General features: G+C 42.3%; 1 protein-coding gene across 1 annotated transcript; it reads left to right on the plus strand.

Moving 5' to 3' along the window:
• The first annotated feature begins 59,057 nt into the window (after positions 1 to 59,057).
• dnah2 (dynein, axonemal, heavy chain 2) lies at positions 59,058 to 113,152 on the plus strand. Its single transcript, XM_062384603.1, has 87 exons — positions 59,058 to 59,090; positions 59,248 to 59,412; positions 59,531 to 59,765; positions 60,353 to 60,463; positions 60,563 to 60,801; positions 61,404 to 61,595; positions 61,934 to 62,091; positions 62,696 to 62,783; positions 63,355 to 63,560; positions 63,671 to 63,800; positions 64,430 to 64,612; positions 64,742 to 64,956; positions 65,127 to 65,273; positions 65,829 to 65,985; positions 66,296 to 66,405; positions 66,756 to 66,885; positions 67,195 to 67,383; positions 68,212 to 68,356; positions 68,767 to 68,959; positions 69,230 to 69,430; positions 69,823 to 69,979; positions 70,407 to 70,581; positions 70,872 to 71,035; positions 71,317 to 71,478; positions 71,786 to 71,889; positions 73,130 to 73,286; positions 73,595 to 73,677; positions 74,687 to 74,867; positions 76,335 to 76,473; positions 77,032 to 77,249; positions 77,873 to 77,965; positions 78,097 to 78,222; positions 78,608 to 78,718; positions 78,848 to 79,036; positions 79,950 to 80,053; positions 80,217 to 80,406; positions 80,662 to 80,842; positions 80,993 to 81,120; positions 82,025 to 82,177; positions 82,704 to 82,829; positions 83,731 to 83,949; positions 84,836 to 84,953; positions 85,589 to 85,725; positions 86,936 to 87,073; positions 87,425 to 87,583; positions 87,714 to 87,866; positions 88,078 to 88,169; positions 88,314 to 88,509; positions 89,393 to 89,617; positions 89,724 to 89,828; positions 90,730 to 90,918; positions 91,116 to 91,201; positions 91,351 to 91,481; positions 91,666 to 91,815; positions 92,366 to 92,533; positions 92,682 to 92,842; positions 93,924 to 94,063; positions 95,513 to 95,645; positions 96,457 to 96,596; positions 96,877 to 97,087; positions 97,191 to 97,307; positions 97,538 to 97,679; positions 97,951 to 98,120; positions 98,441 to 98,557; positions 98,730 to 98,894; positions 99,052 to 99,174; positions 99,321 to 99,469; positions 99,631 to 99,697; positions 100,115 to 100,265; positions 100,361 to 100,509; positions 100,674 to 100,807; positions 101,458 to 101,602; positions 101,743 to 101,942; positions 102,199 to 102,325; positions 102,816 to 103,002; positions 103,397 to 103,545; positions 103,757 to 103,940; positions 104,190 to 104,380; positions 104,509 to 104,700; positions 105,020 to 105,204; positions 106,203 to 106,437; positions 107,687 to 107,838; positions 108,665 to 108,779; positions 110,782 to 110,958; positions 111,521 to 111,595; positions 112,190 to 112,340; positions 112,509 to 113,152. Exons 1-87 carry the CDS (start codon positions 59,058 to 59,060, stop codon positions 112,661 to 112,663), a joined length of 13,323 nt encoding a protein of 4,440 aa, XP_062240587.1. The 3' UTR covers positions 112,664 to 113,152.
• Positions 113,153 to 114,608: the final 1,456 nt, after the last annotated feature.

Here is a 114,608-nt window from a genome sequence, read left to right on the forward strand (position 1 = left end):
TGATTTAAAACCAAAAAACTATAATCACCCCACAGCAAAGTAAAGTAAATCATTAGTACCTAAAATATCTAATCAGTTTCAACTCTGGTGGTAGAGAGAGAAATCTGACCCAACTTAATCTGTTTCCTTTCGAGCTGCCCACTGTTCTATTAAAACTTTTTTTTCTTTTTCCTTTACCATGAGCTTTTGTTTTTGTCGCTGATGCTTCCCACTCAGTGCAACTTCCGGACAAAGCGGAGCAGATGTCTCTCAGATAACTGCTGTTAAATTATAGCTCATTTTATTTTTTTGTCATTCAAACCCCGGCTGCGAACAAACAAGCCAGTTATCAGTGGTACGATCAGATCATAAGAAGCGTTCGTGCAAATGTTGCTGCACTTTTTGACTTTTGTTCTCTCTCGGCTGCACTGCTTTTTTGTTTTGCACATTGTTACCATGCCTTCATTTATCTGTCACTTGAAGTGAAAGATGCACACCCCCTGCCACCTCCTTCTGATAAAATGGAACAGATGTTCATTGAAAAGCTACTGTGGAATTATAATTATGATAGATTTCTTCCTTTTTTTACCATGCAAACCTTGAAAGCTGATAAACAAGAAAGACATTTGTGATGTGATTTGCCAGTAACGAGCATTTCTGCCATTATGTTCACAATTACAAGTTTCTTATCTCTTCCCAAGCTGTTTGTATTCTATCTCTGTGCTCTGCCTCCAGTTGACACAGTTTCAACATGCACTGTTGTTTTATCCATCTCATCTTTGACTATAGGTCCCCAGTGGGACAATAGAAGTATCCACTGAACTCCATGAAAATCAGAGTTCTTGGGAAGCTGTGTGCAGGAAGAGAACTCTGTACGGGAGTGCATTCTTCCCTCATGAGACCTGCATGCACAGGTACAGAGACAAGGAACACACAGCACAGTTCTGTCTTAATGCAGATTAATAGAAAACAAACTTTCACTGGTTATAACCACAACTTAGCTTGGGCTATTCTTGCTCATTTAGTGTGAGTTAGTGTGAAGTTGCATGAGAAAATTAGAACAGCTTTGTTCGGGGACTTATGTTCAGACAAGATGATTTTCAGCTGTTATGGCTCACATGTGCCACAGCCTCTCACTGTGCAATCATTGCATCTAAAATTATCTGCAAAACCTCATTTGCTTTGTTTCAATATGCATACTGGGATAACACTAGTTGTAACTGCTATTATCCTCCATTCAGAATCATAGTAAACAAAATAAGGTCTATTCAGAAAAGTGGGGTACTGGTTCAATGGCATGTCCTCTTCGAGCTTGTAGGCTGTGCTGGTAAAGCCGCTGTGAAAATGGATTGATTTGATCCAGCACCCAATCTCACCGTTCAACACAAGAAAGAAATGCTGTTCTCTTTCCGGTTTGCTTGTAGATGCCTCTACATCCGCTGTGCAGGCTTAGAGATGATGGGATTTTCAATAGGTCGGTGCTGAACTGTGCACATGTGAAATATCGGATGTGGGAGTGTAGTGGCCCAAGTATCAAAAATTAAATAAACACAATAAATACTACATGAATTGAAAACAATCAAAGTATAGTAGCTACAGCAGTCACCTGCTTTGCAAAGAGAGCAGAAAAAGCTCAGATAGCAGCTAGATGTTTAACACAATGGATTATTTATCGGAAAAATAAGCGGATATTTCCATCAACTGCTGGTCGAGACGAAAAAGAGATTGAATATGGGACAAAATTGGTTCTAATTTTGTTCTGGATCTACTGACAGGGAACTATTTTCTATCAAGGGTGTGATAACAACTTAATGAGGTGACTAGGTGTCAAAGATATGATGAAAGCATTAACTGTATATATAGATGAATGACGGGGCTCCACTTCCTTCCACTGTACAAAAATGAAGCCAAAATATTCAAAATAGAAGTCCGGAACATTTTACGCTCCTGGCCTTACTTAATACAGTCTTTGCTCTAGTAAGCATGGGGTGGATCCTGCCAATATAAACACTTGACCAGTCGCAGGTCATCTCAGCTGTCCTTATAGAACCTTGCCCTGTTTTTATAGCATTAAAAAAACGAGTTAAACCCAATAATCTTTGAAAAGAAATATATGTATTGTGTTATTTGATTTTCCCTTCCAGTTTCCATCCATCAACATGAAGGATGCAGGGTTTTTGACCCATATTGCAGGCAGCCACCTGGTGGCGATAGAGACACTTTGGCTTCACTTATGTCGTCCATCTTTTAATACAGTCGATGGCTGACAGCTTGTTGTGCCGTACAAATCACTGAATACTGTTTTAAACATGTTTTTATTTAAAGCTGTTTTAATGTCACATGATGTCACGTATATATGTTTCACGTAACTGCTGTAACACTCACTGCTGGAAAGCATCAACCCTAGGAGGAAGTCAGTTCTCACTTTGTTTAAACTGGTGATCACCAGTACCAGCAGAAAACTAATTTCCTCATGCTGACGCTGCTCTATTCATTCTATACATCTAACGCTTGTCTGATGCTCCCCAGCACATGAGAAATGGATACACACTGCAGCTTTGGTATGGAAATTCGTTGCACCCCTATTTTTCTCTGTTGAGGACAACTGCATAAAAAATAAAGAGATGCCTTGACCCAGTGCAGAAAAGAAAGTGGTGTTGGAGAGGGGAAGAGCATTCGAACAGAGATGTGTTCATAGTGTTTTTCTTGTATTGTGAGTGCATATTACTATGGGGAACATAGAGTGACATTTGAGAGAAAAAGAGAGAGCTCGGAGCTCTTGTGAAAAGATTGAGAGACTTAGGGAAAGGTGGAAACAGGCAGACAGAGACAGACTGAGATAGAAGTGGCATGTCGGCTGAAATTGAAAGTGAAGTATCGGCGGCACTTTGAACACACACACACACATGCGCTGTCACTATCAGGCAATCTGGTGGAGAGTGTGTCGAGGAGAGGCATCTCTCAAACGGCCGTGTCCTTTGACCATCAGAGCTATCTAACCCCCTCCCGCTCTCTTTCTCTCTCAAACCGTGTCTCTGTTTAATCCCCACACATCATTACCCGGAAAGCCACGTCCTTTCTTTCTTAACGGCTCCCCTTCCCGCCCATGCCCACTCCCCCCCCCCCCCCCCCCCCCCCCCCCCCGCACACAGAGAGCGGGAGGCTGGTGAGTCAGAAGCAGGTGCCTGACAGCCAGCCAGCTCAAGGAATTTTTCATCCACTCCCTCCTGTGCTTTTTCCTTCCCATCCAGCCCTCTGTCTGTCTCTGTGGTCTGCTGAGGCCCAGGGCTGCTCACTAGAGATACCAAGACATACAGAGCAGGGCCAAATCCCCCCCCATCCCTCTTTCTCCTCTAGTCGCCCTGTCATTCTTGCACTTATTCTCCTCTTCTCTCATTCCACATTTGCCCAAATCACTCTCTCTTTATGCACCTGAGCATTTATTTCTCCTTCCTTCCCTCAGTTCACTGTACCAGCCAGTGTTCCCCCTACGGGCCTTTGCCTGGGCCCCTCAACCAGCTCAGTGCTGGAACACAGTCCTTCCCTGCTGGACACTGCAAATTTTGCTACGGCCAAATATTCACTCACACACTCCATCAGTCCGTATTCAGATGCTCACACACTCATACATGCATCAGCCTGCTGAGGAAAAAAATGGTGCTTGTTTATGTCCTCTTGCTCTTTCCTTTGGGACAGCAGGTCTAATCTCTCTGTTCCTCTTGTTCTCTCTTCGTTTGGTCGAGATTCTTTCAGCTTGTATCACACTGGTAAGTTGTAGGCCACACTTTGTACCTGAGATGGTTGCGGCTGTTGATTGACTCTTGATCTACATGTTGTTGCTGTGTTTAAATCCTTTGTCCGGCCACAGTTGTTTGTCTAGAGGGGAACCACACTCACCTTCATTCACAACCACACAATTAATTAATAGCATAGGCTGTAATATCGAGTGTATTTATACTTCCATAGAGCAGGTCCGCAGTCACCATAGCTACAGCTACAGGTTAGCTTGTAAAAAAAATGTTTGCTGTTTCTCGTGCTCCTTGGAAGGTATTTTCTCTAAGTTCTGCAGGTTTTGCTCTGACTTCAGAGTCTTCATCTGCTTTTAAGTCAGAATGTGGAAAAGACATGGACCACATGTGTTGGGTTTATGTGTTCTCAGCCTCTTGACACCTCTTCCCATTATTTGCTTGATATCAAAGAGCAAAGAATAAGTAAATGAAAGGTTAACAGTGTAATAGTGCTCGTCTTATTTGGAGTGATTCCTGAATTTGTATTGATTGGGAATTAGACATGTGCATATACCTATCCAAGTATTGAACAGGTTTCTACCCTTTTATATATATGATGGACTAAATTAGAAGAACACATTTATTGATAGTCTGCTCCACAATATGCAACTGCCCGGGGTCTACCTCCCCTCTCAACCAATATCAGCTGGGACTAGCTCTAGCCTCCCATCCTGGAAAATTATGAATGGAAATTGTAGTTATGGATTGTAGTTATTTATGCAATGTGGAATTACTAGTTTCATCTTCTCTGATCTGAGTCACTGCTTCATGACTCCACCGTTGGCTTGTGGGGGGAGCAGACAGATGTGTCCACTATTTTCATGAATGAGTCAAACACTGTATGCTGTGCCCAGAACAATTAGGGCCTTCTAGTTATGGTATTTTCACGTGCAGGCGCCCAACCAGTACCCACTCTGTGGCTCTGTGCACGTATCCACTCATGCACACACCCACAGCCCTCCATTTTCACTGCATCCATACATCTATTCATCCCGTAACAGCCCTCACTTCCTCCCTCCTTCCCTCTGTTCCATTTCCCCACTCTAATTGCTCCGCCGCTTTCTCTTCCTTTAAATTCATTGCCTTTCATGCCTTTCCACCTCTTATCACGGGGACTTGATATTTATCTCTGCACTGTTCTCGCTCTGATCACCTGTTCCCCTCCGCCTGCTCCCAGCTGTGTTTTGGCATTGCAGTCCATGCACTGCGATGAGACGGCTCCAACAGCTGAGACACAACCACCAATCTGTCTATAAATCAACCATGCTATCACCTGCTTTTACTTGTGTGAATGTGTGTGTGTGTGTGATTGTGTATGTGTGTACACCTCCATTCATTGGCATGCCTTTCACTTGTCACCATTTTTCCTCAATACCCTCCACTCATTTCCAACCCTGAGAGAGAGAATAATAATTATAATAATTAACTATGTTCATATATGTTTACAAGTTAAACAATTTGAAGGCATACTATAGGAAACAATAAAAGCATACGAAATGATTCAAATAGATGTATGATCAGAACAAGGAGCCAGCACACCTTTTTAAATGGGTCTTTAGAGAGAGATTTAAAAGAGGATTGAGGAGTTATTCAGAGGCCTCTCCTCAGGGAGAAGAGTGGGCGCTCTGAAAGAAAAGGCCAAGTCACAAGTGGTGTTGAATAATCTGAAATGTGCTTTGGTGCAAGGTCTAGAACACAGGCCTTAGAAGTCAGAAATAAAATCAGAAAATCAATTCTAAAATTTACTGCAAGTCAATGAAGATAAGCTTACATCGGACTAATATTCTCTTTTTGAGTGGTTTTAGTGAGCAGCCTGGCTACTGCGTTTGCTGCTGTAATGTTTGTAGACTGTGTTGGATATGTCTGATGAGCTCCATTGTTCAGCTTCAGCTTTGTCTTTTCCTCCTATTTTTATTTGCCAAATGGCTGAATCCCAGAGGACTTGTGACAGTTTTACTTCAAATGTGCATTTGCATTTCCTCCTTTGTGTGTGTGTGTGCATGTGTGTGTGTGTGTGTCTGTGTGTGTGTGTCTGTGTGTCTGTCTTTACTTATTGCTGTTTTGGTCTCATTACATTTTTCCGTTCCTGAATGGACCAAATGAAGGATAACGACAAGTGTTGCTCTAACTCAGGAGAGTGGAGGATAACATCTAATGTAAATTTATATGTCACTAATTTGTAGATTTATAATATTACAAGTAAGCAAGACTAAGGAGTAAAATAGTCAAAGTGCTTTGAGTTATAACTGCTATTGATATTCACATGCCACCTTAATTTATTCTTTAGATAAAGAACTAGATAAATGAATTGTGTGGAACTATACACACACTATGCCAATGATAAGTCCATCATGAACATAGTGGAGGGAGAAATGGAACTGACTCACCAGGGCCCCAAAGTGAATAGAAGCCTGAATGATTAAAAATAATCATATTATTAATTTAATTTCTAAGAACCTAATGAAAACGGCTGACTAAATAAAATCAATTTGATTGATTGAAATTTGTATCTAAAAATATTGGAGGCTTCCCGTTCCGCTTGTCTCGACCCTACTGACAAATGGTTTAGTCCTGGCAGCACGTTTCGTGAACATAATCGAAGACAGTGAGTGACGACTGGAGAAGTGGAGTTCAATATGTCTGGAAAGCAAACGCACAGTCTGTGTATGAAAAGAAAGAGAAAGCAAAGAGGGCAAACAACTCTTGACATATTTCTTTCCACAGAAAAGTGAGCCACAGTGTCTTAACCGGGTCACACTGGCTGTTTGTGTGTCCCAGATTTCGCAGTTGTCTAATGTTCATGTAGCCGAGGGTTAAATTCAACTCGGTGGACTTGAACCAGAACATGATTTTTCTGCACAGTCAAGTCTCGCTCAAAGAGAACAACCACTTCCCTTGGTGACCCTTCACAATAAAAGTCCCATACATGTACACTGCTTATGATGACATGAAACACAAATTCACTGACCAACATTTGTGCTTACATTCAAACGAGAGAGAGAGAGAGAGAGAGAGGGGGGGAGTGGGAGGATTTCATATTGTGCAGAATTAAGCACATCAGATCATTATTACTTACACTTAAATGGGTGTGTACTATTCATTGGAGACTACCCTAACAGACACTACAGTTTAATTTGTACAGTTGACTGACACACAAAAAAAGAAATGTGCATGAGGGAGTGGAAGGGAGCCAACAGCGATTGCTTGTGTCAAGGGGCCAGAATCTCGTGTTATGCCCCTGATCATGATGACAACAAGGCTCTAACAGTATTAACATAAGGAAACGAGAGAATGAAGAAGGAAAACCTGACCTCTGTGTGTTAAGTGCCATGTATTCAAACTGAATGAAATGTGTTTTGGTCTGGACCGAAACTAGAGGTTTTCCAAAGGAGACAAACTGCCACTGTTGGAGTTTCTGTCTTGTAAATCCCAACAATGCTAAAGCACACAGACGGGGTGAGATGGATAGATTAAACCCGAGAAGGAGCCGGTACATCCAAGTCACATCATCCATTTAGCTGACGAGTCGGGCTCACATTAGAAATGCAGCGAAGTGACAGCCAACAAATCACCACCACTTTTGTGTGTTTTACGTGACTAAATGACAGAGCCATTGTTATTGTGTCCTGCCATTGTGTCCTGAGACACTCACTGCCAAAACATCTACTCTGTTTTCTATACATCCATTATGTGATGATTTAATTCAATTCAGAGGGAGGTGGTATATCTGTACGTAAGCGTGTGTCCATTTAGTATCTGATTCTAGTAGATTTCTGGTTGTGAATGATGGAGTGGATGTTTGTATCGGATGGTGGACAAACAAAAAGAGGTGATGAGTGAAATCGATGCAGAAATTAAGAATTGAGGCAACGAATGAGTGAATTTGAGATTAAGTAAAAATCTGTGGTTTGTTTTTTTGGGGTAAATTGAGACTGATCGATTTTCCATTGCTGTGTATTCAATTAGTAAAGTTTTTCAAAAGAGCAAGATTAATTGTTTTCCTCGAATTGTCATAACAATAGATTAATCATAGTTTCCTGGCCGGAGGCTGCAGGTTAAACATGAACTCCGAGGATATAAGGTGGTGCTTTTCAATTACAATATAACAATAATCATCGTTCAACTTAATGTCAATGACATTATAAGCGTAATAACAGAAGAGCTGCAGACCTGCTTAAATGTTTCCATTTGATGTTGGTTGTGAGCAACATTTAAAGTTATAAAGTGGTTTACCCGATAGCAACAGTCCCGTTCATATTATCTGTAAAACATAAAAACTCACAAATTCCTACTAATGCTGATGCATTTGAGTATATTCCGCTTTTACATTTTTACCACCTAGGTATCCTTGCTCGCCTCTTTCCCTCACTTCAGCTCTCTGTTCCCTCATCTCTCCACAGGCTGGAGCTGACCATGTGAAATGTGCGAGAAATATTCTGAAAGTTTAATTTGGTCCCCGGCACTGAACTCTGCGGAGTCATCTGTGTCTGCCACCGAGGTAGCTTTTCATATAACTGAATCAGAAAATGTGGAGGCTCCATCCCGCTCAACCGCATGACTTTATCATTTGCGTCATGCTGAATAGCTTCCCCTTGTTATGTCTGTGAAGTGGAAATAACATGAACATCAAATGTTTTTAATCCGGCTTTCATGCTATTATTGTCACTCATATCACCGTCTGCTTTCTTTAGTCGGAAACTTTGGAGAGAAGTTCAAACTTTTGTGTGGCTGATATAAGCAGGAAGTATGAGGAGACGGTTTTCTTTATTGTCATGCAGTTCATTGTTTCCATGTGTTGTGTGCGTCTTTGATTCCATCTGTGGGTTAGTAGAAGGCTGCATACTGTGGGTGCACAAGAAAGCCACACTGAAACTTCTCAGCTTCTACTTTCCTCTCACTACCGGCTGCTCTTTGTGCACGGCCCTCTCCCAGTGATTAATATTCATTTGCTTTATACACAGTAATGAGTACCGAGTCGTATAGTCAATTATGAACTTCAAATCCACAGACTCAGACAAGAGTCTACAAAGGCCCCCCCAGAAACTGGAGTCAAGAAGCAGGCAGGAGGGAGTGTTGGATCCACACTTCAAGCTCCACACTCAAACTACAGCAAGTGCGTGAGGAAGGTGAGAGAACACAAAGCTAACAACGAGGAGCTAATGTACAGGAGCTGCCAAGTGTGTTTTAATGATGAAAAATGGGACGTCCTTTCCAACTGGCGTGCTCAGAGCACCATAGGTGGTAGCACCTGTAGCACTGGCTCATCTGCTCATTATGTTTCATGTTTATGTAGGACTGACCTCTGTGGCTGCCAACAACCACTGAATGCTCCTATGTTGCTCAGGCGAAAACATTAATACACACAGCATGAACACCAGGAGTGTCTCAACGACTTTGAGCAGTTCAGGCAAAAGGAACTCGCACCTCAGCAGTAAGTCTGTAGAAAAGTTTAAGTACAAATCCCACCACCATCCCAATGCACATCATATATCTGCATTTCGACATTCTCATCTTTAACTTAACCTCTAGACAATGACGCTTTTGGCAGAGAGCTGGGGCCTTGTTAGGGTTTTTCCAACCACAATGTAGTCTCCTATAGAATTTAAGGAGGTTCTCCGAAACTGTCAGTGTGCTGCCCATGGGGCTCAGTACTTGCCTGTCCATCTTTCCCATTTTGTGAACACGATATCTCAAGAACGCCTTTATTGAATTTATTTAGATTTGGTACAAAATGTGCAGTTGTAATCAACGAGAATTTGGTGAAATATGTAGGCTGAAACGGCAGTATTTGGCAGAGGCATACAAACCACCAGTTGGTATTTCTAGTTTGATATTCATGACTGTTTGTGCTTCCCCTGCTTTAACCCAAGGTTGTGGTCAGCCAATGTTTTGAAGCTTCTCACTGCTGCAGCTTTATTACCTAAGAACAAAACATTACTGATTGCTCCTGTAAACACACCACAGGTTGGGAATAATGAATAACCTTGCTGCTGCTTAATAGTTCAACGGACTGAAATCCCTTTCTTGGCAGGCCCCGACGTTGTTTGAACTTTTCATTCATTGAACCCTTTATGCTCCGAACTCTTTCAGGACACTGTTTTACCTGCCCTGTGTGGACACCGAGAACAAAACCTGGTCTTCTTTTGAAGATAAGCTGCCAGGGGATGGTGCCATGCTGCCAGGTGAGGAACCGAATGGCCTTCTGTACCCGACCTTCGTTGGTGTGTGCATGTATGTGTGAGTCTCTGTATGTCTCTGTGTGTGTATGCACCTGACACTATGTACGACCTGCTGCTGCCAGGTTTGATCACCTCTTTACTCAGTTTCACATCTTCTATGCAGCTTTGTTTGCGTCTGTGATGAAACAACTACTTCTTGCTCAGTTTATTATGTAGCATGAGAATATAACACCTTCACAACAGTCTTTTCTCTTTATTCCACCTTCCATCCCCCCTTTCATCCTGTCGTCCCTGCCACCCCCTCGTCGCTTTATCTGGCTCACTCTTCCCCTTCATCCCTTATCTCTTCTCTTCTGCTTTCATCCCTCCACTCTTATCCTTCCTGTCTCATCCCGCTTTCCGCTCATCCTTTCATCTGTTTCCCTCTGTCACATTAGTTAGCTTACTAACTGCTTATCAGAGACCCTTTTTTTTGCCTAAACTAGACAAAATGTCACTTTGCTGCACTGAGTTGCTCAAATTGAAATGGAACATGCTGATAAGTTATGATGCTATTCGGTCTTTACAGCAAACGCATGTTGAGCTGTGTAAATTAAATTACTGGATACAGATTGGGTCAGTGCTGCACGGACTTTAAACTAGGTGCTCACACAGTCAACCTATTTTGTGCCCGTGCATTTATTTTTACAGGCCCTGAAGTTATTCTGGAGAATGAGACGTCTTCTTGAGTGTGTGGGTGGGTGTGTATAGACCTGACTGACATTTCCATCACTCTTCTGTTAGCTGAATTGCACCAGTTGGAGTGGAACAAAATAAACCATTATGCTGTTTTTTGGCCACTTTTGGCACTTTGAGCCGTCCTCTGAAGGTTCCCTTATTTTTGAATGGTGATTGAGGACACATTCAAACGTGCGAAAATGTGGACAGCAAGATTCACATTCCCAACAAAACGATTTCACTGATCAACAGCTGGTGATGATAGAGTGACAGCAGATATATCAATGTGCCAACACAAGCTGTGCAGAGGAAGACTATGGAGGATGGATGTAACTTAAATTTAAAAGGACATGATTTATTATTTAAAGTAGAGTTTGTAGAATGCACATAACGCATTTTGTAGATAAATTAGCATTTAGGATTAAGGCAGAATCTACATACCAAGGTTCAGAAACTTCTGAAGTAACCTTTCTCAGACCAATCGGTGAAGAGAAAGTGATCAGGGCGCCCGCGACACCTGGGAATGTATGTGTTAGTGTGGTATGTTGTAAAAAGAACAATCTAATAATCACATAATTTGGCCAGTAAGAATATTGCTAACTCGATCGTTTTGATCCATAGGTGCCCAGTTGCCGACCACAGCTGTAGGTACTGTTTGGACGTAGAGGACTCAGTTCTTTTTGTTGCTGTTACAGCTAACTGCTACAGATCTCTGGCCTGTTTTTTGTTAATATTGAAAATATTGCATGTTCAAATGGAATACACATGCCAAGTGTGAAGCAGATCAAATTAACAGTTTGCGATATGCGCTCCACACACAGACAGACAGGCTGACGTTTGTAGGAATAATTGGTAGATCAGTAAACGACTTTTAACACAAATTAGTAATTGTGCAGATTAGTACGATTAGTAGTACTCGTGTCTTGTAAAAGCAGTTTTGTGTGATTATGTAGCTTCGGTGCAAGGGTTTGGGCCAGTCATGTTTTAGCTGAACAATAGTCTGTTTCTTGAATCTATTTTGCAAAGAGTAGCTCACAGCACAAGGTTGTCCTGACCAAAGATGCACTCTTCAGTGCACGTCTCTACAGAGAGGTACAATGCTCAGGACACTGAGTTTATGAAGCTGGAGCACAGGGAGGTTGGACCGAGCTCTGAGCTCGTTGTTGCTTGGCACCTCAGTGACTTTGTCTTGTATGTTGTTAGGCACATCAGCTGGTTTCACACACAAGGACTTAACAAATATGTTCAGCTCCTTTTTTTTCATTTTCGTGTGTCCTGAAGCCTCTTAGCAGATGCCCAGAGGAGCACGCTCACACAGAACATTCAGATGGAATAACACAATTTTGTTCTCGCAGAGTAAAAAAAAAACACACACTGTTTCTAGTTGCACTTGCCCCAGCATGTGTGGCTTGTAAAGACCATTATTATTACCTCATGGTCCCACATACAAAAAAGTCAATGGTAGTTGCATGTGTTTTAGCTGTTAGCTAAAAAGTGATCTACTATATTTGTAGAAGTACAATGCTAAGTTGGTTAGTATTTACGACTCATATTCATGGATTAATCTATATACACAGATACACATCCATCCACACACGCACAGGCAAGCACACACTGCTCACCTGTCAGATAAATATAACTTTGTACAAGCCGCCCTCACCCAGAGCGTGAAATTTCGGCCATGTAAAAGGTGAATGGCTACAGGTGTTGGCCGTGCACGTGCTCCTTCTTCTTGTCCGCGTGTGGGCGAGAGCGTCCGTCTCCATCCAGCCACATCAGGGCTCTGGATGTCCTCCGTCTCGCCTTCACCACAATTAGAGGAAAAGTGATGCGTCGCTCCAAGGCGCCGCAATTAGGCTGAGTCACGACAGCACCGGACAGCTCTGATGAAGGGCTATTACAGAGCCAGGGATGATGGAGGCTCGCACTCCCCTCACCCACCCCTCCCACCCACCTTTACCACCGTCACCATCATCAGCATCCGTCACCACGACCCCCTTTCAAGTATTTCTCCATCCATCACCGTTACCCACCAAACTTTCCCCAGGCAAACTACAGCTAGAAAGAGCCATTCTAACCCGGCAGCTCATTCCCCACCATTTTCCCCTCCTCTCTCTTCTGCATCTGTCTCATTTCCTGCCACGGATTCATATATATTTCTGGATAAGTGCTCTCCATGAATCTTACACCTGCTCTCTCTCTGTCTCTATCTCTCTCTCTCTCTCTCTCTCTCTCTCTCTCTCTCTCTCTCTCTCTCATTCTCACTGTGCCTTTTCCAGCTTTCTATCCTTCATCCACTCTCCTTCCCTCTGTTCATCTGCACGTCTATTCATCTTCTTCTCTCCAGCCTCGCCGAGTGCTTCACTCTCCCTCTTCCTTCCGTTTTTTCCCTCTCGGAGCCATGCTCCTCTTTTAATAGCTCAATCTCTCTTTTCTCCCTTTATCTTTTCCAATTTGATGCATCTCACCTGGCTTGAATCATTTTGCCTGTATCAATCCATCTCCTCCTTCACTCTTTTGCTCTCACACCTATTTTAATACCTCACTCCACAACCTCATTTTGTCTCTGAGATGAATATTTTTCCGTTAGCTTGTCAGAACTCTCTCACTCTGTGACACCAACAATATATTGTACATTATTTATTTTAAATAAAAGAGAATAAATATGTTAATTGGTTATGTTTTACCTAATTGCATTTAGGTTTTTTATATGTATCATACATTGTACTGAACTGACATTTAAAATCAAATAAGTTGAACAAATGTAGGTGTTTTAGCAACTGTAGATAATATAATCACGAGTCCCTGTGTCATTGATAAGATCATAGAAATATTTCCTTGTTGACTGTCGGATACAGGAAGAAGCAATGAGCAGCATTTTGTCACCAACATGTTCCATTAAAATAATCATTTAAGATTTTAGTAAGTTCTTAATTATTAGTTACAAACAGTACAGGAATAGGATATACCCGTTATCAGTAAAGCCCTTAAAATGACAATCTTACTTAAGCCATTTCTGGGAAAATGTCTGGAAAATTGGTTGCAGACGTTTTCCAAAGTTTACTTTTCAAATTTGAAGATTGCAGCATGATTACATTTCCAGAACAATCAGGCTCTGGGATCTCTTGTCTTTCTAAATTGACATCTTCATCAGGACCTTCTACGGGTATGACACCTCATTTTGATCCTGAGATCTGTATTCTTCCAGTTTCATTCAGGTATTTTCCGGACATGTTAATCTGGGCCTGGCAGGGGATAATCTGGAAAATGTCAGGACATCAGTACATTTCTGAGAGCAGCATACAATCTCAATCTCAAGATTACAGTAACACAAACATTTCTGCAGCATCAAAATATTTCTAAAAATCAAACAACATTGAAAACTAAGTTATTTTACCGCAGCCGTGATATCAGAATGTCAGTCACTTTTATACTTTTGATGACATTAAATATTAAGTCAGGACCGTGAAACTCCTGATTATCATCAACTTGTCTCGTACAGCTACTTCAACCAGTGGAGTTAGTACTAGAAGTTTATACACAGACAGTCACTGTTGTGCTAGTTGAACCGATTAGGTAATAATTTAGTAGCTAACTTTTTAATTTTTTAAGTATATTATAGTTTTGTACGCCTCTCTGCTGATACCTAAAAAAACCCTCATATCATTATTTCATTACACTGCCATCGCTCTCTTTTGTCCTGAAAGTAAAACGATTTAGTACAATACACAGAACACAGGCATTTGTCACCTGGTAATTGTATCTGACTTAATTAAAAGAGGTACATGTTCATTTTACCTGCCGCACTTTTCCAAAGCACCTTTCCTTATTTTACTCTCAACCACCTCCTGTCTCTGCCTCTGAGCAGTTCTCCATGGTTACACCCAGTAATGTCCCTGTTCCTCCTATCTGACATTTTATCCCCCTCCATCACCCTTTGCCATCCGCCTTTCCATCTCGCCACACCGGAATTACCCTGATTATGATTATAGCCGTGATGATAATGATAACCACTGCAAAATTGCGCTCTCTCATATCCAACACCCAGGAGATTATGATTGACTGAAAGGCTGCCTGCAAATGTTTCTCCCGTCTCATTTTTCTGCTTTCCTCAATCTCTCTCTTTGTTTCCTTCTTCTTCTTTTTTTTTTTTTTTTTTTTTTGTTGTATTTGGCTTTTTCGTACTTTCCTCGCTCTCTCTCGACTCATTTCTCACTGCCTCTCTCTCTCACCCCCTTGTCTCCTTTCAGTCTTTTTCAATTTTCTGGCAGTCTTTCATCTCTGTTGTTGTGCTCCTTTCAACCTTCCCTTGTCCATCTTACCTCCGCCACTTGTCCCCGGCTTTCTGCTCTCCCGCTCATGGTTTTTTCTGCCCTTATTTGTTCTCCTCTCCCCCGCTCTCCACTCTCCATCTCCTCTCCCGCCTGCCTATTCTGCTGCCACAAAGGAACAAGGTAGATTTGCTTTTTAACCATATTGCATTCAGGAAATAATTACAGAGTTGCCTTCCCTCTTGAATATGTGAAGTGGACAACATGAAATAGCTTTATTAGTCTCCTTCATCTTTCATCTCCATATCAATTTCCAGTTCTTTCTTTCCTTCTTTCACTCTGAGTACAGAAGATGTGCACAACCTGAGCAGACCAGTCTTCTCGCTGCATGCAGGAGTCACAGATCAGGCGGATCTACAGCAGCATGATCAACTATAAACTCCTGGGGTTATGGGAGGAGGTGAAGCCCAGAGGTGAGAATGACCTGAGAACTGTATAATGCTATAACAGCTCTTTTTCTTCCAACTCCCGCCAAGATACCTCCTCAACCTCAGGGATAGAGCATCTCAGACAGGAACACGTGATTACACATATAGCCTTTATACACATACCACACAATGAGTCCAAGAAAATCTAATACGCATGATTATGGTAATCTGGAAAATTTCAACTCAGGCCAATCTCAGTCACTTTTTGCCAGATTACAAAATTACAAAATCACAAAAAATATCCAGGAAATTATTCCATTTTTGTCATCATAGAAATTTCAAGCCTGCTTTCACCTAGACTGTATCACCACTACCCCAAACTGTATAAGGGTAGTTATTCTCCCTTTCTGTCCAATGTGTCCAATTCACAAGTCAAATTCAAGCTAATTTTGTCTAACTTTTCAAACAGTCTGCTGCTGCTGCTGTTACAACATATAATAAAAACCATAAACTAATTATAAAGCCACAAAAACTTGATTTGTTTTACATTTTATTCATCAGGTTATTTTGATTGTCCTCTATGATTGTGATTATGATTGATTGTCCTCCAAAACAGAGCATTTTACAACACTTTCTAAAGTACAGATTTCAAAAATCTGTCTGTTTATCCTTCTGAGGTTGCATCTGAAGAACAATTGCATCACAGCAGCTCAAGTAGCCTGTCCCATCTCGAAGGCTCCTTACAATGCGGCCACCGAATGCGTCTTTTCATACCAGAGAAAATGAAGGGTCCAACAAGTGGATCCTTCGCTTCTCAACCTATCCAAGGATTCATTCAATTCAGTGTCAAAACAAGACATCCACCGCTTGAGTATCTGTCACCTCAACTGATCAGCTCACAGTGCACATAATCAGAAAACCAAGGAGCACTTAAACGTTCTTGCCGTGTCCAACTTCAGCCCAGTTGCTAGGCCACGGCCATAAGGGCTGAATGAGGTGGTGACTCGACCTGTACCGACCAGACCGTCTCATTTCGGTTCAGCCTTCATGGCGTCCTCTGAAGGATGCAGCCCCTGGAATGAGACAAAGCTACTACTTGGACCTAAGCTCACTGAGAACGCTCACAATGTATCTCTCTCGTTTTTCGACAGATCATTGATGTGGACTTTACCGCCACCTACTGGCCCGACATGCTTGCTTTGTGTTCTTGTCTGGCTTGAGATATTTTTTTTTAATGAGTGTCGTGTGGAGGGTAATATTTTTTTCAAACCAGAAAATATCTGCAGGACTGTAGACAAAGCTGAGAAACAGTGGTGTTTAATTTCAACAATGTTTTCTTCATATACATCATAAAGGATTCCTTATTCTCATTAAACAATTTCTGAGGGAGATTAGGGAATGAGCGTCTGCCTCTCTTTCCTCGGTCTTTCGAATATGTCGATGCTCCTTGCCCCAGATGTATGATTATTATCACCTGGAAATTTGAATATCAATCCTTTGTGAGCAGCACAGATCCGCTGACCTTTGCTTGTAATCTCCTGGGAATGATCCACTCTATGAGCATAGATTACACACGTTTTCTGCCACGACAATAGCACACAGGGAAATCTTAATATGGGCGTGATAGTCATCGGAGGATATTCATGCACAGTAGCGTTATTGACCAATATGTAGAGGAGATATCAGAAGTGGACTGATGTCTTCATTTGAAAAATCAAACAACATGAAAGGTATACATTTTAAATATAATTAAAGCTTTCATCGTCGTGACCAAATCAATGGCAATAAAGACAACGGCCTTTTTTACCGTTTCAAGGCTCACCAGTTAGATTTATAGGATGTTTTTTCTCAGTCTGTGCGAAAGAAAATAAGGGGAACACAAATAAATCCATGGAACACAAACAAGCCCATTACACTGTCACACTCAATGTATGTGAATCTGTCTTTACCTCATGTGCCTCCCGCCCCCAGTGTCCTGGTGGACCAGTTTGAATCTGACCACTGCTGAGACGAGGGGGGTCATTCTCACACAGCTCTCATTCTAATGGAACACGGGCTGCTGTGCCCGTCGTGTTTCATCTTAATACGTCTGTTGAATTCAAATTCAGCACCCACTGTTATTCTCGTGCAGACAATAATGTGTCTGAGAATAGCTTCCTGTTATCAACTAGAAAGATGATTATCAATTTTTGAAAATGTCAGAATGTTTTTTCAACCGGGAATATGAATGTTTTTCACCCTCAAGTGTGTTATTCTGGTTTATTAATATCCCAAACCATCAAACAGACTCTTTTAGCGATGCATGCGCCTGCTGTTCTCAAACCAGACGAATTGTTGAGGGGCTGTACAGGTGTTCCTGCATGTTCGGCTGCAATTTACAATTTCACTTTTTATGAAGACCAAGTAATCGTTATTTCCTGTTTTCGCTTTTTCTCTGGCTTTGGTCCTATGTGGTAGAAGTTTTTTTTTTGTCTTGAAGTGAGAAGTTAATTTAAGCCTGTTTGGCGTTTTCGATCCCAGCGGCATTCTATTGATCCCATCTCTCCCTCTTTTTTCATCGTCATTTTATTTTATTCCAGTTAAGTGCTGATGTTGTGCAAATAAACTTCAGTCTGCACAAGGAAAAGATCTTAATGCAGAAATAAACCCACTTTATTCGCCCTAAATCAGGCGCAAGGCTCCAACAAAGAACATCTCATTCTCCAATTAAAATGTCCTGAATTTGATCCGAGTGCCAGAATGAAAATCGGCCTTCAGCTTTGTTTTTCTGTGCTGGCTGAGCAGATTATAATTGGAAAGGTGATTCCTACACAGACCACTGTGTAAACTTTACTGTGCTCTCTGTAGTTTACTGCTTCTCATGTTATAAACTGAAATTTTGTTCACGTACCTTGTGCTGTTATTAACAACATGCACCATGCAAAGTTCTAATTCCTTAAGAGAAGGATGGTCCATTCATTAGTGTTATCTTTTAATACATTGGAAAATGTAAATGTTAATTTTGCAACATTTTTCTAATTAGATATTTCCCCTTCGACAAGTTGAAGCCCGACCCATGAGTCCTAGTTGTCATTACTGTACTATTAGATTGAATAATTAGTAGATATTACAAGTATGTTATTACATGGTTACTTAATGGTCTTTACTAACATATTGTTACAGTAGTACTAATTTCTGTATTATTATATGAATACTGATTAATCGTTATTAATACATTGTTGTAGAAGTAATCATTACTATATTTTAACATGAATACAGGGTACTCATTACTAGTATATTGTTACAAGATAACTCTCTGGTCATTATTACATTAAAACAATAGTACAGAGGAGTAATTTCTAAATGATTATATATTGATACATACAGTATTATATGAGTACACAGCAGTCATTACTAGATAATAATGGATACTCTCTAGTTCTCACTGTATTATTACAGGTGTTCTCGTTACAGTTTTCTACTTGAGTACTTGCTACTCATGGGTTGGACTACACCCGTCTTTGAGCTCCACCTTTAATTTAAACCGATCTAAGTTGAAAACAACAGCAGCCCACGCTGACACAGACACGGCTCCTAACATTGGAACATCAGTCAAGACATACAGGCACCATGGTTCAGATTACAATGGACTATGTTGGTTTGTGTTGTTGATTTCAGTTTTGTCGATCATAGTGATAATCTCTATTTTGTTGCTGGAGAAGCTGGGCTCGCTCTTCAACAAATAAGCACATTTATTACTGAACAACAAGTGATGTAGAGGTGGCCTCAGAGATAAGATGATGGATTAGGAGGGATTGTGGTCTAATAAACATTTGAAAAGTCAATCGATTGCAATATCTTAACTGTCAGATTGATGAATACTGCAGGAGAGACAGATGTCTGTACTATACGTGTTTATGTCTCTGCGTGTGTTAGGTGATTTCCTGAGTATGTGCCATGTATGAGGACATGAGGGACATCGAGGGTCTCAAAGATTAAAGCAAAACCCAGGTAAATGGCTACAGACACCAACACAACATACATATTGACACAAAGCCTCATACGCGTTTACAAAAACATGCAGTACAACCCACACATCAATTCTGCCCATCACATTCTGTCCAGTCAATCCAGTACATTACCACAATCCATATAAGAGCTCCTCACGAGCTGCACTCTGACGGCTCTTTGGTGTGTTCACTGTTTGTCAGTTTTTATGATTCAGGCCCAGTTTGAAACTGCTTTGAAAAGCACAGCATGAGGTTGCGCTAAAAGCCGCCCTGTAGCTTTAAGAGAGAAGGCCTACACTCTGCTGTCAATGGGACACTTTACCGCACGCCAATGCAAATCAATAGCCGTACATTACTGTAGAAACCACATGGATCAGCACTCCACTAATGGCTTTTGTATACAGTGCTCCCGTTTTGTCACACGTTTCGTAAGGACAGTATTGTACATGTGGGTGTAGGTTTTGTGGTGCTGTGTAGGTTTGAATGGATTTCCATTAAAGTTGAAAACACTCTGAACTGTATTTGGGAGCAGAGAGTGAATAGTCTGTGGACACTGATTGAGGAACCATGAAGGATTTTGCAGTGAATCAGAATGGTTTGAATGCAGTCTAGAAAAATTTCTCAAAGAGAGAACTGAAATGGCACTCAGTCTTATGGCCACAACCTCAATGGTTTACTGGGCTCTAACTAATGACAGCAACATATTAGGAGGAAGCTGCACCAGAGCTGCTGTTAAAGCAACATGTTTTATTTACAAAAACTGAATTAAACTATGAGTGTGCAGAGGCCTTTCCGACAAGAACAAAACATGACAACATCTGGACCAACCACACACCCACAAACTTCCCGTTTACTTCCAGTGTGAAGTAAGTGAATAAGAAAAAACAAAACAAAAGCAGGACTACATGACCCCCAAACTCAAACACAAACAAACAAATGGAAACAATTAAAACTGTGCCGTGATTGATGGAGGCTGCAGCAACTCAACTGGTGGAGATAGAGAGAGAGAGAGAGAGAGAGAGAGAGAGAGAGAGAGAGAGAGCTTCCACTCCAGCCTGTCTTTGAATCACCCTCTACGTAATCACGTCATCATGTTACATCTGAGAATAAGAAAAGGTGGAGAAAAAGGGAGAGTGCCAAACACTTGATAGAGCGCATATCTCCACTAAGACCCAACAAGTCTCCTCTATGGCAGAGGTGTTAACCCGCTGCACGAGGAACAGCTTGTCCTCCACAGACTGGGAGACATTTAGAGAGACACACTGTTACACACACTCACAACATCCTCGTGCCCTTAAACCCCATACCCTTACATGCGCAAAATCGAATTACACAACCTCAACTTTGCCAAGTCCTGTAGTATAATCAATGCAGTGCCTCTGAGTAGCATGTGGTCACGCAGCCCCCCCCCCCCCCCCTAGCTAGCTTATTTGTGCAGCAAGTAAAACACTCTGTGTGAATTTTAACAGTAAAAATACAAATATAACTGTGGTGAGATGACAGGAAATGACTTTGCCTCCTTGTGATGTTATCGAGAGACCGTTGACAGTTGTGTAGGAAGCCCATAACAAAAACCCAGTTTTGTTTATTATGTTGTTCACGCATGTGGGCTGTGAATAAGTTCCAGTTGTTTTTTGTGCTCTTAAAGTGTTCACTGACCAATCCCAGTGCAGTCGCCTCCAGGTTCCAGGGGGAGGTCACCAAGTGGTACGACAAGCAGGAACTCAAAGGTGAGACACGCAAACACAAACACAAACACACACACACACACACACACACACACACACACACACAAACACACACATACCCTGGTACTCCGTCCGTATTGCATGATCCCTGACGTTTGAGACAGAACGTGCCTACAGTATATCTCATGCCTCCAGCTGAGGAAACCACCCTAACCACTGATAAATTAGAACAAGGAAAACTGGAACCAAAGACCGAAATGAAGAATAGAAAGAAAAATATTTGATTAAACCATGGGCTCATATAGCCTCCATCAGTCTTCTGTTACAGCCCATAGCTCAGCTCGCTCATTCTTCATGCTGCTGTTCCTTCACTGCATAATTAACCGCAGCAGTTCTCTCAGAAATGGGTGGAATTATCCAAATCACAATACAGCAGAGGGACAGAAACTGTTGTGCCTCTGATTCTGTAGGAGAAGTTTCCTTCTGCACATAATTGCAGTGAATTAAATTGCTGTGACTGTCTGGACATTAAATATTAATTGTCTCAGACTGCCGCCCTTATGCTGCTGATCCCCACTAAATGGGACGCTTTACACAGACGCCATTTGTCACACTTATTTGCTGTCATCTCATATTTGTTCCCCTGCTAAAAGTTGCTCCCTTATATCTGCATCTTTGTCTAGCACTCCAATATCAACAAAGTGAAATTTTGAGTGTGAAGGCAGAAGTAATTCTTATTCATTAATTCCTCTGAATCAAATAGCTGTTTTCCTGTGACTTTTATTTATCCAGTGAAGGTTGACTTTCCATCGGCCTTTGTAGCATCTGAACTGGGAGCCCCATCACCACTTTGGTGCCACCACCATTGTTAATGCTGTGTTGCTAGAATACTCAATGTTTTTGTTTGATAACAATTGACTTTGACTTTAAAAATATCCCTTTCCGATCTTTGCGGGCCCCCAGTGGACACATGGTTACTGAGAAGGCACTTAGGCCACTTATGCCTTGAAGTATCTCCTTAAATCCACACTGCTCTATTGTTGGTGGAGACAAGCTCTACTGAAGCACTGCCTGGCTCAAAAACACTACAGTAGTGTATAAAAAGCAAGAGAAAATCCTATTCCGATTTTTCCAGCATGTTCAAGGTGCAGAGTGCAGGAGTGTCTCTTCCAAAGCCCACAAATAGATTTTGTGGGGTCAGAAAGGTCCTTGAAAGACCTGCTCAGCAGATACTGGACACAATTTACAGTTAATGACTCTCTTAATGATTTGGTAAAAAACAGGATAAAGACATTTGGGTCCAGACTTAATGACCTTAATTACCATTTTGATGTATTACCTCTGTCTTTGTACTGTTAATTCCTGTCCTCCTGTTCAGTCAGCTGCAATATAGAAAGTGACTTTTCTGTCCTTGGCTTTGGGAGCTCAGAGAAAGTTTGGTCTTTATTCTTATTTGCATAGGGACTAAATTTTAACACAAAGGTAATTTAAGACATTTGAGAAACGTGATTGAAGCTGAATGGAACTGCTTGTGACACAATCATTATTCCACATATTGCTCCTCTAGAGTGCAAATTCTGTGATTGCTGAAAACCATAGCTTGTATATAAAGATGGATGACGCATCTCCATACTTCCAACTCTTCAGAAATAATGCTAAAATATCCTAGATATGAACGCTGCCATCTTGCATGTTTGGAGCCAGTCTGCACAGTAGTAATGGTCCAATTGTGAGTCAATCATAGCCGTTAATCATGATGTTTAATTTCGTTGTAATGAATCTATTAAAGAAAATGACATTTAACATACATTAGGGTGATAAGAACTTACTAAAATCCTCCTATCCACTAACAAGGACTAAACTGGGTTTATGATCTATACTGCAGCCAGCCACCAGGGGGCAAGCGAGACACTTTAGCTTCACGTTGAGGTCTTCATGTACTCTATGGTTGAAATGTGATTTTCTCCTATTTCCAGTTTTTTAGGTCTTTTAGCGCTCACCTGAATTTATGTGCCTGTAAAAAGTCGGTACAGGGTTCGATCGACCCTTCAACAGTGTCCTTTCCATTTCGATAACCATGGAAATGTTAATTCTTAATACAGCTGTAAAGTCAGAGCAGAGGGGTTGGCACTTGGCAGCAACAGCATTTCTATTGTATTCAGTTTTATGTCTGAATGAACAAAGTGATAGAGACTGGTGGAGTACAACACAATGGCATAGAGCAGTGATTTTCAACCGGTGTGCGTTGGAGATCGTCATGTGTGCCGTGGGAAATTATCTAATATCTAGTGTTGCACCGAAGTGTCGGCCGAACATCAGTAGCGGCGGATATTCGCCTCGTTTACCGACATCTGCACATCGGTAATAAACTTGACTTTCACCGATATCATTGGTATTTTTGGTTAAACCCCTGGGCACGTGCCGCGGCTGGGGGAGCAGTCGCCCCGTCGCTCTCCTCTCCTGGCCGCCGGAGACTCGGTGTGCGGCACGCCTCGACGTTTTTCTTGTGGGGGGAGGTCCTCTTCCGCGGTGCCTCACGGCGTCAGTGGTGCGGGGGCTTTCTTTCTCTTGGACCGCGGGGCGGTGTCTACTAATGCCTCATACGGTAAAGCGGTATAGATAGTCAGAGCGCCTAAAAAGAACGAAAGCACTACTATATTTTAGTTATAGTCTCTCATTTGATTATTTAAATTTTTATCTTCATGGCGTATCTGTTCATGTAAAATAAGTTATTTTTACTTCAAATTAAAGGGCAAGTCTGTAAAAAAGGACTAATGTATTCCTAATGTAGCCATATTTAGATGCTGATTAAAATATTCCTCGAGAGGTTATAAGTCTTCGAGTGGATTCCTTTTCATGGTGTCTCTGACTATGCTCATACACATTTTTGTGTAGTTTTACTGCAGAATAACTGAGAAAAGTCGTCTGGCGCCTAGGAGCTTACTTAGAACTGGTGCAGACCAGGGGAATCGGACTGTTTAATTAAAACAAAGCAGGTAAACGGCGAGAGACACTATTGGCACTCAAAACAGGTCAATCTGTTTTAGACAGGGTTAAAAGGTCCTGTTTTAAATGATCCTTGTGGTATTTTGAACCAAAATATGTTACACACATTTCATTAAGACCCTAAGGAACCATATCTACTGTGATAAAATGGGTATAATATTTCCCCGTTAAATAAAGTTTAGTTAAATCAAAGATTGTTTCATAAATCTGATTCAATTTGTGCTCATTAAAAGATAAGAGTAATAAAGGGCTGAAATAATTTAAAATAGTTATTTTTAATACATTTAGAAACTATATTACTAACTATATGTATTATATGTACTGTGTTAGGCCATAGAGTGTCATTTTGGGTCATTTTGGTTGGTGGTGTGCCCCAGGATTTTGTAAGTGTAAAAACTGTGCCGTGGCTCAAAAAAGTTGAAAATCACTGCCTTACACAATATGTGCAGCTCCTTACTTATTCTTTAATCATTTGCGTGCCTGCACAGAAGGTCTTTCTATTTTTATTAACAGCTTTATAGAAGAATCCTTTAATAAATCCTTCAGTAACTTGAATTGTACTTGCATTTATCCATATTTTGGCACCAAGTAAGTACAACCTATTTCCCAGAGGTCAGCTGAATTAGCACTAGTTGGATACAGTGTCTCTCTTGCCGTCCGTCTCTGCTCTGGGGGCAACGGCCCAAGCTTAAGACTGTTGCCATGGAAACACCAATGACCGTGAACCACACAGGCCGAAGTTAACATTGAGGGGGGGGGGGGGGGGGGCACTTTCAGATGTGCCCCACTGAATCTGCCTAGCAACTGGACTCGGATAATGCAAATCGCGACTCCAGCTCCGAGCCTGTTGCCTGCTCGGCTCCACCTGAGCTAACAGGCTAACAGACTAACACGACCTGAGTCTGTGGACAGGTTTCACTCACATATCCGACGAATAATACAGTTTGATCTTCGGTTTGTTCTCCAGACAGAGAAGCTAAAGACGTCTGCGCTCCCGTTTCTGTGGTAAGTCCAGTCTAGTATTGTATTTATGTGTTAGTAGTGATGAGCAGGTACCTGTACATGGCTTAGTTTAGCTCCGCTAGCCTGCAGGCGATGCTAACGGGACCGTACGGAGTTATTGACCCGACATGAACCAACATGATCCGGTCCACCCAGTGGGGGAAAGCGTTAGAGTTGAGTGTGTTTGGAGGATAAGCTCCACCACGTAAGATATCTGATGGTATGTAAAGTTGTTTCACTCGCCAAACCATTTGACTTGACTACGTAACACAGATTATTATTCTGCAGAAACAGATGAGTATTTAAAGTCACATCTGCATTTTAAGAGCAGCTGTTTAAAGTAGCATTACGTCTGTGGTGAAAATGTACGTATTCTGGAGGAATTTTCAATGGGCGTCACAAAATGTCTCAATGGTGCCCCCGAGACCCCGGAACGTGTTCACATTGACCGATCTTCACAAAAATCAATGCACAGGTGTATTTATTATTATTATTATTCATTATATAATTATGTTTTCACAGAGAAGTGGACAGACATGATGTGGACTGTTATCAACAGCCCTGTGGGAGATTATCACCTTGAATATTAATTCAGGCTTTTTAACATGGAGGCGGCCACTAGTGGCCATCCAGTGAACTGCAGCTTTTCCAGGATGTTGCGCAATGGTTTCATTCATTGATTTAATGCCTTTAATCAAAATGACTGATGCTCCGGTCCTATAATGTGCTTTGAAGTTCTTGACCTTTAGTTGTCATCCCTCCTCTCTTACCTTGCTGGACATTTCAGTTCTCATGTACATGTCTGAAAGCAACTAGATCTGCATATCGTGTCAGTGTCATTGGTTACAGTAAATGTTTCAATGATTGTTTCAAGCCTGATTTACCTGACTTAAGTGTGACGCCGGATCTTTCCCGAAAACATCTTTTAGTTTTGGTTTCAACTCTGTCCATAAGTTTGATTCCTTGGTCCCATTACACGGATCGTCACCGACTTTTGATTAATCTGCAGAAGGCCGAGGACATTATCCGGCGGCATTTCGTTGGAAACATCAAGTTCATCGACAAAATCTTCAAGCTCAAGATGCAGACCGCGGCCATCATGCATGACTGCGTGGTCAGGCTGCTGAACCACCAAGACGAAGAGTCTACAGAGTGTCTGTGCAGCCTGCTCACCACCATGGGCAAGGTCCTTGACTTAGAGGAGGCCAAGGTGAGCTGGAAGTAGTACATTTGACATAAATCTTAAATTTCTTTTATTACGGTCTTAGAAAAGGTCTGAAGGGCTACAGATTGAAAGCTTTGAATATAATCTAGAGGATAATATGCATCTGGTTTCCCTTTCTAAAACTAAATATTAAGAGAAATGCGTTGTTTGCAGGGATGAAGATGTGATGTGAACATTTCGATAGCAGTGTTTTTGACATTAGTGCAGCCGAAGATCAGTTCATGTCTCTGCTTTCATCCCACCAAGATGTATTCTTCTAAAAGTGTCCCATAAGTGATTTAAGAGCTGATTCTGATTTACATGGACACAGTTTCCAAGACATACAAGAGAAAAGTTCATCTCGGGCAGTTGGGACTGTTCCAAGTGATAAACTGGACAATTGGTCAACTCTGTAGAATAATAATATCTGCAACCTGCTGTCTGGTAGATTGAATGGAGACATGCTGAACATGAGCTTCATGTCTCAAATTACCATCCCTCTCCCTCTCTGTCTCACCAGCCTTGGATGGATCAGTATTTTAAACAGATTAAAAAAATCGTCCGAGAGGGGAAGATAGCGACTCGGATACGGGTCATGTTGCAGGATATCATAAACCTGAGATTGGTGAGTTGGTCTTTGCGATTTTTCTTTCATTTGCACAATTGTAAAGAGTCCAACATTCAAATTCTTCAAAGTAGGATTTTTACCACAGAGATTTATTTCACACGATCTGTCTGATGACCAGGAACATAATACTACATATTCTGTTCATATTCTGTTCAATGAATATCTACACTGCTGTTGTTAAGGAGTTATTATGTGGTTCTGTACATTAATTTTTTCAGAACAACTGGGTGTCCAGAGGACCCGAGCAGGGTCCGATCACCATTGTCCACAAGGAGGCAAAGATTAAAGAGAAGGAGGAGCCGAGAAAAGTGCAGCCTCAAATGGACGAGAAGATCCAGCAGGGCTCCTGGGCTCAGGTCACATTGGTGAAGGGCAGTGGTGGAGGAGCCAAGGCCGGTGACTCAGGTGAGGTCACACCACATGACTTTCAAACCTGAAAGGGTGTCACTCACTTCACAATGTTTCGGCTGCTCCGCTCTGTTTAGCTGTAGTTGTCACTGATTCATGTAAGATATGAAGCTTGTTAGAAATCTGGGAGTCTGATAGTCTTTCATATCTATTACATTTTACCAGAATTTCCTTCATTATGTTCTTAAAAAGGTTTTAAATTGAACTTGATGAAACCCTGATATAAAACAGTAACTTACAGCATATCCTGTACACGGAGTCAGGTGAAGCATCTTCCTCTTAATGACTGGACCTTGATTCTGATCACCCACAATCGTTATTTTTCACTTTTCTGTCTTTTAACGTTTCATCTCTGCAGGCCTCAACTGCTTCTCAGCGCTGCGGTCCAGCCCCTCACCGCAACCCTCCACCCCTCCTCAAGAGAAGGCAGACTTCGACGGAAGGTATGAGATGACAACGCTGTCTGATTTGAGGGATCCTGTTGGTGTTAGGTTTCTCTGAAACTTGAGGAGAGTGTCTCTGGGATTTTGATATTTATCTTTTCTGCTAGCAGGATATTTTTAACTTTGATTAACTAGAATCCATTAATTTAAAAAAATAAATCAGTTCTGTTAATAGGGTTTTGTTTTGCTTCTGTTTAGGTCAGTGATAATAATTTGTAGTAGGTTCCAAATTGGTGGAAAAGCTTGATATTCAGAGTTTCTCATTGACACTGCCATCCTTCCTGACTCTTTGTTTATTCGTCCCCCACGCAGAAGAGGCAATAAGAACAGGAATCGCAGGAATCGCCTCTACAATCTGCTGCACAATGCGCCTGCTTTTTCTCAGCCTGATCCGTTGACCAGGGGAACCAGTTCGAAGGAGCTGCTGGAGAGTCCAGCCCCGGAGGAGGACTGGTATTGGTGATAGCTCTTGTAAATACAGTGTGGACATTACACACGTATACCAAGAAACTGATCAATACAGGAATTTGTTTAAGGAAACAAAAAATGAAATCTGATGTTGATGTCTAGTTTCCTTATATTTTCAGCTCTGTATGGGAAAATATATACAAGTATTAAAATATCCTATTGCTATCATTTGATGCAAGCATTTCATTATTTGAAGGCAAACAGCATTTCTCATTTTGAGAAACTTTTTTTTTTCTGTCTGTACGTTACACCAGTGATTTTCAACCGATGTGCCGATCGATTTCTTTCTCTTGGACCACGGGGCGGTGTCTCTCGCCGGTTCGGAAGTGTTGGAGGGGACCGGGTACAGCGGTCGGCGGCGGCGACTCTGGACTGCAGTAAAGTGAGCCGTCATGAGGAAAGCCAGTCGCCACTCGGGTTTTTGTTGCGCGTCTACTAATGTCTCATATGGTAAAGCGGTATAGATAGTCAGAGCGCCTAAAAAGAACGAAAACACAACTATATATTAGTTATAGTCTCTCATTTGATTATTTAAATTTTGATCTTCATGGCGCATCTGTTCATGTCAATTAGGTATTTTTACTTCAAATTAAAGGGCAAGTCTGTAAAAAGGACTGATGTATTCCTAATGTAGCCATATTTAGATGCTGATTAAAAATATTCCTCGAGAGGTTATAAAACTTCGAGTGGATTCCTGTTCATGGTGTCTCTGACTATGCTCATACACATTTTTGTGTAGTTTTACTGCAGAATAACTGAGAAAACTCGTCTGGCGCCTAGCAGCTTACTTAGAACTGTTGCGGACCAGGGGAATCCGACTGTTTAATTAAAACAAAGCATCGCGAAGGCCCACGGTGGGTGTTGACGCAATGTGATTTCTGTCCAGTGCTCTGAATGTCAAAGTGAAGAAATTCAATGAAGCGCGGGTAAACGGCGAGAGAAACTATTGGCACTCAAAACAGGTCAATCTGTTTTAGACAGGGTTAAAAGGTCCTGTTTTAAATGATCCTTGTGGTATTTTGAACCAAAATATGTTACAGACATTTCATTAAGACCCTAAGGAACCATATCAACTGTGATAAAATGGGTATAATATGTCCCCGTTAAATAAAGTTGAGTTAAATCAAAGATTGTTTCATAAATCTGATTCAATTTGTGCTCATTAAAAGATAAGAGTAATAAAGGGCTGAAATAATTTAAAATTGTTCTTTTTAATACATTTAGAAACTATCTTACTAACTATATGTATTATATGTACTGTGTTAGGCCATAGAGTGTCATTTTGGGTCATTTTGGTTGGTGGTGTGCCCCAGGATTTTGTAAGTGTAAAAACTGTGCCGCGGCTCAAAAAAGGTTGAAAATCACTGGTATAGAGTGTATATTCATTTTTATCAGTGGAGACAATTCTTTTCAGAAAACCTGTCCAAAAAAACTATAGAGGCTGACTTAAAGTCTACCGTCAGTTATTTCAAGAAGGTTTTCTTGAGCTGCTTTCCTAGACATCCTCCAATTATAAGCAGTAAACCGTGCAAAGTGATAAAAGTTAATAGGCCGAGGCAGATGTGACTCATCCTGAAGTGGTAAAAACCTTCACAATTCAACTGTTTCAGTGTTTAGGGTTCTACACAGCAGATGATGCGCTTTTCTCCCTTCTCCCATCAGTGCAGGTAATATGTGAGAGCCTGGATCTGTTTAATATCCTGGGATCACTTCTAAGAAAATGCATTAAGTATCTCCATTCTTATTCCAGAAATGTCCGTCAGTCATTCAGACATTCATTGAACTACAGAGATTCTCCACACTTTATCTGGAGGAGTTGCTTACGTGAAAACAAATGTCAGAGTGAGAGCCTCCAGATTATCTTTGGACTTTCTCCTGCTGTCTGCCGAGTATAAAGTCTGCAGAAAGGCGGGAGAATCTGACGTGAGAACAGGGAGATCCCCCGCTGTGTCCTCATACATGTAGAAGACACTGACAAAGATGTCTAGAGAGATTGCGGTGATAAGTGCCGACACCGGTGTCTGTGTATAAATCATAAAACCAAGTGGAATTTAAACATTACTTCCTGTCTCTGCCTGTTGCACCAGGCTGCTCCACCTCTCAACTGAACAATTTGGAGGATTTGTTGCTGCTGTGAACGCGTCTGTGCAGAGAACCTCCCGCTGCGTTGTGAATGTGCAAAAGGCAAACTGCGCATAAAGACTGGACCCAGTTCTCCGCACTTTGTCCGCAGGTCATGTCTAAAAATGGATTAAGTGGAAGTAATTTCTTGTGAACTGTTCATCCTCTATTATCACAACGTTCAACATTAATGAAGATTGAATAAAGCAGTCTGTGGGGAATGCATTTATTCTACTACATCCCTCCACTAAACTGCAGCAGTGGTGAGTAACTGGGTCAAACAGTAGGTCAAATTTGCTCTCAGAATTTTTTTATAATTGTTTTTTACACAAATCGGTCCGGCTGACCACGCAACAGATGCTGACCTTCATTATGGCAACAACATTCACAGAATAACTTCCTGTTTGGCAATTTCTCTTGCAAAGTGAAAGCACACAATTTGTTTTGTTGCTGCAGTGCAGTTATTTTGAAAAGCTGTGAACTTGGATCAGGAGATTGTGCCGATTGCCTAACCGACCTCTGGAATAGCCGACTTGCAGTTTATAGAAAAATAACAGCAGGTCAGTTAATCATTATATATAAACCCCATACACGTCTACCTGTAGGTGTGAGATGCTGTCAGAGTCTGCCAGGAAAGACGGTGTGTTGGAAACTCCTTGTTCAACTCCCTGATGGAGCGAGTCAGGAGCAGCCTCCTCACCGTGCTCCTCCTGCGCCCAATAGAAGAGCCCGTCAGGTAGATCTGACATTGCTTCTTGCATCACACTGCGCCCTATATGAGCTGGTGCATGATACTTTCCTGGCTCCCCTTCTTTTCTCCTCTCCCCCTCTCATCTCCTCCGCTCTTTGACAGTCGTGTTCTCTCTTGTTTCACACTGTTCTGACCCCCAGTCCTCGATAAGTACATTAACACAGATGAATAGCCCTGCTTGTACAACCATAATCAGAGCAGAAAATTTCATCTGCTAATGTGTTTGGCTAGGTACTCACAGTGCTCGTACTCCAACTTCCCAGCCGTCCACACACAGGTTTATGAAAAAGAGCTCGGTATGAATCACAGTGCCTCCAGGCTGAAGAGCCTCAGCACTTAATTGCACTCCAGCTTCTCTCTCGCAGCTATGTGTGAGTCGGTGGGTAAGAAGGTTTATATATAAATCTGACATGTTGCAGGGCGCTTTTATAATGTAAGAAAAAATCTTCTAACATGTAAACAATTCAGCTGTTGTATACTTCACATCATAAGGTTCTGGGAAATAAAAACATCTTTCCGCAGTTGTTTATGCAACCTCACGTCACAATGCTATTCTGAGGTAGATTTAGTCGATAGCTGTTAAAAGTTACATTTTCTGATCCTCTAATTCAGGGGTTTTCAACTGGTTTTGCCCCAGGGACCACCATTCTGACTAGAAAGTAATCCGCTGTCCACTTATGTGCCTACGCACCGCGTGTGTGTGTGTGCATGCATGTGGATAGAAGGAAGTTTTAACATTAGGTTTTCCATGTTGGTTTTATTTAAATACCTCAAACAAACTAGAAAAAACAAAAACGGTTAATTTTCAGTGCTTAAGAATTGAAAACAAAATTAAAAAGCAGTTTGTAGTTGTACTGCATCTCAGAACCATATGTACATCAATATATAACGTTCATGAATTAAATGTACAGACATGTAGCTGACATGTTGAGAGAACGTTAAAGTAGCAGTGATCAATTACATTAATGGTTTGTGCCAATTGTAGGGGCGTGCTTAGGCCCGATTTAAGCATGTCTTTGTCTAAGTCTTAAGGCCGGCCCATGCTTCTGCAACTGTGTCGGCGGCTTTTCACGCAGCTGTGTCGCAGGACTCTTTGTCATTCACGCTTCCCCAAGCGCTGCGCATCTTATAAAGAAATTCCCCGCCAGAACACTAGGCGGAGTAATGTTTTTTGTCTAAGACGACCTTAGATTGTTTATTTACATAGCCACAGCGGCTTCTCATAGCCTTTTTCTGGTGGACAAATCCGCCAGTCAGTGACGGGTTAAGGCCAATGTATGCTTCTCCGTTTTGACGGACACGGACAGATAGGACCGCCTTCTCCAACGTGGAACGCCCTCTCCGGGCCTCTCCGCGGCTCCTCGGAGAGCTTTTCGTGCAGCTCTAATTTTTCTAACTACACGTCGAAATGGCGGAGAGCCCACGGATCGCCCTTGGCTGTGATTGGTCCGCTAACGCCAGCATTTCGGGACCTCAAACTTCCTGTTCCATTCCCTACATCACAATAAACCAAAATCACAACTACGACTCTATGATTAATGTGACAAGTGTGTTAAGCCAGCGGTGTTGTCCGGCTGACGGTGGCTGGTTAGAGCACTTACGGCATGTGTGTACGGTCACATACGGTTATAACGAACTTTGATAACAGGGCTAGCGGGCTAGCCACCATGCTATCTGCGGTGGGAACAGCGCAAAAACCCGCTGACTTTAATCCCACGGCTGTCATGACACTGTTTCTCAAACACCGTCAGGTTAGACGCAAACACTTGGTAGTAGTTAGTATCGGGTGTTCCTTCTGACTGTGTGTGGAAGCTGGGGGGAAGCTAGCTGCCTCTGTGTAGCTTCAAGCTGTTGCAGCTGTTGAATTAGCAACGCAGTTTGGAGTCAAGTCCGGGGAACCGCTGCGTTAAAACACGATATCACAAGCATTTTGACCCGCTGGGTATCACTTTATTCAGCAAAAACTGTCGCGTCATCAACATCCTTTTTCTGTTAACTGCCATCGTTTACTGTGTGTGAGGAGCCGGGAGGACGTAAATAATAATAGTAAATAAATGTTTTCACAACAAAAAGGCTCGTAGAACTATAAATCAAAAAGGGTCCGTCCGCTCCGTCCGTCCGTCAGTCTGCAACGGACTCGGAGAAGCATACTGAGGCCTTTATACATGTGGTCATCCTTTCGGATCTCTTCTGCCAAGCGCTCTTCTTTTTGGTCCATATTCGTTCTTCTAAATCTTCCGTTGTTTCTGCTGGTATTATGGGGCATGAAACTGGAAATGCGGGCTGCGGGAGGCTTGCGGAGCTCTGCCGTCTAGTTAGAAAAATTGGGCGACGCACGTAAGCACGTAAGAAGAGATTCATAAGCACGTAAGGGGCCCGGAAGGGCTCTTGCGCTTGCGGGGCCATGAAAACGCAGAAAAACCCTTGCTCTAATTTTCTGATACTTTGCTCTTTAAATGTTCAAATTATCAAGTTTACCCCTCGTATTTTCAGAATATGTTAAAAGGTGATCTATATATATCGTGTACATTTTTTTACATAGTAAATTTGATAAGGCGACAAAAAAATCTGTGTCCATGTATTAAACTCACTGGTCAATTTGTCAGGATTGAAAAATCAGATTTAGTTTTTTATCTACATGAACATCGCAAATTGGGATTGTGCTAAACTGCAATCACTTTATTGACAAAGAAGTTCAATCAGGAAGAACAAATGAGAATGACTGTACGTTTGCAGTGAAAAATAGGAGGAGACATTGATGCTCAGACCCCAGCAGGAAGTAGAACACCTTGGAAACTGCCCTATGAGTTAAATGCTTTGGATTTGATGGAGACTCTCCCTGGAGTGTAGACACTGGTGGTGGTGATGAGGACTGGAGCACGAAGCTGGGACATCACACAAGGAGTCTTATTGGATGGCTTGAAGGGAGATGACAGTTTACATCAGATGCCCTGATGCTTCAATTTTCTGCTACGTTTCAACTTCCATCCAACTTTTTGTGGATTTTTTGCTGCCTCTCTTTATTTGGATCAAAGTTCCTTCATGTTTGTGATCTTTATGTTCTTTGCACTTTGTTCATTGGGCCACCTTAATGACAAAGAGATGAAATGCAATAAAGCGGTGCAACCACATCCTTCAAATACACAAAATGATTCCCCACAGTACCTCTCAGCAGCTCCTCCTTATTGCACTGAGCACAGAGGGTCATGCCCCCCCTTGAGTTAGTGCATTAATGACTGATTGACGCTTGGTGTCGAGCAAATGAGGTCTGGTAAGCTAGGTGATGGTGTAACAAAGACCTGAGGCTCGCTCTAATTGTAAATGACAGGGTGGACGCTGTGGTTGAGAGCGTCGTCTGTCTGCACACACACACACACACACACACACAGACACACACACACACACACACACACATTTTTCTTCGTTCTCCGCTCACACACACACTCACGGCCTGGTTGTAATTAGTGGCACAGGGGTAGTGGTCACACATAATGCCACTAATTGGGCTGGCAGGCACCATTACCCAGAGCTAATCACCATTCTCTGGGTGACAAGGCGTCCTGACCCTCTGACCACGAGTTGCGAGGCAGACCCGTATCACAGCTCGAGCTCCGGGAGCCTCTCCGCCGCACCAATTAACCAACTCACCAGACTCACCCTGTGTGTATCAGGCGGACTTTGCAAATACCCAATTTCCTGGCAGTGCTTTGAATTGGGTGGGGGTGTTTAAAGCTAACCGGTGTTCGGCCGAAAGTCGAAAGTACGACCTCCAATCATCCCTAACTGTTACCCCCTGACAATGTGTTCACATGACTATGATGGGAGTTATTATATCTTCCAAAAAAAACACATTTAAATAAAAATCCCCTGATGTTTGTGTGTCACTGCCTCTTGAATCTGGCTCATTGAGGCACTGGATGGATCTCAGAGCGGCTCAGAGATGCCTGGCTGACATCTGGAGGTTTTGTCGCTATTGAACATAAGTCCAGCAGCATTTCAATGAGAGAGAGAGAGAGGAGGTGAGAGAGAGGGAGGGATGAGAGGGAGGTGAGGTGAAGCTTCTTGTCTAGAATGAAGGCAGTTACCTGAACATGGCTGAAGAGGAGCAGGGAGCTTTTTCCAGCTTTCCACACCAGGAGGCTTTCATTTTCGTGCCCATTAAACATGACCTGACTTTAATTACATTTGCAGGGCTTTCAAGAAGACCTCATTTAAATTGAGGGGTTTTTAGCCCTTTTTCACAATGCTTGATTTTGAGCTTTGGCTGTTTTGTAACGTAAGAGAGCAATAGCTTTATTACGCTCTTTGCAAAAGGTAAAATTGTACAAATCTGGATGGAGCTGTAATTTGTTCATTATAGTGTATTACTATCGGCCATATGATGAGCTGATTTACCTTAATGAACATGTTTCCTGGCTCCTTTATCAGTTTATCTTTTAAGGTTTTTCTTTATACACCTGAAGATCCTTGAACACCTGTTCAATTCTCATGTAGCTGTTATTGATCATTCGTACGTATACAATTAGGTGTTTTTATTACAATCTGGAGTATTGTCTTATCTGTCCTTTGATTTCTCTCTTCACTCAGTTTACAGTCGCCAGCTTTCGAACTTTTACTAACCTTCCTTAATCATGCAATCAGTCATTCAAATTGAATTTGTCCAGCCCATATTCATAAATCACAATTTACCCTGATAGAGCTTAACAAGGTGAAACTTCCTCTGCCCCAAACCCTGAACCAGAGTGAGGAAAAACTACCATAAAAACCTCAGGGAGTCACGTGTGAGGGATCCCTGTGTAACTGAGCATATCGAAAGAATAACAATATTGACAACATTCACGAGAGAAGAGAGTAATACATGGAGAGGTGTTCAATATCCACTGTGTGTGTGTTTGTGTGTGTGTGTGTGTGTGTGTGTGTGTGTGTGTGTATATTTCCAGATTGATTCTGCATTGATTGGTAAATGGGATCTGATCTTTATATAAATCACAATTATAGACAAATGCAATGTGCCTATGTTCTTATATCAATTATGGTCTTTCATGTCTTTACATTAATTTTGCTGTTTGAAAAACTACAAAAGCTTATCGAGAATTTAAAACAATAAATTAAATTGAAAAGAAAAACAAATTTATTCCACAATAGCATTAACATTTTCCACAAATGTTAATGTTACAGGAACAAAAGGGCAATTATCCACTTTGCATTTTCATTTTCGCATACTTAAATTGTTTAATAAGAATCTTTTCAGCATTCAGAAAACGTGTGTCTTACAAATACAATCATGAAAGGAAGAAATTTCCTAAGCACTTTAGACAAATGAATAGTGTAGCCACGAAAGCCCATTTAGAACATTTTAATCTGTAAATGTCATGCTTTCCATTTACAGGAAAAAAAGCTCATGAATTAACATGTGATTCAGCAAGTGTACTAACTGTATACCCTGTCATCATGTTCTCACTTATTTTGTCCGGTCTCATTGGCGCTTGAGTGTCTGAATAGAAAAAGGACGTGACAAAGATTAAGTCCGTGGCTGTATCCCCCTACCCTGGTGTAGACAGAGATTCAGGCTGTCAGGATCCTCCAGGGCAAAACGCCCACCTGGGCAGAGGCCAAGAGCCAGCTGGGAGGGAGACAGCGGCAGCTCAGGATGAAGGGATGAATAAGGGAAGGAAATTGAAAGGAGAGATGCAGGGAGACAGAGCCATTTGGGCTTGACAGAGAGGAGATTGGGAGTGTGGCAAAGAAACACAGAGAAAATGGGAGAACTAAAGTGCACTAAAAATGAGTGGAGCCAAACCTGACAAGCAGAGATTGTGTACAGTCACACCGTGCATGGAGGGGAGTGCGGGGGAGAGGAGGACCTGCTGTTGTTCACTTTATCTTGGTACCTAAAGGAACATTTGTAGTATTTTCAACCTACAGGTTCATTTTTTTTACCATTTTCCTTTGGCATCAACGCTAAATTGGGGAATTGATACCAATACATCTGTTGGATTATAAGCAAACAGTGCTGTGCTAAATGTAGGTTAAAATTTCTGATAACCCGAGTGCTAATTTGAAAAAAAATCCATTTTCAATATATAAAAGGGGTTCAAGAGGTTGCAGGTTAAAATGCAAATTTCACTTTGAATTGTTGGTGATTAGCGTTTATTAGACTTTATCAAAGTGCAAGTTTTCATAAGAATACAGATCACTCCATTTATCAAAGACAACAAGCAGGATGAAAAAGACTAGAAAGGTATTTTATGGGTTTATCAGCTTGCCTTATGTATATTTTGTCCCCTGTCTTCATTTAAGAGTGTGGTCTTTCTGTTTGCCATGTTGGGATTCGCTTTCACTCCAAACCCTGCACTCACACTTGAATGGACCCTGCTTCTATCTGGATTTCCTGCGCTCCAGCTCTTCTCTTCCCATCGCTTCTGTGAGCGCTTGAAACCTTTGCTCTCGACAAGTCTGTCACAAATAACACACCAAATGAGTGCCAGGTGAAGTGATGACAAGTGAAACTTCTTTTGCCGTTGGTGCTGTTCCCATGAGAGACAGTGTGGCGTCTGTTTTGTTTTTGTAGTTGCTAGCAGCAGGGTTCCCATAAACTAAAACACGTGAAATCCCTGATTTTGCTGCTTCATGACGACTGGATTTGTTGGAATCTTGCTCCATGGAGAAGCTGGTGTCCTAATATGTAACCTGGTTAAACAAAGCGCCCGTACAGGACACTCAAAGACACAAAGCTAACACACCCACGTCGAAGGGTGGGGCGATTTCACTTGTTAACACTGCGCTTGGCATTTTGTCAGTGTTGGAATTTGAGCGAGGTCGTTTCATTGGCAGAGTGTGAGCGTGAGCAGAAGAGCTGAAGCTGCAGTGCAGGAAATACAAGCAGGTTATGTCAAAGTGTGAAGGCAGGGTTTTGAGTGAGAGTGTTACAAAATCTGAAAGTGAAATCAACGAGTCCTGCTCTCAAACTGGAAGACCAAAAGAAACATAGCCTTAAATCTATAACTTTCCCTTCACACACCTCCTGTACATCTGAGATAGATGTAATTTGTTTTATATTTGACGTCTTCAACTTGCTTGTGGATTAAAACCTTTACTATTTTTATTTAGTGATTTATTTTGTATTATTTACTTTACTATTTTAGCTTTTCAAAGAGAATTACAGCAGGTGAAAATAGCGGAGAAGTCGAGAGATAAAGTCACACATCTAGAGTAACATCAGGTTATGGCTCCCTTTTTTAATTAGACGCTGCTTACAGAAGAAGATATGATTTGTGGAAAATAATTTTCTCGAGTGCTCTAAAATATGATGAAGTTTGCCGGCGCGCAGGTGAAATGTGTCCCCTCTGACTTGCTGAGCTAAATATTCATCTCGATGATCTCAGTACTGTAACCATCGAGCCGCGGGAGGAAGAAAACCAGAGATAAAAACACATAAAACACAAAGCTGTGGGGGCATTTGGGGAGATCTCATAGAAGGTTAGAAAACAAGAAAACATTTATGTCCTTATGAGAACAACTCAGCCTAGAAAATGAATCAGGCTGATAGTCGTAAAAGAAAGTCACAGAGGAAAACACATTTCGTGTTTGAAGAGGAAAATGTCGCAGTGAACTTGGAGAAGGACAAAATGTTGATGTTGATGAGGAGACACACTAGTGAGATTGTGGATAGCACACACACACACACACACACGTACACACACTTTTAACTGGTCACTGCTCTCTGCCTTCTCCTCAGATGCAGGAGTTACAGATGTTCACTATGGTTCATTACCTCCTGCAAGGAGTTGTTTTCATTGCCGTCCGACTGTTAGCTGGATTACACAAAAACTACTGAACCGATTTAATTAAAACTTGGTGTAAGGATCGGGTATGGGCCAAGGAATTATTCACTTACGTTTGGAAAGGCTTCCATTAAGGATCCAGGAGTTTTTTCACTTTCATCAAATTCCAAAATAGGGTGTTCGTCGAGATTTGGGGACATTTTCAAGAAATAATGGACAAATCGGGAGTATTTAGTGGAGGACTCATGTCCTCCAGAGGTGTTTACAATTTGGTGCCGCTTGATTGAATTTAAGGAAACTTCGGGGCCTTGGCGGAGGACTGTGCCCTTTTAGATTTTTAGACAGATTTCCTGTCCACACCTAAAGCAGTTAGGGACTAGGAGAGTCGACACTTCCTCGTGGTGGCGTTTTCCGCTGAGTCAGCGTTCAGTACATTACACTTGAGTTGTTATAAAGGGTTTATTGGTTTGGATTAGCTGTAGTCCAGTGAGCACACTGAGGCAAAGACACTTTGGAATTAGGCAAACAGAACTTTCACAGTTGCAGTCTGGGTAACAATGGCCCTCTTGCAATACTGCTCGACAGTGTGACTTAACACACGTCAAACTGACTTCATAGAAGCAAACACAGGTAGAACATCACAATCCCAGGTGTCGGTCAGCTAAATGTCAAGGGACAGCTTCCTCCCTTGCTGTCCCTTGACAGCAAGGGAGGAAGCAAATAACAGATTATCATCTTTTTGCATGAGGAACATTTTAATTGAAACATCTCAGGTAAAAGCTTTGTCTCTCTTTCTGTTCTGCTCTGGATCATTCTTGGTCCTCAGATGAATTTACTGTAAAATACTTCCCTGTCTTCAAGGTCTGGTCCTGTATTTGAGGCTATACGTCTCCTGCAAGTTGCCATAAAGCAGCAGAAAAGTTGTTATTAACAAAGTCCCGTTTTACAAACTCACATACCTGATAAAACTAACGAGAAGCTGTTGCTGATGCACCTTGTCTTGTCCGGTTTATTATTTTCTTGTTGAACGTACAGTTTGATGGTTGCAATAGTATAGGTTTGCTTTCTCTCTGCGGGGCGTCTACTTGTGGCTGAGTCGCTCTTCATTTGCCTTTCTGTTTTTTCATGTACTCTGTGCATTATGCTTCATGCACTAACATCAGGTTGTGTAGTCTTCACCTCTTTCAAGAGGTAGGTCATCAAAGCTGAGCACCTGAGAGAGTTCAAGTGCACGTTCAACCTCATTAGACCAGTTCTGTCTTTACTGTTGCATATTGCAGTTCATGATATCTACAGCACCATTCTGACTACTTCATACTTAACATAAATTAAGGTGAATTCAACATATATGAGCTTGAATTCAAGTAAGGGTTATATTGTAGATACCTGAAACTGGAATTAATAACTGTAACACATTTTGAAAAAGCATTTGCATAGATAGCATGTAATGGTATCTTTCTCCCTGGGCAAGCGAGTGAGGAGCAACAAAAACTTAAAGGAGCTTGGAGTTCTCACTGTCCTTTGAGTACGGGTGGAAACTGCTGGAGCTTCAGTGCACCCTGCCTCCATTCACCACCCGAGGCAATCACACATGTTGCCTCTGCCGCCGGTCACCTCCCATGTTCTCTCACCAAACTTTCCACTACATCTCTTAAAAGCAATTTAGTCCCAAACATCAACAGGTTGGGGAAAGTAATCGGCGTATTGAAAACATGTCGCCTCTTCACGAGAACATGAGCCCGTGCTCAGGCTTTTATTCCATAATGGAGACCAGATTGTCTTGAACTGCCAGTGGAGTGCATTATGGTCATCTTTGAAAAAGGCTCTCGAAATCTGAGGGGATTTACTTTGAGCAGAAATCAGATAAGACATCAGTGGAGGACAGCTAGGCAAAGCTACAAAGAAAGTTTACAGCCGCTAATATATCTTTCCTGTTTCCCAAAGCCACGGCGACTTCTGTTTTCGTTTGCTTTTTGAACCCTTTCTGAACTTAACTATTTTCATGTGTGTATATGGCCTGTGTGGCATTCTGTGTCCTCTCCTCTAATCTGTAGCCGTGTTTACATTATATCACGTTATAGTAATAGTCAAGCAAAGAGCTCAAACAAAGTTAAATTGGATCGTCCCAAAAATGTGATCATTTAACAAGATTACCCATCATATGAAAACGAATGAATAAATTCATATTATGGAAGATTATTTTTTTTCTTTCTCTCCTCAACTAGTAAGATTGTCTACACGAAAGCAGGAAACCAACTTGCCATGTGTTCATTAGCGTCTATGTTAGTATGTTTGTCACATTGCTGAATCTTTGGCTTTATGTGTGACAGCTCCCCTCCAGATTACTGTCAGTGGAGCAGATAGACAGACCAGCTTCGGAAACAAATTGTGATTCAGATGCAAAGGAAAGGGTCGTCACGCCACTGAAGTGCAGATTGATTTGCAGGTCTCTTAGCACTTAACCAAAAGCCTGGGTAGTCCGCATCCTCCGAACAATTTAAAGAAATCAATTATTTTATTTAGTGAGCATTTGCACAATTTTAAGGTAGAATACATTCAGATGAATTTCTTTAGGAAACAAATATTGTAGCCACAGAGTTCCTTTGTGTATTCCTTTAAGTCCTGAATATGTCGTCAAAGAGAGATGGTGAGAAAGATTGATGTACTATCAAACAGGGAGAGTGGGGGGGTTGGCTGAAGGAGAATGAGTGAGTAAGTCACCTCACAATTTGTCCACCCCCGATCTGTAGGTCTCAATCGTTCCCATCCTCCTCCGTCTTTTCAAAATGTCCCTCGTCTCCACGGGACCTCTCCTCTGTCGCCTTTCTTTTTCTCCGGCCAATTTCTTCCCAGTGTGTGCCATTCACACACTTTCTCCCTCTTTGGTCTCTCTGACCTTTCATGCTCCTTCTCTCTCTCCTTCTGTCCCTCGGTCCTTTGCTCTGCTTCGTTGCCCCCACTTCACTCAGCCGCCAGTTCACAATGTGGCCACAGCGTGACATTTGGGGACAATTGCGTCGTGGCACTTATAGATTGCAACTGCAGTGTTTGAGAGTGACATATTTGTCTAATGGCCTGGTAGCCTGTTCCTTCTGACTTGCCAATAATCAGTGACCCTCTCTGTTTCTTTGTCCATCCGTCAACCCGTCCACAGGAGTAGTAGTAGAACTGTACAACTTTAAGAAAGTACAAGTAAAAGCCATTTGAAAATCATGTTTGCTTGCTTTTAGAGAATCTATACCAAATCAGTGTGTAAGTTGTATGTTATCTGTCCCAAAAAACATCTTCCCATTGTGAATAATCCGTCATTACAGCTCTTTATTTTAATCCAGTAATCCAGATATTTCTGTTTTGGAACTAAATTAATTAGCAGTAAATCATATCTCTTCACCGCTGTTTGTATATTTAAAAGAATTTTTACATTCTGACTTACAGTTCAAAAATTCAAAAATTATATTTCTAGTTAATCAAGTTGAGAGAGGTTTTCGAGCAACTGGAAAACAACTAAAACACTGTGCTAGACACCAAGCAGCTACTAGAGAGGTCAGGTGCAGGGAATGAGGGACTGAGGGAAGAGGACAAGGAAGGGAACAGACCATAATCTATACTATTTATCCTTTAAAGGTAAAGGGGAGGCTGGAGCCAATCACCTCTGATATTGCGGGGCCAATTTAAAGAGAAACAATCATTCATACTCCCGTTCACATATATGTTTCCAATTCAGAGTAGTCTTTGGACTGTGGTGGGAGCATCCATCCATTCATTTTTTCATCCATCCATCTATTTGAGGGTTCCAACAATCTATTTAGCATCTCCAATTAACCTGTCCCCAACCTGGATGTCTTTGAACTGCAGGAAGAAGCCGCAGTACCTGGAAATATCCACGCAGACACCGGGAGAAGATACAACTGCACACAGACACAAGAACATAATGGCTGTGAGGCTACAGTGCCAACCGCTGCACCACCGTGCCACCACAAGGAAGGGATGTGGAGATTGAAAATAGTTTTCTGGAGAACGAGAGGAGGTCAGGGGTAGAAGAAGCAGAAGCTGAGTTTGTTGACATGCTTGGCAATCAAGTGTTACCATCGTCTGTGACGTTAGATTTGATGCTACAGTGATTATGTGATAATTAGATACCTTAAATGATATGTAATTGGTCTTTCTGTTCTTAAAGCTGCACTAATCAGTGTTTCTTCCTTTTTCAGTGGATCCGATGTGGAACCTACAGAGAAATATCACCCAGCTCTGCTGCTTCCCGCAAAGATGGATCGACAGCGATGCCGAAGATTTCGTGTAATATGGGGAGTACAGAGAAAGAAGACAAATAATAAGTGGTTGGCAGACAGCGAGGAAGGAAGAGCGATGAGAGGGAGGGAAATGGGGGGGAAATGGGGACTGATTAAAGATGAGAGGGAGCGCTGAGGTCAGTGTAAAAAATATTTAAAGATGGAGACATAGAGGAAGGAGAGAGCAGAGGGAGGATTAGTAAACATTTTATCATCAATTTAGACAGAATAAATGTACAAGTGAAGACTTTGCAGATACATTGTTCTCTTTTTTATAGACTGTTCAACGTGAAAACCAGCCAAGAATACAGAGCAAAGAGTAAGAAGAGGAAGGCTATTTAACACAACTGGGTATTGTAGAAGTGCACCGTGGAGGTGGAGAGTAGACTGGAGAAGTAATTCCACTGCACCAGTGCTGATGGATGGACTAAAGGAGCCTTATTTTACCTTATAAATGTTTTATTCCTAGATCCTCCAAACTATTAACCGCTTCCCCTTTGTTCCTCTACCCTTCCTCTCTTCCTCTCCCCTCACTCGACCACTTCTAAGCTCTCTGCTGGGATCAAACTTTTAGAGCAGCTCCGACTTTGTTCTTAGTCAGCTTGTTCTCAAAATTGCAGCTAAAGCGTTTGACACGTTCGGTGTGTAACCTGCCTGCACACGATGAAACCCTGGACAGTACGAATCAACTACACTCCATTTACACTGAACGCATGCAGGCCTTGTGTTTGCTCTGTAGATCTGCACGCGATGGCAGATACAGATTCAAACGTTTTGTGACATAGTTCCTGGGTTTGGATGGGATTAGGTCTGTATGAGTAATTTTATCCGGTTTAGTTTTGTCAATTTAGTTTAGCTCAGTTTCATATACATAGACCATATTAGTCTATATATTAAGATTTATGAAGTATCTCATCTTCCTCTTTTATTGTACACAAATTAAGGCGAAATATTGCGTATATAATTGCAGCCATCTTGCTCAGATGTAATTTGGAGCCAGAGTCTGCACTGTAGCGATCGGGTGGTGGAGTCGAGTCATTCGCAGGCTCACTTGCCACGTGGTGTGTTTTGAGTTCTACAAGCTGCTGCTCAGTCAACATGGGCGAGTCCATGATTCAAGATTCAAGATTCAAACACAGAATGCTCAGGAAAATCGTGTTCACATCCTATTTGATTTGATTATTTTTTAATCATGCGGCACCCTAATGTCCTGAAACACCTTCCGCTGTGAGTTCTGTGTAGAGGTTGAGTCTCCCCCCTTGAACACAGCTCCTCTGTCGCAGCATTTAACAGGGACAACATTGTAGAGCTGGAGAAGCTGCCCTGCTTCCATCCACTGCAGCACCTCTGAGACAGGAACCTTTGCTTTGCCACCACAAGCGTGTGTGTTACTGGAGGTTTTTCATTGATTTACTGCTGCAGTGAGTATATTCCTCCCACTAGTGACAATAAAGTTAAAGTGAAGTCAAGTGTGAGCGCTGGTGCATGAGAGTTTGAAAGAAGCAGCATTCGGCTGCCTGCGTTTTCATCAGGTTCCTCCTGCTGTGAACCAAAACGTTTCAAGGTTCTGCTTAAGTATGGCTGTGACAGCCGAGAACAACTGTGTGCTTTCTGTGTTATTCTGTGAGTTTATATTACACCCAGGCGATGATGAATACGTGTCTTCTCCCCCTGCTTTTTGTATTCTTCTGACAACTGAGGATCTATTCATGGCTGACTCACTCAAAAGAGGAGAGAGCAAGAGAGTGTGTGGGTTTTTTGGATATCTGTCACTCACTTCTGTTGCTTTATTCCATGGGAGGGAATTAGATTTGACAAAGTCGAGCTCAATATTAATGTGATCACAGGAGGATTTTGTTGCTGCCGAGATTTCCTCTCCCCTCAGCTCAGAGTAGAGTCTGGTGTTGATCTGTCTCGGCTACGGAGGGCCTTGATTCATGAGTCGAGATAACTCGATGAAAGTTTCACATGATTAATGAAAACATACATTAAACATTCCTCTTTCTCCTTACACCTCCACAGCTCTGCTCTTCATCTCAAGCCTCTTCAGACATAAACTCCGGAGGATGTCCAAGGGATTGGGTCCATAGCCTCTTCGCTCAGACGTGTTGACAGCAACACAGAAATCTCCGGAGGCTTCAGGTGAGGTGTGGCGCAGGATGCAAAAAATACATTCCGCTGTGGAAATCACCTGTTTTTGTTTACAGTACAAAGATACTGGCATCAGTCCTTAGCACTTGAAGCTCCCTTGACAATCTTTGTTTGCGTCTTCTATGTGTGTGGCTTCTCTTTTTCATCCTGAGATATGGCTATTTTTTGGGTGTCCGTCCTTTGTTAGAAACGTCATTAACAAGGAGGCTCTCACTCGACCTACAGGGATTCTCTGGAGTTCAGTATCGTCTGAAAGCAGCTATAGTTTCTTCTCAGCAATATCTCACCTGCCCTCTCCTGCCTTGCATCACCCCATCCATCCATTTCCCCCCTGAATTCCCTCTCCTCACCCTTCCTCCCCGTTTTTCCTATTTCTAGGTAATTCAACGAAGAGCTGTAATGAGCTGCAGTGGCTGTTGATGGTTTGCCCCCGTCGGAGCCGCCGCCGCCGGCCTCCTTCTGCCTCGCCTCCTTCTGCCTCGCCTCCTTCACTGTTAACAACCTCAGCACTTGCTTTTTGGATACCACCCGCTCTCTGCCGCTCTACAAGCTGTGAGTGTCAGCTATTATTCCATCAGTCCATGTTGTTCTTCTTCTCCATGTGGCCATCTCTCTCTCTCTCTCTCTTTCCCTCTCTCTGTGTCTGGTTCTCTGACTGAGTTCTCACAAACACACACACACACACACACACACACACACACACACACACAAACAGAGACACAGACACACACACAACACCATAAGCCCATATTTGATTGACTCTAATGGCTAAAAGGGCCACCAGACTGAGACTTGGCGATGTCACTATGCGCAAGCAATATTCAGCCGTTGAGTTAAAGTGGAGACCTGCTTCAACTTTAAAAAAAATGTATCCCACTTCTAACTTGGGTGGTTCTATTTGCGTATAGCCCACTTGCAAACAGATTCTCTCAAAATCAAGTCGGGTGAGTTACACGGTGTTGGCTCATCCGTTTTCACTTTCTTTCTCCTACTTTGCTGACTCTTCCCTCTGTCCTGTCCCCACAATGTGGAGGAATTCACCAGCAGGACTCCTCTGATCTGTGTGCTCTCTCCTGGGGGCTGCACCAGAGCCCTGCTGCATCTGGCTGAAGCCTCTGGCATAAGGAAGCACTTCCATCCTCTCTCTCTATCTCTATCTCTCTCTCTCTGTCTCTCTCTCTCTCTCTCTCTCTCTCTCTCTCTCTCTCTCTCTCTCTCGCCCGCCCCCCATCGCCAAGAGGGCGTCAGAAACGGCACAACAACAATTTCATTTATCTTTTCTCCTTCCCACTCGTCTCTCTCTGTTTGTTCTGCGTCTTAGTCATGCTTTCTTTTTATTTTACGACAAGCGTTGCTTTCAGGATCAAGTGTCATTTGCTGGTGACAAAGTGCAAAAAATACTTGATGGATATTGGATTGATTTGGTTCATTCAGATGAATCTTTCCATCCCCGTATCGACCCACTGTTCTCCAGCTCTCCCATGCTCATCAGCATGATTTGCAGCTGTTTCTTCTGCCAGTGGAGGCCTCACTGTCACTTTTTATGGTTTGTTGCCTCTCAGACACGCCTCCCTGTAGCTGGGGAAATGTCACTGTTATACATCAAGCAATTTGTTTGCCTGGGAAATTAGATTTTTATTGTTTTTTCTATGATTCATTTTCAACCTTACACATCCCACGTCTATGCCTTAGATGCACAAAAGTTACCCATAATGCCGTAGGCACCTGTGGCATATAACCAAGTGCTAATTTGTACCATATCTATATAATATAATTACTGTATAGCAAATATGCCCTTCTCTATTTATACTGATAAATTGAAATGTGCTATGCGCAAAGTCAGCATACAAATGTTAGTTGGGGTTTGGTCATCCCGCTAACACCTAAAGCCTGCATCCTCCTGCATGTGAGCTGCGCTGCTCTTCTAAAGAGTCGGGGTCGAACTTCAAATGTACAAGAGATATTCACAATCTTGTCCTATCTTCTAAAATTTGAAACACTTCTTAAACCTCTTGCACTCTTGCAAGGTTTTTTGTTTTTATTGCAAGATGTGCGGCTTCATCCCATAAAGTCCTGGGATTTAGTCGAGCATATAGGCATTCTTCTATTTGAGGAAATACAGTTGTCATACCAGAAACCTCCAGAAGCAGCCGAGCAGCAGACGTCTACGCTTCATGCCTATATCTCTGACTCCTTCAGACTTTTTCAGTGTCTCGTTGTCGAGATTGATCAAACTTGTCCTGGCGTGTGCAGTAACCCTGCTTTGACCTCTACACTCGACAATATCCTGTGCATTACACACCTGATTGACTCATTAGGTCTCTCATTAGGTCTCTCATTAGGACTCTCATTAAGCTTAGATGAAGTCAGAACTAGAAGCTACTTAAAATAAGAGACCACAAGGCAGAAAATACAATCAAGGCCCATAATAACATCTACAACGTACACTTAAGGATGACAATAACACTGCCCCCTGTCCTCATGATGATGTGAGAGCCAATATGAATGAACACTCTTTATACCTTCTTTTCATAGCATCCTACTGGAAATGAGCCTGTTTCTACAGATGGGCAGGAACATTGTCTCTGACTTTAACGATGCTGACCTTAAAGACAGGGACTCATCTGGTACTAAAGGGGCCCTGTTTTACAGTGACAGCCATCAATCCAGTGAAGACTTTGATCATGATGTTCCGGTGATTGAGTGCAGTTTATGCCTGGATGTCAGTAATCTGCTCTAAACCACAGATATAGACTTTAAGTCAAGCAGAAAGGCCAGTTAATACCATGTCAGAGGAAAGGCCGATTAGACTGATGGATAATGACGATGTAGTTGAAGTGCATGAGACGGAACAGTACTTACAGCCTTTGTTAAAATGTCTGTCTCCGTTGTCTCTTTACAGTTTCTGTCAAGTCCTTATAGACTGGATTGCTCGCCTGTGACTCGCGTGTCAAAGCCAGTGTGTTAAAATCACCGTCTTCGTGCACGGGAATCCGCTGAGTCTGTACCTGGATGAGCACGAGGAGATTCCCTGGGATGCTCTGTAGTATCTCATTGCTGGGGTCAACTATAGAGGTCATGTCACTGATGACTGGGACGGACGTCTTCTAACCACATACATCAGTGACTACTGCTGTGATGCTGCCATCACCCAGTCCTTCTGCAAGTGAGAAACAAACAAACACACACACACACACACACTGTTCTGCCACAGTCTTGGCACGTTTCTTTATGTATGTTATACTACATTGAGCCCCTCTTGAGATCTGCTATACTGAAATATACAAAAACCCACTTTAAAGGTGCTACATTTAAAATGTACACTGCTCTAAATAAATGAGTGAATGCATCTATTTGTGTCAAAATGCATAATTTCCACTGATTAAAAACACAGTTTTTCTGAGAAAGCGCACTGCGGCTGCACTCAGCTGACAGAGGCCTCTCCAACTCCCCACTGAAGCTCGTGGAGGCAGCGGAGTGCTAGCACCACCACGTGGACAATCCGATGACATTATCCCGAGAAATATAGACACAGTGGCAGCCTGATGAACACTGACAGGAACACTAAGTCCTTGCTTTTCTTCATTTAATCACTTGAACGAATCCACACAGGCACCGCTGTCCACTAACTTCATTTGCAACCAAACACTGAAGAGATTTAAGGTCGGTAGAGCAGATAGAATAAAAATCTCTTATTTACAAAAGGGAAGATAAATCAAGGTCGTCCGGATTTTCTGCTGTCACCTGATTGAGCTGTAATGGCATGATGAAGTTGTGAAGCCACATGAATAATTGAGCTCGTTAACAGTAAAAAAAACAACTTATTATGCACATTAGAAGAAACCATCTTGTTATTGATTGGACTTTAATATAAATTATTTATTTTTTCTCGGATAAGATGAATAATAGAATGTAAATATCTAAAGGCATTGAGGTGAAAAGAAAAATATAGGTGTAAAGATTTTTTATTTTATTTACAAATATATACGAGTCATCCACAAATTCTTCATGTGTCAAAGTTCATGCTTATTTACCAGCAAATGTCCAGGGATTTATCTGCCCATACCTGGATTAGCCTGTACCTGGACGGCTGTGTTCTGGTGGGGATTACAGTATCTACAATTTACTGCTTACAAGTTGTGTGTTGAATCCTGATCTTTTTGTTTTAATAATAGCTCGTGTAGAAGCTCTTGCCACGATCAAATTTAAGAATTTAGAAGTTGTCTGTTGTGTGTGTGTCACATGCTGTCAATCAGAAGATGAATGGGACACTCAGAGGTTGACTTACATGAATCTTTGCTGCTGTCCTCAGTCATTAATCATATTTTCAAACACTTTGCACTGAAATTTCAGGATATAGACTTGAAACAACATCACTATTAAATACATGGTTTTCAGCTGGAAACAGAGTTTAAGAATTAACTCACTCTTTTATAATTCAGGACTTGTGGAATAAGGTTGCATATGAGTAAGATCAGTTGTGACGGACTGAAGCCTTGTTTCTGATTCAACTAGTTTTTCTTTCTTTTTTAAGAAAGTGAATGAAACACTGTACCATTCCAGTAAACCCAGAATAGATCAAACTGGCAATCAAATGTCCCACTGTAAGTGTTGCTGAAGACTAGCAGCTGAGACTGGGTTTGTGTCGCACTTTGACCCTGGAGAAGCTGGAGGAAGGGATCCAAGGCTCAGTGGTGATGTCATCCAGCTTGAAGAAGACCTTCATCTGCACCTGTGACGGCCCTGGACCAACACTGTAGGAGAAGGTGAACAAAAAACCACACACACAAGTTTAGGCAGTGTAAAGATAAAAAACGTATCCCTAATCTTAACTATGACAAAATCATGCATAACCCTAACCCCTGTTTTACATTTAACCTTAAACAGAACCTCGAAATTACATTACACACCAGAATTGTATCTTCATGTCGTCTCCTGGTCCTGACAACCATGGTGTGTATGCTGCAAAAGGTCTTAGAGAAGCAACACACACACAAACACACAGTGCATTCCTCTTAAGCCATTTTCTAAACCAAGTTCTTTCAAGGTTACCAATTCATTCTTTCCCAAATCACAACTTGTAATTCTAAACTTCTCACTTCTCCACAGATGCGCTCCTTTTTTCGCTGCTTTGCTTTTGTCTCACATCATAAAGTGGACAGACAGACTAAAATACAGAAGGGCGGCTCGGATCAATAATGCTGAGATGGGTGCTGTTTGAAGAGTCAGTAGTCTTGAACAGAAGCAGACAGTAAGCACATGCTGAGTCAGTAACGATAGTGTTATAAAGACGGTTGATTTAAAGAGGTAGCAAAACGAATATACTGATCAACACTTATCTTTGCTGCTGTCTTCAGCCGGTCCAGTAGCTGCAGGCCTGTCTCTGGACTGACTCACTGGCTTGTTATTGTGTTCCCTGTCAGCAGGATTACACTGAAAGTAACATACTGATTTGCACCAAATTGGGTGGAGGGATGAGACATGAGCCAGGGAAGACCTTGTTAAACTTTGTTGCAGATCTGGCCACGGGTCAGGTATAGGAACTTTTCTTCTTTTTTTTATAATTTTCCCTATCATTGTTAAAAAGGGCTTATTTTTTCACCACTTTCTCAGGAAATAATTTATGAAACTCATTGGAGAAGGGGAAATTGAGGTGCCGATATCTATGAGTTTGTAAAATATGCAAAAATGATCAGACTATTTACTTTTTTCCTTAAAATAACTGATAAGTGATTGCTCGGCCTTGGCAGAGATTCACACTAAATTCCATTTCAGTTAAACATACACTCACATTGATGGGGCTCTGGCAGCATTCCAGCTGTCATTCTGTCCAAATGCTCCATTCTGGCTTCATTATCACTGGACCTCTCTTTACAGTGGAGAGAGAACACAGGCGTCTGTTAGCTCGGGTCAAGGGGCTGGAAAAGATTCTGGCTAGAAGTGTATGTCTTTGTGTGAGTTGAGTGAATGACTCAGTGGCGGAAGGTGTGTGTGTGTGTGTGTTATATTAAAATGATTAATATAAGAAAGAATGATGAGGTTCTGAAATACAATCAATAGATTTGATTTACAAACTGTAACTGACAAAAAATATTCAAGGTATTAAAATGAGACAATGCATATATTACATAGTGTTAAAAATCTAAAAAAGTAGTAAAAACAAGTAGTCAAATGTAATTTTAAAGCCATTAAATGTATTAAAATGTTACAAAAAAGTGTAAATAAAACATAAAAAAACACCAATAAAAAAATAAATGATAATTCAGTCCTCCACTCTTGGATGGAAGCAGCTTGTGAGGTTGAGTATAATTTTTCTGATTCTGCTCAGCAGTTTTCTCTTGCAGCCAGAGGAGACTGTCAGAACACCAGGAGACTTCACTGGTGTTATCGTCTCCAGTGGACGACCTAGTGGGACTTGTGGAGTCTAGAGCCTTGTCAGAATCCCAGGAGACTTCGTCCATAAAACCAGAGGATCCTGTCTCAGTTGGGCTGACCCTCATTGCAGTTTGGGAGGTGGTCAGACTGGATGAGGTAAGACAATCAATTACTAAATCGGTTTCAATTAATTAAAGCTATCAGTCCAACTAAGCTGATGTGTTTTGAAGTTCCATTGTGAAAGGACATGTGATCAATGGTCTCCACTGTCACTTCCTCTCTCAGGTGGCTGATCGAAATGAAGAGCTGCTGGAGATCCTCTCATCCCCGTCAAGAAACTGTAACCCCTCTAAGAGAGACACAAAGTGGTCTTACATCTCAGCGGACTCCAATTTTGGACGGATCTGGATTTGTAAACAGGTTTCAGGTCAGACAGTCCAGCTCCCGATTGTCAGATCCAGTCAGTACGTGTACAGCACATGAGAGTACTCACATGAATCAGGCCGTTCACCGAGCTCGGCAGCTCGATAAAGCTGTTGTGTTTCTCTGTTTCCACGCTGTTAGCAGCGGTGAATTATTCTGCGGTCTGACGGGACAAAAAGAAAAAAAGATGAGAACTTGGAAGTGTGATTTAAAACAGGTCCAATGAAGTTCTCAAACAAATAAGAACATGGTTTCCTCTACCATCAGTCTCGTTGGTGAACTGTCTTCACCCTCCTCTTCGATGAAGAACAGCTGGCTGTACTTGCCAGCACGGAGCAGGTGGTCCTCCGGCCGGCCCAGCTCTGCAACCATGCACTTCATCTGCAGACTGAATAAACATTATGAGAATCACATCCGCCTACATTCTCTATCAATATGAAGAATGAATATAAATGAATTTGGTAAGATGTATACCATTTGATAATGCAGTTCATGGGGAACAGGTTTTGAGCCGGGTAGAGGAACGCCAGGAGGCACCTGACGCCGACGGCCTCTCTGAATGGAAGGCCAAGTGAGATTTCTTGAGCCCTGAGAAAGAAAGACATGAGCCAAAAATCGGTTGGAACCTTTTCAGAGCAGAGAAAATAATGAGGCTAAACAGATACTGTGCAGGATGAACTCACCTATACACATACGGCTGGGTCTCCAACCCCAGCTCGACTTGAGACGCCATCATAGCGCATCAAAGGCAATCGACTTCACCCTGAGCAACTGGTCCTGCAGGTGGACGAACATAGCGTCGTCCGGTTTGATGCCTGTGTGCATGCCTTCCCCTATGAAGTCCAGGACCGAATCGAAGGAAGAGCTGCTGTGAAGCGTCTCGCCAGCATGAACTTCAGGTGCTGTCAGGGCCACTGTGCCAGAAGCTGATTATTGGTGGATGAACTCTGTGCGTCTGTGTGTGTGTTTGTGTGTGTACTGTATCTCTGTTGTTTTAATGGAATATTAGACATCCTTTTAGGCTGCTGACCCCAGCTGAGCTTCCCTTTTCTTCTGACCACTTGTAAATTAGACAACTCTCTCTCTCCCCATGTTTCTTCTATTCAGCCATCCGTCTGTGTACTCTCATTTTACTAAGTGATGCTGTATTTGTCCGGCCTCAGCCTCATCTGGTCCGAGCAGCAACAACAGCCCCTCACAGGCTCTCTGCGCTAGTTATTTGTCCAATCCATCCTTTCATCCCTCTCTTCCCCGCCCCTCCTTGGCATGGCAGCCTGTCATTATTTCTGAGCTCACAGACTCAGACTCTAATTTCGGCCTGCCTGCTCCTCTGTCTCCGGCCATTTCGTATTTGCTTTCTTCACAAGGCACTGCTTTATATGTGCGTGTTTAGCAGTTACTGTGTATAGCCACTGGAGATTAAGGCTGGATGGAAGAATGTTTTTGCATCTGATATGTCCAAGCCGGGCAGCTACCCGAGCCTGTGTCAGCATGTATCTGCTCTACTCCGCTCTCAAACAATCTTTTTTTTTTTTCACCAGACTGCAACCATCATCGAACAGAGAAACAATTTGGTCCCTGAGCGGTGACATCATCTGAACCACAGAGTTATCTGAATTCACAGAAACTTTCAGACGAACAGTGCAGTCAATCAAATGGAGGTAATGGATATTTTGATGCTAATATGCATTTCCCCAAGCTGAATCAAAGAGGACAGAGGGAGGGAGCAACTGAAGGAGAAATGAACCTATTCAAACAAATGAATTCTAATGAAGCTTCCCAGACAAGACGTTTGGAGTCAGCATTGTGGGAGAGGAGGCCTGGACTTCCCCACTGGAAAGGACTCAGCCCAGACTCCTGAAAGGGAGGGAGAGAAAAACAAGAGAACGACCCATGAGAAAGGGAGCCGGGAGGAAGAATGGTCCAGTAATGAGAGAGGGGGTCCAGAGGGAGGCGGGGCCTGAGTTCAAGGTTGTATTCAGGCTTAAGGATTGTCCCCCTAAAAGACGGAACACAGACTTCCTCAGGGTTAAGAGCTTCTTTATCAGGCCCAGGTCTGTGTGGGTGTGTGTGTGGGTCTCTGGTGGTCTCTGGATGGGTGGGAGATGGGGCTATATTCATAATCAAATCATGCTTTTCTGGTTGCAACAGGTACGTTGTTATGAATAACAGCTTCAGCTGAAATGAGCTGGAAGGTAAATGCAGTATGGAAATATTTGTGATGTGATATTTACAATGGGCTACTAATTACCTCCCTTGTCTAATGAGCGAATAAGAATTGTTTTACCTAGCAGAGTTCGGTTTTGTTTTCTGAAATTCTTTAGAAAAGTGCTAAAGTACAATATAGAACTTAATGATATAAATTAGCATTTTTATCGTTTTGCAGCTGACGTTCAACCTGTGAATGCGTCATTATGGTTCCCCCCCCCCCCAATGCATGAAAATGTTCATACCTGAGGTCTTTGAGAGGCAACTCTTCCCTGGGAAATGCTCGACCGGGTTTATCTAAAAGCAAAACTCTCTTTTTTAAATTGATGTAAATTTTGTAAATGTCAGTTATATAAAGTATATAAAGTTGCAGACCTGAGAAAAGAAAAGATACTCTGCAGACATTGTAGATTGAGTCGCGCTGGGTGCCAAATGATTTTCTGTTTCAGGGCTACTTGATGGGTTTTACCTCGAGCTTGGATTTTTAAACCGGCCCACTTTCACCAACATGCTCTCCTCCCAGTTTTTAGTTTCTGGGGAAAGGGCAAGATTAACAGACGCTTAGGAGAACAACTTTTGATTCAAAAGTGACTCAACTTTCCGCTATCGACCATCTTTGCTCTTGGAACTTATATTAGAAAAATTGGCTTGATCCAGTTGATCTTCATTGAATAGAAGTCGACAAGTTGTCCAGTGAGCCTGCCAGTGGCTATGGAGTCGGTGCAGCTAATGGAGAGAGTTCATAGGCCATTCAAGCAGGTCTGATGTCAAACAATCTGCCATTTAACATAATAAGAAGTGGTCAGTTTTAATGGACTGTTGGCTCCAATAATGGCGAAGCATTCCTCTGTGCCGATTCTTAATGACTCAAATATTACTACCCTAGTCCAACTGCATCTGCTGTTTTTTTATGGATTGCCTCAAGGCTACTTTTTGCATTTTATAAGTTGCGCACTTAAGAGGAGGAAGTAGAGCTGTACAGCCATTTAGAAAGATATGACTGTGCAGAGATGCAAGATCAGTGATGAGTCCATCAATCACGTCTCGCCCATGGGCGAACACGTCCACATTTTCTCAGCATAGGCTTGGATCTTTCCATCTACTCAGCGCTCCAGCTCCCTGTGTCAATGCGTCATGGATGTTAATGAGTTTCATATTTTTTCGGGGAGAGAAGGACTTTAGGGGGCTGGAAAACGAGATGAAGTGCTTGAAGAGGTCTTAATATTCCATTGTTTTGACAGGGGAGCACGGTACCTCCCCAGCAGATTTTTGCATTGCTCATAAAAGGTCAGATAAACTCGTAGTTTATCCAAAGCAGTGCAGAAACAGCTTTTTCTTAATGTCAGTATTTCACCCTTCACTGCTCACCAGTCCTTGGGTTAAAATACAGAATAAACTGCAAAACGACCTGAACATCATTTTATTTGATGGTATTATTTCTGCTTCCACAATTTCATCTTTCTTCTGGAAGTCTAGAATTTATGATAATGACAATTATGAATGTTAAGTTTCCATAAACCATTAACTTATATTTGTAAACTGGCTAAATATTAGAGATTTCATTTTATGTTTTGCCATATAATATGTTACATAATAAAATGAGTCTTCAGTTTCTCTCTCTGAAATGTACAATAATGATAATTTGTTCTTTCCACCACTACTTTACCTTGTGTTCCACTTGAGTCTTTGTACCACTGGGTGGCGACGCTGGACTGCCACTGTTTGGTGAAGTCCAGATGAGAAGACAGCAGAAAGATGTCAGAGCAGAAGCTTTCCAAAGTCATGAATCTGAACTTAGATCTCAACAGGGTTAATTTAAGAATTTTATATTTAAGATCTATAATGCACACTTGTAATTTTTTTTTTTTTTTATATTACTGCATGTTTTTAAATATGTAGGTGGTGGATTAATGAATCATTTATATTGTTAAGCAAATGTTCTCTTTCTTTTTTGTCTGTATTTTACATGCTATTCAAGACATTCTTGTGTATGATGTGGTATGCTCAAGAGCCTTGTAAATTATAAAATAATTCATATATAATTTCCCCATGATATGTTTTGATTGTATGTGCCTCCAGTATTTAAGTGATTGTAATTTATTTTACTTACAACTCCTCTTACAACTCCTCCTTATCTGTTTTTTTATTGTGTTTTATGGCATTTTAATCTGTTAATGATAACTTAGATTGTATTGTTACACTACTTACTGTATTACTTTAAAACATTGTATATGATTGTAAAACACTTGGGGTCAACTCCTGTTGTTTTGAATGTTATATGAAGTTATGTATACATATATTACGCAGGCTTGACTGAAAACGTGTTGGTTCATTTACACATAGTACCAGCTGTATGTAAATGTAGAAAAGTGTGTTTTAGATTGGTAGTAATTATTCAATGTATTAGATGAGTGGGAAATATCAGATTTTTGTATTTTTGTTTTGTGCAATAAGATGATACAAACAAAAGTCAGGGCAATTACAGTCAAAACAAAGGCAAACAGCAGAAACAGGGTATAAAACAACAAGTAGAGATAAAGTACAAGAAGCTGTGTATGTAATAATGAAAGTTTTTAAATCTGCAGTATACTTTTTCAAGTTAAAAATACACTTAGTATCGAATATTTTTTTTTGCAGTATAGTGAAGATGAAAGTATAAATATGTGTCATGTTTAGAATGTGGAAGGGGGAGGGGCCAGAACCAGACCGTTAGGACAGACCGTGATGCTCCTCCTGTCCGTAGTCCCCCCCCCCCACCCCCGGGCCACCAAACGTTTCCATGGAGACGTGTACAGCCAACACGAGTCCCGTTGAAACGGAGGAAGTCAGGTGAGAATCTACTGCTGCTGATCTAGAGTCTGTCAACTCTTCTGCTTGATCCACTTACTCACTAGAACCTCACCCAGCTCAGACCAGTCACTTAGACACTACCAGAGGAAATAGTTTGCTTGCTTCTATTTCAAACGGAATGAGAGTTGTATGTTTTGGTCACAGTGTGGGCAAGTCCCAGTTCGGTCTGAGGAAACCAGTAGATAAGCTGACTAACTTGTGGAAGAGTTCAGCTAGCTACCGTGCAAGCTAACTGCCAACAGCACCAACTGCTATCGACCGGAACCTTATTCAGTAGTTGTTTTTTTTATGAGGACCCGAGCACCGACACTGGTGGCGACAGGTGTTCCACTTCGATGTCCTCCTCCTCGTCCCTTGAACGCAACCATGTCAAAGTGTGTCACAAATTGCTGTAACTTCAGTGTACTTTGTTCATCTCCCTCAAACTACATCTGTCTAACAACAGCAACCCCCCCCCCCATCACGGTAATATTGTTAACGTCATTAAGGAATGGGCGTGGCTTAATATCTGAATAGCGCCCCCTAAAGAGCAGCCGTGGTACCACGATTTGACCGACTGATTTGATTACTTGATGAAAAAGCAGCCATGCGCAGTAATACGGCAAATTGTGGATGTGATACATCGTTGTGAATCGCAATCGAATCATGAGGCTAGTGAATGGCCGACTTCCTCTTGTGTTAATCAAATTGGTGGTGTGACTTTTTTGTCCCTTCCTGTCACGATACAGGTGTGTACTGAATATCGTGAAGATTGGTTAAACCAGATGGAATTGCTGCGTTTTAGGGGGCGCTGTTCTGATTCCCACTCGCTTGCCTTGAGAATTAGAGTGTCATCTGCCACCTTTTTCTCATTTGTCATTGTCGCCAGTTCCTCACTGGGCTTGTGGTAGTCTCTGTACATGATGAATATTTCTTGTCCGCTCTTCTCTTCATTGTCCTTTGCCCTCTGTTCTGCAAGGTGCAGCGGGAAATCTATCAGCTGTTGGTCATTCATCTCGTCTGCCATTATGTTCTTTCCCTCGATTCACTGCACTGAATCACAATCCAAACCCTTTCTAATGCACAACATGGGTAAAAAATGACCCGTATTCATTTCCTGTGTTGTGCATTAGAAAGGTAATGATACAAATATGATTTGTATAAAAAAAGTAACAAAGGAAACATTTTAATAAGAATTTGTGACATTCAAAAACAAGTTAATTGGGGAAAATTAGAAATACTGAATGAAGAAATTCATTCACTGAAAAGATATAGAAAATTTAAACTGATCCGGTTCACTTTTGACACATGTTGTGACCTACTACCACCTAACTCCACCCAGGCTTTATATAAATGAGCACATCAAAGAATCCATTGTCAGTTTGCTTTAATGTCACGATGTCAGTTGTCGTAGATTAATTTGGTGTCTCAGACTGTTGCCAAGATTTGTACAATCTGAAGAGAAACAAAAGTTGTTTTAACCTGAACAGATCTATTAGTCTGTACGTAGCCAAAACTTTAATTCCATTTACATAAAATGTTCACCTTGTGGATCGTAATGCGTGATTAGTGGGTGTGGTCCAATGCCATATGACGGACGCAGGAAGTGACGAGTTGTCCAAAACGCACACGCAACACGGAATATGCGTACCATACCATACACATAATATTATAAATATAATATAAATTTAACGGGCTCTTCCCTGACTCCTACCACATTCTTCCGCCATCAATCATGTCATTTTTGTGTAGTCCTGCAAACCAACAAATGCAAAAACAGAACTTGGCGTAAGTCAGGGACAGGGAGAGTTTGTTAACATTAAAATTGGATACCATTGATGTTTTGTGTGTGTGCGTGTGCGTGTGTGTGTGCGTGTGTGTGTTTCATAGGAAAAGGAGAATTATTTGAGGTCGCAACTTTGAAAGAAATGGAGGAGGACAACCTAAAGACCCTTCGCCTGGTAAGGCTGGCTCATTAATTGGAATTAGTAATTTCTACATTTCTATCATCACTCCTTGGTCTGCACAGACGTTATCCAACTAAATAAACACCTTCTGGTCTTTCCCTCCCTCCTTTTCTCCATGGATCCATCTCTTCATCTTACCATCCACTGGAAGCTGTTTACTCGATGTCTGGCTGTTTCTGGGCTAACAGAAGACTCGTGGACAGAGGAGAATGAGAGGGCTTTGGATAAGTTTATAATGGACACCACAATCACAACTGTGGTGGTCTACATGGACACCAGTGCAAAACTTCGGGTGGAGTTTTCCATGCCCCAACCGGTACAGCACACAAAGCTCTTTTAACACAATACTATAGGGAATGTGCTTCACCATAGAGATTTGTTGAGTTCTCCTTCTGTCTCTCTTCAACACAACACCTGGAAATTCCTTTTTGTAGGGACAGGTGGCAGAGCAGCTGTGCTACTTTACCCGCAAGCCAGGAGCCATAATCACACCAGAGATGTTTGATACGGATGTACAGGTTAGCACAATCCGCGGCGACTCCACCGAGAGGCTGCTCCACGACATGACCTGTCTGCACGCCCCCGCAGTCGCCCTCAGCATGAACATGGAGAAGAGCATCAAGGACAGCTACACCTACAACATGCACTGCTACTTTGCCAGCCTCACTGGTGGGTACCGTGGGGGAGACCTGTGAGAGACAGTTGACTAATAATCCTAGAATGAACCCATAAATACAAGCAATTTTTCCCATGAGGTGATTTCTCATGCAGCTGAGTGGAAAGTAGACTCCTTCTGTCTTTTAAATAGACCAACAGATTAAGTATTTTCTAATATGTGTCAGACTGGAGTCACAAGTGTGCTTTGCCACCTTCTGTGCTGTGGAAGGGACACCTAATTCTTCAAGACATTTGCCCTTGTTATGGAATGGTTATAGGTAGTTAACTAAATCTGTACCACCACAGAGAAGTAGTTTTGATAATATTACCTATGAAAATCTAATTTTTACAGCATAATTATATGTCCGGCTGCCAAATTGTCTTAAAGATGGTTGATTCTTGACTCCCACATCTCTGTAATGTAGCCGGGAGATTTAATTCCCTGACAGCAAATTGTTTGTTTACTACAAATGTATGTAAAAGCCTGGATGATGAGATAGAAATGATCAAAACTGTAAACATTGGCTATAAGAAAGTTCCAAAGAGCCATATGCACACATGATTCAGACTAATAGTTATGCCATTTTATTTTTAAACAGATGATGTCTATAAGATGGGGGGCAACACAGTCCTGTACATCCCGATGGAAGCCCTACAGAGCAGCCCTGAGCAGGCCAGCAAAGACAAGAAGCTGGTTCAGAGAATGGAGTGTAAGCCTGAGGAGCTGTGAACATGCATGTGTGTGTGTGTTTAAATTGATCCTTCCATCTAAACAGTTATTTTCCTCTTCTGGCACTCGCCGATTTCAGCTGTCATCATCCACTGGACCGATCAGATCAAGGAGCTGCTGCACGGTCAAGAGACGATGCAGATGTGGGACGATTGTGGTCTGCTGGAGGAGATCGCCTTCTGGAAGACTCGCTGTGTCAAGCTGTCGGACGTCATGCAGCAGCTCCAAAAGCCTCAGGTCTTGCACATCAAGAACATCCTGGAGCTTGCCAAGTCTCTGTATGTTCAGCGCTTCTGCAAACAGGTCGAGGAAGTACAGGTAAAAGATGTCTGCAAGCATCAAGCCTAAATCAATATCTCACTTATCAAAATACACCCACTCATAGATATTAGTCCCCTAAACGGGCCTGAAATTGATTCAATACGTTTGGTCATATTGTGCTAATATCTCCTCACAGCGCGCTACCTGTATGTTGTGTGTGTGGGCTGGAAAGAATCTGGCTTACTCTGTATTTGGTAAAGAAATAGAGAAAGCTGGAAGACCTGAACGCCTGAACACAGTTTCAACCAATCAGCACCAAGGGTATTCATGCTCTTGCACAGAAGGGGGGGGGGGGGGGGGGGGGTTACATTCTTATGTTACGCCAAACCCTGATACATCTCATGTGACAAAATGTAATCGTTCCTCTGCCTTCTACTATTGATGGATGACCTGAAAAAGTGGCCTCAACCTCAACACTCCTCAGAATGTAACAACTCCTGTTAGCCGCTGGCATTGCTAACACCGCTGTCTCGCAGGATGTTACACCCACAATCATTTTCACACTCCAAATGCAAAGTACTAGACACCACTGAGATGGAATGATAAAGTGATAAGAAAAAATGAATATCACATTTCATTTGTATATATGTGTTTACCAGGACTGCTCGCGGCAGGCCGAGTCAAACCTGTCCTACATGACCATGCTGAAGGAGCCCTGCGATCAACTTACCAAGCTCAAGCCAAGCGACGTTGCTCCGAAGCTGCAACACATCGTCAGTCTCATTCGCATCGTCTGGGTCAACTCGGACCACTACAACACCAGTGACAAGATCACCAGTCTGTTCTGCAAGGTACCTGCGATTCACGACATGAGAGGGAACATCTCAATTGACAACCTCAAATAATTTGTGTTGTTATGTTCTGACCCACTGTCATCTGTCGCTCTCTCTCTCTCTCTCTCTCTCTCTCTCTCTCCCCCTCTCTCTCTCTCCCCCCCCCCTCTCTCTCTCTCTCTCGCTCTCATCATCATGACGCATTTAATGGCAACTAAAAGGCGATTTGACTCATAACAATCAATATGCAAAATGTATAATGTTACTATGTAGTAATTTGGCTTTTGTGTAAACTCATCATACCAAATCGATTTTAGTTGATATTTGTGAAGTGTCTGTTTTCTGCCATGTTGCAGATGAGTAATGAGATCATCCGCCTGTGCTGCCAGAGCATCTCTCTGGACAGGATCTTTGAGGGCTACGTGTTATCAAGTAAACAAAACCTCAGTGACTGCATCCAGTGCTGCCAGTACTGGAAGGAAGTCTACTTGCACGCTTCGGAGACTCACCAAAAGTAGGTGAAATCTCACCTGTTCCTCAAGGGACTTTAACGTTTTTAGTGAATAATTGAATTCATCTTAAGTTGAGGCACATTATTTTAGAGCAATAATAAATATAACACAGAATATAACAATGAGACATGGATTAGAGAAAATACAACAATAAAATAGTTTTATATTAAAAAAAATAGAAATGTTAGTCTAAATAAGAGCAGATTTCAAACAATCAGAAAAGCTTTTATTAAAAGAAGAATATTAAGAAGGGAATTCCATAATATGGAGGCTAAGCCTCCCTTTGTTACACTGTGAAACCTGGGCTCCATCTGCACATGTTAGCGGTAGAGAGGACACATACTAGATAAAAATAAATCTTTATTTAAGGTATTTGGTTGAAAGGCCAAATATGTTTCCATTCCAGTGGTCAGTGCAAAATTAAATACATCATTAAAAAACAATGAAAGAAAGCAGGATGCAGATCAGAGATGTCCTGATGTAATTTGTTTGCTAATTTGCTAAATCAGTGCAATAGTCTCCTCACATCAGCTTCTGCCTTTCTACCTCCTCTCTACTCTCTATGTCTTCTTTTTTTCTTCCCCCCTGTTTTCTTTCTGTTGTCAGGTATTCTTCAAAACCCTGGGAACTGGATGAAACTAGCTTTTTTGTGGTGGTAGATGCTTTCATTCAGCGGTTCAGAGACCTGCTTGAGGTAAAAATATTCCCCCACTCACACATTCTCACAGACTAATACATGCGCAGACAACAACTGCATAAATTCATGTTGAAATTCATGTCGAAGCGAGTCAATCCCGTGTAAATAAAAGCTGAAGCAAATGCAAAAATTCCTAATGATGAACAAGTCAAAGCTGCAAGTATATCACATTTTTATTCTTATGAATGAATTTCACTGTTCTGTCAACCCACCGACACAACCTGGTATTAACCGCCATTTTAAGTGATCCAATTACTAGTGGTCAGACCTATGTTCAAGTCTGAACGCTCCCAAATGCGTCCTCAGTGCGTCCTGAGACCTGATCACTCAAACCACATTCAGACATGGTCTGGGATTCATGGACCCATGTTATTTAAGCTGTGCGAACACAAAACAAAAGACCAACGCACACAGACACAAACACACAGGCAATCTATCTATATACTCAGATTTTGTAATGATGATGGTCGTGCATATAGTTAAAACAAGTGGTCACAGGAGACACATTCATTGTAATGCAATGGTTGAACACATGTCCTTAGAGCTGACCACTTTTTTGCACTCTCAGGTATGTGACTGCCAGCATCAGTTTGCCCGTTGGGAGGATGGCCAGCAGAGGGCCCTGCCGTGCTTCAGCGGCTGCCAGGGACTAGAGTTCACTCGCTCCCTCCAGAAGATCGAGGGCAACTTCCACAGTGGCCTACAGAGCCTGCGCTCTGTTGGCAAGGGCATCCTTGATGTCATGGACACCGGGTGGTGCAATGAATTCTACAAGTTGGTCTATTGCTCTGTAACACATTCATATAAAGACTAAATAAAATAGTTGTAATGATTTAAAGAAGCTGATCGTCTGTGTTTTCATGTATGGATGTGTTCCTGTGTAGGTTCCATGCATTGGTGAAGGATCTGGAGATGTTGATGCGGAACCTGATCAACTCAGTGTTTAAGACGGTCAACACGATAGAGGAAGGAGTTCGGCTTCTGGACATTTTTAGGCCCATGTCTACTCGAGAGGTGCCATCTTTTTCTGGCCTCCTACCCTAACATTGACTCTAATCACAACTAAACAACCCTTGCCTGAACCTAGTTTTAACCCTAACACTAAATTAAAATCGTACTCCTCAAACAACCCATCAGTCAGAATATGAGCAGCGGGCAAAATGTCCTCACTCTCTTAGGTCAATGCTCAAAACGGTCCTCACAAAGATATCTGTACAAGTACACCCATGCACAAGTCCTTTACACCCTAACTTAAAATGCATTACTCACCTCAACACATCCGTTGACCTTTTCATATGAAATCTTGACATTCTATATTTGCTATATAGATTTATGCGTGGATGATCATGGTCTCTGCAGTTTGTTCAGGTTAATCTGCACCACAGAGTTCATAGAGAGCTGCCTCTTTTATCTCTGCAATGCACTAAGACTTCTCATATTTGTGCTGATGTACAGTTTGTGCTTGTTTTGTCATAAGATGAGCTTTTTTTTATTTCCCCCAAATTCGTCTCCATTCTCAGTTTGCGTAACATTTAGTACGAGGCTCATTCGCAAACTCCTTCTCTATTTGCTTTGCTGCCCAACGTGCCCACCTCTCTTACCCTCACACAACGGATGTGCTCCTTCTCGTCACTCTCTCACAGGCCATTAAGAGCACCACAGACGAGAAGGTGGAGGAAGTGTACAACATCTTTAACAGTGAGCTCAAAATGGTCAACAAGGAGCTGAACCAGAAGAAGAAGTCTTTTTCAGACCACATGCCCCGGATAGCAGGACATACCCACTGGATAATGGCCCTCAGACACCGCATTGACCGATCCATGGAGGTGAGCACATTGTATTACACAGTATTCTGTTTCTTTTAGGCTTGGCACCCACTAGTTATTACAACTAGTGTCCCGTCAGGACCTCCATCCTTTCCAGATTCTTACTTAGTTTGTTTCTTTCTCCTCCAGGTGCTTCAGAAGGCCCACTTCATACCTGAGTCATACAGCCGCAAGCAGCTCATTCTCAGCTATGGCCAGATGGTCCAGGTTTTGGATGAGATGGTGAAGAAGAACTTCAGTGAGTGGAACCAGAACCTGGACGGAGAGTACCGGAAGAGACTCGAGCAGCCACTCTTGTTGCGCTGCAAGCACAACCATGCAAAGCTGGACATCAACTTTGACACGTGGGTTACACAAACTCAACTTACAAGACAGGGAGCACGGTGCATTTTCGTTTTAGCATACATTCATGGGATGTCTTACAATGTCACACCGTCATCTGTGAACTTTGACATACGCCTGGCAAATTCTGTGCTGTTGCTCATTGTTCATTTTTCGGTGTTTTCTTGTCCAGCAATCTGTTGAACCTCTTCTCTGAGATTGACTACTGGGATCGACTCAAGTTTGAGGTCTCCCAGTGTGTGTCTAACATTTACCAGGAAAGAGAGGAGCTCAGGGTCCTGCGGGAGAGAGCCCTGCTGCTGATCAGGAACTACAACAGGTTGGACACACAAACACAAACAAACACAGAAGAGGAGAACAAACATGCATACAACACTGAAATTATTTTGGGAGGTTTAAAGTTAATATTTTTGTCGATGCAATAAGTCTGGAACACCTGGAGGGATTGAAATTGGACTTGGTGGTGGAGGCATATAACCACAGGGGGGCAGTTTTAGTTTGGAAGACACTGTGCCATAATCACAAATGAGAAGGCATTTATGATTGTAGGAGTTCACTCATGAGAGGAGTGTGACACTGGATATATTCATAGTGGATATTTCATATTTCTTGCACATTTTCCTAATTTCCTGTCCTTATTCTCCACTGCATGCTGTGATAATGATCTCTGTGCTTCACATTGAACAAATGTTTTTGACTATTCCTGAATAGATAACCTGGATGCAAAGAGTCATGTCCTCATACTCTCAACTGTACATTCACAATTGTTAACTCACACACAGGGTTCTAGCTGTTAGTCAATAACCGGTGTGTGTGTGTGTGTGTGTGTGTGTGTGTGTGTGTGTGTGTGTGTGTGTTTGTGTTTGTGTATCAGAGTCATTGCAACGCTGTCTCCTGATGAGTTGGGTCTGTTTCGGGAGCGGATTCATCTGATGGATATGAAGATCCAGCCAGGACTGACCAAGCTCATGTGGTTGTCTAAGGGACCGTCTCACCTCTTCATCCGCGACTGTCTCCTGCATGTAGACAAGGTTGGAATACACAGTTCAAAAGTTCCAATGGCTGTCGGTGCAGTTTTATTATGATAATACCCCTTTCCTGTTTGGACTGCAGCAGCAGGGCCAAACCTACAATGCAACTGTTGCTGCCTGACTGAAGACAAAGTTACATCATTAATAAGAGAGATAGGCTCTCGCTAGTCACTATTTCATAAACGTTCCATTATCTGACAAAAGAAGAACTGCTTTATTGGGGATTTGGCAGAAGATGGACACAATTTGGAACCCGTTCTAAAACCACATTATTGACTGAGAAGCTCCTCTCGTTCTCTATCCTCTACAGGTCCAGCTGATAGTTGATGGTTACAAAGTGTCAAATCTCTCCATCTCCAGCCTTTGTCACCAGATCAGTGAGACGCTGCTGATTAGACTAGATGGAAAGACCATGTACAGGTAGAAACAATGATGATTTCTTGTTGTTCATAGTCTGAAGTCTTAACACTGCCTTAACTCCAACTTAATGAAAAATACAAACTCTTGAGATATAAGTTATATTTAATTGCACATTTTTTGACATAGTGATTTCTGCATTTAACACTGGGTAAAGTTTTTTTTTTCTTTATTTAATTGTACATATAATTTCTGGGTAAACCTCTTCTGAATTGTTTAATTAATTTTCGCACAGATAAAGTCAACAACAAGCAGCTCCGTGTCTGAAGCGATGTGCATAGGTTGCATCATAATCGTAACATGGATCTCAATTGATGCACATTGGTTTCCTTTGTTGGCTGCTTCTTTTGTAGGGACCTGGAGTTTAGGGATGACCAGAAGGCTCACCAGCAGAGTCAACTCAAAATCCTGCTCTCAGCACACCAAGAAATCAATGAGATCATGACCCGCATCTACAACACTTTCTCTCGTGATGGATCTGAGGTCTGTGCTGCGTTTTGTGTCAGTCATTCAATATTGGTAACATTCCATCGCTAGAGGACTCTTTAAAAAATGTGATCAAAAATATTTGTCAGATTATTGTGGGAGACTTAACTTTCACATGGTTAGATAATTACACGTACATTAAATAGCAATCACAGTTAATGTCGGCTGTATCTATTAGGTAGGACACCCTTGTTTTCTAATTGAGAGCCAGATTTACTTATCTTTTGCCCCTTCCATATTACGTCAGGTAAAAACTTTTAAGCGACTGCCATGTCACGTATGTGCATTTTTAACATGGTCTTTAAGGTCCAGGGGCACTGGTTGGCCTTCACGGAGAAGGTGGACCAGATGGTTGAGGAAGCTCTTAGGAGCAACATCAAACACTCGATGAAGAAGCTGTCCAGGGCCATCAACGGAGACAGCAAGACGACACCCAATCCATTGTTCAAAGTCCTGGTGACGCTGCACGAGGCAACTCCCCAAATCACACCAAAGGTACAGGCAAACCCCTCGTAATCCTATCAGGTCATGTGATAACGACTTGTTTACACTGTGTCTGCTGTGTGCTCTGATGGAGGAAACCTGAAAGGTACAAATGAAATACACACACAGTCATCCATCCCTGACAGGACAATAGCTGTATGACCTGAATAAAAAGCATGGAAGACAAACTCACACCTACATCTGCAGAAATGTAGGACTCAACAGATGAGACTAGGAAGGACAAATGATTTGTTATGTGTTTCTATTTTGAATTTAAACCACACAAAGCCTAAATGCCATACAAATTACTAACAGGACCATAAGAGGATGCAGATCTTATCTGATACCAGTCAGTCCCACTCCACTCTCCTAGTGTAGCCTCAATGGAACAGAGTGGAGGAAACCTGACCTTATTCTCTTCTTGTATTTGTGAAGCCATGTCAATTAAATGTCATGTTTTATTGTTAGTTTTCATTTATTTAGGTTAATACTTAATATAACCACAGACAGAATTGGAACCAAAAGGTTGCGCCCTTCTTCCTCCTCCTTCTCTTCTCTATCCTTTATCATGCTCATATTAGAATTTGACTTTATAACTTTCAGTAACCAATAGGAATGAGACAAATTCCAGCCTGGGCCCATGGCATAACACCAAAACACACATGGGTGAAAGCACTTTATTTTGGGAGCCATTTGTTGTGTTTATCACAGCAGAGATGATGCATGGTTATGGTATGACTTTTGTTTATGTGCACACGTTGGTGCTTTGAGACACCCACACACAGGTATGTAAATGATCTGCACAGCAGTGTCAGTGCTTGTCTGTCTCTGTTTCGACAGGTGGAGTTCTCCCCGACCCTCACTAAGCTTAGGCAGATTGTGACCATCATGCCTCAGCTCGTCGACACCATAGCCAGCATTAAGCGACTTCCTGAACTTCTCAACCGCAAGCAGTCAAAGAGGAATCCCATAAACATCGTCATAGGTTAGAACTGTTTTAAAAAAAAAGTGTTCCTCAAAAAATGTACATTCTGTTCAAACAGTTATGTACATTTGACCAGTTTTTACTAGTACTGGGCAAATTCAGACTCGATGTACATGCAAAACCAACTTTCGCTGCTTTCAGACATTCACTGAACTCCGGAGATCCTCCGCAGTTTCTCCGGAGGACGTGTCAGTGTGAACGCAGATGTTAAAGTAAGAGTCTCTGGAGTTTCTGATGAGTTTGAGCAGAGAAGCCCACTTTGTGTTCAACTCAAGTCTCTCGAGATCCCCTGCAGGACATGTCCGAAAATGTCTATTGATTACCAAGCAGTTGTGTATTTATGTTTATGTGAGCATGTTTTCCTTCTGCTTCTGCCTCCATTGTCACACAAAATCTCTTGGATCCCTCAGAGCAAGACGAGGAGATAAAGAAGATTCAGGCTGCAGTTGCCGCAGGGATGACAGCTAATGCCAACCTCCTGCAGGCCTATCTGAAGACCTGGGACAAATACAGGGACATCTGGGAGATGAACAAGGACACCTTTATACAACGCTATCAGAGACTTAACCCACCAGTCACTTCTTTCGATGCAGATATACAAAAGTACTGTACAAAAAAAACAACATTTCTAAACATCATTCTTTAGTTGACCTGTTTAAGAAGTTACCTCTTGATACTTTTACCTGAAAAAGCTCTGGCATACAGATTAGTAGATCATAACTCACTGAAAGAAAGAAACAACTTTCACCTGTTACCTTTCAAGCAAACTGTAATGTGGCGACTATATAGCTGTGAACTTCTATTTCCACAAGACTGAAGAAATCCCTTCAAAGGAGCTGTGTGACATCTCCCTCATCTCTTGTTCGCCTTCAGGTACGCAGAAAAGGCCAACACCGTTCAACAGGAGGAGACAGTATTGAACATAGGCTTTGTCAGGCTGGACTGTTCACCGCTCAAGTCCTTTGCGTCGCAGCACTGCTATGAATGGCAAACCAAATTCACTGAGCTGCTCACTCACATTGCCAGCAGCCGCCTCAAAGAAATCCATGCATCCATGCAAGCCAATGCCAACAGGTGGGGAGTCAAGTGCAAGGAATTGTTTTCATCACAGACAGTAGAGAAGAAGACATCTAACAGAGATCCACAGTTCATGAGCTTTTAAACCACGGTGGAATCCTTAAAGCACATTATTTTGAAATGTAGAAATGTTAAGGTGGCAGGTTTTATTTAGACAGTCAATCATGACAAGGCAAGAAATTGGCTTTTTTCTTTATCTTTTGGTTGAATCTGAGATTTTGGGTAAATTCTATGATAGGCTATGTGCAGTAGACTGCAAAGACACTAGGGCTGGAAAGGGTTGAAGAGATAGGAAAGGAAAGCTTTTGGTTTTGTAAAACATTTGACATGTGTATTGTACTTATAGTGTTGTGACTCTTCATCTAGTTTATATGCATTTGTGTGTTTAGGCTGACACAACCCCCCCAGACACTGGATGAACTCAGTGCGAGCGTGAAGCTCTTGGAGACTCTCCAGGGAGATTTGGCCAAAACAGAAGCTCAGATTCCTGTCATCCATGAACAGTTTGCTCTCCTGGAGAAGTATGAGGTCCCAGTGGAGCAGGATGTAAGTACATCTCTCACAAATAAATGCACAAACAAAGAAAATTTTACGTATACAAGCACTATGTCTATGTGTCTGCTTTTCTCTAAAAACATTTCTTCTAACATCACATGTTTTCTCTCCCAAACATTCAGTAAGTTAAAGAAAGTGCTTCCTATAATTAATTTATTGATGACCAAGTAGCATATCTGTCATGTTGTGCCACTTTTGAAAATAATAATGTGTAATTGTATATATAAGTGAATAATGAGGTTTGACGAGAGAGACATTTTAGATTTCCGGACTTATTAGCAAGAGTTAAGAAATTCATCTCATATTGTTCATTTTCCCCTTCCTTGAAATTAAATATGTAATATATAACAACGATCTACTTGGTAGTTACAGGTTGGATATATCTATACCAACATGATACCGACTGTTTTACCCACAGGTGCAGGAGATGCTTGGAGTGCTGAATGGGGACTGGGTGTGGTTCCAGCAGGTCTTGATTGACAGTGACATCATGCTGCAAAAGCAAAAAGAGAAATTCAAGAGCAGCCTTCTCCTCTCCTCCGAGGAGTTCAAGAAGAACATCCAGGCCACTCTGGAGGAGTTCAGCAACACAGGTCACACACACTCATATTTCTTATTTCTCATAAAGTGCTTCATCAGCTTGGTGTGTGCACCTTACTGTTACTGACTGTCTGTCACTACTGAGATGCTAGTATCTATAGAGATCCTCCTTAGAACCTACAGGCTGTATCTAACTGTTCCTTTCCCCAATGATTTATTTGCATGAATTGTATGTCTGCTCTTTGTTTCTCTGCTTTTGTGTGTAGACATATGCTTTTGAATGTTTCTTTATAAGCATGTTTATGTATATTTATCTCCCTACATTTTGCACCTATATATCCAGGTCCATTTGAAAGTGCACTGACAACCCAGGCGGCTCTCAAGCAAATAGCAGAGCATCGCAAACAGCTGGAGGCTCTAAAACAGGAGGAGAGCGCCATCCTTCAGGGGCTGGGCTTCTTCAAAATAGAACAGCCGCCCTCCAAATGCGTCCGTGTACTGGAGAAGGTCTGTCCCAGCACAACTCTCCCAGTACCTAATCAAACACACTCCAACACAATACGTTTTAAATCCAGAGGTTATTGGTAACTGTGATTATGATAGACGGGTTCAACACCTGTGAATGTTTGTCGGGGCAGTTTTATAAATATGTGATAATATATAATTAAGGACAATTGACAGGACATTAGATGGAATGCCCCAGGCTGAATTCCAATCCAAGATGATGCAATGGAAGCATTTTGATGACTGTTTTTGACCATGTGTACTTTTTGTGTGTGTGTGTTCAGGACATAGACCACCTGCAGCAGGTCTGGGAGATCAGGCAGGAATGGAATTCCAACTGGAACATCTGGAAGGTCGGTCAGTTTGTTACGCTGCGGACAGAGAACATGGAGAGCATAGCGCAGGATACGTTCCGGAAGCTCAGCAAACTCAAGAGAGAACTAAAGGTCGGTTCTGCCACAGTCAGTTGCACATGTCACCGGGTTCCTGTTTCACTTTACGTTTTTGTTTCATCAGGATAAATTGCACATAAACGCCAAAGCAATACTTTATTTCAGTAAAGCACGATCTAGAAGATCTTGAAGACACTTTGTGTTAGCAATGGATACCAATTTTTGCGGAACCCAACCTAAATACATTTTTACAGTGACGGTTCTTCCTTTTGGATGCATGTAACCTGGTACACCTAAAACCTCACCTGTCCTGATAACCAGATTACACAGTAGCATTGACATGTTCTTTGTATGTTTGCAGGATAAGGAATGGGACATATTAGATTTCTCTAAAAACAGGGTTGATCAGTTCAAGCGGATCATCCCTCTGATTGCTGACATGAGGAACCCAGCCATGAGAGACAGGTACTGACTCAAACCAAAGTATCTAATATTTATATAAAACATTTGTTTTACAATAATTCAACTGTACCTGATGGGGCAGAAACGTCAACATGGAGATAGTTAAACTGTGGATTATGCTATGATACCAGATGGGATGAGTGATTTTAATGTTCAGCCTGTTGAACAGGAGAATGATTTACAACTTTGATAAAACAATTGCCATTTTCCCACAGAATGAGCATATTACAGTTTTCCACCCAGTGTGTTTGCTCCGCTGACTTCTGTCCAAGCTTTTCCTCACAGTCAGTGTCTGTAGCTCTATTCCCAGAGGAGCATCCATTGGCTGCAATCTCTCTCTCACTTCAAGATAGTGGCACCACATTTGAATGCAAACACACTCTCTCTGAAGGAAAAGCAAATTTTCTCTTTTCTTCTTCTGTAAACCACCACCAAAATGATTTTCACTGGGCAAAGGACAACATTACTGGTGTACCTTCCAGCTTGATTGGTTAGTAAATAACAATAAACACACATTACAATGAGGTCTGAGCAAGAGAATGCCAAAAGAACACATCTTGTACTTGGCACTTCATCAATTGGCCCACTCGCTTGCAGTGAACCCTGCTGAGATCTCCTGCTTCCTGCTCACATTGGCACCTGGGAGGAATTTGAGAGACGTGTCGTCCTTCTTTATTTAAATCCTGTGGTCTCCAATGGGAACACTCTCGCTGTGAAAAGATGAAGAACAGCCAGGAAGCGTTCGGTTGCTGTTCTCTCTTTGTCTTACCCTTCATCCGTCTCCCTAACAGCTGTCACGATGCTCCTGTATCGAGTACTGTGATATATCTGTCATTTCCAGATACCCCTATAAGCACTCCTCAAAAAATCCTACTAGTATAGGTAGAATGAGCACACACCAAATATTAACTTTAGTTCACTGCAAGTTTAGCATGTACTTAAAACATTTGAAGTTGTAATGTGCAAGTTTTGCTTTAACTGAATATGCAGTACTGCCAGATAGAAATGGTGGAGTACGCTCTTAGCCTTTGGTAAGTCTGTGTTTGTTCAATGAGTTATTACCTCTGTTCACTAATGAGTATTGGTCTAAAGCTAGTGGAGGTTTCATGGAGCTCAATTCATAAAGCCTTTTGCAGAAAATGTGTGACTTGTGTGAATTAAGAATGGATAAATATACTCTTTATTGCCTGGAAGGTGGAAAACCTAAGACTTACGCAGCTTTTCAATGTCCTCTTTCTTCCAGGCACTGGAAGCAGATCTGCAAGGAGATTAAGTATTCTTTTGACCAAGAAAGTGCTGATTTCACCCTGGAAAAGATCATATCTCTGGGGCTTGACAAGTACGCTGACAAGATCTCTGAGATCGCTGGAGCCGCCATCAGGGAACTGTCCATAGAAGAGGTCCGGTCTCTTCCTCCAGACTTAAATACCCCATTAAGTTTTAGAAAGTTTAGTGGCAGTGGGGTCAAGACTGTGCTTTTTAGAAAATGTATTTAAATACTACTGATAAAGCTATTATTTCTTATATATAAAACAGAAGGTAAAATTTATGGTAAAATTCAGTATTCAGTACGCTATCCTTTCTCTAATCATTCAGACATAGAAATGTGTCAATGAGAAGTAAAAGAACAGGGATTCTGACCCCTGGTACTGCCGTCTCTCACTCATGTGCCTTTTGTTAACATTACTCCTTCTGTTTGATATTTCAGGGTTTAGAGAGTATTACCAAGACATGGGAGGAAACGTTCTTGGACATAGAAGCTTACAAAGATAAAGGCCACTTCCGGCTGAGGTGAGAACGCCAGCATTTGGTGTAAATGGGTGGAAGGCTCGAATTGAAAAGCAAAAATAATCCAGGCTGAAAACTTTGGTGATGGAGTTCTGCCTCCATTATGTCTTATTTGCATGGATTGCTAGAGCCCATTGCTCAGTACAGCTCAATACCGCCATCCAGTGATGTTTCACTCTAGCTTTTTTCCTATATGATCTGAATAACAGCCCTGTTGGAGAAGTCAGAGCAAAGTAATGACTGTGTAAGTTTGTCTGCAGCGATGAGAAGAGCCAAGCTAAGCAAGAGACAGCCTGGCTGATGAAAGCAGGAATGGCTTGGCCATCTGCCGCGTATATAAACGATTAGAGGCAGACCTCAGGCCGAGTCTAATTGGAAGCTCAAGTCATTGCCATTAATTCAGCTGAGAGGGCGAGTCTATAATAAAGTAGAGGCTCTTTTCCCCAGTAAGCTTGATTGAGAGATGTAGGAAAGAAGAGGGGTAGAGTAGAGGAAGTTAATGATGTGTGAAAGGTACAGAATACGAAAAGTATATGACAATATTATTTTGAGAATTCAACAAATTTTAAATTAGCGGTGAACAATAAATACAAAGGTCAGAAAACAAAATACAACCGGCTGCGTGTGTTTCCGCCTGAGGTCCAGTGACATGTTAAATCAATAAAAGTGAGGACTATGTCCATCAATTGTTAACTCCTTGACATTTGCACATGGGATTTACCCCATTTAATTTTCAAGGGAGAGTGAACAATGAATTTCAATACTTTAGAGTCAGAAAACACACTGGTAGCTGCATCCTACAAAATCTGACACAAAGGTGAATATCATTAATTTTGTGTAGTTTTCAGAAGAAGTAAATCCTCATAACGATGGATTTCTTAGAAGGATTTGAACATTACACCAAACGGCGCTGGTTTAACTAGTAAATGGATTTCCACAGTGAAAAAATTTGGAATCAGTTGAAATCAAAACACTAGCAGTCATTTGAACTCTCCCTTCTCCTGTCTCCCAGCGGCACAGAGGAAGTATTCCAGGCCCTGGATGACAACCAGGTGATTCTGTCCACGATGAAGGCGTCTCGATTCGTCAAAGCCTTCGAGCAGGAGGTGGACTGCTGGGAACGCCGGCTGTCCCAGGTGCTGGAAGTCATCGAGATGATCCTCACTGTGCAGCGCCAGTGGATTTATCTGGAGGTACGGGAAACACTTGCACACCCTGTCACAGGATTTATTATTCTACATGGATATTCATCATTTTATGATTGGCTTTTCATTATTCTCTATGAATATTCATAATTTGATGGAGTACGCAATTATTAGCTGTGTTCATTGGTTATTAAAGGGAGAGTTTATATTGGGAGATGTGATGATTACCATTCAAGCCTGTATAGTTGGAAGCAGGATATTGTTCTCGCCTTTGTGTGTGTATGTGTGCGTGTGCGTGTGCACGTACTACTCTGCAACAGATTTTTACCAAACTTGAAGTTTATCTCCAGTTGATTAACTTTCGGTGCTGTTCAGACAAGGTCAACAAAGTATGGTCCGACAAAACTCATTTTCCAAGATATCTCCACTCATAACAGAAAGGCAAAGAAAAGCTTATATTGTTCAGTAAATGGTTTTCCATCATGTGGAAAATGATGCCATCCGTAGTTCAAACATGCATTTTCAAGGTATCACTGCACATTCTAGGACTATAGACACGACCAAAACTCATGTAGTTAGAAATATAAGATCATATGGTGGGAATGTCATCATCGTGACATCACTATGAAGTCAGAAAATGACATCAAATAATGTATTAAAGCATTAGAGACACGACCACAGCTCATTTAGAATAACCAATCATTTGTCATATGATATAAATGATTTCATGCTGACTTCTTTTAAGATGTATGCAGTGTGCCTGCAGGATATGCATCACCTCTCTCGATGCTTTTCATTAATGGTTGGATTCGTGTAGCTCATTTCACAAACAGCATGGTGTCTTCTTTTGGCCTCATTGTTGTTTTTGATGTTAGAAAACAAATTAAGATTAAGATTAAGATGCATTTATTAGTCCCAAACACATGCACAGACATGCAAAGGCACACTCATGCAGGTGGGGAAATTTAACTTCTGCTTTTGACCCATCTGGTGCAGGACACACAGAGCAGTGAGCGACCATGTACGGCGCTCGGGGAGCAGATGTTGGGGGGGTAAGGTGCCTTGCTCAGGGGCACTAGACAGGGTAGGGAGGCTCTTGGATTTTTGGACAGATCAATCCAGGTTCGTCTTTTGTTGTCTCTCCGTGGAGTCGAACCAGAGAAAAACCAGAAACCTTCTCTGCCCATAGTCCAAGTTTCTGCCACTAGACCAACGCCTCTCAGTAAATCTGTGCATGGCTGCAGACTGTACTGCTGTCAGTTTGCATTCTAAGGCAAACTTGTTGAAAAATCGATTTACTGATTTAACCATCATTGAATTTAAGTCCTTGCACAATGAGCCCTGCACTGATTTTCACAGCTCTCTGATAATGGTTTTCTTGCTTCTTGTTTCACTTATGTTAGCGATTAGTTTTACCATTTCTTTCTCTTTGTGGCTCGTATAATTAAACCCTTTCCCTCTTACCTCAGTCGTTCCCCGTCATGCTCCATTTGTCTTTGTTTTTTATCCCACCAGAACATTTTCCAGGGAAAGGACATCAGGGAGCAGCTGCCTCGGGAGTGCAAAGAGTTTGAAGATGTTAGCTCCAGCTGGAAAATCGTCATGGGCCGACTTCACAAGGATAACAACGCCGTAAAGGGATCACACCACCCTGGTATGACATCATCGTTTGATGAAAAAACTTCTTACTACAGAGCATCATTTTATCAAAGCTACACTTTCAACTCAGTCAAATCTGTGTCCTCCTGGTGTGGAAATAGAAAAAAAAGTCTTGAATCACACGTCTTATCTCCATGGTCTGTGTGTAAAATATAAGTGTGTTACCTACAAGGACATAGTGATACATGATAAAGAACGACTCTAGTCACAGGTATTTTTCTGCCAGGAGCTCACTACACAGTCTGCTCATATCAGTCTGCAAGCAAACATGTTCCTGAGGACAAAGACGCCATCTTGTGGTGAAAACAACAGCCTGTACTTTGGGGAAACCACAGCACCATTATTGGCCCAGAGACTTAAAACAAACAAAGGCAGATGCATATAACTGTGGTTACATGTAATTGTTGCCATAACAGCGAGAAAAACAAATTATTAAACATGATGAACTCTTTCTCCCAAAGTGGTAGTTATTATTGTAACTACAGTATATGGATAAACACAATATTCATAATTTAGTGCCGCCTACAGTCAGCATCTTCCCTCTGTCTTTCAGGCCTGCTGGAGAAGCTGTCAAAGATGAGTGCCAAGATGGAGGAGATCCAAAAGGCCTTGGACATGTACCTGGAGTCCAAGAGGCAGGTATTCCCGAGATTCTACTTCCTGTCCAACGATGATGTGCTGGAGATCCTGGGCCAGTCACTGAACCCAGAGGCCATGCAGCCGCACATGAAGAAGTGTTTCGACAACATCAAGCACCTGCGCATTGAAAAGGCAAGAAACTGGATAATTAGAGGCATATGTATTTACACTCCTCTTCTAAACACCATCATAAACACCACCAAGGGAAAGCAAGGGATCCTTTATTTGGGCAAATGTATGTAGCAGCTGGAAATACTTTGGAGTTTTACTGTGTCATACATCAGGGATAATACTGTGAGCTGAGAACTGCACCGAATCACCAGCCGTGATTCAACAGTATCAATCTTGTGCTAAGTGGCTAGAATTTGGCAACAGCCAGAGGCACGTCCGTCTGTCTCTTTCTCGTGAACATGATATCGCCAGAATGCCTTGAGGGGGAAATTTCTTTACATTTGGTACAAATGTTCACTGAAGGATGAACTGATTACAAAACTTATGTAGACGGAAACTGCTCCAGTCGGTGGAAAGATACAAGTGCGGGGTGTTAATAATAATAATAATAATAATAATCATATGTGACAGCACTTATCTGATCATATTGCTTGCTAACATTTGCATACAGTTCTTTCCCCGTTTAAAAAAAATAACCTTTCCACATTGTCCAGTCTTTGTCAGGCTACAGTGATGTACTGTAGATTTGAATGGACCAGTACATTTGGGTACACAAAGTCATTGTGTGTGTTTGTATCCTATAGGCGACCGTTAAACCAGAAGCCCTGGGGATGTCCTCTGCTGATGGGGAGTCCATCGATTTCATCCAGCCAGTGCAACTGAACAAACCTGTGGAGGTACAGCAGTGATGATGATGATGATGATGATGATGATGATGATGATGATGATGATGATGATGATGATGATGATGATGTCAGTGATGAGCCTCATGACTTGATACTGTTGGAATGTGATTGTGTGCATGCAGGTCTGGCTGTGTGATGTAGAGAGGGTCATGCGCACCACACTGAAGGATTGTCTGAATGACTGTCTTCTGGCTCTGAAGAGGATGACACAACAGAGAGACAAATGGGTCAGAGATTGGCCCGGACAGGTACATTCATCTCATTTTCTATTTAATCTTTCTGTTGTTTCTCACCTGTCTGATGTTCTGATTGACAGACTCCAAGTGATGCAGTGACATGCTTTTCACTTACTCTCTCTGATGGTCATACAATGAGCTGTATTTTAAAGTAATGCAACTGGGTCTTACATTTTTAAACGATGGCTCTTTATTCTTTACTCTCTTCAAAGCCTGATAGGCTGTACTCAATAATTACACTCAAATTCCAACTCCTGTTAAACTCAAAATGACCTCCCTTTATATCAATGGGTGACTAGGCTGTCGTGGCATTTTCATTAATTTCAATTCCTGCTTGTGGAGTTAAGGGTTAATATACCTAGATTGCAGGCTTAAAGGTGCATTCTGCCTGTTTTAGATGCTGATCACTGCCTGTCAGATCCAGTGGACCACTGATGTCGAAAAATCTCTCATCACCAGCAAGGAGAGAGCTGACAAGTCCTCCCTGAGGTCCCTGAAAAAGAAGAAGGTTTGTACTGACTCTTTGTGGCTGATTTGTTAACACACCATAATGTCTTCATACAGCACGCTTAGAATTCTGAACTCATTATGTGTGCAATATATCTCCATTCCAAGCCCTGTTCAACTGTCTTCTCAGGTCTCCATGCTTCAAGGCTACTCTGACATCATCCGAGGCAACCTGTCCAAAGTGCTGCGGCTGAAAATTGTCGCACTGGTCACAGTGGAAGTTCATGCTAGGGACGTTATTGACAAGCTGGCCAAGGCAGGCTGCGACGACGTCCAAGATTTTGAGTGGCTCAGTCAGCTGCGACTTTACTGGGACAAGGTATGCTCCGAGAGTTTGGAAGTAACAAGGACAGATAGGGGATGTAGGCACATGACAGATCCTCAAAAGCGAAGCCAAGGTGTCTCGCTCACCACCTGGTGGTTAGCTGCAGTAAGTGTTATAAAACCCAGCTCATTCATGTCAGTGAACGAGAAATGGGACAAACTCAAAACACATCTGGCGGCTGTGGCTGAGGCTGATGGGTAGAGTGGTCGTCCTCCAACCTGAAGGTCGGCGGTTCGATCCTCAGTCTGAACAATCTGCACGCCGAAGTGTCCTTGGGCAAGATGCTGAACCCTGAATGGCCCCCATAGAATAACAAAGTGCTGGGATAGATGCACTGTATGAATGTGTGTGTGATTGGGTGAATGTGAAACTGTAGTGTAAAGCGCTTTGAGTGGTCATCAAGACTAGAAAAGCGCTATCTAAATACAAATCCATTTACCATTTACCATCTCAAAAATGGTGTCTGTCGTTTTAGGTAGTTTTTATCACACTGATGTATGTTCACAATTTTCCTTTTAGTGCTACAAATTTACAAAATGACATCTTTTGTCACAGACACGACATAAACCGTTATATATTTTATACCCTCTATTGTGTTTTGCTCTCTTAAGAACTAAAAGTAAGACTGATGTGATGGAACGCGTGGGTAATTAAATAGCTTTTACCCTTTCAGTAGATTCTGTCAGTTAAAGGAGCATTAATACTTCTGCTGTATATATAAATATATATTCCCCCTGTTTTTTCACATATTTTAAAAATTAGAAGCCTTACCCCTCTTCACCACTGACTTTACTGACCTGTCCAATAACATAAAAAGATATTTTTTGCTGAACTGAGTTTGAAGGAGGCCAAGACAATCCTCATTGAACTTGTCCATATCTTCTATTGTTTTGTTTTTTTCCATCAGGACGTGGATGATTGCATAATCCGACAGACCAACACCCGTTTCAAGTATGGCTACGAGTACCTGGGCAACTCTGGACGCCTGGTCATCACTCCTCTTACAGACAGGTCACGATCAACCCATTCAGACAATCAGTGCACCAGCACATCCATCTGCCACGAAACACATCCATTAATTCATTAGTTAATTGAAGGATAATAACAGTTATTATTATTACTCCTATTATTATCATTTGAAACCCCATATATCTTTGATTTTCATTGTGTCCAGGTGTTACATGACACTGACCACGGCGCTCCATCTGCACCGGGGCGGCTCTCCCAAAGGCCCGGCTGGTACCGGGAAGACAGAGACAGTGAAGGACCTAGGCAAAGCCCTAGGCATGTATGTTATTGTGGTCAACTGCTCTGAAGGACTTGACTACAAATCCATGGGACGCATGTACTCCGGCCTGGCACAGGTAGGGAAAAGGGGTACAGCTGTAGTTTCCATCGCTTTGAGTGATTGAAGATGCTGTTTACATAAATCAGTTATTGAACTTGCACTATCTTGTCAAGATGATATTACCATATTACTTTTTACGTTTAAGACATCTTGATTAGTGTGTGTCTTTGTGCTGCCTACATAGTAAAATTATATTTTTAAAAATCTTAAGCCTCAGAAATCTACTGCTCAGACTTATTTCTAAGTATTTCACTGTGTCCACCCTGAACAGACAGGAGCGTGGGGGTGCTTTGATGAGTTCAACCGTATCAACATCGAGGTGCTGTCGGTGGTGGCCCAGCAGATCCTCTCCATCCTGTCTGCCCTCTCCGCTGGACAAACCAAGCTCCACTTTGATGGACAGCACATCCGTCTGGTCCCGTCATGCGGCATCTTCATTACCATGAATCCCGGTAAGCCAACACAAATGTGCACAAACGCAGACTCTCTGGTATATGTTGCTGCAGAGTTAAGATTTGTCTTTCTGTCATTTAAACCACCTCGAATTGGCTCTTTCAGTGTTTGTCAATAAAATAGTTTGTCAATATTTTTTTTCTCCTCAGGTTACGCTGGTCGCTCTGAGCTTCCAGACAACCTCAAGACCATGTTCAGACCAATATCCATGGTGGTGCCAGACTCTACTTTAATTGCTGAAATCATACTGTTTGGAGCGGGCTTCGACAACTGCAAGGTACTACCATCGACAGACAGAGAGATCAGGTTCTAAACACACTGGATGGTTAATCTACTGAGGGCGGGGTTATCTGCTCTCAAACCAATTGGGATCTATACTTATAATTTGAGGATGATCAACTATTCATCTGTACCACAGAATATGCTTTTGAGGCTTTTCAAGCAGTTTGACAAACATAATTGTGGCTTTGTTTTGATATTGTAATATTGAATTACTCTTGAGTAACTGTAAGGAACTATTGGATACATCTAAACTATTGGATGTATCAGATGTGAATCAGCCAGTCAGCACCTGGCGTTAACTCTGGTCCTATACTGTGGTGTATACTTAGACAGACATACTGTATGTTGTATACTTTTAGGTATATGTTATGTACACACAAACACAGTATTGGTCATATATACTTATTTGTGTATTTATTTTATGTGGACCCTTTCATTGATAGTGTACTTATTCCTAAACGTAGTAGTATATCATTTCATAGATATTACATCATTGGCATGGGAGATTCTCCTGTATTAAAGTTATTATTAGATTTTTTCTTGTTTCAAAGACCAATAAATAAAACATTTAGTGAGTACGTTTTTTCATTTTCACACTGTTACCATAGAATTTTCCATTTGCAGCAAACCAATTTAAAACATGTTTTTTTAATAATATTGGAGACGAGCAGAGTTCCGTAAATAAATGTAGTTATTTGGACAAAGTCGTCCTTTCTGCTGCAGCTTAAAAACATAGAAACATAGAAGTGATGGATTTATTTTCATCCTCTACTGCCACACTGTCCTGCGAGTCATCCCGGCTCATCTCTGGTTTATGCTGCAAATGTTGATCCTATTTAAGCCGACATTCATGTCTCTTCGTGTCTCTTCACGTCTTCCTCCATCTTTTGTCCTCGCAGCTCCTGGCTAAGAAGGTGTTCACCCTGTACTCCCTCGCTGTGCAGCAGCTGTCTAATCAGGACCACTATGACTTTGGCCTGCGCGCTCTCACCTCCTTGCTTCGTTATGCCGGCATGAAGCGGCGCTCCTGCCCCAATGTTCCCGATGAAGAAGTAGGTCTTTCATCCTCCCTTTTCTCCCTCTCTCTCACACATTATGAACGTAAAACAGGACAAATTAGCATAATCAAATACACAGGTTCTTTTTGCTGTTTATCACGCCACCTGTTCATAACAATTATCAAATCATCCCTTTTTCATAAAATCCAAGTTTCAAAAGTTAATATGAAGCTAATATGAGTGTGGAGCAGTCAAATCACGTTTAGTCTTAAACTCCCTCTATGTGTTGCTGTCCCTTCACTGCAACTCAGCTGGGAAATGCTGTCTGTGGAGCACAAAGAGGCAATTTAAGACTAAAAAGAATAACTTTCATGGGAGCAGTTGCTCTAAGTGCATGAAGCTGGAATTCTAACCCAAGCTGTGCTGTCATTTCTGCCTTGGGGGGTGTCTGTCTACACAATTAAATCGTAGGGAAACCCAGGATCTATAATTCCTTTCTTACAAGTTGAGCCTCCCTGTGAAATGATCTGTGAGCATGCTATCATGAATGACTCAAACCCTTGTCTCTCTATCTCCTCAGATCCTGTTAATGGCTATGAAGGACATGAACATTGCTCAGTTGACCTCTACCGACCTGCCCCTGTTTAACGGTATCACCCAGGACTTGTTCCCTAATCTTGAAACTCCCACCATAGATTACGGCAAGGTAAGTTGATGTGGGCTGGCAGTGTTCCCTTCTCTGAAAAAACTAAGTACAGTTCAACTGCAGTTCATATTCCTCCAGAGTTTATGCTGAGAGCTGTCAGCCTCTAATCTCCATCGTTACACCAAAGTGCGCATAAAATCAGCTCTTACCGATGCTGAAACTCCACATTTAGACATCACTGCTGTCACTGAAGCCTCTTCCTGCTGCAAGGTTCAGGTGTTCCTGTCTGTTGACTGGTTAACTGTCTGTCTTCCAGCTGTCTGTCTTAATGCTCACTTTAGTGCCATAGGCAACATCAGTGTACATCAGGATAGAGTCAGAAATAAAGTTTTTTGCTTCCAAAAAGTAATGCTTTGAACAGCTGAAATTAGCTGAGATCCACAACATGAATTTAAAACAGCACCAGTTTCCAGATACACTTGCACACAGTTTTTCAACATGCAGTACTTGAAGGTTATTCCAAGCCTGTTGGAGAACTTTCCATGGTTCCTCTGTTGATTTAAACTGCCTCAGTAGTTTCTGTCTTGTCATGACATGATGCTGATGTTTAGAGGATGTTTGGATCCGAGATCTCTGTATGGGGAGATCTGAGAGCACAGAGATGTGCAGCGTGAGCATGAGGACAAGAGCTGAAGTTGGAGCGCAGCACGAGCACAAGCAGGGTTTAGAGTGAGAGCATTAATCTGAACATGAAATCAACCAGTTCTGCTCTCAAACTGAAAAAACAACATGCTTTAGCATAAACTAATGGAGTGGCCTCCCTGGTGGTATTGTGTAGAGTATTAACAGTCATATCAACATCGCAAATGTTTAAGACACTATATATTCAACTTGGCATGACCCTGGTACATCCTGGTCAGGAAATATACACCATCACCGACTGCCTGTCATTTTGTTGCAGTTGAAGGAGGCCATAGAGGCGGAGCTTCGTCAGAGCGGTTTGCAGTTGACTCCTTTCACCTTGACCAAAGTCCTTCAGTTCTACGAGACCAAAAACTCCCGACACTCTGTCATGCTGGTGGGCAAAACCGGCAGCGGGAAGTCTGTTACCTGGAGGACCCTACAGAGGGCGCTCACGACCCTGCACCAAAAGAAAGTGCCAGGCTACGAGCTGGTCCAGGTGGGTGTAAATTAAAATGATACACTATAATTTACTGGTTGTATATTGCTACCTTCATGTTGTCTCAGTTTGACAGGTGTATTCCAGATACCATAATTACAAGTTCATGAGAATTTTAAATAGTCTTTTAAGCCTCCAAATGTAATATGTGAAAATCATTAGTAAATTGTGGATGTTAGGAACACATTAAGAGCAGTGATGTTGTTTTCCAGGTGTAGAGGGCTTAAGAAGTATATCTCAAATACACTCGTGGCCACCTTTCTGTTCTTACACCTCATTGTATTCGCTATTTTGTATTTGCTTAGCATAGATTGGTTTGTTGAACATTTATTATCATTAGTTTAGCTCTTCCAGTAAAACCCATGTTTTGGACTTACCGCTCTCTCTGTCCCTACTTATTGCTTTTCATCCTCCTTTCTTCTGACTTACATCTTTCTATAATTACCTTTTCTTTCTCGGTGCTCTTTGCGTATGTATTTCTGGTGTCTTTCCATTTTCAACCTCACCTGCCTCTGGTGCTTATTGTCTGCCTCTCTGTTCCTCTCCTGTCTTTACTGAGAGACTGTGTCCTCTTTTTTTCTGATGGTGTCTCACCCACATGTTCATGCAAACACCACTGTACTGTATTGAAATACACAAACACACTTTCCCTTCTCTCTTAGCGCAGCTTCTAGATATTTCATTGGAAAAAGCTGGAGGCAAAGTAGACCAATGAAAATTGATTCACTCCTTTGTTCTGTTTTGATCATCTAGTAACATAAGGTTCGGTGAAAAGCTGCTGTGTTATCATAATTGTTCAGCCTTAGGCATCAATACACAGGTAGTTTAATCTCTCATGTTTGTTTCATTATGTTCTCCTTCACGCCTCGACCCTCGCACACCACAGATTTATCCTCTGAACCCAAAGGCGATGAGTCTGGGAGAACTATATGGAGAAAATGACCTCTCCACCAATGAGTGGAGCGATGGAGTGCTCTCCTCTCTCATGAGAACAGCGTGTGCAGGTACTGACACCGAACTAATAAACACTGCATGTACTGTAACACACAGTAGGGACGGATGATTCTTCCGAATTTATGTCTTCAAATGGAGCAAAGCTTTGGCAGCTCACTTTGCTTAGACTGCAGCCTGGGCTCTGTTACTTTTATGTGTATCTTAAGCTGATATGTCAACAAATTGTATTTGTATGCTGCTCTGGAAAGCTGTGCGTGCAACCTCTCCTCACACATCTTACCTCAGGCTTACTGACTTATAAACAGTTCCAAATGATACTATGGCACCAAACCTGCAAGCATCCTTCTGACGTCATAGTAACCGTCCCCTAGTCCAGGCAGTAAACTGGGATAAGCTTTCTTTTTCTTGACAGGCTGTTTGACTGTTGTAGTAAAGCTATTGAATTTATTTTCCATTAATGCAGTAAAAAACCCTATAACTGGAAAGATTGTTTTAATAGTATAACACACTACACAAAATTTAAACAAACAAAAACCTAAAAGGTTGAAAGTATTTTTTCTGTAACATTAAAATGGGAAGGTAATCTGGTAAGCATTACACAAACAAGTTAACCCGGAAATTGTTATCAAAATACACACACCATTCTGAACACTGTCCAATGTTATATCTCCTCTTCATGCTTCAGATGAGAAACCCGACGAGAAGTGGATCGTGTTTGACGGGCCTGTTGACACACTGTGGATAGAGAGTATGAACTCTGTTATGGATGACAACAAGGTGCTCACACTCATCAATGGAGAGAGAATCTCCCTGCCTGAACAGGTGAGGACAGAAGTAAAAACCCGGACTGGTCCTTTCACTGATCTTTTTATAGTAGGAAAAGCTCTGGTGAAAACATTAATGGTTGCTGCGCTCGATACTGGTGTCCCAGTTAATCATGGCAGTATGACATCACGGTATATAAAATTCACCAATGACCAAGCTCTTAAAGTGTAGCCAAAGCACCATTACAGGATATAAACCTGCCTCCTCCTCGTTTGTCGAAACTCAAAAGTCACATACATTTAAAGATGGTGATTTTTAAATCACTGAATCACTGTCATTGATTTCTTATTTGATGTAAAACAGGGTGAAAGTTCATGATTTAAAGCTAAGACTGTCTTGCGATTGGTCGAGCATGTCAACCGATGGGACCACGATGGCCCAGTTGCTATCCCGAGTTTGGGGGTGTCCAAAATTGGGAGATTGAGCAACTCAAAGTGATGTCATCAGTGCAAGATGACAGTGTTTGCATCATGCATCAGGATATACAGTCCGGACAATAGCTGTGCCTGGAACTAAAGCAACTAAATGGAATTCAAACATCATTAATTAGATTGTTTACATATGTTTTTCCTAATGTTTCATGGGAAAATGTCCATGACTGTTGGAACATGTGCACATTAGTATCACAGTGGAATTCATATATTTTAAAACAACGCACATCGAGACATTGCCAAGTTCCGAACGGGGAGCCGTTTGCCAAAGTGTATGTGTAATGAACAATTTGTTCTGGGCAGAAGCTAAAAGTTCTCAAATGAAACACACAGGGCTGTTTTGGTTTCTGTCTCACAAATCTGACAAAGCAAGAGCACAAAGACAGGGCCGGATTAATGGCTCACTACTGAGAGGGAGCCAACACTCGGTTGGCTTGATTCATTTAGATGAGATTCTGGCTCGCGCAAGACCTGGAACAATGTGTTGGCCAAGAATTTGTGAGCTGTACTTGATACAAGAGGGGGAAGGTGCTGTAAATATAATTCACTTCACAAGCTAATGAGCTTAATAGCTTGAAAATATCACAGCAATGAAATGTACCTTTCAAAATAACAGGAATATGGTGTCATACATTATTGTTTATGGTCCCAAATATATAAACAAATAAATGCTTCACACCTCCATTTGGCAGAACAGATGTGTGGGAGAGGGACAGGAGCCGCTCAAATATATGAACAAATAACTAAACCAAATCTTGTGAATTATTTTGTCTCAGGTGTCTCTGCTGTTTGAGGTGGAGAATCTGGCGATGGCGTCTCCGGCTACAGTGTCTCGCTGTGGGATGGTCTACAACGATTACACTGATCTGGGCTGGAAGCCTTTTGTTCAGTCCTGGCTGGACAAGCGACACAAGGTACAATGCACTTGGTCATAATAAAAGGTTTCCCAGCACGCAAGTTTGTTTCTTTGAATCTACGCCTGTAACTTCCTGCTTCACATACTGGAGAATGTTACGCGCACCAAACTACATACTGCTACTTAAAGAGATTGTCAATAGCATCATCACTATGTAACTTCATTGGGCTTCTTCATTTTGTTACTTCATTAATAATTAAAATCTCCAGACGTGGCAACAGGATTGGTCAGGATCTTTTTTGTTAAAGAGCACATTTAAGACAGGAACAAAAGAAAACCTTCATCATCAAAAGCCACTTTCTGTAACTTACTCTCCTCCATCCCTCTCCAATCCTCCATGTCCCCCCAGGCTGAAGTCGTCCATTTGAAGAGTTTGTTTGAGAAATATATGGAGAAGACGCTGAACTTTAAGAAGAATAACTGTAAGGAGCTGATCCCCATCACTGAGCTCAATGCAGTTATCTCCTTCTGTCGCCTCTATGACTCTCTGGCCACATCCAGCAACGGGGTATGATGAAGCACAGTGCCAACATGTTTGTTTTCTGGTGTAACTGTCTCAAGTTTTGTGATTAACATAAAGCAAAGAACTCTAAACCTCCACAAAAGTACATTTTGCAAATAAATCTCCCTCTCTCCAGGTGAATATTTCCGACACAGAAGACTTGGGTACAATGGTGAAGCTCTGGTTCATCTTCAGCTTTATCTGGTCAGTTTGTGGATCTGTTGACGAAGATGGGCGCAAGAAGATGGACATCTTCCTACGAGAGATGGCGGACAGCTTCCCTATCAAGGTCCTCTATACAGCATAATGTTTGTTACACATGTTTGGAATACAGTTACAGTTTGGAAATGTATTTTCTAAACACAACACAACAAGCTCTTTTTCTAGGGTCAAACACTATATCAGCATGATGTGCACATGGAGTGTCAAACTGGCTTGGTTGTTTTTTAGTTTGTCTCGGACACCAACCTTCTCTGAATCTTGTATGTAAACTCTTTCAGGACACGGTTTATGAATATTTTGTGGACCCCAAGAACAAAACCTGGGCTTCCTTTGAAGAGAAGCTGCCGAAGGGCTGGCGCTACAATGCCAGGTAGGAAACCTTCTGTACCTTAAAGTAGCAGTTGTACACGTGTATACTGCGTGTGTATGTGTTATCCACTGAATAACAGAATTACTAGATGATCCTCGTAACACCTGCATATGTCTGTATCTTACCCTCCGCCCTCTCCTGCAGTTCTCCATTCTATAAGATCATGGTTCCGACTGTGGACACTCTGCGCTACAATTTCCTGGTTAAGGCTCTGGTTAAGGCTCAGTACCCTGTGCTACTCACTGGGCCAGTGGGCACGGGTAAAACGTCCGTGGCCCAGAGCCTCTTGGAGGGCTTGGATAATAAGTGGTCTGCCCTCACCATCAACATGTCCTCACAGGTTGGTCTGGGTTATCTTTCGAAATGAAAATATTACTGGAAAGAAAGGTAATTTAGGCTGCTGCTTAGTTTTCGTTCAAGCTCCCAGTTCATGATTAACATGAAATATTCCTGGTTTGTCAACACAAACAAGTGGCAGACGTGTCTCATGCCTCAGCTTGTCTCATGAAAGATGAAATATCAATACCGCAAGTGTATTTATGTGTTGACTGACAGGACTGGCAGGGGGTGACTTGCAGAAAATGCTCAGGCTGAATTCGAATCCTGTTGTAGTTAGGGATACGTGATTGCGCCCCCACATGGTGGCAGTAAAATATATAGAGAATAAAAGAGACACCCTGCTCCAGGGCTGCAATGAGACTGAATTACATCAGAGCTGCATAACACTGACGAAGGGCTAATAATGAGTTTAGGATGATGGAGACACTTACCTTTTACACCAATATTCATGTACACTTTTAGACTTCCAGATACTTTCTTCACATTAAACTTCCTAATGTGTTTTTTCTGTTTTGATTTTGACCTCTGTTTCAAGGGAGAATTGTAATACCTCATTGTTACCTCCGCCAAGGATGTTGTGTTTTCATCTAGGCAGATGTTAGTTGGCAGGATTATGCAAAAGCTACAGAACCAATTTCCTTGAAAATATCAATGGGTGCGACGTGAACCAAAGAACCACTCATCAAAAGTTGGAGAGGATCCGGATAAACTGATCCATGTTTTTCATTTTCTTCTGTAGAGCGAGGGGGTTAGCCTTGGCGGAGGTACACGCTCTCAGTGCTGGTTAATGATGTTTCTGAGGGTTTTTGCACCTTAAAGAAACACTCGTAAGGTTCACAATAAAAAAAAACAACGTTTTCCCCGTTTTTCTCTGTTTCCATCAGACCAGTGCTGATGACATCCAGGCCATAGTGGAGAGCAGAATAGAGAAGAGAACCAAAGGCGTGTTTGTGCCAGCAGGTGGGAAGCGCCTGCTTTGTTTCCTGGATGACCTCAACATGCCAGCCCATGACCTTTTCGGCTCCCAGCCACCGCTGGAGCTGCTGCGCCTCTGGATCGACTACGGCTTTTGGTATGACCGCCAGAAACAGTGCAAAAAGTTTGTCAAGGTGAGAAAGGGCGTTCAAATCAGGGTGCGTGCAAGGCTTCTGCTGTGTGATATAAATATAGAATCGCCCCCTAACCCTAACACTGTGTTTGTGACTCCTTTGTAAGGACATGGTCCTGCTGGCGTCCATGGGGCCCCCTGGTGGAGGGAGGACTCACATCTCTGACCGCTTACAGAGTAGATTTAACCTCATCAACATGACCTTCCCGAATGTAAGTGATGTCTCTTCTCTCCTCTGTGTTGTCCCGTCTAACATTTCTCCTGTACCACTAAATTATATTAATATAAAAAGACATGGAAGTATATTAAATACACAACAAAGCTGTAGATACATGAATCAGCACTAGAATAGAATTAAAATTATGTAGTTTTGTGTGGTGTTCCTAAATGAGCCACAGCTTCTGTTTTTCATTTTAAGTGTTCCTTTCCTCCATCTGTCTTTTTCAAAAACTCTTCCTGGATGTTTTTTATCCTTCATCGTTTGACGACTGCTATTTCTCTCAACGTACAGACTTTCCTCTAAAAATGATAATAGCTGCCAGATAGTAACCCACCCAGGAGATAATGATTGACTGAAAGGTTGCTTGCAAATGTTTCCCCCTGATAATTTACCCCCCCCCCCCATCTGTCACCTCTCCTTGTTCTCGTTTTTTTCTTTGTTTTGTTGTGTTTTGGCATTTTGTTCTTCCCGAGCTCGATCCACTCCCTCTTCAGATCTCTCCATGTCTCCTTTTCAATTATCTGCCAGCGTTTCATCTCTGTTGTTGTGCTCCTTTCAGCCGCTCTTGCTCCATCTTACATCTGCCTGTTTGTTCATTCCTGTTCTTCAGGATTCATTTCTGTATCCCTCTCTCCACTCTCCTCCTCTCCACCCTACATTTCCAACACAAATTAACTTGCTTCTGAAGCCCCCTGGAGCCATGTCGTAAACACTTGACACTAGATTTGCCTTGCCTCTTGAGTGTGTGAAGTGGACAACTTGAATTGGACTTGTTGCACGCTTTTGAAAAATTCCCACTCTGGCATTCTTTCCCTTGAACACTAGAGCTTTGAAACTGTGGTATCTTATTGGCATGGCTGCATCATTAAAATGTCCATCTTCTCTGCATGCAGGAGTCGCAGATCAGGCGGATCTACAGCACCATGATCAACCAAAAACTCCAGGGGTTTAAGGAGGAGGTGAAGCCCATCGGAGAGACTCTGACTCAGGCCACCATAGAGCTTTATCATGCTGTCTCAGAGCAATTCCTTCCCACTCCTGCCAAGATACACTACCTCTTCAACCTCAGGGATATATCCAAGGTGCAAAAGAAGACATATACTGTCGCTGGATTAGATTTAGTGTCCAATAACACACAGCGTACTTACACCAGTTAAATAACGTGTGTTTTCAAGAAAATACATCAAGAGTTGGTTTTAAAAAACATTTTGCCTCACATTTATTTCAGCATACCCAGTACAATTAGTTAATCCTACATATCCTGTTCCACCCTTGCTAGGTGTTTCAGGGTCTGCTGAGAGCTCACCCTGACTTCCATGATACCAAAACCAACATCACCAGACTTTGGATCCACGAGTGCTACAGGTAACCAAAGACATAATTTCACCAGATATTTTAACCTTTTTCGCCCTCATATGACATATTTACCATACCTCTGACCAGATCGTGACTCTTTCATAGTGCTCTGTTTAATAGTTGTATAGTATAGTATAATGTTCTGTTGCTGATTTCAGGGTTTTCTCAGACCGGCTGGTAGATCACAGTGACATGACGACTTTTGTTGCTTTGATCGGAGAGAAACTGGGTTCGAACTTTGACCTCACCTTCCACAGCCTGTGCCCGAGCAAACAACCACCAATATTCGGTACAGTCATTACTGCACACACACCCCCCACACACACACACGGACACACACACACTAACACAAGTACATTACATGTACACAGTAATATCAGTTTCACAGTGACATTAATGAGTGTATAGTGTGTAAAGTGAACTGTGTGAATCATTATAAGGCTGATTCATTACTGTGCGTTTGTGTGTGTCAGGTGACTTCCTGACTGAGTCCCACGTGTATGAGGACCTGCTGGACATGAAGGGTCTCAAGAAGTTCATGGAAATCAAGCTGGAAGACTACAACCTGACGCCTGGCATAGTGCCCATGAGCTTGGTGCTTTTCCGAGATGCCATTGAACACAGTGCGTCTCAGTGCACGACACCCACGTATTTTTAAATGGACAAATTGCAGAGCATAAACCCCCCTTAGTGGTTCAACCCACAGTGCCCACTCATCACATTCTGTCATGTCCATCCAGTACATTACCACAATCGATATAAGAGCTCCTCATGAGCTGCACTCTGACGGCTCTTTGCTGTGTTCACTGTTTGTCAGTTTTTATGATTCAGGCCCAGTTTGAGACTGCTTTGAAAAGCACAGCATGAGGTTGAGCTAAAAGCCGCCCTGTAGCTTTAAGAGAGAAGGCCTCTCAGTCCCAGGCTACACTCTCTACACTCCGCTGTCAATGGGACACTTTACCACACGTCAATGCAAATCAAAAGCCGTTACTATAGAAACCACATGGATTGACACCCGGTTGTGTGTCCATTTTTCTTTTTCAAGGAAATTAAATGAATGATTTTCTTTTAGATAAAGGAAATTCAAAATATCCCACAATTAGGACAATGCGAACGGATATGTTGATATCAGATGAAATTTGTGCGATGGCTAATATCTTTGTGTTTCCACAGTAACCCGTATAGTACGTGTGATCAGTCAGCTCAGGGGCAACATGCTGCTGGTCGGAGTTGGGGGCTCAGGTCGGCAGAGCCTGGCAAAGATGGCCGCATCCATCTGTGAGTACCAGGTATTCATGGTGGAAGTCACCAAGCAGTACCGCAGACAAGAATTCAGAGAAGGTGAGATCACTCACACGACTGAGAGTTTGAGAAACAAGGAAAGCTCAAAACTGAGACTCACATTGGCCCAAAGTATGCTCTGAATATTCACTCTGAAGCTGCCTTTTTTGACTTATTACCTTTAAATTGGTTCTGTCCTTGCATTCAGACATCAAGAAGCTGTATCGTCTGACTGGTGTGGACAACAAACCCACTGTCTTCCTGTTCAATGACACCCAGCTCGTAGATGAATCATTCCTGGAAGACATCAACAACGTCCTGAGCTCGGGAGAGGTGCCTAACCTCTACAAGCAGGATGAGTTTGCTGAGGTCTGTGTTGACTGTATTTTTATTTTATTTATCTCATGAAGCCAACAGGGATCTGGGTGGTTTGAATCAAATCCGTTTTAACCTGAAGGTAGTCAATAAACTTGATATGTCTAATCCAAATCTTAATCTTAATCTTAATCTTAATCATAATCTTAATCTTAATCTTAATCTTAATCAAACCATTTGGAATGCACTGGTTCCATCAAAATATCACTGTAGGTCAATTTTTTATGTTTTTCTCTGTAGCGTATATATTCATATTTAAGCCTTAGATATGAATTATGTGTAAAAGTAAGATTGATTTGATCATCGAAACACAACTTTAGCCACTTGTCTAAATGTCCATATTATGAATGTTCACAACTGTTGAATTCTTAATGCAGAAACCTTATTCATAGTAAATTTGTGCTGCGTTTTTCAAATGATCCTTACTGTAGAGCATGACGGCCCCTTTCATGCAGTTGCTTTGTTGTGTAAGATTAATCTGACCGCAGAGGCTGACATAAGCCGGTCTCAGACATTAACTCACATGTGAAGAATGCAGCAGGAGATTGTCAGAGTCAGACACATTCACAACAACAGGAAAATCACCCAAACATTCAGGAGATGGGTGGCGTCTGGGTTTGTTACTCAGAAGGCAGGACATGACGTTTAAGATCTGCTTTGGAAATCGGGGTCGGCCCTTTTCCGGCAAAAGTTTCTTGTTGTCTTTTCAAGATGGCATCTTTGTCGGCATCTTCCTCCTGTATGACACATATTATTCATCATGTATTCAACACCCCCACTCGCTCGCTGTGGATTTTCCAGACATTTTTTCTGCTGTAGTCTCACATGGTCTCAATCTGACATTTTCCTGACATTTTATCAGGGGGCTGGCAGGAAATTGGCCGAATCCACTGACACTAACTATTACGTTCTAACAGTCAGCCCCACATGAAAATTTCCATACAGTGTCCAAACTGTATTAAACTCATCTCCTATAAGATATTGTGCTTCTTTTGATCCTTGGAGTTTTTATTAGATCACATCAAGTCAGTTGACACCTTATTCACCTCCTCATAACCTGTAACTCTGCCTCTAGGTGTGCTCTGCTCTGTCAGAGTCTGCCAGGAAAGACAAGGTGGTGGAGACTCCCGACTCTTTGTTCCGATACCTGATAGAGCGGGTCAGGAACAACCTTCACATCGTGCTCTGCATGAGTCCAGTGGGAGAGCCCTTCAGGTACATTCTGATACCCTAACCTGCAACAATGTCATACGATACCTCCTTTTTCATAATGCCCTTCTCCTCTTTTCGCTCCTCTCCATCTGGTTGCTCTGATTTTCAACACACAAGGTTATGGAAATGAACACATTATGAATCATTTATGAATTTCTATTTAATTTATTTCTCATTTCATTGGCCTAACAGTTAAATACTGGCCTTCACAGTGGTGCCAGTAAAAGGTCTTTTGTCAAGTTCTATTTCTATAGTGAGACTTTTACCATCATCTTATGTGTTAAAGCAAAGGCTGATATATATATATTTAAGACACCAATAGCTTCTTCGTATCATCAAACAAACAATATCTCAAAATTCTAAAGATCAGCTGATTAAAAAAAGAAAGATTTAAATCGACTGGTGCTCTACTGGGCAGCACGGTGGTGCACTGGTGTAAACTGTAAGAAATTGGTTCAAATCCCAGTTCAGTTGGGGTCTTTCTGTTGGGAGTTTGCTTGTTCTCCCTGTGTTTGTGTGGGTTTTCTCTGGGTACTCCAGCTTCCTCCCACTGTCCAAAGACATGTAGATTGATGGTTAGGTTAACTCAAAATTGACTGTAGGTGTGAATGTAAGAATGAACAGTTGTGTGTTTATTTGTGTTGGCCCTGTGATACCCTGGCAACCTGTCCGGGGTGTACCATACCTCTCACCCAATGTCCACTGAGATTGACTCCAGGTCCCCTTGTGACCCACAAAGGATGAGCGGTATAGATAATGGACCGATGGATGGATGGGGGTCTTCCATAGGGGTACTGATTACTCCAGTGCCTGTCAGTCTACACATGCAGACATAGTACGCTCACAGATGGACATACATTTTCTGCTTTTTAGTCTATTTTTTCCTCTTCACACGCACATTTCTTTTCACAAAATCATGTCTTCCCCCTCAAACACTGATGGTCTGGTTGTAATCAGTTGCACCGGATATTGGTCACATAAAAAGCTGCTTACTTTGCTCAGTGTGTTGGCAGGAAGCATTACCCAAAGCTAATCACCATTCTCTGTGTGACGAAGCGTCCTGGCCCTCTGACCACAAGCTAGCAGGATTCATATCTCATTGCCAGAGCTCAGGGAGCCCTGCTGCACCGATTAACCAGCTAAACTCACTGACTCACACTGTAGGTCGGGAGAATATATACCATACTTTACTGTGGAAATTAGTGTGTAAAGAGCTTTTGTTTCAAAACTAGCCAGTGATATTCACATCCATCTGAAAAAAACATGAGGCAAAAGCCCTGCATTCGTTTGAATGACTGAAGTATTTGCAAAGTTCATAATGGTTTCATTATTCTCTTCAGTGTTTTGCCAAATGTACCTGCACGCGTTCACATTCCCTGTGTCCACAGGGCTGTAATGATTAACATTAAGCCAACAAATTATAGGTGATTAAAAGTCATGATTTGCCAACAGGAACCACATTCTCCAGTACCCAGCGCTCGTCAACTGCACCACCATCGACTGGTTCTTTGACTGGCCCAAAGACGCTCTGCTGGAGGTAGCTCAGAGGGACTTAGATGGACTGGAGCTCGGATCCATGGAGGGGGTGAGGCCTGCATGCACATACGAATACACACACATTTTGCATGTGGGCACTTGATTTCACATGCTTGGTGTCCATCATACATCCTAATGCAATCTCAGGAATATAAAGTCTCAAATCATCCTTAAGGATAGCCCCATTGGACTGGGGTGTCGGCCTGTAAGTCCGAGAGATAGGGCACGGTCACACATATGATCAACTCCTGAAGACCCATTAAGAAATACCGTATATTGCATTTACAGAGCTAGAAGGGCCCTCAGAGAGCATTTACCTCCACTAAGGCTGATAAGCCACTTTATCAGCATATTGCATCAGATACATAAGCAATGTACACAGAAGTGAGATTTGTTATCTCTTAATGTTAAAGAAATCCTGAATGTGCCCCCTGAGCTGGATCCGCACCAAAATGTAACAGAGTTTACCCTGACCCTTAACGCATCCATTCACCAAGTGTTGTGGTAAACCATCAAGTCATTTTTGTGTGATCTTACTAAATAAAAGTAATCATAGATGAAACTCCTCGGTAGAGGTAACAAGACCTCATTCCCAATAGGTTTTCTAATCCTTTTCTACAGTATTTGTTTCACTAGTAGGACAGAGTGTCAGGGCCACCTAAAGTGGAGATTTCTTAATATTACAATAATAATAATAGGATAATTTGGCTTTAACCGTGAACTGCGTAAAATCTGCTTTCACTCTTAAAATTAGTCTCTGAGAAATCAGTTCTCATATCGATAAAAAAGCAGAAAATAATTATATCCCTGACGTTGCCTTGCGAATGTCTGAATGCTATTATTGCTGTGTGATGTTGCAGATCCGCAAAAAGGTTGCCGGTATCTTCGTGACCACACACCAGTCGGTGGCGCAGGTCTCCCAAAAGATGAAGCTGGAGCTGAAACGACACAACTACGTGACACCCACCAACTACCTGGAGCTGGTGTCTGGATACAAGACGTAGATACCTTCCTCTTTTCAACTCTCTTCCTTTGGGTTTTTCTGGGCCACGTAGATGGTTAAATATGACCCTATGTTGGCCCTGTTGTAGCCTCTGAGTGTTGGTGCAGGTTCGTTTGCTGTTACGCTGCTGCATCAGAATACATCTAGGAGCATAATTCATTTAGCATTAACCTAATTCTAGTGTGGAACTTTGTCACTTTATAGTCCCCGCTGTCTGTTACACTCACCGTGTCAATCATCTGATCATGCATTATTTTGTGTGTGTATGGGCATCCAGGCTGTTGGCAGAGAAACGCAGCGAGCTGGGGGAGCAGGTGAACAAGCTGCGGAACGGCCTCTTCAAGATCAGTGACACCCGGGAGAAGGTGGAGGCCATGTCCGTGGAGCTGGAGAAGGCCAAGAAGCAGGTGGCCGAGTTCCAGACGGAGTGTGACACTTACCTGTCCGTCATCGTGCAGAAGAAGAAAGAGGCTGACAAGCAGCAGATGGTAATGGATATACTTAACAGTTTGATGGAAGTATTCATGTGGCTAATATCCCCCTGTTTTGAATTTGATGGGGTGGTTTATTCTCATGTCTGTTTGTGTTAAGGCGGTGAGCGCCAACAGTCAGAAAATTGCAGCTGAGGAGATCCAGTGTAAAGCGATGGCTGCGAATGCACAGAGAGACCTGGACGAGGCCCTACCTGCACTGGAAGAAGCTATGAAGGTACAACAGCGTCCTGTTGACTGTTTAATCCAGCCTGACCCTTCGTTTTCTCATCATGTTGCTTTGATTGATTTCTTTGATATTCAATGAGTGATAATCCATAACCTTTCACTGCACTTGACTGGTCCATCTGATTACGAGCTTCCTGTCTATAAAAGTTTAAATTTAAATCTGGCCCAGAGCCTGCTCCCATCCACACGTCCTCTTATTCATCCTCTTTCTCCACACAGGCTCTGGGGTCCCTGAATAAAAAGGACATGACAGAGATCAAGTCTTATGGCTGCCCCCCAACGTTGGTGGAGACGGTGATGCAGGCCGTCATGATTCTCCTGGGAAAGGAGCCCACCTGGGCCGAGGCCAAGAGACAGCTGGGTGAGAGAAAGCAGCAGTACAGAATTCATGTGAGAGTCTGTGAAAGAGTCTGAGTCCCTGGGAAAGTGAAGTATTCCAAAAAGGAATACCAGAGTGAAACCAGACCCGGACAAATTGTGGCCCCCACAGGAATGTCATTGGCAGATTTCACTCTTTCTTTGTGATAATTCTTTATTTTGTCAACATTTTTTTCGCGTTAATTTAAATGAAACACGTGAGAAGACTTTGGCAAAACAAATGTGTTATTATGACCTTGAAATGTTTCTGGCAGGCGAGGGCAACTTCATCAAAACATTGGTTAACTTCGACAAGGACAACATATCGGAACGTGTGCTGAAGAAGACGGGTCAATACTGCAATCAGCCCGACTTCAAGGCAGAGATCATTGGCAAAGTGTCACTAGCTGCCAAGTCCCTCTGCATGTGGGTGAGAGCCATGCAGGTGAGATTCATTGCCACAGACACACACACACACACACACACACAAACAAATGTTGGAAAAAAAACGCCATCTCTTGCAATGTTCTAGAAAAAAAAATCCTGGATTCGTGAAAAAATTATTTTAATCTTCCCTAACCCATTCCACATTCTTCCACCAAATTTCATGGTCATACACCAAGTACTTCATGCTAAATTACAAACACAGATTAAAACAAAACCTCCTTGGCGGTGGTAATAATGTGACTCCTCTGTTGAATGAGCATTAGAAAAGGCGACCAGGATGCAAAACTAAATCCTGGGATGTTTGCACTGTTCCTCCAGATGTATGGTCGTATCTCCAGGGTGGTGGAGCCGAAGCGCGCCCTGCTGAGAACTGCCACGGCCCAGCTTGCCGAGAAAGAGGCTGCACTGGCAGAGGCCCAGAGCAAACTACGAGAGGTACAGTATGGAGCTCAGGGTTTCTAGCAGTAATCCTGAGACAAGTTTAGCCATTAGCTCATGTGAGGTCAAGTTAACATACCAATGCGGCAGCAGTAGCAGTATCGTAGGTCCAGTTTATGCACAACTGGTTCTGATTTAATTGTGTTTGTGTGTGTGTGTGTTCGTGCAGGTGGCGGATAAGCTAGACGAGCTGAAGAGGGAGCACGGTGAGAAGCTGGCCATGAAGGAGAGTCTGAGGAAGAAATCAAATGACATGGAGGTGAAACTGGACCGGGCCGGTAAACTGGTGACTGGACTTGCTGGAGAGAGGGTCCGCTGGGAGGAGAGAGTCGCTGTAGGCCACACACACACACACACACACACACACACACACACACACACACTGAGGCATTCCCAGGCCTGAAAGTTGGGAATTCCAAAAAACATTGAGCATAAAAATAACACACTTGGACGTATGTTACCATAGTAACCTGTATACCTGTGTATTTCAGGGTCTTGAAGAGAACATGGGATATCTTGTAGGAGACTGTTTGCTGGCAGCGTCCTTCCTGTCCTACATGGGACCCTTTCTGTCCAACTACAGAGATGAGCTGCTTGCCATCTGGATGAAGGAGGTGAGCCACAGACGCAAACACACTCCATGTACTTGTACTCCGTCTACTGTTGAGCCACTCAAGAAAGAAAAGTATCCCATTCGAATGCTCTACTGGTTCCAACAAACCCAATTTTCGACCCTACTTTCCCCTGCCTCTCTGCTCAGGTAAAGGAGGCGGAGATCCCGTGCTCACCAGGGTTCAGTTTTGCAGTTTTTATGTCCAAACCTACAGCAGTGAGGGACTGGAACATTCAGGGCCTGCCCTCTGATGCATTCTCTACTGAGAATGGAGTTATGGTTACCCGTGGAAACCGGTCAGTATATGTAGAGCAAATATTTGATTAAATAAATTGTAACAGAATAGCTGCAGTCCAGTGAGATCACTAAATCCAAAGGTTATGGATTTGATTGGGTTCACTGTATGAAAGATGTTTGATACTGTGAATACAAGTTCATTCCTTTTCCTTCTCTCAAGATGGCCACTGATGGTGGACCCTCAAGGCCAAGCCCTGAAGTGGATCAAGAATATGGAGATACAAAGAGTGAGTCTTTACTACTTACTAATCTTCTTCAGATTCTTTCCCAAATATATTGGGTCTTTACTGGAAGAGAGTTCTATTACTTGAACAATCATGTCACAGGACACAAAAACAGAGAACGGCTCAGATTTAACAAATATTCATATTGTTCACTATGTTACATTTTATTTCATGTTTATTACCACTGATGATAAATGGAAATGGTAAATTCTAAAAGTTATGCACACAGCTATAACATGTAAAAAGTAAGTCATCTTTCATATAATTATGAGATGTCTAAAATTTGACATTTAAATCGACTGCTGACTCTACATTCCCCATAATAGATGATGAAAACAAAATCGAAATATGCTAACTGCCTTATCAAATAAAATGTATATATGATGAATTTCCCTCTGTCCTCAATGTCCACACGCACAGGGTCTGAGAGTAATAGACTTTCAAATGCCAGACTACCTGCGTGTGCTGGAGAGTGCCATCCAGTTGGGGCACCCTGTTCTGCTGCAGAATGTGCAGGAGGACTTGGACCCATCTCTCAACCCAGTTCTCAACAGGTCCCTGACACAAATAGGTCAGCCGCACACATTCACACAACAAAATGCCAACTCATAAAGATTTCTGAGGGAAACTTTCAGCGAATAATGAGTATCTACTTGTTTTTGCCAGGCGGTAGGCTGCTGCTGAAGCTGGGTGATAAGGAGGTGGAGTACAGTCCAGAGTTTCATTTATACATCACCACCAAGCTGTCCAACCCCCATTACACCCCCGAGATTTCTACAAAGACCACCATAGTCAACTTTGCTGTCAAGGAGCAGGTGTGTATGTGCATGTGTGTGTATTTGAATCTCTTTTGTATGCTATGACTTAAGTTCAATATGTGTACTTCCCTGCATGTGTGTCCTCATTTGTGTTGCAGTTTGTACATATATGATGCTCAATGTATTTCTCTACCTTTATGTATGTGTGTGTTCACGTGTAGGGACTGGAAGCCCAACTCCTGGGGATTGTGGTGCGCAAGGAGCGTCCAGACCTCGAAGAACAAAAGGACACTTTGGTGATCAGCATCGCCTCCGGCAAGAGAAAACTGCAGGAGCTGGAGGATGAGATCCTCAGGTTGTTTGGCTGGCTCTTTATGACATGCCACTTTTTTCTTTATAGATATTGGTGTCACACAGTGAACAAACTGTTTAGATGAAGTATCCAAATATTGACTCCTTTCCCATTGCCGGTCGAGGAGATGGCTTCTCTGGAGGTTTTCCACACTGTGTCATGGTCATGGCGCGACATCTGAGGCGCTCTCTCACATCGCTGTAGTGCCAAATTAGTGCGTTCACCAGGGTGTTACGTTTCCATCACTGTTGATCGATGCAAGAGCCGATTAAAAACCCCATAACTACTGCAGAATAATTATATCCATTCGGATTAACAAAAGCCAGATGTTAGTGAGTTTTTTTTACCAGTGGAAAGGGGGCATTAGTCACTGATAAATAGCAACAATTACATGACCATTGGTATCAGTCTTTGAAAGCAGTTTCTGCGTTCCACGAGTCAGATGGTTTTCTTTTTGTTCCAAATGTTTCAGAAGGAAAGAGTTCAACCTTTATAGTACTGTTCAAAATTTCTGAATTTGATTTGTTTCATTACTTATTCATAAATTATCCCTTACACTTTTGTGCTTGCAAACTTTTTTCTCTGTATCTCTTTTTAAGTTCTGGTGTAGTTTTTCATTTTGTATTTGTGTGTGTGTGTGTTACCTCGACTAGGCTGCTGAATGAGGCGACTGGCTCCCTGCTGGATGACGTGCAGCTGGTGAACACCCTGCAGACATCTAAAATCACCGCCACTGAGGTTTCTGAGCAGCTGGAGAGCAGTGAACAGACTGAAATCAAGATCGACTCTGCTCGAGAGGTCAGTTGTAGCGGTGAAGGGATGGTTGGGCGATATAATCAACTTAAAACCACACCTAATAGATAATGGTGGTTTTACTTGTGTGTTGTAATGTCAGTTTGTGCACAGAGTATATACATTAAAGCACTTTGTCTCAACAGGCCTACCGCCCATGTGCCCAGCGAGCCTCCACCCTCTTCTTCATCCTAAATGACATGGGCCATATTGACCCCATGTACCAGTTCTCGCTGGATGCCTACAATAACCTGTTCAACCTCAGCATAGAAAAGAGCAAGCGCAGCCACAAGCTGGAGGAAAGGATCGCCCACCTCAATGACTACCACACATATGCAGTGTACAGGTGAGCAAGGACACATGGAGGGAGGCTCTTTAGTGTAAAAGTTCTGGAAATGTGCAGAGCTACTGACTCTGACTGGACTTCAGGGCACGTCTGAAAGCAGCTTCTGAGAATATCTGCAGCAATTGTGTCCAAGACAAAGACGTTTCATAACTAATTGGTTCATTTCCCAGTTTAAATCATACACTTCTGATACAACAATTCGAAACATTCACTATGTATGTGGCAAGTGTGACTAACTCAGTGTGTTTTCCTACAGATATGCATGTCGTGGTCTGTTCGAGGTCCATAAGCTTCTCTTCAGCTTTCAGATGTGTTCCAAAATCCTGGAAGTGGCTGGCAAACTCAACATGGATGAGTACAGCTTCTTCCTCCGCGGAGGACTCGTAAGAAAACACGCTAACCTCCGGTCTTTGCCTTATGGGATTTTGCATAAACAACCCCCACAAAAAATGCATTTACAAACTCAAAAGTGTCCCAAAGACTTTCCACTCTGCAGTTATATGTTGAGCCATGTAGAAGTTGTGCTTCCCCTAAAAGATAGCCCCTTCATTCATAATCAACCTTGCTAGAACCATCAGGGAGCTTTCATAATAACGTTTATTATGTGACATTTTTGATATCCCTGAAACTGGCCTCAAACTGTATGAGTCGTTTGTGTGGAACTGCTTTCAGAATATATATATTAGGATTTGTAGTTATGTTGACTAATCAAAAATAAACAGTAGTCAATAGCTTCTTCGTCTACCATCTTCGATATGCCGTTGATACAAACACTGTGATTTCTGCAGCACCAATTTTTCGAAACATTTTATGGACCCCTCCACTGATTGAAGGATAGCTTGACTCATGATAAACTGTTGTGTGTGTTGCTAGGTGTTTGATAAGGAGGACCAGATGGACAACCCCTGTTCCAGTTGGCTAGCAGACTCCAGCTGGGACAACATCACAGAGCTGGATAAGCTGCCCAGCTTCAACGGCATCATGGGTTCCTTTGAACAGTACCCCCGAGACTGGAACATTTGGTTCACCAGTGCAGAGCCAGAAAATGCCACATTACCTGGTCTGTATACTTTGGAGGTGTTTTTTTTTTTTAATCATTTCTTATTGAAGAAAAGTTGAAGCTAAATCCACCAAAAACCTGAGTTAAAGGGAGGCAGCTTTCCCATGCTGCTGTGCTCTCACATGTTTTTACTTCTTCTTAAAGTAATGCATCAATATTTTTAAATGCTTTCTGTATTTAACTCATGGAGTTCTGCTGTGTGTGTATATATTATATAATATAAATACATTTTGCCCTGGAGATATTGAATATATGTCTCCTCTGCTACTTCTGACAGCAGAGAATCTATTCATGTTTGGAATTAGAGGAATCAGACTTGCTCTTTACGTTTCCTTGCCTTTTCATCACCCCTGAATTATCTCCTTCTTCCCTTGTTCTCCATATTTTATTCTAGGTGATTGGGAGAACAGCTGTAATGATCTCCAGAAGATGCTGATAGTGCGCTCTCTGCGTCAGGACCGCGTCTACCTCTGCGTCACCTCCTTCATTGTTAACAGCCTTGGCCCTCGCTTTGTGGAGCCACCCGTTCTCGACATGAAGGCTGTGAGTCTCAGCTCTTTTCCAGTTTGCCCCTATTGCTTTTATTTTCTTGGGAATTAGATACGAGACAGAACTTTGGCAAATCTGAAAAATTGATCTCTCAAAGTCTCTTAGAGTTAGCTTGAGATGTCAACTATGTGACATCGGTGTTGGCTCATCCATTCTTACTTTCTTTCTCCTTCTTTGCTGAATTTTCTCTCTGTCCTCTCCTCAGGTTGTGGAGGAATCCACCTGCAGGACTCCTCTCATCTTTGTCCTGTCTCCCGGGGTCGACCCCACAGGAGCTCTGCTGAATTTGGCTGAGTCCTCTGGCATGAGCAAGGACTTCCATGCTCTTTCTCTGGGCCAGGGACAGGCACCCATTGCCAAGAGGATGATTGAAGAGGGCGTCATACAGGGTACAACACAAATTGCTCTGTTCTTGCTCCTGCTCTTCTGTAACCAATTTTATTTGTTTATGCACTCCAGTCATTTCTTTCTCCCACAATTGTATGTGTTCGTGTCTTGTTCTTGATAGTACTTGAATCATATTTTTTGTGTGTTCTTTCTTTCCTTTGGTTCACCACAAAATTGCCTGAAAACACAAATACTGCTGAAAACAACGAAACAATAGACATTGGCTTATTTTTCCCTTTTTGTCTTATCAGGTCACTGGGTGTACCTCGCCAACTGCCACCTCTCTCTGTCATGGATGCCCGAACTGGACAAGCTGGTGGAGCAGCTACAAGTGGAGGAGCCCCACTCAAACTTCAGACTCTGGCTCAGCTCTTCACCACACCCCGAGTTCCCCATCACCATCCTGCAGGCCGGCATCAAGATGACCACGGAACCACCAAAGGTACATGTGCTCACACATACAGATTCCAAGACATACATGTACATGGCGACACAGAAGCCCACGTTGACTTTACAGTAAATTATACATCCTTCACCTTCCCGTGTGGTAACACTGCTCACTGTCCTCAGGGTGTGAAAGCCAACATGAAGCGACTGTACCAGCTGGTGACGGACACTCAGTTCAACCGCTGCTCAAGACCCGTCCTCTACCGGAAGCTCCTGTTCTCCCTCTGCTTTTTTCACAGCATCCTGCTGGAAAGGAAGAAGTTCCTGCAGCTGGGCTGGAACATTGTTTATGGCTTCAACGACTCTGACTTCGAGGTGAGGCCCTCATGTGGCGCTGAAGGAAACAATGGCAGCCATCTGAAAGATCAAAGCAAAAACAGAAAAGACCAGGCTCTTGTACAGTCTCTGTGAAAACAAGTAAATAAGACAATGGAGATTATCCTGATTGAGTGGAATTTATGCATTGATGTCAATAATCTGCTGTAAACCACAAATATAGAAGGTCAAGCAGAAACATTTCTACACCATGTCAGAGTAAAGGTTGATTAGACTGGTGGATAGTGACGATCTAAGTGTATGAGAATGAACGGTATTCATTGCCTTTGTTCAAATCATCTTCTTCATTCTCCCCCAGGTGAGTGAGAATCTGCTGAGTCTGTACCTGGACGAGTATAAGGAGATTCCCTGGGATGCTCTGAAGTATCTCATTGCTGGGGTCAACTATGGAGGCCATGTCACTGATGACTGGGACAGACGTCTCCTAACCACATACATCAATGACTACTTCTGTGATGCTGCTGTCACCCAGCCCTTCTTCAAGTGAGACACAAACACACACACACACACACACACACAGATTAACTTTGAAGCATCTTATTCAATCAGATTCACATGCATCCTGTGAACAAATTACAGTTTAAACAAATACAAAATAGTATGGGTGTTCATGTTTAGGCACATCACTGTCAGAAATCATTGTAAAATCTTAAATTTAAATTGTTTATAGCTACAGACACCCTTAGTTTCATAATTGCTTTCAAATGATTCAGTCCCACTGTTAAAACAATTCCCTAGAAGAAACAAACTAGCTGCTTGAAGCTGGAACATGCCACTTCAGCTCCCTGCTGCAGAGTTGCAGAGTGCCAGCACGACCAAGTGGACAAACAGATTATTACAACAGAGGAAATGCAGACACAATGTGGTACTTGATGACCTAGATCTCAGGTTGCTGTTGTTGTTTTGTTTTATTACTTTAATACAGATATTGTGTCCACATCTGTCATCTCTAATCAACCACTTAATCATCAATATAAACTGTTTAGTACATCAGCTCAAATCAACAGGGATCATAGAAAGACGACTAAACATGCTTTGAATGTATTTTCAACAAATACAATCTAGCACAGTGATCATTCTGCAGGACACTGAAAACACTGTCACTTGCCTCATAGTCTAATATCTTCAATTCATTCAAACCTGAGTATGTTTTTTTCTCTTTTTTGTATTTTATTACACTGAATTCCATGAGGAAAAAAATCACTGCAGGGAAATTAGGTCATGCGTGACTACATGGGAAGGAAATAAGTGAGAGAACGAATCTGTTCTTTAGACAAAGATTATTTCAACTCAAGATGTGTATTCATGGGTTAACAGAGAGGAGGATGTACAGTATGGTCAGAAATAGGGGATATGTGGTATTAATTATTCATCTGTTTAAATTTACATATCGCATCAATTAAGTAAAGAATTACCATAGGCCTTAAATACTTGTTTATGTCACTGACCTTGTTCTCCATCACTTCCTCTTTCTTTGTCAGGTTTTCCTCCTTGACCCCCTACTACATCCCTCGTGATGGACCCCAGTCCTCATACGAGAAATTTATCAGTCTGCTTCCGTCCACTGAGCACCCCGAGGTGTTTGGCCAGCACCCCAATGCCGACATTGCCAGTCAGATCGCTGAGACCAGAACGCTGTTTGACACCCTGCTCTCCCTGCAGCCCCAGGTCACCAGCCCCTCTGCTGGGGGGGGTGGGCCGAGTCGAGAGGATAAGGTAAGGGGGAAGCAAGGTGGGAGAAGGGGAGGGCCAAAATGGCAAGTTGAGTAGATCAACTGTTTATAAAGATAGATGATATGACAGCTCCCAAAAAGGAAGCCAAATCAACTCATTGGCCCCCTGGTGGCGGGCCCCCTTACTCCTCAATGTTAGTGGAGTGTATTGAGCAGAGGACATACCGGTGCAGTCAGTTTTCTTTCATGGTTGGTTTGATTAAAACCTGTTAGTCAGATCCCTCAGTCACCTTGGAAACAGCTTTACACCATAACACAGAAATATCAACGCAGACGCCATAGTGAGATCGAATGCTGTGAAGTAGAAATCCTGTAAAACAAGATGCAGGGAGAACCTTACGTTTCTACTGGCATAGTTTAGAAATTACGTGATCAGCTCATCTTTTTTATTAATTGTCCAAGACAAAGAAAACCAGAACTCTTTTTGTATCAGACAGATCTAACACTTGGTTATCCCACTCAGATGACATTTTAAAAAATCCCTTGTTTTGTTTAGATGTGTCGATAGGTCAAGTCTGAATTGGAGTGACGCTTACGATCTAATTCAGGCAGTCAGCTGGAGCTGCACTGCTCGAATCATGTGACATGCCACACACAAGCCGCTGTCATAGACACACTCCCAATTCAGCAGTCTATTTAAACTGCAGAGATTTCCCAGCTCTCCCTTTACATGTCTATGCCTCTGCTGCCCTGCGTCACTCACTGCCTGTTGATTTAGCCCCTCCACCACCCCAGCATCCGCCTGTAGGCTCCAACAGGGAGCTTAACAATATTTGCACATCACTCTCCATTATATCAATGCTCTCCTATATAGGATTGTGAGGAGGTCAAAGCCTACAAGCCAAGCTCTAACTTTGTTCAGCTGCTGCAACAAATTGTTTTGCTTAAATTAAAGAAGCATCGTCTCTCAGAATTTCCTCTAAAACATTTGCCAGTTCTGTGTTTTCCATTGAAACCACCTGTTGTTTGACTGGCCGTTGATTAGCAGTGGCAGTAGTTTGTCTTTTATAAATTTGCTTTACATGCTATGGTAGAGTAATAGCCCCAATAGGAGGTGTAAGTCTGACCGATGGCTCTCAGTGATTTGCCAGCTCATTTGGTTCTGTCTCTTGTGCCTGTTGGAATAATATTAGAGCCTATATGTGAGTCTCAGCCTGAGCCTCAGTCTGCTTTGCCTTTGTATGCTAACTAATCTCATCTGCTTCTCTACAATGTTTCATTGGTGCTTCCAGGTATTAGAGTTGTTGGCAGACGTCCGTGGGAAGATTCCAGCATTGATTAACTACGAGAGCATAACGTCCCTCCTCCAGGACACCGCTCTACCTCTCAATGTGGTGCTGCTCCAAGAGATCCAGAGATACAACTTGCTGCTGGCCACCATCATGTATGAACTCTCTCTCTTCTTTCCGTTTGTCTTGTTCAGCTGGCTGTTTACCAGCTTAATTAGAGATAATTAACAGAGCGTATCATGAAAGCAGGGGTGGAAGTAGGTTCAGGTTCTTGTCAGTACAACTACCACAACCATTATATCCTCATCCTGCTTGGTGGAACCATTTATCCAGTACAAATGGCATTAATAAAGACTGCGTTAGGGTAGAAAAAATCAAATGCTCCCTTTGAAGCACTGTTTTGCACACATTACCATGCCAGACTTTAAAGTTCCCATGGAGGTCACATAGCTTGTTTGCTGTCTGTGTCGTTAGTTGACGGTAGCCAGCAGCTTATGTTCTGTGCACAAGCTCACTGGAATTATTATTGACCTAACATAAGAAGTGTGCTTTGTTACTAAATCAATTATAATAGGGGTATTGTATTGTGTTTTTGGCAGCCAGCTGTTGTCCCTTATTTCTGGCACTTGATCTTTTAGTGGTACTGGACCGTGCAGACTTAATTTCACCCCTCTATAAGAGAGAGATAAGAAACCAGCAAACCTGCAACACGAGGATGCCCCGGCATCGAAATGCCAAGTTATAGTTATATAAATAATCGAATATCATCGCTGCCGCAACCTCAGAAATTATGATGTTGCTTGTCTAAAATGAAAATGTTGCACGATTACCCAGCCCGCTTGTTTTTGTATTTTCTATGTCTGAGTGCTGGGTGATTCTAGTAGATTGAGATTAGGAAGCAGTGACGACTAAGCAGCTACAATAAAGGGGGGTTAATATCACTGATGTGTTGGTTCAACTGTGTGTGTCTGTGTGTGTTAGTTCGTCCCTGCTGGAGCTGGAGAAAGCGATCAAAGGCTTAGTGGTGATGTCACCCAGCTTGGAGGAGACCTTCAACTGCATCTATGATGCTCGTGTGCCACCGCTGTGGGAGAAGGTGCCAAACACACACACACAAACACACACACGCACGCACTATAACTCAGTCTTTTATCACACATTCTTTTGAGGCACACCTATGGTTTACTGCCTCCATTTATTCTGTTTGAAGTGTTCTCCACCTCTCACTTGCACTTATATACAATAAATAAACCACACGTACATCACACACACACAGTGAGACCACCTCCTGAAGTGAGAAGTGAGCCTGCACCTGCTCACTTCCTCTGCTTACTTAAAGTGGGGAGACTCCGACTAGAATGAGGGAGTGCTTCGAGGATCAATAATGTTGAGACGGCACTCTCTTTGGAGTGCACCAAAATAACACAAGACAAAAAAGACTGTGTTGAGTAAGGATGGAATTTAAAAAAAGAATGCTTTGAAAAAGGGAGCAAAGCATGACACCTTCCAAGATAAACAGCAGAACAAATATAGCCTTTTATTGGCTTGGCTGTTCTTTATAATGAAGAGTATTTCCATTTTTCAATACAGACACACGGCTATGTGTATTTTTCTATTATTTAATCGGACTATATTTGCATCCAAGTCTTTCTCTCTAAAACAAATATGATGGATTTCTATTGTGAGGACCGCTCAGGATTCTTGTGTATTGATCTGGTGATTGTGATAAGATCAACACTCATCTCTCCTGCTGTCTTCAGCCAGTCCAGCAGCTGCAGGCCTGTCTCTGTACTGACTCACTGGTCTGTTATTAAAGGTGTATTTATCCATCACTCTGCCCGGGTGCACAGACACACATCTATTGTTCTCCTCTGGCTGTGTCCAACCACAGACACACACACACACACACACACGCACACACACACACACACACACACACACCACATTGATGGGGCTCTGGCTGTGTTCCAGCTGTCATTCTGTCCAAATGCTCCATTCTGGCTTCATTATCACTGGACCTCTCTTTACAGTGGAGAGAGAACACAGGCTGCTGTCAGCTCAGGTCAAGGGCCTAGAAAAGATTCTGGCTACTGTTCAAGTCTGTGTGTGTGTGTGTGTGTGTGTGTGTGTGTGTGTGTGTGTGTGTGTGTGTGTGTGTGTGTGTGTGTGTGTGCGTGTGCGTGTGCGTGAGTGTGTCCACTGAGCAGGAGTCATTCGGGGGCACCTCTTGTTTATCTTGAAGTGCCTCATTCTGTCCTCATTACATACTGAGCAAGCAAGCATGCATGCATATGTATTTGTAAATATGTGTGTTTGTATCAGTGAGTAGCTGTTAATCAGGTGGATACCTTGTTCCTTAGTGACAAAACAAACCATGTGTGTGTAGTGTAATAGACAAAGTGAACCTTCCAAGTCCAATGTTCCACTTTCTTAAAGACACTCTGAGCCCAATGTGCTCTGGCCGGGGGCTTACTACTGCCGCTTGTATACAAGACAACTCTGTCTTTCTCTCTTTTCTTTCTATTTCATCTCATCTTTCTCTCTTTCTTTTCTTTCCCTGTGTCCAGCTCCTTTTTGCTTCTTGTCTACTTTGCCTTCTCATTGTGACTCGAACCTAATGCCAAAATCAGACAAAGCATGCAACACATAATGAGGATGTTCTGTTCGACACTGTTAAGATTTATGAAGTGAACTTGTGTGCCAGCAGCTCTGCTCACCAGTCAGTGTCATCTCTGTTTTTGATGAGGACATTTGTCTGAATCAGTTGACTGACCAACAACTTGTCAGTCCTGTTGTGATTCTTTCTTGTTTGTTCTACATTTAATCCAGTATTTGCATTTTGAACTTTGAGCTTTGTAAAGTTGACACTGATATCTCATTTGAAGGAATTATTTTACGCTTTCCTCCTTCCCCCATCCCTGTGTGTGTGTTAGTAGGACTCGCAGGCCATCATTGCTCAGTACTTACTGCTTTCTACTGAGCTTTTTCCCATTATGTGTAGCTGCCAACAGCTGGAAGCATGAAATGACTGTAGATTTGCTGTCTCTCTCTCTCTCTCTCACTCACTCACTCACTCTCTCTCTCTCTCTGTCCACTAGACATACCCCTCACTGAAGCCTCTGGCAGCGTGGACCAGGGATCTTTGCCAGCGAGTCAATCAGTTTGCACGCTGGGCAGAAACGGCCCAGCCCCCCAAGTTGTTCTGGCTCTCCGGCTTCACCTCTCCAAACGGCTTCCTCACCGGTGTGCTGCAGTCTTACGCTCGACAGCATAACGTGAGATTCCCCCTTAGTCACATTCACAGAGCCTGAGAGACACTTACACAAGCTCACACTGCTTGGATAGTCTTGTGTGAGATTATACATTTATGAATTTGCCCAGGTTGCTTTTCAAAGGGACTTTCTGATTTTACAACTGAAGATTAAACTGAAAAATTGACTAAATTAAAACCACAGCAGGTTTTCATGGCAGCCAATATTCGGTTTTCAATTTTGGTCAGTTATTGTGTCAGCAATGTGTTCCCTGCTTAATCTTCACTGCACATATTAGACACAATTAAAAAACAGCCTGGGAAACAGATGCTGATGCTGCTCAGCCAAATGCAACCTGTTTGTAAAACCCTCTTTTCCCTGTCTCCTCTTGAGTCCATACATTCATTCTCTAACTCTTAGCATCTCACAGCCGACAACCACCAGAAGAAACACTTTATCCAACAGACATGTATTCATACCTGGTTATTTGGGAGAAACACTTTTAATATAGCTCTGTTTCGATAAATGTAGATCTTCTTGAGTTAAAAGGATCATGTGTTAATGTGCTGTGAAACTGTCTTTGCAGATATCAGTGGACACATTGTCCTGGGATTTTATAGTGTCCACTGTAGATGACAGCAACCTCCTGTACCCGCCCAAGGTGACTCCCCGCACACACACACATTTCCATACAGGTTTCCATAAGCCTGCCATCAGACCACCTTTTCCTTTCAGCTGTCAGCACCACTTTCCAACACATTTTTTATTTCTACTTAAACATCGACAGTGTGGGTTTTTCCCTTCGTTTAGAGCTGCCTGCTGATTCGTGCCTCTTTTCCCATTCCACAAATCTGCTCTCACATTTTAATCTGTTTACCAAGCAGTTTTTAATGCAAATGTTGACAGGGAGGTCAAATGTTTTCACGTCTTGCTGCTCCCACTCCAGTATTTTGTAGCCCTTTACTTCACATTGTTGGATCCCTGTATGAATTCCTCTGTTTAAACCTTACTTTGCTTACTTGCCTCTCTTCCCTGTCCTGCCATTCTTCTACTTCCCTCCCTCTTCCCTCCATCATATTTCAACACATTTTTTACTGTTCTAACTTTTTGGTTTGGTCCATCTCCTAACATAGGGAGGCAGGATTTATGACCTATACTGCAGTCAGCCACCAGGGTCGATCCAGACGCTCTGGCCTTTATACACAGTTCCTCGTCTTACTTGTTTCTCTTGTTATTTCTTCCCCACCCCGTCAAGGATGGGGTGTTTGTGCGAGGTTTGTTCCTGGAGGGGGCTGGTTGGGACAAGAGGAACTCCTGTCTGTTGGAAGCTGAGCCCATGCAGATGTCCTGTCCCATCCCCACCATCCACTTCAAACCTGTGGAGAACCGCACAAAGATGGGCAAAGGTGACTTGAATTTCCTTACTGCATCCCACCCACTGTTTTACCATGTTCCTTTTTTTTTTTTACATTGCCCTGTGATTCCATTGTCTAAACTCTGTTTTCTGTGTGTGTGTGTGTGTGTGTGTGTGTGTGTGTGTGTGTGTGTGTGTGTGTGTGTGCGTGTGCGTGCAGCTATGTACCTGTGTCCCGTTTACTATTTCCCAGTGCGTTCGGGCCGGGCCGGACGAGCATCTTTTGTAGTCGGAGTAAAGCTCAAATCCGGAGCTGCGACCCCGGACCACTGGATCAAGAGAGGGACGGCTCTGCTCATGAGCCTGGACATCTAAAGGCCTTCACACACACACTTCTCATTCTCATCATCCTCGTGCATCTCCCATCTGCTGTTCTCTCCAGTCGGCTCTCTTCTTCCTCTCTCTATCTCTTCGTGCCACATCTGGTCCGAGCGGCAATAACAGACCCTCACAGGCTCTCTGCCCTCTTTATTTATCCATCCATCCCTGCATCCCTCTCTTCCCCGCCCCTCCTTGGCATGGCAGCCTGTCATTAGTTCTGAGCTCGCAGACTCATGGCTTTAATTTTGGCCGGCATGCTCCTCTGCCTCCGGCCATTTTGTGTCTGCTTGCTTTACAGGGCTCAACTGTTAGCTTGAGTGTTAAGAGATAATATTTGTGCATGTAAAAAAGATTCATAAGAGATGTGCATCTCCATGTTGTGGGTATGGTGGATGCACATGTCTCAGTATGCAGAGATCAACAGAGAACTTTCAAGTAGGTGTTTGTGTGAACGGGCCATTAATTATTAGTGTGATGTGGATCAGTCAGTTAAAATAACAAAAAAAATAAATTGAATATTTCTCTAATGTCTGTGTACAGTATATGTATTGTAGGTACCTCTCCAGGCCCCCAGCCATTACAGAAACAAGCTACTAAAAGTATAACATATAATCTAAGATTAGTGCATTCAACCATTAGGGTACAAACCCAGAACAACAAGTATCAAGTAAGTACAATTTGCTCCAAATAACAATATATACAAGTGCTACATGTAAGTGCAATATATGTGCAGCTGTCCCTCGCAGTGAGGGAGCAGCTCGCTGATTGGCCGATGCACTACGGAGTGGACAGGCTGGGTTGTAAGGTTTAACCATATCCTGGATGTAGACTTGGTTCATAGCACGGTACACAAGTACTAGTGTCATGAAGCAGATGTGGGCAGCCACTGGTAACCAGAGCGGCACATTAGCTGAGCCACATTTGCACAGGTAAGCATTCCGGGGACCTGAGGCTGTGGAGCAGCTCACACGGCTCGATATTCAGACAAAAAGGTAGATGACGAGGAAGATAAGAATCTGTTCAAAATTCTACTCACAGCTGGAAGATACAGGAAACTGGCTTGATATGAACACCCCACACAAGGACAATGGTTTGATATAGTACAGGAAATATATATGATAGAAAATATTACTTGCTGTTTAAGAGAGAAAGATGTGTTTACCAGAAAATGTGCTGAGCTATAAATGGCCTTAGTCATTCTTTGTCAGTTTTGAAGTTGGCCCGACACAATTCTGGTAAGTTCCTTTTCTTCTCCTCTCTTTCGTTTAAGTCTCTCCGTCAGGTCTGACCGATTATTCACTCTTCTCCACAGCCCTGCATCATTATTTCCATGCTGACCCCCTTTTATCCTGCTCAAACATACACTGGGAATAGTTTCCTACCGAGAAGTGTTTTACTGGAAACTTAGTCTTTTGTAACATCTGGTTCAAGTGGCTGTCTGGTAATGTAAGTGTGGTGCTCAGTGAATTCCTTAGTAATCTAATGAGCTGTTATGCATCGTCATCTATTTTGTCATAGCAGGAATGACAAACCACCTAGTTATAGACAATTTGGGGATATGAATAGAATATGTGCTAATTAAGCACTAAATCAATCATCGTAAATTAGGAATAAACTGAATTTCCAGATTTATTTTTATGAAGTCTATATCACTTCCTGGCTTTGTGCACTAATTAACCAGACACCCATGTGACCACTTGTTTACATCTTTAAAACCAAAAAAAGGCACTTTTTATTTTGGGAACATTTGAATAGCCCTGTCTTTGTCGCAGTCCGACACACACATTTTTCCACAGTGACAACACACACAAACACGCAGGCACATGTGTAGATGCAAACAGTGCAGTCAATCAAGTTGAGGTAAAGGATATTTTGATGCTAATATGCATTTCCCCAAGCTGAATAAAAGAGGACGGAGGGAGGGAGCAACTGAAGGAGA

Source organism: Platichthys flesus, chromosome 24, assembly GCF_949316205.1.
Source record: "Platichthys flesus chromosome 24, fPlaFle2.1, whole genome shotgun sequence".
In the NCBI taxonomy this organism is placed as follows: Eukaryota; Metazoa; Chordata; class Actinopteri; order Pleuronectiformes; family Pleuronectidae; genus Platichthys; species Platichthys flesus.

Coding starts and splice junctions, on each gene's coding strand:
- dnah2 (XM_062384603.1), top strand. CDS start 59,058: ATGGAGGAGGACAACCTAAAGACCCTTCGCCTG. Junction 80,054..80,216: donor ATCACTCCTCTTACAGACAG/GTCACGATCAAC, acceptor CATTGTGTCCAG/GTGTTACATGACACTGACCA. Junction 104,381..104,508: donor TGACCACGGAACCACCAAAG/GTACATGTGCTC, acceptor CACTGTCCTCAG/GGTGTGAAAGCCAACATGAA.